The sequence below is a fragment of the Telopea speciosissima genome, chromosome 10 (genome assembly GCF_018873765.1).
Source record: "Telopea speciosissima isolate NSW1024214 ecotype Mountain lineage chromosome 10, Tspe_v1, whole genome shotgun sequence".
Classification (NCBI taxonomy): Eukaryota; Viridiplantae; Streptophyta; class Magnoliopsida; order Proteales; family Proteaceae; genus Telopea; species Telopea speciosissima.
In genome coordinates this window covers 49,560,041-49,704,219 of record NC_057925.1, presented here as the reverse complement: position 1 = coordinate 49,704,219, position 144,179 = coordinate 49,560,041, and the positions used below count along the sequence as shown (strand labels likewise).

General features: G+C 39.2%; 6 protein-coding genes and 2 long non-coding RNA genes across 8 annotated transcripts; 5 read left to right on the top strand and 3 right to left on the bottom strand.

Annotated features, from left to right (window-relative positions):
• Positions 1–3,848: 3,848 nt before the first annotated feature.
• On the top strand, positions 3,849–9,647 carry LOC122643989 (uncharacterized membrane protein At3g27390). The gene is made up of 10 exons (XM_043837579.1): positions 3,849–4,087; positions 4,639–4,747; positions 4,857–5,049; positions 5,375–5,511; positions 5,629–5,917; positions 6,022–6,128; positions 6,422–6,596; positions 6,670–6,865; positions 6,978–7,218; positions 9,421–9,647. Exons 1-10 carry the CDS (start codon positions 3,979–3,981, stop codon positions 9,635–9,637), a joined length of 1,773 nt encoding a protein of 590 aa, XP_043693514.1. The 5' UTR covers positions 3,849–3,978; the 3' UTR covers positions 9,638–9,647.
• Positions 9,648–15,025: 5,378 nt separating this feature from the next.
• Positions 15,026–16,482, bottom strand: LOC122643992 (fructose-bisphosphate aldolase, cytoplasmic isozyme 1). Its single transcript, XM_043837581.1, has 2 exons — positions 15,714–16,482; positions 15,026–15,405 (listed from the first exon to the last, which is right to left on the bottom strand). The coding sequence occupies exons 1-2, from the start codon at positions 16,422–16,424 to the stop codon at positions 15,043–15,045; spliced, it is 1,074 nt and encodes a 357-aa protein (XP_043693516.1). The 5' UTR covers positions 16,425–16,482; the 3' UTR covers positions 15,026–15,042.
• Positions 16,483–19,719: 3,237 nt separating this feature from the next.
• LOC122643991 (uridine kinase-like protein 3) lies at positions 19,720–42,048 on the bottom strand. Its single transcript, XM_043837580.1, has 15 exons — positions 41,971–42,048; positions 40,689–40,852; positions 33,117–33,208; positions 32,218–32,287; positions 31,127–31,245; positions 29,645–29,741; positions 25,704–25,783; positions 25,200–25,394; positions 24,941–25,024; positions 24,761–24,821; positions 24,443–24,503; positions 20,965–21,058; positions 20,805–20,877; positions 20,375–20,457; positions 19,720–20,104 (listed from the first exon to the last, which is right to left on the bottom strand). Exons 2-15 carry the CDS (start codon positions 40,840–40,842, stop codon positions 19,928–19,930), a joined length of 1,440 nt encoding a protein of 479 aa, XP_043693515.1. The 5' UTR covers positions 40,843–40,852; positions 41,971–42,048; the 3' UTR covers positions 19,720–19,927.
• A 13,823-nt stretch (positions 42,049–55,871) lies between these two features.
• Positions 55,872–57,367, top strand: LOC122641778. Its single transcript, XM_043835078.1, has one exon. The coding sequence runs from the start codon at positions 56,114–56,116 to the stop codon at positions 57,065–57,067; it is 954 nt and encodes a 317-aa protein (XP_043691013.1). The 5' UTR covers positions 55,872–56,113; the 3' UTR covers positions 57,068–57,367.
• A 1,957-nt stretch (positions 57,368–59,324) lies between these two features.
• LOC122641611 (protein transport protein SFT2-like) lies at positions 59,325–66,636 on the bottom strand. The gene is made up of 4 exons (XM_043834895.1): positions 66,338–66,636; positions 60,616–60,883; positions 60,405–60,509; positions 59,325–59,665 (listed from the first exon to the last, which is right to left on the bottom strand). The coding sequence occupies exons 1-4, from the start codon at positions 66,532–66,534 to the stop codon at positions 59,555–59,557; spliced, it is 681 nt and encodes a 226-aa protein (XP_043690830.1). The 5' UTR covers positions 66,535–66,636; the 3' UTR covers positions 59,325–59,554.
• A 6,625-nt stretch (positions 66,637–73,261) lies between these two features.
• LOC122644168 lies at positions 73,262–95,002 on the top strand. The gene is made up of 4 exons (XM_043837783.1): positions 73,262–73,393; positions 73,553–73,652; positions 80,310–80,699; positions 94,629–95,002. Exons 1-4 carry the CDS (start codon positions 73,290–73,292, stop codon positions 94,755–94,757), a joined length of 723 nt encoding a protein of 240 aa, XP_043693718.1. The 5' UTR covers positions 73,262–73,289; the 3' UTR covers positions 94,758–95,002.
• A 16,998-nt stretch (positions 95,003–112,000) lies between these two features.
• On the top strand, positions 112,001–112,433 carry LOC122643016. Its single transcript, XR_006330144.1, has 3 exons — positions 112,001–112,033; positions 112,154–112,241; positions 112,319–112,433. It is a non-coding gene; the product is annotated as an uncharacterized LOC122643016 (long non-coding RNA).
• A 1,718-nt stretch (positions 112,434–114,151) lies between these two features.
• On the top strand, positions 114,152–134,170 carry LOC122643015. The gene is made up of 4 exons (XR_006330143.1): positions 114,152–114,280; positions 114,373–114,452; positions 128,484–128,489; positions 134,134–134,170. It is a non-coding gene; the product is annotated as an uncharacterized LOC122643015 (long non-coding RNA).
• The last annotated feature ends 10,009 nt before the right edge of the window (positions 134,171–144,179 follow it).

Genomic DNA, 144,179 nt, shown 5'->3' with positions numbered 1-144,179 from the left:
CATATGGAGATTGATGGGGATGCGCTCCATTTGGATCGAGGGAGTGGTTGGTTCCGTCGAGAGAAGAAGGAGAGAGATGGATGTTGGGGCATTTTGGGTTATTCATTTAACTTTTTTTACCCATGTGGGGGTTTGGTAAATTTTTTTAAATCAAATAACTTATGAATGTAAAACATAATTTACTGTTACTGGTTTTGTAAATCTTTTTTTAATCTAGTAGATCTAGGAAATTCCCTCCTTTTTTTAATAGGAGGTAGACACCAAGGGAGAGTGACCTCATGACCTCTTAATTGTAAACTATCTGTCCTTGCCAATTAAACTTCCCCTTAAAGTTAATAACCAACTTTGAAAATCAAAACCATCCTTCCTTCTTATTAATTTTTTTTGGTAAATATATTTCCCTCTTATTTGAGACTCTCATTTCATCAAATTTGTTGGATATTTGGATTTAAATAACTACAACTAGGAATGTAAATGGATATTTGAAAATATGTATTCGATCCGCATTCGTATCTGTTTAGGAGAATCTGAATCTATCTGAAACTAATCGGATATAAATATAATAATCCCCTTATCCGATCGATTATTATCCGATTCGTTTAGTAATCCAATGGTAATAAAATATCTAAAATATATCTCTGTGTTCGACTATCCTTTTAAGTTACCTTATTGGATTTTGTTATCTTATTTTTATAAATTTATAAATTAAGATAATGTGATTCTTTTTGTAGATTTGCTATTGGTTTATATATATATTTTTATGCAATGTGATACATGGAATCACATATCTATTAAAATAAATACAAGATAAAATCTAAAGTAAAAAACATAAAAAATCAAAGACTAAGAAGAGTGGAAGAAAGGGTAATTGCTGAACTCTCAAATCTCAACCCTAATCCTCATCATAAAAACGGTAAAGATATCAACGGATAGTCAAAATTTCATATTTGATCCGTATTCAAATCAATTTAAGAGAATCTGTATTCAAAAAATCACTATCCGGAAATTATCCGAATCCATCCGAAAATCAATAGGATATTATCCGAATCCGTCTGAATATAATCGAATACAAATATGATAATATTCATATTTAGGCCATGCCAGATTATATATTTAGGCCAGGCCGGGCTGAGCTCAACCCAAGGCCTTAGCCCATGCCTGGCTTGACCCTAGCTTGTGCCTAGGCATCCCAACCCTGGCCCACCCTTCAGGCTGAAAATCTCAACCCATGCCTACTAGGTTTAGGGCGGGCTTTGACTCGTCAAGCCAAACTTGCACCCCCTACTGGTAACCAAATGTGGAATTTGTAGCGCACGGATTGAAGTTTCGTTTAGAATAAAGAGCATTTCCTTGGGTCCGGATCAGCTCCTCCTGTTTTCAACTCTTCACATATGGTTTCGTAACACACTTCATTTTTCTTTGACAAAAGCTTCTCTGAAGATATTTTATTGTAGTGAGGGGCATTTATGAAAGCAAAAGGACACGCTTCACATGGCTAAAATTTAAAAATATATAATATTAAAGGGAGCAGTTTTCTACAAGGGACTTGTAAGGGGCTGTGGCCTACGCCAGCACTTCTACGTGTCTATCTCTCCTCCTTAAAACAAGGGTTAGAGGTGTCTTTTCACATGAGAAAAGAGATAGACTCATGGGAGTGCTGGCGTAGGCCACATTCCCAGACAGAGATCTTTTCCCCTAATATTAAATACATAGCTTATAGAAATAATAAAATTTTTAAAAAAATCATTTTTTTGGTATAAAATAGGGAAAAAGGACCATGCTTGGTTGTATAGTTCCTACAGCTGGACACAGAACCGCAAATTACCCATGTGAAATAAAAAAGTCCATCCACGTTGATACTCCTATGTGTGTTCGCATTGCCCCCCACACTAGTGCAAAGGTTACCCGACCAAACAACCGTCTCTTGCCCAAAAAAAAAAATATATATATATATATATATATATATATGTATTCATTTTAAAATTCAAAATGTTATTTATAAAAAATGATATCTTGATCACTGATATTCTTGCGCCATGTAGGTGCACTAGGCAAGGGACTGCACTTGAAAGGATAAAAATTCCCTAGACTCCAACAGTATGAATAAAAAATTTTCCTCTACTTAAACATTTTTCAATGCAGTTATTGGTTCTTGATTATGACTTATGATCAATCAAAATAATTAAAAATTTTATAAAAAAAAATATTTTTCTATAAAATATTTTACTGTGTTTTTTCCCCAATTCCACTCTTTTATTAACCCAACTATGTTATCGAGAATCAATATAACTTAGTCAGGATTTAATTTCAAGGAAGGATAAAAATTTCATATTGGTCTCGGTTAATGTCAATAATCATATCGGTACATATCTGGCTGGATGGGATTATTTTGTCCTTCAAAATAAAGGTACCTTGGTTTTTTTGGGGAAAATGTTCTCTAGGGGAGCAGGTGGGGCGTGCACGCCACACTCAGACATTATGTGTGTGTGTGTGTGTGTGTGTGGGGGGGGGGGGGGGTTGTGAATGATCGCCCCATCTCTCATGAAAGTTGAAATTTCTACCCTAGAGATGCCAGCGCGTGTTCTCATTGGCTATCATGTGCACATGATCCTTGCGTTTTCCAATAGAGAACGCTCTCCCCTTTTTATTGTCAAGGTTTTTTTTTTTTTTGGAATTAAAAGTGTGCGGCCTTTGGCCGACTAATTCCCTTCGGATTTGTGCACGACCCTACAACACACACGAATCGAAAGATACTGGGACCCCTATGTTCACTAGGGAGTTTCCTCTCAGGCGAGTGATCCCAAGGGGGGAGACAGAGTCAAACTCAGGAGCTTCAGCTTCCTTAGTCCTCGTCCCTTGCCAAATGTGCCGCCCCTGAGGGTTTTTATTATCAAGGTTTTCCAACATGGCAGTATAAAGAAAAGAAAAGATCCAAGTTACGATGTGTCAAATAGAAGGGTGTATTTCGATCTTTTCTTGTCCAATGGCCAAGGTCTGTGCTTGACGGTGGATAGTGAATATGTGTGCACGGAATCTTTTGCATTATCATTTTACTCTCTTTCGTATTGATAACTAACGATATATCAATTTCATATCAATATCAGATGCCGATATCGATACGTATCGATCAATATCATATGGATACCAGATCAGCCCATATCGAACTGATTTGCCCTGATTTTCTAAAAAATCAGATTTTTTTTGACCGTTTTACCTCTAACTAGCACCGTTTCATTGATACGATATTGGCACGATATCAAAATCGGTGGCTTATGATATGATATTGATACAGTTTACCCATGCTGGCTGATACCAACATGGTTTTAGTGTACGGTATCGGAATGGCTATCTGCAACATGTACAATAGATACAATACCGATACGGTATCGACTTGGATCAGTTGTATCAAACAAAATTACCCTGAAATTCTTTAAAAAATGAGTTTTCTGATCATTTTATCCCTGTCCGTACTGTGTTACCGACACGATATCGACATGGTATCGATATCGACATGGTATCGATATCGATGACTAGCAAAACCAATATGTATCGTCTATATATCACCCGATACCAAAGATACGATACCGATAACTCAAACCATGCTTTATCCAACCGGAAAAGCAACCGCCTCTGTGACATGAAAATATAGAAACCTTCTTTATCGCCCGCTTTCCCCTCTCATGTCTTTTGCAGCTGAAGCTGAGAGGGTGACGGCACGAAAGTCTAGAGTCTAGACACACCAGTCAAATGACACGTCGATCGAGGCCACGGCCCACTTTGCCACGTAACCCCTCAACACAACACGTCAACACTCTACTCTCTCTCTTTCTCCTCTCTCACTTTTTATTTTTTTTTTGATAGTTTTCATGAACAGATTTTCCTCTTCTCTTGACCGAGCCCTGCTCTGTTTCTACTCCGTCAGTTCCTTTTAATCGAGTCTTAAGCTTTTCCATTCCTTTCCCTCCATTTCTGCGGGTCATGCTTCTGCAGCAGTTCATCCCATGGAGGGTATCAATGCAGAAGATTTGGAGCTTTATCTATTTTCTTCCCTTGTTCCTACTGCTCCTCATTCTCGGCCTCCTCAAAGGTAACCTAACCAATTAAGCATTTAGCTAACAATTCCTTTTTCTCGTCTTTGTTTCCTCCTCTCTGGTAGAAGGAAAGGAATGTGATTTTTATTTAGCAAAAACAAATCCAATCATATCTGCAACTCTGAGCATCATTCTGAAATAAAATTGAAGGGTTTTTTTTTTTTTTGGGTGGAGTGGGGTGTTTTCAAAGATTTTCATGTGCATTAGATACATATTCCTCCCAAAAATTTGCGCAAACAGTGGTTTCTATATATCTTTAGAAAGCAAGACAGAACTTGATCAAAACGATCCATCAAACAGTATATTTTCATGGAAATAGATGACCTTGGCGAGTGTTCAGCCTTCAGTTCCATCATGCCCTGTTGAGGTAGTTCAAATAGGTCTTCAAAACTTGTACAATACTGAATCAATGATGAATTTGGAATATAGAAGTACATGAATCAATCCTCCCCGCTTTGGCACCCATTTGATTCCCCTGCAACATGCTCTGTTAATGATGTTGTGGGTTAACTTGTATATTAGTTTCTAAAATATATTTCTTTTGCAGCGGTCATCGTTGGGCCAGTTGTAACTGTGATCATTCTAATTGGAAATTCTTCTGTAATCCTTGGATTATGGCCTGCACATGTCTTCTGGACTTACTATTGTGTGGCAAAGTATGTTTCTTTTCACCTCTGTCTATACATCTAACCTTAAATGAATCTTCTACCTTCTTCACATATGCACTTGTTCACACCTGTCTTCCTCTCCTGTTTCTTATTTCAGAACCAAAAAGTTTGGGTTGGTTTTGAAGATTCTAGTATTGATATCATTGCCACTACCACTTGTCCTTTGGCCAATCTTTGCCATTGTTGGAAGCCTTCTAGCAGGAGTAGGATATGGTTATTTCACTCCATTAATTGCGACTTTTGAAGCTGCCGGGAATCAAGTCGAAAACAAACTTCTCCATTGCGTTGTGGTATGATTCCTCCTCAATTTACTCTTTATGAGGACAACAGAACCAAACAATAACTGTTGTCAACCAGGAGATTGAATTTAAGCTAACATCATAGCAGTAAGTTATCAGCTGTTCACCAGAAAATATGCTCAGGAGCCACCATTTGATAGGTCCTACAATCTCACTGTATGATCAATCAAGTATGACCTCAAATCCATTGCATTTGAGGAGTAGATATGGGATCTAATGGGGTTCACTGCATTGTGTACCTGATGGTGTCTTCTTTCATATATAACTTGATTCAAATTCTGCAAACGGGTGGGTTATGATTGTGCATGAATGTCAGGATGGTAGCTGGAGCACAATTGAGGGAAGCTGCACGGTGGTGCGAGACTTTACAGACTTCTGTTTCCACTCTTACTTTTCTTACATGGATGAATTGACTGAAGAAGTACCTGAAGATGAAAAGCCCATGAGCATTAAGTGAAGGATCTAACCCCCTTCTCTCTCTCTCTTTTCTCTTTTTCCTAGGCCTGTGGGAGGTGATCATATTGGGGATATAAATGTACCAAACTTAACACATTCCATTTCTCTTAAAAGGTTATGGAAGCTGCCGGCTTGTTTATTTGTTAGCCTGCTCGCTGTGCCTGTAGATGTGCTTTTAGTAACTGCTGTTGCCCTATGGAAAAGTCCTCTCATGTTGTTCAAAGGATGGAAGAGGCTGCTTGAAGACTTGATCGGCAGAGAGGGACCATTTCTGGAGGCAGCATGTGTCCCATTTGCTGGACTTGCCATCATACTGTGGCCATTAGCAGTGGTTGGGGCTGTGATTAGTGCTTTTTTCTGCAGCTTCTTTCTTGCTTCTTATAGCGGTATTGTTGTCTATCAGGTATATAGAGCTCCTCCTTTCCTTGATTCTAGTTTGACATGTGTTCTGTATTGTTATTTATGTATCAAGGTGCAACATTACTGATTCTCATCCATAACTGCCAGGAAAACTCACCTAGGATGGGACTTGCTTTCATTATATCTGTTATTGCCCTCTTTGATGAATACACAAATGATTTACTTTATTTGAGGGAGGGGTCCTGCCTTCCAAGGTAAAACCTGAGTTACCTAACCTTTTGAACTTGCACCACTAAGCATCACAGGCACCCGACTCCCTAGTAGATTTACTATTCTTTCCTAGATTCCAGGATCATTCATGAGAAAGTGTCTGTTTCATTCATATTTGATGGCAAGTATGATGCTTGTGACAACTAAGCATCGGAGTTACCACGACTCCCTAATAGATTTTGTCATTCCTTCCTAGATTCCGGACTTATTCATGAAAAACTGTCTTTTTCATTTATATAGTAATTTTGATGGCAAGTAATATACTTGTGACAGCCAGGCCTAAGTACCGTAAACAAATGAACCCCCCGTCGGATATCCTTGAGAGAAGGAAATCAACGGACAATGATGAGAATGATTCAAATAATGGAAGAATAGGCCCTCATGGTTCAAAATTAGTTTCAGAACGGACAAGAACACTGAAGATTGCCATTCAACAGCTAAAGCCGATGCAAGTAAGGATCTTGCACATTGACCTGTATTATTAATTGCTGCTATTTCACAATTTCATTCTGGATGATGTGGCAGGTTTGGGATTGGCTGTTCCGATCTTGTGAGGTGAATGGTAGGATACTCCTCCATGATGGTCTGCTAACAAGAACAGACATTGAGGAATGCATTGTGAAAGGGAAATGTAAAAAGTTGGAAATTAAACTCCCTGCTTGGTCAATTCTCCAATGCCTGCTGGTCTCAGCAAAGTCTAACTCCTCTGGGTTGCTAATTTGTATGTTTGCCTCAAATTTGCAATCTTTTTAGCGTGGTCAAACTTGCAATCTTTTTAGCGTGGTTGAACTTAGAAGTAGTTCTAATTCTGTTAATGTAATGCTGTTTTTCAGCTGATGAGTTAGAACTAACAAGGATTAACTGGCCAAAGGACAAGGTGCTTGAATGGTTCATGGGGCCATTACTGACTATGAAGGAGCAAATCAAAGGCCTTCAGTTAAATGAGAATGAAGAATCCTGCTTGAGAGGATTGATAATGAACTGCAAAAATGAAAGGCCAGAGGACTGGAATGATACAGAATTTCCATCTGATGACAACATCAGAAGAGCTCAGCTGCAGGCCATATTAAGAAGGTAAGGTCAATAATATCTTCACCTGAAAAGTATCTTGAGAGAGTAGTGATTCCAGAGAACAGAAACATATATGAAATCTATTAGTTTCAAGAATTGAAGAATGGATGTCAAATAGATTTACGTTTGCACTGATTTGTGATTAGGTCGATCAGGTTATTGAACTTAAGAATCAAATACACATGAGTGTGTTATGCTATAAAACATTACATGACACTGCTAAAATACATTGTTGATGATTCAAATTATAGGGCACAATGCAAGGTTCTAATTTAGCAGTGAATTAACATGGCGTTATATTTATTGAAAGAAGGTTTTTTAATATGGCAGTCCACATAATTAAGCCATGGTCGGGTAATGTAGATGGGGTTCAACTAAGAACCACTCTACAATAGGTTCGATGATAGGTTGCAGCAGAACATCAAATTAGAAACAAAATCAGAATTATTAACTTAGTAAATAAGAACCAAACCAGCCAGCAGAAAGTCACCAAACTTAGGTCGAGTGGAGGTATGTTGAACATGTTCTATGTTCCAAAATTCAGCCAGTTCTGATGGCTGAAGGCTGTGATATGAAGGGGAATCGAAAATAGAAACTTAGCCCTCAAAATAGAAGGTTGTACAGTATCTCACAAACCAACTGCGATCTGGGCTCCAAACAGGGAGGGATCAAGTATAGGCCCTGGTAGCAGTGACAAGCCCTCAAAATCTCAGCCAATTCTGATCGGTGTGTTGCTGAGATATGTCCTTCACAAGTTACAGCAGCAAAATCAGATGGCAGGGAGCAGCAGCAGCAGCAGCCTTCAATCGATGGTTTGCAGCAACAGCAGCCTTCTGAGTTGATTGGGAATGGATTCTGATCTTCAGGGTGTGTTCTCACAGAGATTTGTTGCAGTCACAAGCAGCAGCAGCAATGGAGATCGAGTAGAGGTAGGAGAAAAAGATAGAAGAAGGGGGTAGAGGGATGGGCTTTCTCGGCCCTGGGTCTCTCACCCACAGCTATACCAGCTGTTGAAACAAGGATTTGTTCCCATAACTGAGTGCAAGGATGCCTCAAAACTTCATTCAATAATTCATTGTTTAACTATTACAAGAAGGGCTGCTTATTTAATGAAGTAGGCTATTTTGAAGAAGGTAGAAAAATAGAAACTTTCTAAAAATCTAGATTCCTTATTTCAAAATAGAAACTCTTATTGTGGAGAACAAAACAAAAAAAATAGTAACAAACTGAAATTAGAAACTACCTAATATAAACTGAAAATAGGAACTAAACTATGGCAGCATTTGGATAGAATCTTCCTCCACTTGATGGGCCCACAAGATCTTCTAAAAATCAATCGCAAACAAGGCAAGCTTTGGCTTTGACAATGTTCACGTGAACAGTAGTACCACATGAACAGTAAGTCCTGACTCTTCTCTTCTTCATGCTTCGATCTACATCATCGGGTGCCTACTTCTGCCAAATCGGATAGGGCTGAAATTTTGTTGACTGGTAGACCTCAATGCCCCCTGATCATATGTCGAGTTTCAGCCTGAATGGAGTTATCTGGCAAAACAGATCATTGAAAAATCTAGAAATTTGACATGAGTGTAAGGAAATACCAACGGTGTGCATGGACATACATGGGATAAATGATTGAATTTTGGATCTGACATTTGGCATATGGCCTATCCAGACAATCTCTTAGGTTTCCTACATGGGTGGAATTGGGTGTCCCAACTAAAGACCCCCCCCCCCTTTAGTACCAGGCCAGGGAACCTTTTGCCATGTTTTTACTTTAAAAAAAAATATGAATCTAGTAAGAGAGCATTGGGAGAGTAACTTATACTAATTTGCTGATTCTCGCATCTCCATTGACAATGATTTTATTAAGTTTCTAAGTAGAGTAAGGAGTAGCAGATATCTCTAGACTGCGAGTTCAAACACATATCTTCCATTGTTTTTGCATGGTCAAAGTATGAGAAGCATTGTGACATTCAGTGAACAGATGGACCATGAAAAAGATCTCATAAGCCCGTCTGTCTCACCCCCACCCTCCCAATCACACACACACACACACACAAAAGGGATGTTTATTCCACTTTTATCATGATATCATTTTTAATCCTCTATTTAGAGGAGTAAATTTTGTGGATTAATTTGTAGACATATTGGGTTATACATAGTCTCTTTAGACAATCATATGGGAACTGGTTCTACTTGCAGACTTCAAGGAATTGTATCTTCCATGTCAAGAATGCCGACCTTCAGACGCCGTTTCAGGAGCTTGTTGAAAGTGCTGTATATAGAATTAATGAGAATTGATGCTTTGAGAAGCGAGGATTTGACACAAGAAGCTAGTGGCAATAACTCGGCCAATTCTGGAGAGAGAAGAGGTAAAGACGTCGGAGGAAAAACCTACAACAATGAAGAGATTGTGTAACTTAAAATAACTATTACCACTCTGAGATACTAAACTGAAATTGCCCTCCTTTGTATTATAGGGAGAGGTGCCGATTGATTCTGCAAGAGTTTGCTCAGGTGTTGAGGGTTGTTAATTCACAAAAATTAGCTACTTGTTTGTTCCGTGTCCTCCGAACCATGTCTCTGTTCTATTGTCATTGCAGGGTGCATTGAATCGGAGGTGAGAGTCTAAGCTCCATGTATTGCAGCTTAGGATTAATCTGTTCAATGCCATTGCATGGTGCTAATATCGATACTTGCTCAATCCTGTATCTGTGGAATGGTTCTAATTTAAGATGAATCTTTAAAAAAATAAGACGTATTCAGTGCACGAGGCTCCCGCCACTGTGGGGTTTGGGAAGGGTCATAATATAAGCCTTGCCCCTATTTTTTACACCTTTACCCTTGCACTAAGGCCCACCCTTAAAGTCAAGCTAAGTCTGACCTAACTCAGTTCTGATCCCTTTACTGGGGTCCAATTCTTTTTTAATGGCCACATGAATTTAACATAAAACCACATTTTGGTCCCAATTCCTTCACTGGGGTCCATTTTTTTTTATATCCGGATTTAATTGGATCAGCTCAGGCTTTTACATAGGAGTGAAGTGGGGCCTAGGGGTCAGACTTAGCTTGACTTTGAGGATTGGCTTGTGAAAATTGCTAGGGTTTTGGGATGGATAAATTTGGATTAACATTGACAGAACATGACTAAAATCCTGATGCTATTTGTAGTTTTCTTGTACTTTTTAAGATTTTATAGAGTAGCTTTTTTGCCCTTTTGGTTGAATTTTTTATAGAGTAGCTGGCGTTCTTGAGAATAGATGACACTAGGGATGTAAATGGATAACCGAAATTCGAATTCGAATTCGCATCCGTATTCGTTTAGGGGCATCCGTATTCATTTAGAGATATCCGGAAAAAAATCCGAATATTCCGATTAAAATCCGTCCGAAAAAAATCCGAATACTTAATAATAAAAAATTAAGTAAATAATGATTTTTAGGGTTTTTGAAGATTAAACAAGTTCTAGAATATGATGAAAAGAGAATCATGATCTAAGAGATATGGATTGAGAGAGAATTGTATCCGCTAGGGGGAGGAAGGTCCGGGTTACACAAGGCAGATATGTAAACGGATGGTCGAAAATCCGAATCCGATCCGCATCCTAATCCGTTTAGAGGTATTCGTATTCGGCCAGGGAATATCCGGCTCCGATCACATTTGATCCGTATCCGATCCGAATCCGATCCGTTTACATCCCTAGATGACACCAAGATCCATCCTAACATGGAGGTTTCAAGTATAGTTAGGGATGCTACGGAGAAGACATAGAAGGTATCAAGGTATTTATAAAAACAAAAAGATACATGTCATCACCTAATTATTATATGTGAAGCATACATGCACCGGGTAGATGATCTAAAATCCCTATCCGTGGAAGACATGGAAGGCATTTATGAAAACAAAAAGACACATGTCATCACCTAATTATTGTATGTGAAGCATACATGCACGGGGTAGATGATCTAAAATCCCTATCCGTGGAAGACATGGAAGGCATTTATGAAAACAAAAAAACACATGTCATCACCTAATTATTATATGTGAAGCATACATGCACGGGTAGATGATCCAAATGGCCTACCCGTGGAAGACATGGAGGGCATTTATGAAAACAAAAAGACACATGTCATCACCTAATTATTGTATGTGAAGCATACATGCACGGGTAGGTGATCCAAACTTGTTTCTTAAACATGTTCAATTTCTCTACATCGCACTAGTTCTGCCATGTGGAAGGTTGGATGGGTTTGAAGTTTCGTGGACAAGTAAACTCAAATTTCTCCTCTTTTGACTTGTTGTCAAGTTTTACTGTATTAGGTTGCTAAGAGGGTGCGTGTGCATACATGGGAGAGTGTAAGATTGAATTGAATTTAAAATTTGACATGTGAGCAATCCAATTATCCAATGGGCAAAATAATCACATTATCCAGCCTCGAACTAAAGGGTGCGCCCATTTAGAAAACTTCTTTAGATATGCCGACTAAAACAACCCGTTTTTGCCTTAATTAAAAAGCTAGGTAGGCAATTATCTTATGGCAAAAATGTCTCATTATGGACGGGTTGCATGCTTAAAAACACTTTCCAACTGTTTTATTCATATGGTTGATGATGTGGCAATTTTTAACTATATAGATTGGTATGGTCCCTCATGGATTAACCATATGTCAAATTATGTGTAAGAATTTAATCATATACTCAATTTGTATTCATTTATGTATGTGCGTAATGGCCAATTATTTTGGCAATTTTTTTTTAAACTTTATTTTCTTTTATCTACAAAACTTTAATTGTATTAAAATTTGGGGGCAGTTTTCATGCACGGTCGTGGATAAGAAGAATCTTTTACACTGAATTTTAGTAACCGTCAGATTGAATTGTTTTAATCTGAACCGTCCAAGAATAAAGTAATGATATGTACTTCTCCTATACGATTACTCTTTCAAATACGTTTGTATATATCAACAATAAATAAAAAAAAGGGAATTAGAACGATTAGAGAAAAAAGGGGGAAAGTTGTTTCGTTCTCTACAACTCTTTTTTTTCAATTACTTTACTTTTGGCCTGCAACTCCTTTTCGTTCTCTGCAACTCTTCTTCAAACACCGGTTTCTTTCATGTCTATCTCAAATCTCAATCGATCACACGAAAGGTACTTGTAGCTCCACGATGCAATCGATCAATGAACTTTGGAAGCAGGGGATAGGGATTTATTACAAGTCAAGGAATCAAAATGGGGAAAGGATTATTACAAACTGATTTGAACAAATAAAAACCAAACAAAAATGGAAACTGAGACTTCAAGTGATGCTAGCAGAACCGCTTAAACAACAGCAAACTTCACGAACTGCTCCATTGCCTTCTTCACAAATGTTGCAGATACCTCCCAAATGGAATAACAAGATCCGGAAATGGAAATGGAGAAGTGGGGGTATTTTGGATTCCAAAGACAAGAAATCAAATACAGAAATGGAAGAGAAAGTGGCTCGGTGGATTTGGGTTGGGATTTTAGAAGATAGGAAAGATGAAAGAAGATTAGAAAATGAATGGGGAAATGGATCGGTGATTGATGTTGGTGGGGTAAAACAAAAATGGTAGAAGTGGGATTAATGGATGGTTTTGGTGATAGACTAATGGAAGGTGGGTTTCAGTTGAATGGAAGAAGAACAAGAAGAGATTCGTGGGGTTTAGTTCAAAAGGAAAAATAAGAGAGGATGAAAAAGAGGCAGCAGCACTGGTCAGCATCAGCGACAGCGGCAACAAGCTTGGTTCTTCCCCGGCTCAGAAAGGGCCTGCGATGAACTGTCTGACCAAACTCTCTCTCTCTTTTCCTTTCTCTTTTTTGTTTTCTCTCTCACTCTGTTCCTTTTTTCTCTCTTTTCTTTTCTCTTTTTGTTTTTTCTCTCACTCAGTTATTTTTTCTCTCTTCTTGTATCCGATTTTCCCTTTGTTTTTTTTTCTTTTTGTGAATCCTCTCCACTCAATCCCTCTTTTCTCTCTCACCTCCACAATGACGGCCACCCGTCTTTTAAGATCAATAGGCATGGGAGGGGTTGGGGGGAGAGGCAAACCTCTCTGTGATTTATCCTTTCCCATTGATTCTCCCTCTTCCTACCACAGGTTTCCTCGCTTCAATGCAATCAACGGGGTCAGCATCGACGACGAAAGCTATTCCCGGAGAGCACCAAACATCAGAAACAACAGCAACGGACATGGGGTTCGTCAACGTGGTGGGCGTCGTCAAGCCCTGCTGGTTCTTCGTCGTGTGTGGGTTCCGCTGCTTCAACCTTCCTCACCTTCTTAGCTTGCATCTTCCACGTATTTGAAAAAAAGCGTTGCAGAAGAAACAAAAGGAAGTTGTTTGAAGTGACAACATATTTGAAAAAATAGTTGCAGAGAACGAAACAAAGGAAGAAGGAAGTTGTTTTGGTTTTTTTTTTTATTTTTTTATTATTATAAATTATTGTATTTTTTAATCATTATTGATAAATACAAAAGTCTTTTACAAGTATTTGAAAAGGTATTGAAAGGTACCCATAAGCGTATAGGAGTTATTTACAATTAGTTTATTCTTGGACGGTTTAGATTAAAATACTTTAATCTGACGGTTACTAAAAACCAGTGTAAATGATTCCTCTTATACTCGATCATGCATGAAACTTTTAACTTTAAAATTTTATAGATAGATAAAAAATGATAAAATGTACTTTTGAGCCAACATTTATGATAAATGGATCACCAAGTAACAAATATTAGGTTAGGACGTTTTGTTAGACTTGACAACATGTCTATACTGCTACCACCTATTATGTTAGAAGTTGACCTGTTAGAGAAACAAGTAAAGGATTCATGTAATATAGTTGGTGAAAGCAACAGTTGAGGGAAAATTATTCTCTCCAATTCCTTAAAAGTGTGACAGTGCAGCAGTGCTAGGTGGAGATGTCGACACCTGGTAGCTGTCACATCCAACCGTTAATATCAATGAGCTCGGACCATTGGATGCGGCAGCTGCCAAGTGTCAACATCTCCAACTAGCACTGCCACACTTTAGGAATTAGAGAGGATAATAATCCACATTTGAGATGGTGATTTGATTTTGAAATTTGGCACACAAGAAAAATTGTCCACCAATCAGTGGAGGAGGATAAGGTCTAATGGCTCCAAGGGTAGTTCTAGCGAGCTAGTTAGATAAGATATGGCAAATGCTAGGCAACATTCGTATGGGTTTATGGGGCAGTGGGCTATGCACAGCCATAATTTGGGCCCGCTCCCTGAAAGTGGGTCCCAAATCCATTCCAACCCAACCGCCTAATTGCCTAATCCTGCTCTGGGGCATTTTTGAGCTTTGAACTAATAAAGGGTTTTCTTGAAAGTGGAAACAGATGAAGCGCATGGTTCTAAGTATCGGTATGGTATCGCCCAATATATGGGTGATATGTATCGAATTTGTTAATCATCAATATTGATATCGTGTCGATACTGTATCTGTAGTATGGTACGGACAAAGGATTAAATGATCAAAAAATTCATTTTTAAAAGAAATTCAAGGATAATTTTGTCCGATCCAGACCGATATCATTATGGTTTTGCGGACTACCGACACCTGTTCCAATACCGTGCACTAAAACCATGATGAAGAGCCATTATCTTGTAAATATCTGATACCTTGAAATAAGCATGGTGAAATGAAGAGAAGAATAATACAAAATTACAGATTTTCAGTGTAGCAGTAAAGCTTCTTAAACTAAAGAAGAGGGGGAGGAGGAGTGAAGATTGATGAAGAACATATTTTTCACTTGGGAAATGGTTACAGTATTAATTTTAATCAATACTTGTAACCTTTCACGTACAAACTCTCGGAGGCCAATCCTCCACCGGAACCGCCTGTATATTTGCCAAGGGTAGCCTCAGAATTGGCCTTGCACCTAATCAAGAATGTCTCCTGAGCTTTGCCCACGTTCTCCTTCTTCCCAGCCCATAACTTCAGCGTGCTCTGCTGAAGAGCTCTCCCAAACGAGAAGGACAACGTCCATGGCTTCAGCACTTCCAACTTGTTCATGGCGTTCAGATTCAGTGTTGCCTGCTCCTCACTTTGCCCTCCCGACAGGAACACAATCCCTGGCACCGCCGGTGGTACCGTTCGACGTAATGCTGCAACCGTGTACTCTGCAATCTCCTCTGGAGTCACCTGTTGTTGCATAGATTTAAAAAATAAAAATAAAAAAACAAAAGAAGAAAGGTTTAGGAAAATGTTCTGTGCCTAATGAGGCCATTCAACTGTTTGAGCACTAGATTGACCAGTCTAGTATGAGATATGTTAAAGGGTTTGATTTAACGAGTTTCATCAGCTTTGGAGCTTTTAGCCGTCAAGTAACCTAACAAAGTAACCTAACAGAAACTCATTTGTTGGGTTTCATGAAAATAATAAGTACGAGTTCTACCCAAGTCTCCCAATAAATGGTATCTAAGCTAAAATATTTATATGAACAAGCAAACCTTGGGGCTCTCAGAGCCAGGAGTGACCATATTAGGCTTGAGGAGGGTTCCTTCTAGAAGCACATGTTGATCATTAAGAGCCTTATAAACAGCGGCCAATACGGTCTCAGTAACGGCGGCGCATTTCTTGATGTCATGGCTGCCGTCGGTGAGAATCTCCGGTTCCACTATGGGGACGAGCCCATTCTCTTGACAGATAATAGCGTAACGAGCCAAACCCTGAGCGTTCTGTTGGATAGACAGCTCAGATGGTTCAGTGGGCCCAATCTTAAGTACAGCACGCCACTTGGCAAAACGAGCACCAGCCTTGTAGTACTGCTGGCAACGAGAGCCAAGTGAGTCAAGGCCCTGAGTGGTGGTCTCACCATTAGTGCCGGCAATATCGACGGTGCCTTTATCGACCTTAATGCCAGGAATGACATTGTTCTCTTGGAGAACCTCAACGAAGGGTTTGCCGTCAGTGGTTTTCTGGTAAAGAGTTTCCTCGAAGAGGATAACGCCGGAAAGGTAAGGAAGGGCGTTGGGAGAAGTGAAGAGGAGTTGTCGGAGAGCTTGTCTGTTGGATTCTATATTCTCAACGTTGATGCTGGAGAGACGTTTTCCGATGGTTCCTGTGCTTTCGTCCGCCGCTAAAATGCCTTTACCTGGTGTTGCTATGTATTTGGCGTTCTTTATCAGCTCATCTGCGTATTTTCCTACGAAGGCGGACATGGCTTCTTCTAGGGCTTAAAGGTGGTGGTGGTGATTGATGATTTGAAATGGAGTGGATAAGAGAGATAGAGAGAGAGAATTAGTTACTATATAGATTCAGAGATGAAGGAATATACCAAAAGGATTTACATGAAAGATTGGAGATACGTGTTTCAGGATTAGCCCATGAAGGGTTTTCGTTCTTGGATAGAGCAATGAGTGATCCCTTTTTTTTCCTCAATCTGTGGATCTTCACAATAAGAGATTTTTTGCGAGTCGCGACTCGTAGTGATGGACCCCTTGGGTCGACTTCATTCTCGTCCTTTTCTTCCTTCTTCTGAGAGAGGAATTTTTTCCCTCTCAGGTTCGCTGCCCGATAGGACTGTGTGGTTCCTCTTATACAGCGAAAATGACGATTTAACCTCACTCGGGTAATGTGTTCGGACAAGGGTTAGGTCGTCATTTACGCCGCCTATAAAAGGATTGAGACAACTAAACCGAACAGAAAATCTGAGAGGTTAATGATCCGATCTCTCAGGGCACAAATGGTCTGGTTGGCATAGAATGTAAAGTCTGTCTTTGGAACTTTCGACCTATCGGATTCCTCGCATATAAAAAATCTCTCTCTCTCTGCCTTTTGCTTTTTACTTTCATCAGAAAAGTGTTTCTCAGTCTATAAGATATTTTGACTGTTTTCTATGCTCTCTCACCACAGGTTTAGATCGGGCAATTCCTATCGGAAGCGGTGGAGAAAGATACCGATTCTGGAGCAGTCCCCGATACAGGTCAATCCAGATCTATATCGGATCGATATTGATTGAGACCAATCCCATCTTCGATATGATTCCTAAAAGCATGCCTCTCAGAGAGTTGGGCTCATGTTCACTTACGTGAACATACCAAAACGGCTCATAGCTGTCAAGATGGAATCCACCCTCTGAGACCCACATGGGGTGGATTCCATCTTGACAACTGTGAGCTGTTCTCATACGTTCTCATACCTCCCTCTCAGATATAGATTTTGGGAGAGACAACAGTACCTCGTTGCTAGTTTACATTAAGAGTAAGGGTGTCAATTTGGAAAAGAAACTTGTTTAACATCTTACCAAATCGAGCCAAATAAGAATCAGTATGGTTTTGGTATTAAGAAAATGAATTTGGCATGGTTTTAGTATCTAAGGTAAAACCGTTCGGCATGAACCATAACGTACCGTACCATACCAAATTACTTATTCTCAAATCAAACCGAGTATATACATGTATAGTAAGTATAAATTATGTATCTCTTTTTTTTTTTTGGTAAAAATAAATTATGTATCTCAGTATGTATTATATATGGATCTCATATATTATATACGAGAATATGATTTATGAAACAATATAAAAACCATACCAAATCGAATAAAAAACCATTTATAAAACTAATAAAAAACCAAACCGACTCGATACAGTTTCGATATTAAAATGCATTCAAGTTTTTTATATGGTATAGTTGTGGTTTCTCACTACTATCTCCTACACCATCGAACCAAAACCGTACCAATTGACACCCTTCTAAGAGAGTGTTTGGTTGTGTCTATCTCTCCCTATGAAATGAAATGACATATTTGCCCCCTATTGTGGGAGGAAAGAAATAAACATAGGGAGGAGCTAGTGTATAATATGCAGCTAGATAGAAAACTCAATCCTGTGCCTAGATACAAGAGTGTGTATAATTACCATCCCTCCCTACGTGAAATAAAAAATCCCATCTATGTTGATGCCCTTGCACATACACACTCTCTTATTGGCCCCTATGTTGATGCAAAGGCGACACAACCAGGTAATGATCTCTTGACTATTTTTTAATATTTTTTTACTTCTAAAAAAATACTTTGTGAGAAGACCTAAGAAATGTTGTCTATTTTTTTTGGTGGGTTGGGGGGAAGAAAAATGTTGTACATTTCCCATTTTCATAGAATATACATATTGATGGTGGTTTCTAAGTGCCAGCTTTACCTTCTTTTTTTTTTTTTTTTTTAATTTATGAAAGTGTAATCAAACAAATCACACATCAATCCCAAAAAATTAACCGATTTTTAGGAGCGTGGAATGGTAGATATACACCACACACCACACGCACACACCCGATGTAAGAACCTTACCTTATTTTGAATGGATGGTTGGAGGAGCCATGCAATGATTAGACTCTTAAAATAGTAAATGTCATCATTAAGCCCTATATTGTTGAAGGTGTTGCAAGTGTGTCCATCAAATCTATGTTTAAATACTTACCCAAAAAATAAAATTGTATCTCAAACCAATAGAGAAAAATATAAAATTATAAACTGTTTTTTGAGAAATGAAGGGTGTAGCCAGGATTCAATCCAATGACCTGGCCACAACATTCCAAGGTCCTTTATCTCTAGGGCAAGTAGCAGTTTCTAATGAATAATCCACCCCAACACTCTAATGCCACTGGTCCACTGCTTATCATGGGAACATAGTGTATGACAATTAATCTTGGCTATGGTGGGACTTCTGTAACAGAACTGTGACATCAAAATCTGTATTCAAACAAAAATGCAAAAAAAAGACAACAGTGATAATGTAAATGGACAGGTTATCATCTACAAGATTAACATTGCCCATTTGTTCCATAACTAGTTTATATCCATGTATAACTCTATCCCAGTAGATATGTTTTTTTGCCTTGAGACTATCAAGTATGTTGTACGATCTATATTGAAGAGGTGGGGAACAGACGGGGATCAATCTACTGGTAGGGGCGGCCATCTAAATTTTTAATCAACAAGAGAGTAGATCATGGTTAACTTTAGATTCACAATATATAGTCAGAGAGACATCAATCGTTGATGCATAAAAATTCAAAATACATAACCCACATTGATAAGGACCCCTCAGGTCAAAGGACTAATTGTATACTACTAACAAGAATTTCGTTACAAATAAACAGACACACATGCAAACTTCTGCTATGATCCAATTCAATAGACACATTGTATGTACAGTTGCACTTGTTCCCTAGAATTTCCGTTCCCAGGTACAAGTAGACAAATAGTACGATGACCATATGTACATAAAGATGTCTAGTCTTGTCCCTAATCGTGAACAGTTAAGGTTAAAAGCTAAGGACTATCAAAACCCATAATTAAATCGCATTTAATAATAAAACAACAAAATAAATTCAATGGTTTAATTAATTAATTGGGTTGGATGGACACATTCAAATAGGTTCAGGCTCATGTAGCATACACACAATATGAAAGTTGCAACCAAATATCCCTCGGTATCTTAAGGCAGGAAGGAAACATTTATACCAAGGGTATGTATGTTCACTCAAAGTTAAAACTACAAAATTGATTGTTCTCATAATTTTTGTTCGAATCCCCTGGTTTCAATGTCACAGCACAACAGGGGGAAAGGAGATTCGACCTTGCTGATATTGGTAGGTGTAAGAACAACATGCATGTACCATGGGAAAGTAACTCAGGACTTGGATTAGTATGCACCTCTCATTTGAGCTATACTGAAACCACAAGTAGCTGATCATCATCATCATCAGTGCCAAAATATCGGTCTCCAAACTCACCCATGCCAGGGATGACACGGAAATCTTCATTCAAACCAATTTCGATCTCAGATGTCACGATCTTTATTTTTGGAAAGCTTTTGCAGACTACATGCACTCCTTGAGGTGCCTGATAAAATTAATACAACTAATTATGCAAAAATCAACTCAAGAATATACATCATAAGGTGGATGTGAACTTGAAAAGGTATTTATTTACAGAAGTACATCCAATTCCAATTTCCACCATCTGAAATAAGAAAGTTTAGTATTTTTTTTTTCAGCAAAAAGATTGATAAGACCCCCCCCCCCATACACACAAAATCCTCCACTCCAATGCAACCTCAGAAAGATAGAGGGGGGGGGGGGGGGGAGTGTGGACTGTAACTGTGTTACTTACAGATATAAGATTCAGAAATATGATGTTGGACTCTGGTACACCCTTCCTTATAAGCAAAGAAATAGCTTGAACAGCTGAATTCCCTGGAAAAATAGTAATATGAATAATTTTATAAGGGAGTCAATGAATTACAACCAGAAAATAATTTATTAGTTCATCTAGTAATAAGCTCAACATTATATCAAAAAGAAAAATATGTGAAAGAATAAAAAATGAATCAAAGATTCATCATCCTCAATTTAACCACCCCATATTTATGTCTTTATGAGTTGGTGTGCCCCCATCTGGGTCTGGACAGTAAAGTGGTGAAAGAAATTGAGGATGCTGGACCCAGGTCTATATTTCTGCAAATATGAATCTATAGCAGCACATATATAAGCGACATATTATCATGACAAATTAGAATTATACATCTTAAGAACAGACAAACCTGTGCCGAGGATAGGATCCAAGAGTAGCACATGCCTATCGGAAATATCATTCGGCAGTTTTTCATAGATTAACTGGAGAATATTTCAAACATCAGAAAAGCAGGTGAGAAAAGGTGAAAGGAAGAATGAAAAAGAATATTCTAGGAGCTCCATGCAGACCTGCTGCCCATTGTCGCCTTCCCTGTGAATAAGAATCTTCCCAATCTTGATGCCTTTACAACATGCTCGCAGAGCATTCTCCATACTTTCACCACTATAACAGTTAGGAAATAAAACTGTCAATGAAAACACCCTCAGACAACTTAAACAGACCATTCAAGATTCAAGTATGACAAGAGAAGAACTCGATAATTGACATTAAGTTTGGAGTGGCTAGTTAAGTAGAGGACTCTTTGGTTAGTTCTTACAAGACACTCTTCCCACTCACTTCGAATAGATAAATCATCTCTTAAGCAGAAACCGAAGAGGGATTCATGTTCGAGTCTTGAGGGCGGCTGCTAAAGGTTAGGACCAATTCAAAACTCATCCCTCCTAGGACCCCACATAGGAGAGACCAACACTGGGTAATGGCTCCTTTAATGTTTGAAGGAACCTGAGATATTACCCATGGAAATCCTATTGAATACTCGGCTATTTAAGCTCCTCGTAGGCTAGATTCAAATTTATGCAAACTCAGCATAAACTTTCTATACCATAGTTATCAAGGCGGGAAAGAGACCATGGCGTTTTAGAGGGGCAAAATTCAAGGCGACACCGCCATGGCGCCCAAGGCATCCAAGGCGACCAAGGAGCATGGACGCCATGGCGACACCTTGATAACTATGTTCTATACAGAGGGTGTCTTCCCCCTCTCTGTGCAACCCTCTAAGACTTTGATTCACATGAAACAAGTCAAACAATCAAATCCACATCAAGGCCACAAACTTAAAATTCTTTGCATCTTTTCTTAGTTTATGGATGATTTATCTTGCTACTTCCTTTTTTGGTTCTCTTTTTTTCCAATAGAAATGCATCATACTTTTTTATTAATTCAAGAATTTTTAAGAAAAGAAAGGGCCAGTACACTATGCCAACAGACAGGCTACAAAAAAGGATCTATAGCTCAGTTAGAAAAGAGGGATGTATAATGCCTTCTAATTTAAGTGGAGAAAATGGGGAAATCAGTTATTTCAAACACTATGATATGAAGCCTTCCATTTAAGTAGAATGCAACTTGTATGCATAAGCTCAAAAGCATGCAGTTCTTTTGTAAAAAGTTAAGATACAGTAATTAAATAAGTAAATGCAAATTAAGCCACAAGTTCTCCTCTGCTTTAATGAAGGATTAAAGTTTTGCAAATCGAAAAGCAATGAAAGATTGCCTCAATTAAGATCTGGCCTTCTTTTCCTTTTACGTTGTACAAGAAATGGTCAACCATATCCAATATTGTAGCAGTCACGATAAGCAGCCACAAAGACGTTTCAAAGAGAAAAAAGAAAAACTTAATTGCAGGTGAGAGCAAGAACACAAGCAAGCAAGAGAGAGGGGGCAGAGATGGAGTAATTACAAGCACATACTTGCATCCACTGAGCTCCATCTCCTCCTCCTCCTAAGCTCTTCTTTTCCAATCCTCAGTAAGGGATTGGAGTGACAACTAGCAGTTTGGTCGTTGTGATGGGCAAAGGCTAAACAAGTTCTGTTGGGGTAATCAGAGAGTAACAAGAATTATGTTTATGTACATCTAAGGTTTGAAAGGGAAATATATATTTAAAAATCTAATACCACTTTTCTTAAAAACTGAGTCCATAGAACAGCAGCCACCTCATAAGAATAAACCAGTATTGTCTTAGGGTTTTTGAGTGATGTGATCTTGTGGTCAGATTCAACTACGAAGGTGCCATTCCCCTTATAGATGGTTTGATTGCTAGGTCAAGCCCAGCTATCAGAATATGGTACAAGGCACTCTATGATGCAATCCCAGGGTCTGGACACCCATTTTGGGTTCGTTATGGGGCCGGGCCACCCAAGTGTTAGATCACCCAAAACAAAACTCTAGTGGCAAGAAACTAAATATGTTGAAGCTTATATGAGAGTGGCAGATTTGTAATTTAAAGGGGATCTTAAACCCTACTTAAGAAAACAATGGGACAAGGATGAGAAAGGGATTAAAATTAGTGATGATGGACAAACTTGTAAGGGAAATAAACTTAAGGTATAAGTGGTAATACAAGAAAAGGGGAGGACCAACTTAGGAAAACAAAATAAAAAAATTAAGATAACACCCATGTGTGAGGTTGTCTTCAAACTCATGCAGCCAAAGGCCAGCAAAAACCCAATTCAAGTTCAAACGGTGGAACTCACTCAACACGTGATCAATCCAACTGAAATTGTAGTAGGTCCCTAACATCTAGGTCTTTTGAGCATAGTTCAAACCCAATTCAAGTTCAAGCGGTGGAACTCAATCAACATGTGATCAATCCAACTGAAATTGTAGTAGGTCCCTGACATCTAGGTCTTTTGAGCATAGTTCAAAATTTCGCCAAAATCTCGACGAAATTGCGCTAGTTTTGACATGCCCGAGATGAAATAGGAAGCGGATTTTGTCAAAATCTCACTAATTTTGATCACAAAAATGCACTGTTTTCGTCAAAATTTCGATCATTTCAGCCATTTGCCCCCTAAAATGGCCAAGAGTAGGTCACGGAAAAAATGCACTATTTCGGTCAAAATTTTGCTAATTTCAATCTGACCGAAATGAGACTGAAATATGAGTTTTTGAACTATGTTCTTAAGAACAACCAAGTTCAATTCCATAAACCAAGTATTTTTTTTTAACAGAACTGGCAGAAAACTCAGCTACCAGATTTGAAGTTCTGGTAAGAACTTCCAATAGAGGTCAAATCTCAACTCGAAACTGTGCAGGGTGAGTCGTTTCTTGAGGGATGAAAACCCTTACAATCTCAAACTAATCTGAAGGGTATCAGTAGATATCAGCCCCCAAATCACTGTTCAAGTGAACAATGTCGTTTGAACAGTGTCGTGAGGTACTGTTCATGTGAATAGTAACTTTTTTTCCTTTGTCTTCTTCATGCTTCGATCTACATCAATGGCTCATGGCATATGTGAACTAATCTGGCTTCAAGGGTTACTTCAGGATTTAGGAGTCCCAGTGGAGCTGCCTATGCGCCTATACTCTGACAGCAAATCAGCAATCAGCATTGCCCATAATTCAGCCATGATCAAACAAAGCATGTTGAGATTGATCGTCACTTTATAAAGGAGAAGCTGGAGCAAGGAATTATTTGCATCCCATTTGTCCCATAAGATAGTCAATTAGCTGATGTATTTACTAAGGGACTAAGTAGTATGAATTTTGTTTCTATTGTTAGCAAGTTGGGCATGATTGATACCTATGCACCAACTTGAGGGAGAGTGTTGTCAACTTGTAATATGGGTAACAAGGGTATATTTGTCCATTAGGGTTTAGCTGGTGTTGCCCTAAGCCCCTAAGGGTGTAACTATAACTTGCATCTCATAGAGTTTATTATAAATAAAGAGGGCTTGTGTCTCATTGACATAAGTTCAATTCCCCAAATCTAACAGATACCATCACATAAAACTGAACATTAAAACTGGAAAGAAGAAAGAAAAATGTACCTTCTAATTACCGAGACACCACATAACCTTTTACAGAAATCAACCCCAGTATAAACTGATTCTGCATTTATACCAAGGAAATTTTCAAACATTAGAAACCATACTCAAGGACTTCTTTCGTTAGTGCATGATAATTTTCAGAAAAAAAGATAGAACATGTCGGAATAAAACTAACTCTAGATTAAATGTCTGCAAATCAAGTAGTTGATATAAAATTACCCTCATCTGCTCCAAATAAGATATTACGAAAATACATAAATATTTTAAATTTTAAGAGACATGGTACCAATGCAGATTCATAGAATAATAGTAGCTTACCAGTTGGAGTGATCACCTGCTTTTCTGTAAAAGGAAGATGCCCAAGGCCATGTTCAACAACCTCTCAATGGAGAAAACTACTAGATCAGCAAACATACCCAAGAAAAAAAAAGACCTTACATCCAATTAAGACAACAAAACACTAACAAATCAATCAATATTACAGTAAATTTGACATACCAAACGAATCAACCGATCAGCATAAAACACAAAATCATGCTTTGTTGTTTTAGCATCGCGTATAAGCGTATGCATACCACGTATCTGTACAAAGCTGGTTAAAATTTCTGGAACTTACACGAAGCAAATAAGAAAGAAAATAACTCTGAAGATAAATAAACTGTGGATTGACATTAAAAGTCTATTAAAAATCAGGAAGAAGAACTTATCAAACACACACACACAAAACTAGGTAAATAAATAGAAACAAAATTAGTACCTGAAAAGTTGACTGGATGACATAAAGATTTGGGTATATTTTACAGAGATCATGCTGACCAAGTTTCGTCCGAATATGTTGCACAATCAAATCAATGGCCACATGATTATCTCCTCCACGGGGAATGATAATATCCGCATACTTTTTAGTTGGAAGAATAAAGTCATCAAAAGCAGGTTTCACGAACTTTGAGTACTGCATAAGAAATTAAAAAGTTATTTAAGAAAGATGTAATAAACTTTAAGTTGACAAATAGCAAGACAAAACTGAAAGATTTCCACTCTTCAAGCTTAAATTATCTAAAATAGATATGCAATATTCAAATCTTAATCAAGGTTGGCACCATTTGAAAAAACATTCCTGGTGCAGATATAATCATCGAAAATACTATCTACCAGATCCAAAGTTAATCAACTCAATCTATTGTTCTAAAAAGAAAATAAAGTTCAAAACATATTCCATTGAGAAATCCATGCGCAAAACAGCAAATGGGAACTTCTTAACTTGGTCAAGTACTGTTCTGATATCTCTGCCCTTTTCAACAGTATCACGTCTTATCCTCCTCGCCAAGCGTACATCAGCATCTGCACTGAAAAAATTCCATTGTGAATAAAATAGAAGTAAGAACTTAACACAAGAAGACAGTGGACCAAAACAAAATGGAATACATAGTTTGAATCTAATTTCAAATAGAACATATATTTCATATGAATTGGAGTGAATAATTGATCAGATTTTGCATGACAGCATGAAAAATATATAAAAGACAGAACATTGTAGAAACACAATTTTGCAGATAGTTTAGGTAAGAAGAACCCTGATGGCCTGTAAACAGTCAACAGTACAAGTAGAAATTTGATTTAGTAAAATTAACAGACAGAAGTAACAGGAAAGTCAATGCATTATCATCATTTTCTGCTACACTTCCTACTTTTATCTGTACAATTTTCCAGGAGTTTTTAGCTGTTCACAGAATGACATTTTCTACCCTTCTGCCTCCCCCTATGGTTTTTAACATCAAAATCGAACATAGACAACATACTATTTGATAACAGGGTCAAATGTGTAATTTATGTGTGCTTTTTCAACATGAGTTGAAAACAATAAGGCCAATATAGTGTGCAATGGTGAAACAAGATTCATGTAAATAACATCAGGAATAACTGGACAAGGCAAATTGGAGTTGAGTAGGTAGGCTTTGGGTAATATATACACATGTATGGCCTAACAGTTGCAAGCTGCCAAGCATCCTAAGAAGACTAATTGCTTAGATGTAAATTTCTTGAATAACTTGTAAAACTTTCCATGAGGTGTCATGATATTGAAGACATTTTCTAGATTATATGAGTGTACTAAAGCTAGAATTTCTTTCGCATTATAAACTGACCTAGAACTTCAGCATAAGAAGAAACAAGAAAGAAGCTAAGCTTCTAAGCATTAGTTTAACATTGGCTGTCAAAAATAAAGGGGGTCAACTACTTGGGAAGCTTGAAAACCCCATTTAACTTCAGAGAACAATCAAAAATCCTGTGGACATGTTCAATTAACATCCAGTGAATTCTAATTTCTAGATGATGCAGTGCAGGCCCAATGATAGGGCTTCAAAGGAGGTTCAAGTCTGGCCCTTATTTTGGAGCGCTATTGATCCAGTCGATTTCTGCCCAGGTTTAACCATTGATTCTGCCAAGATATGCCATTGACAAGCAGAGCTATATTCCAGATTTGGATAGATGTCAAATAAGCCAAAAGAGAATCGAATTCTGCCTATTCTGCCATATCAACCAGCTGAGTTGTAGGGAGGAGTTTGAAAGAAATCAGCAAGAACTTGTCCAGGTTCATCCCTCCCCCCCCCCCCCCCCCAAATCGAACCAACACATTTGGGAGATTTTCTTCCAATTTGGTGGGCCCCATAGCCACCTTGCGTGGAGATATATTAGGAGGCCATGCTGATGTTTGCATGGAGATATATTAGGACGCCAGGCTCCTATTTGCATGGAGATGATTTTTAGGAGATTATTTCCAGATCTGCTGGGCCCCACGGCCAGCTGTATTGGAGATCAAGTTGAAGGCCAAAGGGCTGCACATGGAGAATTCCTTCCAAGGCAAATCGAGTTGGTTTAGGAGTTTATTTAGGATAGTTTTGGTTTCTTGCGTGTGGATTTTATTAGTTTAGGAAAGTTTATTAGTTTATTAGATTGCTTATGTAATACGACTCCTTATATTGTTAATTGATTGGGGATTGGGTTTGCCTTTATTTTGAGATATTTCTAGAAAATTAATTTAGGTTATAATTGCATTATTATACATAAAGAACAAGGCTGATCTAAAGCCTAGTCGATTTAGAGAAATTTCTAAATTTGGTTCAACTTGCAACCATTAATGGCTGTGAGATGCCGTAAGATGAGAGCAAGGTTCATGATCTCAGTCGAAACCCATATGTAATACTGTATCGACCAGGTTTCAACAATATTTCGGGCATTTTGATAATTTTGACCAGTTTCGACCAATTTTAACCAATTTCAACCAGCCCAGTTTTAACCAATTTCAGTAGTTTCGACTAGTTTTGACCAACCCATGATATTTCGAGTTTTGCCCAAAAAATACCAGGTTTCAACCAAAACCTGGGAAATCTCGGTTTTGGCCAAGGTCGAAAGTGGCCTCGAAACCGAGATTTAGAACATTGGGTGAGAGACCTATAAGGGTGACAAGCCCAGGGAAGAGTGAGAGACTCAACCCGAATCTATCTATCTTCTTCTATCTTTTATTTTGTTTTAATTTTTCATGTTATTGTGTTGCTGGAATCTCATATTAAGTTATTAACAACCTGCTCTTAGGCTCTTAGCTGGTACCTACAATCCTACTGTAGGTTGGTTTATCTTTGACCTAACCCTACATTATTTGGTATCAGAGCCTACCATGGCCAGCCATTAATTATATTTCGGACTGAAGACGTACGTGCACTATGTGAAGATTAGTCCCTGACTTACCAAAACTAGTGGTATAGTTTTTTCTAAGTGTGGGGAATTGATGCAGTGCAGGCCTAGGCTTCAAAGGAGGTTCAAATCTGGCCCTTATTTTGGGGCTATTGATCCACTTGATTTCTGCCCAGGTTAACCATTGATTCTGCCAAGATATGCCATCGACAAGCAAAGTTATATTCCAGATTTGGATAGATGTCGAGTCAGCCTAAAGAGAATCGAATTCTGCCATCTCGACCAACTGAGTTGTAGGGAGGAGTTTGAGAGAAATCAGCAAGAACCTGGCTAGGTTCATCCCCCCTAACCCCCCCCCCCCCATTGAACCAAAATATTTGGGAGATTTTCTTCCAATTTGTTGGGCCTCAGGTTGCTGTTTGCGTGGAGATGATTTTTAGGAGATTATTTCCAGATCTTCTGGGTCCCATGGCCAGCTGTATTGGAGATCAAAAAGACCAAAGGGCTATGCATGGAGGATTCCTCTCAAGGTAAATCGAGTTGGTTTAGGACTTTAATTACAATAGTTTTGGTTGCTCGCATGTGGGTTTTAATAGTTTAGGAAAATCTCTATTTGTTTATTAAATTGCTTATTTAATAGGAGTCCTTATATTTTTTTTTTTTGTGAATAAATATATAACCAAACCCCAAGAGGGGGGGGAACAAAGAACAAGCAACCCGACCTACGAAGGTGGGAGACTGCAAGAGAGATGAATCAAGACCCAGGATACAACAATATGTCTGTTCCTTGGGATATCCAAAAAGTGCCTGCGGCGAATAAAACTGAGCTTAGAGGAAAGCTTTTCTTATATTGTTTGTAACCAATTGGGGATTGGTTTGCTTTTCTTCTGAGATATTTCTAGAAGATTGATTTAGGTTGTAATTGCATTATCATAAATAAAGGCTGATCCAAAGACAAGTCGATTTAGAGAAAATTCTGAGTTTGGTTCAGTTTACAACCATTAATGGCTGTGATATGCAGTGAGGTGAGAGACCTATGAGAGGCTGAGAGGCCCACGGAAGAGTGAGAAGCTCAACCCGAATCTATCTTCTTCTATCTTTTATTTTCCTTTAATTTTTCATGTTATTGTGTTGCTGGAATCTCATATTAACCGGTTGTTAGCTAATACCTACGATCCTACTGTATATTAGGTTATCTTTGGCCTAGCCCTACACTAATAGAAATATTAAAAAATATAATAACATTATTCATACTTCAATCAGACAAAAAACGATATGAAAAACAAACCGAAAACCTCCACCACCACCACTATATGCAGAATGAATATCGTACTAGAGCAACAAAATAATGTTGTTTCAAAAAATCAATTTGAATCAGTCTGTAGTCAGTATATTGTATAAGATCTAAAGGTAAAACTACGTAACTTATGCCCCTAATCAATGAGGTCAACCTAGCAATTAGGAGAATATATAATAGCATCCATTTACTTGAAAGGGAAGGAGCAAAAGAACCTGTATCAACAAATATCTTCATTTTCATCAATTCTCGGACACGAGTGTCATGGAAAAGCAGTATCCCTTCCAAAATTATCACATCAGAAGGATTGACCTGCAGTAGATTTTATAAACACTGAAAACAGCCAATATGCAAAAAAACAGAAACAGAGAGAAGGTAATGTAAACTTGATTCCTGAAACCAGTACGATTCCCTTTTGGGGGGGCTTCACAAAAGTTCCTTAAGATAAAATTTGATATGTACCAAATCACAACCCAAGACTAACAGGATCAAAAACATCTTATAACTTAATTTCTCTGTGAAAATAATATTCAGTAGGACCAAAGCTGCTCAACAATATCAAAAAGTGTGAACAAAAAAAGGCAAGATAGTACAAGTAGAACAAGTGAGAAGTTTGACAATATTTTCAAATAATGACAAGGTTGTGATATATTCTTTCAGTAATGTTGAATTTTCAATAAGCTTTCTAGAAAAGTGGACGGCAGAAATCCAAATTTCAATTATTTACTGAAACTAAGAAAGTTTGCCTCTTAATAGGTGAAAAGGATCAGAGAGGAAGCAACTGAAGCCCAGTGAAAGATTTCTCTTACTCAAGCACTCAAATTCACTAACTCATTCCCTCCTATATCCATATAATTTTACTTAAAACCACCATTACATGAATGGATGATAGATATCCATGGACGCCTGCCAATTTCAGACAATCGATGGATTCTTGGGAAACAATTCCAGACTTCTTTTCCTTATTTGTCCTCATTTATTTGGCAATTAAATGAATATCTTGCAGTCTATATACTACTCCTCCATCTCTTATAGAAAGTCTCAGGTATCAAAATTCGCAAGAAATCCCAGTATTTAACATAAAATACTTTTCTTGGACAAGTCCCCAAACCCTGAATCGGATCCCCAACATGTGTTCGACCCCAACCCAATTACGGTTTCCATGCAACCAAGAAGAAAAAAAAAAGAGAGAGGAAAAAGAAATATAATTACAAAAAACTAAGTAGCAATCCTAGCTACGTTTTCCCAACTACATAAAAGCATTTTATTTATTAAAATACAAGACCAAACTCACACAGTGACAAACACTTAAGTGCTTCCCTATCATTCTCCAAATGATTTTATAATATATATATATATGCATTATTTAGAGTTTAACTATTTTAGACATTGAAAATTGCATTTTCAAGTTAAGTCTCCACTAGTTGCATGATTATCCCCTGCTGTAACAATTCAGGAAAAAGAGGAAGCACATGAAGTCCAAGGGAGATGTCTCAAACTCAAAACTAGAAATTCTGTGCAAAAGCCACCTCATCTTCCAATACATCTATACATTTAGATTTCAGATTAAAACCCCATAAACACAATTAACCATTGATTTCCCTTCTGAGTCTAAGCCCTTCATTTATTAACAAAAAAAAACAAGGTACATATTCCAATACTCTTAATTAACACCATCAGATGTACAGCAATCATACCCTTCTTGTTCGTAACACATCGTTTTTGTAACTCTTAAAATCATATTTGGGAATATCAACTGCTTGGTCATGCTTCAACTTCTCTATAACACACAGTAATTGCTCGGTGTCAAAGGCATCTAACATGAGAAAAAGGAATGTTGTAAGAAAAAGAACAAAATCAAAATGAAACATGTGCAAACAGCTGTTTATGATTGTAAACCATCAACATAATTTTTATTTCAGATGCTTTTGCACTCAAAACCTCAAGAGAAACAAGCCTATGCCCTGGGTAATGAATATGATGAACAAATATGGTAAAGCAAGCTAAATACTTAATCAATGTACATTTGAAAATAATGACCATGAGAAAAAGGTAACTGTATGCGTATTATATTCAATGCAGAAAGTCTTCCATAAAATTAAAGTACCTAGTCCAGACAAGTATTGGTAGAAAATAATGTCTTGAGGTATATATATATATATATAGTCAAATCAAATCTCAAGAAAGGGAAACCTGGTAGAAAGTTTAGGCTCTGTTTGAAAGCAAGGGGAATTAAAGGGAAGGGAAGTGAAATTTTCATACTTAAAAAAGGAACTTTTTTAATCATTACCCCATGTGACACCATGTGACAATATATCTAACTCCAAATCATTCCATTTTTGGTTATTAAATTTCCCTTTACTTTGCATCCATTTCCCTTTGGTTTAAAATGCAAAATAAATATTGAATGTAAAATGTATCTTTTCTAGATATGGTAAGAATTTAAGTAGTTTATACAATCACATGGGGTAATGATTACAAAAGTTTCATTTTTAGGTTTGAAAATTTTCCCTTCGCTTCCCTTTAATTCCCCTTGCAACCAAACGGAGCCTTAATAGGCAATGGTTTATACATGCAGAAACACCCACAAATCCAAAGTAATTGTACAAAGTCGGCAGTAACACATAAATGGCGAACTTATGCTTTACATAGAACTCATGGAAAGTATCACAATTTAAGAGTGTTAAGCAGAAACCAACATATATTACATAAATAATTTAATATATATCTCTACAAAAAAAAAAATCTAGCCGTTGTTTCCCTGATATCAGACTAAGAAGATAATTACCTGGATGGTCAAAGTTGTATTCATGAACTCGTGTCAGCTCCTCTTCATTCAAATTGTGATAAAAAGAATCCTGCAACATCATCCTTTAAGAATTTAAGGAACTTATTTTGCAAGTAACTTTTGAGCCAACAAAAAACTCAGAAAGTCGTACAACATTCTAAAATTGAAGCCGCTTGCGTTCCAACCCAGTTCCAACAATACACTTCTCGGAAATATCAAAATAGAAAAACAATGTAGCTTTATTTTGGTGGAGTGAAACTTAACACTGAGCACCCATTGAAGTTAATCCTAATTATTGAACTGCACAAGAATCTTTGAATAATTTTTCGACGTTTCTGAGATGCTTTCTGTTTACTCGATGCAACTATTACACAGTCGAAACTTGGGAACAGGACATGTTGACGAAACAAAAGATCAAAGATGGCCCTTATTCAGCTAAAGATAGAAGAGAGGATTATATCTGATTGGAATTCAGAACTTAACCACAACTATGCCAAGTGTAGATAGAATGATGATTACATGGCTATAACAAAATAATATTCCAATTAGCTCTCCTACAGTACACTCAAATTTTACAATGAACAGGTTGAGCCATGACCATGTTCCAATTAAAAAAGAAACAGCCAACAAAATGGAGCCACTTCTTTTTCGACCAATGCTTCCAAGATTTGGGAGCTGAATACAAATGTGAATCTTCTTCTTAGGATAGGCTAATTCCTCTTGTTAATTAAGATGATTTGATGCAGAACAGTAGAAGACGGCAACCTGATGAGGACTCAAGCCTCAAGCAATTTGTGCCTCTTCTTTTTTTCCTCTTTTTTCTATGGTCTTTCTCATCTTTCTCAATGGATTTACCCCTAGATATTAATAGATTAAAGGCCTCTCAGAGCAGAAAATACCTGATTAACAAGCACAACACGCTGATCACGAAGCTGCTCAATAATCATATCACAGACAGTAGTCTTCCCTGATGCTGCACCCCCAGAAACTCCTGTAAATCAAGTGTTGAATCAGCAAGAAATTAAAAAGTTTCAAAGTCCAAATAATATCATTCTGCCGACATTAATTGAAATAGCAAGGAGAAAGCAAATATTCAAGAATCATAATAATTGTGTAATGTACTAATGTTACACCAGCTCCCATCAACATGGATTAACTAACATCTTCAACTTTTAATAGAGGGCAAGAAACTTCACCAAGAAAAAAGAGAAAGACACAAAGAAGAAAACAAAAGCCATACAAATGAGGGGAAGAAATGGACCAAACAAAAGGAAAGGGGGGGAGAGAAGGCTAGGAAAAGATTCACATAATTGCATAGGTAAACCCACAGTACATGGTCCCGCCTTAAAGTCCCTTCCTTGGCCAAAGAGTTCCATCAATGCCAGCAGCTAGACTGTAATCCATATTTTCCAGAGAATCCAATGACTCTATAAGCCAATGTTTTAAAAAATGAACAACGCATCAGATTGCTCAGGCAAACTGTTCGGCAGCCCCAAAGGGTCCGACTGTCCAGTCTGATAATCCGATCAGAATGGAATACTCTGGTTTTTTAGTGGATCATTTGATGAAAAGGTCCATGCTCAACATTCCTTCAAAACATTGAACTAGACCCTTGAGAGAACTAGTTGACAGTCAGAGGTTTAGGGAATGATTCGACTTGTCATTAATGACAGAGGTCAGCTTTATTTAGAATGAAGTTACAACCCTAGCAGGGTAAAAAGATAAAGTAAAGGTATAACCCTAAAAGTAAGGTGTGTTGACAACTAGACTATGACACGGTTATCTCAACACTCCCCCAAAGATATCATACATGCCCAACTTGGAAACAAGAGGATGAAACATCGTACAATTAAAACCCTTTGTAAACACATCAGCTAACTGATTAACAGAACAAACAAATGGAATACATATTATCCCTTGTTCAAGCTTCTCTTTGATGAAATGTTTGTTGATCTCAATGTGTTTCGTTCTATCATGCTGGACTGGATTGTGAGCAATGCTACTGGCAGCCTTATCATTATAGTAGAGGTGCATAGGGTCTTCAAAAATAACTCCCAAATCACTCAACAGTCCCTTGAGCCATATGAGCTTACAAATCCATTGTGCCATTTGCATGATACTCAGCTTCAGCACTGAAATGAGACACAACCCACTGCTTCTGGCTTCGCCACGTGACAAGGTTACCCCCAAGGAAAGAGCAATATCCAGAGGTGGATCTCCAATCATCAATGAACCCAACCCAACCAGCATCAGTAAATGCTTCCAGTCTTAAATGCCCATAATTAGAGAAGAGAATACCTTTCCCAGGGGCAGATTCCAAATACATCAATATACGGTGTACTGCTTTAAGATGAGATGTCCAGGGATCATGGAGGAACCGACTAACAACGCCTACAGCATAGGCAATATCAGGCCAAGTATGGAACAAATAGATCAACCGACCAACAAGTCTTTGGTACTATTCTCTGTCAACAAGATCACCCATAACACTGCAAAGTTGGTGGTTAACCTCAATAGGAGAATTTGTAGGCTTGCACCCAAGCATACCTATCTCATTGAGAAGATCCAAGACGTACTTTCGTTGGGAAGTAAAAATACCCTAATTGAACCTTGCAACTTCGATCTCAAGAAAGTTCTGGAGAGGTCCTAGATCTTTGGTTTCAAACTCATATGCCAATAGTGATTTTAGATTGGAGATCTTAGCATCACTGTTGCCACTTCCTTCAGATTTGATCCTAATGGTAGTACAAAACGCATGGCCCTTTAATAGGTTGACAGTAATCATTATATCATCTACATAAACAATGAGTGTTGTAATCTAGCTACCAATCCTTTTCAAGAACAAGGTGTGATCAGCTTGACTATGTCGATACCCGAACTTCTGCATAGCTTTCAGGAATCGACCAAACCATGCCCTAGGAGATTGTTTAAGACCGTATAATGACTTTTGTAGGTTGCAAACACGGCCAACAGTAGATGTGGACACAAAACTAGGACGTATGTCCATGTAGACTTCTTCTTCAAGGTCTCCATTAAGAAATGCATTCTTGACATCCAATTGTTAAAGGTTCCACCCAAGATTGGCAGCACAAGACAACAATGCCCCAACAGAGTTCATCTTTGCCATAAGTGCAAAGGTTTCTTGATAATTGATCCCATAGGTTTGAGTGTAGCCCTTGGCAACCAAGTGTGCCTTGTATCTCTTAATAGTACCATCTACCCTTTTCTTGACTGTAAAAACCCATTTGCATCCAACTAATTTCTTCCCTTCAGGGCAAGGGGCAAGTTCCCAGATACCATTTTTGTTTAAAGCCTGCATTTCTTCTAGCATGGCAGCCTTTCACTTTGGATCTTTGATGGCTTCTTTCCAATCATGTGGGATAGACACAAAGGACAACGAGGAAATAAAAGCCCGATATAAACAAAATGGGAAATGGGATGTTGAGTACATGAGCGAACTTCTTTTCAAATAGGAATGGGACACTCATCATGCATAGGGTTAATATTATCAGGAACACTATCAGATGCAGGAGATATGTTACCTAATGGTAAGGGCGAATCTGGTGGAAGTCTTGGATCTATTCCGAGTGTAGGTTATCACATCCTGAACCGGCTGAACCAGTGTCTCCCCCTTACCATCATCAGTATGCGTATGCTCCCCCTGAATTGGGAGTGTATCAATAACTAAAGGAGGCTCTTCCTCAAGACTCTCCCCCTGAAGAGGTGTCGTGAAGTATGGTTCAGACTCGTGGAAGGTAACGTCCATGGCCACATAAAGTCGGCGAGAAGGACGGTGATAACACTTGTAACCCTTTTGAGAGGCCGAGTAACCAAGGAAAATACACTGAATAGCACGAGGATCTAACTTGCGCCGAGTCAGAGAGGAGTTATGGGCAAAGCAGACGCACCCAAAAATTTAGGAAGTAGGGAGGAAGCAATAGTAGGGCCTGGGAGAAAAGATAGAGGTGTCTTAAAATTAAGAACACTAGAGGGCACCCTATTGATAAGGTATGCAACAGTGAGAATAGCATCTCCCCAATAGGTTTTAGGGACACCAGTAGTGAACATCAAGGCACGAATTACGTCATGGAGATGACGATTTTTTCACTCAGAAATGCCATTTTGATCTAGTGTCTTAACACAAGAGGTTGGGAGAGAATACCATGAGGGTCAAGGTACTATTGAAACTGACCATCAATATACTCTATGCCATTATCACTTCGAAGGACCAGAACAGTGGCATTGAACTATGTTCGAATCATGGCATGGAAAGGCTGAAAATAAGAGAAAGTATTAGATTTATTATGGAGAAGATAAACCCATGTGAGACGTGTGCAATTATCAATAAAAGTAATAAACCAACGGAAATCATTACGATCAACGGTCCAAAAAGAACCCCATATATCATAATGAATAATTGAAAAAGGAGAATCACTCTTATTATCACTAAGAGGATAAGAGGTTCTCGTGTGTTTAGCAAATTCATACACATCACAATGAAGTTGTTCCAAACCATAAATTTTAACTAAATCAGGAAACATAGAACATAAAACATGAAAAGAGGGATGTCCCATATGACGGTGCCATTGGTGGAGTTGAGTTAGAACGCTATCTGAGAAAATGGTATGAGTTGAAGCAGGGGAAGTCAACACTGGTGGAGATTCCAAGTAATAAAGCCCATCACGAACCCGATCATACCCAATCGTTGTGCCCGCCACCAGATCATGAAATAGGCAATGAGTAGAGAAGAACTGAACAAAACAGTTTAATTCAACTATCAAACGATAAATGGAAAGTAAATTAGCACATAATTTTGGGACATGTAAAATAGACGAAAGAGAGATTGTGGGGGAACAGGAACCTGAACCTTTACCAGAGATAGAGGACATAGACTCATTGGCAATACGTATCTTATCCCGGCCAGAGCAAGGAGAATAAGTACGGAAAACCTCTTAGTTACTAGTCATATGGTTTGTAGCACCCAAGTCAAGTAACCATAAGGGACATGTAGTAGAAGACATATGGAAATTTCCTGACTGAGCAAGGTTGGAGATAGGAGGAGAAGAGGAAGAATCAATGTGTTTTTGTGTCACCAATTGTTGAATTGTACCCATTTGATCTGGAGAAAAAGGTATTGTAGTAGAGGTAGCAGGGTTACTCTCAAGAACCTCAGAGAGATGAGCCTGGGAACGAACATTGCCCTATTTGCTATTGCAACCCCCTTTGGGACGCCCATAGAGCTTCCAACAAGTTTCCTGTGTGTGACAAGGGCGACCACAATAATAGCATTTAACTGATTCTTGTGTAGAGGAGAGGAACCTCTGAGGAATCCACAACTGGTGGTGTAGGTGTAGTGACTAAGGCAAATAGCACCGGACCAAACAATGGCATCATAACAGTCCGACGATGTTCCTCTAACTCAACCATGTTGTATGCCTGAAGTAGAGTAGGGAATGTGTCACGCCCTAATATCTGAACTCGAACTTGATTATACTCAGGGTTTATGCCAGTCACAAAATCATAAACACTCTCCATCTCCCTCTCCTTTTGAAAGGTACCAACATCATCAGGGTGGACCATTGGAACTGGATGATAGAAATTCAGTTGTTGCCAAAGAGCATTCAAAGTAAAATAGTATGCAGTGAGGGACATCTCCTTTTGCGTAGTGGCACGAACCTGTCGACGTATCTCATAGATTTGGACATAGTGCCTTGTCTGAGAATGGTTTGTCTAACTGTATCCCATATCTCTTTAGCAAAATAGAGTAAGACAAAGTTGTGGCTGATAGAAAGCTCCATAGAATTGAGTAAGAATGACATGACCAATGCATCATTAGCTGACCTGATGTTAGCAGCAGCAGTAGGATCCGTGGGCTTGGGAGTATCTCCTGTGATAAGGCCAGAGTTGTTCCCATAAAATGCGAGACCAAGTAAGGTAGTTTTGACCATTCAACTTGATAGGGCCAGGTTGAAGAATGTGATGGTGGCCAAGGAGACCAAAACGACCAAGTGGGCGCACATCTGTTACTCCGAAGTAGGTGTCACTGGTATTTTAGTCAATCATTGTGTCCAAAAAGCAAAAGACTCAAATAGGAGAGTACCTGTGAAACCTAACACGATGCAGAGAATAATGGAAATCGCAAACACAATCACACAATACACACAAAGATTTAAGTGGTTCGGCAAGGTTGCCTACGTCCACGGTGAGATGAGATCTGTTTCACTATCAATGGAGAATAGGGTTACAGTCGCTCGTTCCTCACACCTCTCTCCTGATTTTTCAATACTGGGAAAGAACTCTCGCTATAGATTTATAGCAAAAAACCCTATACAGGAAATTTACCGAAATACCCATATAGTCCTTAAAAATTTTCCTCGGGGGCTGCCGTCCCTTAACCCCCACCGTACCCTGCGATAGTCCGAAGCGGGTCCGACAAGTGAATCACGAAGGCTCCACATAGCAATCCATCATCATAAGTCAAGACACCAAAACCTCAACAAGTACCAACAACAAAAAGGTGGGGTTGGGTTGGGTTGCGTTAAAGGCAACCAAGAGAGATAGCGGCAAGGGAGATCGCAGCGGCGGGATCGAAGCAAAGGTGACCAAGGGTCACGACAGCGGCAACACCTATGGCAGAGACGTCAGTGGTGAGGCGTGATCTCGGAGATCGAGACGAGGAGAGGACGACCAAGAGAGGTCACGACACGATGAGCAACGGCAGCGCCAGCGGCGGTGACGCTGGCAATGAGGCGCAAGCCGCACAACAACCAAGAAAGTCACGGAGAGGGAGAGGGAGCGGCAGCGGCGGCAACGCAAGGGAGGAAAACCCCACGGTGAGGTGCGGCGACCAAGAGAGTCGAATGCGGCAGCGGTGGTAGCGTAGGAGAGAAGACCCCACGATGAGGCTTAGCAACCAATAGAGTCGCTTCGAGAAGTAGCGGCGGCAGCGCAAAGGGGGAGACTCTGCGGTAAGGCGCAGTGACCAAGAGAGTCACGGCGAGGGAGCGGCGGCAGCGGCAAAGGACCAATCACGATCGGCGGTTGTCTGACAAAGACGGTGAACACTGTTCACTGGAAGAGATTAACGGTGGGAGAAGTTGCAGTGAGGAGGCGCGATGTTGTTAGTAAGGTTACTGAGGCATAGTTCAGGTCTAGTCTACCATGCTAGATGAGAAGGTTGGAGGCCCCATGGGCGGCAACGGCAATGGCTGCGGAAAAGAACAACTCAAGAAAAGAGGAAAATAAAACTTTTAGGGTTTTGAGCTCTGATACCAAGTTGAGAATCAGAGGTTCAGGGAATGATTCGATTTGTCATTAATGACAGAGGTCAGCTTTATTTATAGTGAAGTTACAACCCTAGCAAGGTAAAAAAGGTAGAGGGAAAACCCTAAAAGTAAGGTGTGTTGACAACTAGACTATGACACGGTTATCTCAACAGAACTCTTAATAATAACTATGTCAGACTTCACAAAAATGATACGGTGCACAAATGTTTGCACTTTTATAAGAACATCTGTGCTAGTCTGCTAGATAGTTACTCTACTGAACTCAACACAAACCTAAGTCAAAGAATGCACATAGTTATTTTCAATAAGTACAAAAGGGCCTATATTGGGGGAATAAATAGTAGCACAAAACACTTCTTTTCTCTTCTTGTCTTTATTTATTTTTATTTTTTCCCCCTCTTTTTTCCTATTCTTTTCCTCTCCTTTTTTTATTTTGGGAAGCAATTCTTCTTCTACAGGGAAAAGAACTTCTCAACAGACGTGGGAAACCTCTTGAGCATTAGCACATACTTTTTCTCTTCACCGGGTGAAGATTGTACAAGTAAAAGTAGCTTTTTCAATGGATTTGGTTCATTGAAAAAAGGTAAAGCCAGTTGATTGTTTTCAAAAACTTCATAAAAATGTCATACTCTCATTACTACTGCGTGAAAGACTTCTTCCAGAGACTTTATGCATCTTAGATATCAGTTCTACACATAGTTGTCACGGCGTCTAGGCAACCCAAGGCGATAGAGAGGGTCCAAAATCAAGGCAACACCAACAAGGCGTCCAAGGCGCCCGCCCTAGCAACGCCTTGACAACTACTTCTACATCCACATGGCATTGCAGTACCTCTGTGCAGATCTTCCATTTTTCTGGGGATTATATGAATTATATATCAGCTTTAGATCTCTCTGTTAAAAGTGAAACAGCTACAATTGAAGCCAGCGTCTGGGAAAAGGATAGTTTCTACACTAGTACACTGAGGATGAATGCACTTACCAAACCGAACAACATAACATTATATGGGAAAAGGCTGAGCAGCCACCACCGTGTGTAACTCTCTCTTCACCCTTTGAAATGACCCCCTGCCCCTCCTATATGATGCTCCGTCCTGCACCCCCATTGGTGCCACACATGGGCGGTGTGCCTATCCCTCTCCCATATTATATTTGCATTTTTGAAAAATTCTGATTGAATGCTTACCAATTATAAAAGGTTGCTTCTGCACAGATCCAGTTTCTGAGGTTGTCGGTTGCTCCACCTCAGTATTTCTTAGCTCTATTCCATCCAAGTGAAATCCAGAAAAATGAACCCCTGATGAAGCTTCCAGTATATCTACAGCTGATTTAGAATCCATATCTGCAATCGTAGAACAATTCAAAAAGAAAACAAATGTCAGTACCTTAAAGAAAAGCTTATCAACAATATGATCCCTGGTGATTATCCAGACATTCGTGTTGCATGAGAACTATACCAAGCAATCTGGTAGTCTGGTACAAAGAAACCAAAAAAAAAAAAACATAATGAGAGAAACCCTTTAGCAGCAAAATCTGAAACATGAATTTTGAAAATTTGATGTTTTGCCCCTATGCAAAATCTTTCCCTGGATAGATTCACTACACAATAACCCGGTTAGATTGATGAAACAGAAAGAACTGATAAGAGTATCCACTAGAAGCATCATGCAAAATCAGCACCTAGTTGCTATGAGAAAAATAATGATACAATGAAAAATAAATGCATTCAAGGGTACTTATAGTGCATTAGTGGGTGAGAGACATGGAGTGAGATATGAGGCAAGTTTGTTTTAAAATGACATGGAGCGAAAAAGAAAATGAGTTGCCATGATGACAGAAGGCATCCGAGTGTTTATGAGATTAAAGAAGATATGGCCGCAATAAGCCAGTAGTTGGAACAAGGCTTAGTTAAGTCAAGTTTACCCGAAGTCTTCTCCTAAAAGAACATAAAGATTCAGATCCGATTAACCTTTTCTTCCAAAGCCTCCATGTTTTGAAGATCACTAACCCAAAATGACAGTGAACAGAATAACAATAGCTTTAGCAGTAATGGATCATAATAGTAATTGATTCACCATTAGACACATATAAAATTGATGGACTCAAGACTACGACATTCAGCAACTGCAATATTATCTCTAACACATTCATTATATGAGCTTAAAGGAATAAAGTCCGATATAAACTGAATCCTATCGACAAATCATGTTAGTGAATCAAACCTAACTAGTTACGCCGCAATACAGAGATCAAACAAAGTGAATGTCCGAACAAAATTAAATCTTTAGAGAAGCCATTCTGGTGAACCCAAGTGAACGAGGTGCTAAAATGGAGCCTAAAACAAAGTTACAAGTACAGATCAACAGGTCTGCATAACCTACTGAAACAATCAAAACAACCAATAGATGATTCAACTCTAGAGCAGATTAAACAGAGACAAGCAAATGCAGATTCTTAAAGATACCTACTGAATCGAATATCAGAGATTCCGCAGACCGAGACTTTGATGAGAGTGAGATACAGTTGGAGGACTCTGCAATACGGATTCAGACAGAGGGAGATGATGACGCATCGTCTAAACGGGGTTTTATAGTAGAACCAATGGAGAGACTGGACAACCATACACCACACTGGACTTTGTAATTTACTATAACATCCCCATACTGTTGCTGAAATTATGATTGTGGCCTTGTGGGGGAGGGAGTTTTTCTATTTTTAGATGGTGCTCTGTCTTATCAGTGGCTGTTGTGTTGCTTCCGCGAATTGCTTCCATCAGAAGAAAAGTACATGAAAACTGAAAGCTGTGATGCAAACAATTCCTATTTTCTTTATGTTTTTCTTTATTTTGGGAAAACAATTTCTAATTTAGAAGGTACTCTATTTACAAAGAAATGAGAAGATAATAACTAGGTTGTGATATTTTTCAAAGGGAAGCAGTTTTATGTACAGGAGTGTGGCCTACTCCAGTACTCCCATGTGTCTATCTCTCTCCTCCTTAAAACAAAGGGGTAGAGGTGTCTTTTTACATGGGGAGGAGAGACATAGACTCATGGGAGTGCTGGCGTAGGCCACACTCCCGGATAGAGAACTTTTTCCCTTTTTCGAAATACCTCTGTGGTGTTCCATTTGTAGTAAGAGATAGGAACATTCCTGGTAAAGATGTCAATCGGTACGGTTTCAGGATACTGGTACAGTTTTGTTATAGTTCAGTATAGATAATTCGATAAGAAAATGGTTTTGGTATTCGATACTCGGTACACGTTGACACCCCTAGAAAAATTTCATCCAACTCTAAAATGCTAAAAAATAAAATTGAAAATAAATATTAAAAAAAAAAAAAAGGAGAAAAATAAATGCACGTTGTCGGATTGCAAATTTTAATGTGTGCCCTCTCACATAATGAAATGTGGAGACTACACTGACAAAATTCTCTTCGATTCAGACTCATGTGGATCCTATATAGATGATACCATTCTCATACATGTGGGCCCTATATAGATGATACCATTCTCTGCACAATCATTGGTATGGCATGTAGATTCCTCCTCATACTGACATTGTGGGAAAAATTTTCACATCTAGGGGATAATATGGACAATAAAATAATAAATCCATAAAGCTTCAAAGGTAGGTGAACTTTGATGTGGCAAGAAAAAAAGGAAGAACAAATATTGTTGTCCGACTAAAGAAATTCTACAGTCATGTCATATGAAAATCCTTTTTAACATTCTTTATCTTGTGAGGCAATTTTTCTTCACCAACGGTGGCCCAAGGGATTCAGATATGTAGAGAGTATTGGGGAACAATGAAGAAGGTATTATCAACTTCGTACTATAGGGGGTAAAGCATTTATAACCTTAGATGGGCATACTTTTACTTCAACCATAGTGGAAGAAAACTTTTTCCTTTTTTTCTTCTAGCTTAATGTGAAGTTTTAGATTTGGAAGTATCTGAATGACACTTCTTATAAGCATATTTCAAACTTGACACTTATTTGTTATTCTCAAAAGTTAGGTATAAAAGAATTTTCAAAATTAAGTCGAAAGTGACATAATTTTCGAGTACAAATGTAAAATGACATTATTATCTTTATTATAAAAAAGAATTTGTATGTCAGACTAAAAGAACAAAAAAATAAATAGACAAATTATTTGACACCTTGAGAGATGTCAATAAGAAAATAGAAGAAAATTCTTGATTTTGAGAATCCAATAGCACTGAACCATCTAGTCTTTTTCATTAACATCTAAAGAAATAATAGAAGTTGGTAAATAGCTTTTGGTTTTGGATTTTAGAATCCAATGGCATTAAATTGTTTTTCTCACTATTCTTTCTCCTGAAGGATCAAAAAAATCAAACAACCAGCTGATTGAAGTCACACCATTTTGAGTGGTGATGTGTTGAATGATCAATGGTTATTTGGGAATACTTAAGGTTCAATCTGTTGGGTTTAATGGCTTGTATCTAGACCAGTTGATGGGTTGATTCAGTTGTCTAATTTGGGTTGTTCATTTGAATGGGAGGTGAAAAGTCTTGAAGTAGAAGAGTGGAGTCATCAACAAGATTGGAACTTCCAAGTAAATAGAAATGGTTAGCGGTTGAAGATATTAAGCAAAGTGAAGTTTTCCAAAAAACATTTTGGAAGAAGTGTGTAGTGGGTTTTTTTTTAAGGAGAGAAAAATTAACTGAAATCTTTCATAATAAGATAGAGAGAGAGAGTTAGTCGATTTTCTCTAAGAATAGAGTTGTCTTCCATAGCAAGATCGGGACTTCCAAGTAAATAGAAATGTTTAGTGGTTGAAAACATTAAGCAAGGTGGAGTTTTCAAAAAAAAAATTGGAAGAAGTGTGTAGTGGGATTTTTTTTAAGGAGAGAGCAATTAAAAATCTTTCGTAACAAGGGAGATAGAAAGAATTAGTAGGTTTTCTCTAATAAAAGAGATGTCTTCCATAGCAAGTGAGTGAAAAATACAAAAAGAGAGTAAGAAGCAAGAAGAGGAGAGACACCAAGAGAAAGAGGAGGTGAGTGAATGAGTGAGTGAGTGACCAAGTGACAAAAAGGAAGAGAGAAAGGATGCACAACGGACTTGGTTTGGGAGAGAGATTGCAATGTTATACTATTTTCTTCTCTTGTTCTTGGTGGATAATCACTCCGTGGATATAGGCGGCATTGCTGAATCACGTAAATCTCTTCTCTATTGTGTGATTGTTTCTTTTCTTTTTTCTTTTATTTTTATTCTTATTGATTTTGCACATACCAATTCGTAAGGTGCTCACATCGAAAGAGAGAGTTATTTTCCAATCCCAACACAATCGCCATGTTGGGTGTTTTAAGACTTCCAAAACACTATCCTTTGGGCATATAAGTGATCCAACATGCTAGCTATCAGGTCCCCTGCCTTTTCCTTAAAGCATTACAAAAACATATTAAGGTTGCCTTAGTTCTCAATGATATTGTTTTGGGAGTACTTATTTTGCAGGGATTTTTTATTTTTTGGGGGGTTGGGGCTAGCTGTTGTCTCCAAATATTAGAATCTTGTATTGTATATTAAAATGATTGGTTGTTTTGTACAAACTAATTAATACTTTCTTTTCTGTTTTTTTTGGTAGAAATTAATACTTTCTTTTCAAGGAGTGGAGACATGGTTTAAGTTTAGGGTATTCGATCTGGACCGGCTATCCTAGAAACCGATATGGGATTGGATACACTATTGATACGGTATCAAACCATTTTCCTTTGATTTTCTTTAAAAAATCAGTTTTTTAACCCTTTAATCTTTGGGCCATACCCGTTACACCGCTACAAGATCGGCCAAGAATTAGTATCGACCTCAACCAATACTGATACGAATACCTAAAACCATTAGTGTAGAAGATCTATATTCAACAATAAAGAAAACTCTAGCCTTGAGAAAGCAGTTGTGACAGAAACTAATGATTCTTAGGCCCCGATTGATAACACTCATGATTCTAGTGATTTCTACTCCATAAGTACAGATTGAGAGTGTAATTCTATTTGGTAACACCGGTCTAATTTCTAATTTCATGTTTTACAGAAATCAGACCGGTCCCAAATGCCCTCCCAGAACAGGAATTACAGAACATAAATGGTATTTTTTGTCAATTCCCGAATTAACAACTTGGGACAAAAGCATATGAATATAGGAGGGTCCCGATATTTTTTCCAAGTTGGTACAAACTACAAAGGCATACGAAACCAAGCCCACTCACAGAGACACCCTCGCAGAAGAATCGCCTCAAGCCCTAATGGTTCCCTCTTCTTCCTCTTCCTCATTTTCTCAGGACTCTCAAAAGGTTTTCTTCTTCTTACCCTCTCGCTCTCTCTCTCTCTCTCTCTCTCTCTCTCTCTCCAATTATATTTGATGTAGGAGAGTATATTAATAGGGAAAGAGAACTCCACCCAGACATGCAGCGTACGCTACCTTCCGCCCTGACATATGATCGTGCGAAATAATCGTTACACCCCCTGAAACCCTGAAAATGATAAAAAAATATGACAATCTATTATGTGCCTAATAGAGCCCACTCTAGTGTATGAGCGCTAGGTTGGGCCAATCTAGTATGGGATAGATTAAAGGGCTTGATTTAACACGTTCCATTAGTTTCGAAGCTTTTGACTTATTGATAAAAATTCCGACTGATGAAACGAGTTAAATCAAGCCCTTTAACCTATCTCATATTAGGTTAACCCAATCTAACGCTCATACACTAGAGTGAACTTCATTAGACACATAACACAATCATTTCGTACACCCGTGTCAGGGTGTAGGGGGACGACAGAGTGAGGTTCTTTCTCCAATATTAATATCACTTGGAACTTGAAATACTCATAAACTAAATCCATTGTGGTGGATGAGATGTCTCTCCACGCGGGTGTCTGAACATGCTTCTATTGGTAATATGCATAACCTGCCAAACAATCTGCCACCACATTCACTTTCCCGGAATGCGTGAGAGAGATCACAAAGTTCGGGAAGAAAAAAAAGCAGTTCCATATGGTGATTCCCTGTAATGCAAAGGAATAGATTCCTTTGCTAATAAAAAGAAAGAAGATGATGGTGTTAGAATCATCCAAAACTCCCAATTAGTGATAAGAGAATATCATGTCTGTTTAGTGTTCACATTTTGCACGACCATCACAGTCAGAGTCTGATCACACAACAAAAAAAAAACATATCCTTTTCCACTCACTTTAAGTTTTCCTTTTATAATTTACCAAAAAAAAATAAGTTTTCCTTTTATAAGGGGCGTCGCTCCTTATGAATTATGATAGGACTTCTCATTCCGTAGGATTCATATAAGACTATAAGAGTCATGGTTTAGAAAACCGTATCGGATCAGGGATCGGATATATCGGTTAATCTTGTATCGAAACGTGTCTGATCCTGTATCAGTGGAATGGTGTTAATGGAAGATAAATCTGTTAAAAATTTGAAAAAATTTCATAAACACTCCCTATAAGTATTCAATATATCACAAACACCCCTAACATTATCAAAATATCAATCTTCCCACTGACGTTAAACATAGTTAACACCTAAAGTTGAAATGTTCATTTTAACCTCATTAGTTATTTAAAGAGTTATATGATTGTAACTAAAGTGGTTACAACACTATTGTGACCAAATTTCTTTTTCCACTTTTGCCCTCCATATACTTTTCATTCTACTTTAGACTCTTTTTTTCTTCTTGTAATTTCACTCTCCTGAGTCTCCTCTCCCTATCCCTCTCCTTCTTCGTCTCCGACAACCCTCTCACTCCGCTGCTCAGACTCTCCCTCTCCCTTCCGGCTTTCCCTGACTTCTCTGGCTCCGGCTCTCCCTCCCTCTATCCTTCTGTAATTTTCGAATCCAACCCCATAGACTGGTATCTCAAAAATACTTTGGATGATGGAAAAGTTAAGAGAAATTTAAAATAAGCAGGAATTTGTGAATCTAACAAAAATACCATTGATGGAGCGTTTGTAACCATCTGGGACACACAACAATAATTCCCTTCACTGCTGACTGTTATGTTTGGGCTTCTTATCATATTAGTAGCCAATGGAAGAAAAGCTCAATGTCTTGAGTTTTTTTTTTTTTTTTTATGAAAGTGTAATCATACAAACCACACACCAATCCCAAAAGGTTAACCGAGCTCAATGTCTTGAGTTACCTTCCACGGTGGGTTGGTGAATTTAATGTCCTCAAGTCCTAAGCCTTACTGTTGTTAGCCTCTTCTTTTCATAGAAAATCAGTTTACTGATTTACTCCCCTCTCCCCCACCCCCCTCCTTTATTTTTATTTGTTGCTGATGAACAGGGCACATTTCATTTGTAGATCTTTGCCTAGGGTAAATGTTATGCATAATAGTCTCAAATCGGTCCCATAAGGGCTTGGATATGGGCATAGACGGGCATAGACGGGACCCAATATTATATATGCCCACATCCAAGCCCTTACGGGACTGATGTGGGACTATTGTACATAACATTACCCCTCCCTTCAACAGTCAACGTCCTCATCAATAGCCGTAATCCTCCCTGTGGTTGTGGAGAAAGAAAGTTTCATGGCCATGGGCGTCTCTTACATCCCAACTTCTTCTTCTTCAAGTTCAAGTCGCCAGTAGAGCCAGGGTAAGCATAACAGTTGCAAGAAAACGAGCTTCAAGAAACAATTTCTGACGATGGCGAAGCAACAGAAGACAAGAGTTTATATTCCCCGACGTTGCGTCTGTATGCTATTGTGTTGGCTTGCCCATTCTCTTTCCGATGATTGATTTCGATTCCTCTTAACTTCCTCTTTCCCTTCCTGATGATGATCACCAATTCAACTTAGGGCATCGATCTTTAGTGTCCTTGACAAATGGAGATCGATTAAAGCCATCGATCGAGGTGCTCATTTTGAATTCTAACATCTAATTAAAGATTTGTCTTCAAAATTCACATGGATGGATCAATCGATTGATCGGGGAGAATTCCAACTTGAAACATTCCTTGTTCTTGCTTCTTCCTCCTTCAGCCCAAGGAAAACAATGAAGAGAACCCCAAGGGGTTAGCGCAGTTGGCTTGGAGGGGACATGAGACTCCGCCTCAGGAAGCGAGGTCTCGTGATCAAACCTTCGCCGCTGCATAATTTCTTGGGGCCACCCGCCTGAGGCTCATTAGGGCTCAGAAGCTCCCGGTTAGTACGTGGCGCAGGGGTCATGTACGAGTCGGGGGGGATTTAGTCGGCCTAAAGTCGGATACCCCTCCTGTCTCCCAAAAAAAAAACGATGAAGAGAGAATGGTGTTTGTATTTGGGGTTTTACCCTTAAGGGTATTATGGGAAGTTCACCCTGTGGTAAGGGTAATTTTGCCATTATAAAAGAATTAACAGCGATTTAACTGCACAGACTTAACGGAGTGGACTAAGTTGAAATAAAATGATAAGGGGGTGTCTGATATTTTGACAATGTTTGGGGTATCCATGATATATTGTATACTTACAGGGGGTGTCCATGAAATTTTCTCTAAAAATTTTGACTTTAAATCGAGCTTGTGGGTAAAACTATTTGATGTGATCTAATACAACCGATCATCTGTGTCAATATCGATATCAATATTCGCAAGGACTGAGTCTAATCCTGATTCTGACTAATCCGGAGTGGCAACCCATGCAGGGTTTATAGGGTTTAGGCTGATTCTTGACGGATGTAAAACCTAACACGATGCAGAGAAAAATGAAAATCGCAAACACAATCATATAATGCGCACAAAGATTTACGTGGTTCGGCAAGGTTGCCTACGTCCATGGTGAGATGAGATCTGCTTCACTATCAATGGAGAATAATAGGGTTACAATTGCTCATTCCTCACACCTCTCTCAGATTTGCAATTCAGAGAAAGAACTCTCGCTACAAATTTATAGCGAAACCCTATACAAGAAATTTACCGAAATACCCACATAGCAATCCATCATTAGAAGTCAAGACACCAAAACCTCAACAACTGATTTCAATTCAATCGCATTCCGCTAGACCCAATCTAGATCCTATTTCGAGTTTAATAATCATGAATGTGAGGGAGAGTGTATTATCAACAATGTATACTTTTTTCTAAGGGTGCATCTTTTTGTCACCAAAATTGTGAAGTTATTTTTTGATGAAAGTGTAATCACACAAACCACACACCAGTCCCAAAAGGATAACCGACTCTTAGGACCGTGAAATGGCGGATATACACAACACACACCAAAATTGTGAAGTTGTAATCTTATTTTGATTGGGAATTGTCTTGGGAAGAGTTTTCATACACAATTGTGCATGGTGCATGACTATGTCTGCAACCATTTGATGGGATGAGAGGTCGTGTACTATATACGATTATGTTCATCCAACGGTTGAAAGCACAACCATGTACTAAACCTTTTGCCTTTAATATATATAGAGGTAAAACGATTTTTAAAATATTTAAAAGTGATCTTTTATTATGTCATTATTAAAATTACACATTTTTTCAATTAGGCATGTGATATATGTTATATAAAAGGGCAAAAAAGTAAGGCTACAAGCCTACAACTTGTGTTCACCAATCTTAATTACAACAAGATTTTCTAGTTTCCTCATATGTGTTTATACAATGTAATGTAATGTGTGTAACATTTTGAATCAGGATTTTAGGAAACAATATATATATCGGATTGCTTATGACCGATACTTAGCTGATACAATACAAATGTAGCTTTTTTAATGGAAAAATGGTATTTTGATTTAGTATCGCACTGATACAAACCGACGATATATCGGTTTTGCCAACAATCAATTCTTGTCCCAATACCGTGAGTTAAATCCTTGCTTTGAATTTAACAAGGGTCTTCTTACCCAAAAAAAACTCATAATGGTCATAATTTCGATTCAGTTAGGGCTTTGACCAATCATCCTGACTTGTGACTTAGGACCATAGTCAGCAAAAACGAGAACGACAAAAAAAGGTAAATGGACAATATGGGTTTTAAATGGCGTAGAACGTCAAATGGTATGGACAAAATAAGAAAATGGCAAAAAACAAAAAATGGCTAATATGGGTTTAAACGTGTAGAATTTAAGAACAAAATATAAGGAAACCAAAAAAGCCAATATACTCATATAATTGAGGAATTATTACATTATATGAATACCTGCATTTAACGTTGAAAACAACTATAACATCCAACATTAATACATATATATTTCACAACTCATTTTTAAGTTCCAAGACATTATCCCACATCAATTCCAAATTCATACATCATAACATAAAAATATGTCTGAAGTCCTATTGAGCAATGTGACTTGGCTGTGGTGTTGTTCATTGATGTCAATATAGTCAACACACTCGGAGAGTGATACATGTTCAGCTGGAGTTGGATATCATCGCTTTAGAAATTCTTTTCAATAGATGCATTAGTTTGTAGCTCAAAATCAGGGTCCATGCATTGAACCTAAGTTGATTGAAGGTGATATCTTGAGAAATGTATCCTTTCGAGTAAGTTTTCTGTTGGTGAAAGAATCGGATCAATTGAAGTGAGAGAGAGAGAGAGAGAGAGAGAGAGAGATGGTCAATTAAGTAAATCATTGTATTCAACAAGTCAAATGTCTTAAAAAATGGAAACATGTTTTAAACACATTTTAAATGGATTGTTGGTCGGTTGCCATTTTTTCACATATTGTTACACGTTTAAAACAGTAAAAAACGGGAATACTATTTTAAATGTACATTTGCTAACAATGCTTAGAACCTCTATTAATAAAATGCATTTAAAACTCCATTCACGTTGTTTTGGCGTTTTAAACGTTTTTGTTGGTACACCTCTCAAACGAACAAAAAAAAAACGTATACTTCTGCTTACCGCATTTTAAACGCTTTCGCGTTTGTTTGAAACTTAAAAAAGTGTCATATGTATCATACGTAATGGCTCAGCAAAAATGACTTCATTAAGATGTACGATTAAAAAACGAACTCCACGTCAACGTTGGTACCCAAAAATTCTAAATGAGGTTCCTGATTCAAAACAGAGTACAACTGTAATAACATTATTTTAAAATTTTCATTTAAGAATTACGATAACAAGAAGTCAAGAAGGGGGCAAAATTATTACCGATAGAGTTATTCTTTCTATTTTTTATCCTATGCTTAAGACTCATGCAACTATCCATCCATTTCATTTATTTATATGGACCATAAAGTTGGGCGGTGAAAGCAGCTCAAAATATCAATAGAAAAATGAAACAGATTTTAATTTTAATGAAGAACTATAAAAATATTGAACCAAGACCAGAAAATCCGCCACCCAATTGATGAATATTGTAGAATATAAACGTGCTCTTCTTCTTTTTACCCAAAAACAAAGTGATCTTCTTCAGCCCATCACATTTTTCATCCACAAATTAAGGGACAGTCACAATTTTTTATTTTTTTTGGCACAAAAAACTTGCGAGTAGGCAAATAAATTAGGAAACTGGCTCTAAAAGGAAGAAAAAGGAATTACAATTTCGAGGAGATCATCCGAAAAAGAAGACTTTCACAAACTTAAATAAGGGTAACACATAAATCCCACTTAGATTTAAGCATGGACACAAGCATTCTCATCTCTATCAATAAACGAGAAAGAGAGAGACTTAAAAAATGAATGATGAACCTTAAATCCATCATAATGGTAGAGGTTTTAATATGAAGGTTGGGGAAACAAAGGGTTCAAGGGAGAGTTAGTTAACAGAACCTAACAATCGGAGTAAAGAATAACTCAATGAAGCCCGTCATCAATTGCCGTTTTCAACCCAACGGATAGCTCCATTGACTGGAAGTCCAAGATCGATTGTGATTTCGTCCGTTAACGTCAGACATGGCTGATAAGCATCCTTGTCTCTCATACTACTGCTCAAGAGCATGAAAAAATGAAAGGAACCTTGCAAACGATATTAATACTGATATTGATAAATTCGACTTTATTAGTATCAAATATTTGTCAAAACAAAAATTTTCATAAAAAATAATACCACATTTGTATCATATCATTTGATCGAAATCTATATTAGTCAGGTATCAATATCAATTTCGGTCACGAATTGACTAATACGGTTAGGGTTTTAGTAATTGGTATAGGCATCGGTCTCTATCAATACTGATTCGGATTGGTCTGTATCGATCAAGTTTACCTCAATTTTCTTCAAATAAATCAATAAATATATATGTATTATTTTTTTTACATTGTTATCTTTGTCCATACCAATCCACTAAAAAGGGATCAGTCAGAAATCAGTGTTGGTCTCCATCGATACCAATACGAATCAGCCAATCTGGCCAATTTGATACCGATTCCTCAAACCATGAATATGGTTGATCTGATACCGCTTCTTAAAACTTTGATGCCCATGGCAACGTTTTACTTAGCCAACCTTCATTAAAACGGACAGTCATATTATAAGCTTCTAAGCTAGTATGATAAGTATTGGACTCCTCTCTAATGCACCCCGAGCTGGACATCGTCCACCGTGAGGGCAGATGTTGACATGTGGATGGGGTGTCGATCAAACGGCATCCCCAATTGGGAATGGTGCACATCGCGTCATCGCATGTGCATCGTATGTCCATCAGATATGCATTGTTTCAATCTCGGGGGTGCCGTTTGATTGGCACCCCATCCACGTGTCGACATCTACCCCACGCTGGACATCGGTAGGCACTTGATTCGAGCATGCTTCTGCTGAGAGTTAAGTGGCTGATAAAACTACTGTGTTGCTAGGTTTAGCGAAACGGTCATGTTGTTAGTTAGGTTTGACAAAAAAAAAACAAACGAATTTTTAGACCTTTCACTAGAAGGTCAAACCACAGGGTTGATGGTCCAACCTGGCTTTGACTTATTTAGGGAAAGCAAAGGCCCGAAAAAAAAAGCAATCCATCGTGTATGAAAACCACACATTAAAAGAAAATGATAAAATGTATTGCAGATAGTTGGAAATCAGATTTTTTTTTCTTCTTGTAGAAAATTCAGGCGATTCGGTCTTATCAAACCCAATCAAGGTGAGTCACGTTTTTTAATTTTTTAATATAATAAATATATTTAAGTTTGTAAAAAATCAGAAAAATACAAAAAATACAAATATATAAAAAAATCATATAAAATAAGAAATCACATTTCAATGCATTTTGAGCTTATACCATTAAGTAAGAGGGGTTTTTTATAATTACCATGCCAAAATCTTTCATATTTCCTATTATCCTCCTCTCAAAACGTTGAAACAACTGTTACTCTCTCCTGTTGCATACTAATAACTAATTGACCCCCACCGTTACAGACCTGCAACGGAGGGGATTAGTCGTGACAATGTGCCATTGTCATGAATTTTTTAAGACCAAAATGTCCTTTTGGGCGGTAATTGTAAAAAGCTCCCACCCCATCACCTCCCTTCTCCTCTTCCTTCTTCTTCTTCTTCTTCTTCTCACATTAATCGTACCAAATCCCAACGTACCTGTAACTAGAATTTCAAGGGCTGAAAAAATCCAAAGCAAAATTGCTTCCAGTGGAGACAACGATTTGGCTAGCATCATCGGTGATTGATTCTGTTGGGTTTAGGGTGTCGGTAGGACAAAGGTTGGGGACAGCGGCGGAGGCGTTGAAATGGAAGAGTAGGAAGCATAACCATAACCATGTTGGAGAGAACATGAGATCTGATCGTTGTTTTCTTCTCATTCACAATCATTGAATCACACCAGCAGTTTATTAATGAAAGCAAAAAAAAGCTTTTAGCAAACACCGATCAATTTCTTCAACCTAAAATTTCTGCAACCTAAAATTTCTTCCTCTTTGAATGTCGCCCCGATCAATTTTTTTTTGGGGAATCATATACCTACAAGGTTCTATCTTATCAATTATCAAATCACGAGATGAGAATTGAGAAGCTCTAAGTAATCGATTAATAGGTAGGACCCATTCTAAAACAATCATTAGTCCCAAAACTAAAGCTGAAATTTTTAATGGAGAAAGTATTTTATACAAAAAGAATTAAGTAAAAACAATCCGAAAACCGCTCATATTAAAACCATCACGAAAGAAAACATCCCGCATCTCCCTCTTTCTTTATCTCATATTTCTGTCCTTTTTTTATATATTTCTTCTTATTTTTAAAAACAGTTTCAAAATCACAAAACTCTTCTTCTGTTCTCATAACTACTTTCATGTTTGCAGTTCTCACTCAACTTTCACTGTTTCCCAATCTGGGTTCTCTCTTTTTCCTCATTTCTTCTCTCCTCTGTATGATTTCTTTTTAGTAAGTTGCTGCTGAAACTGATTTTGAACTTAATTGGCTTCGCATAAGTCACACAGCAGCAAAACTCTGCAAGAGCACAAAAAAAAAAAGAGCAAAAAACATTGCTCATGAGCCTGTTTCCTCCTTGATAGAGTTCTAAGTAGGAAGAAGAAGAAGGTACGGTGATGGGGTGGGAGTTTTTTACAATTACCACCCCAAAAAGGCATTTTGGTCTTAAAAAATCCGTGACAACAACACACTCTCACGACTAACCCCCTCCGTTATGGTTCTGTAACGGTGGGGGCCAGTTAGTTATTAATATGCAACAGGGGAGGGTAACAGTTGTTTCAAAGTTTTTTTGGGGAGGTTAATAATAAAAATGAAAGATTTTGGGATGATAATTATAAAAAAAGAAGAGAGTCGAAGAATTGAGGGTTTCTTACAGTTTTAGAATACAAATTTATTATTTTACTCAACTCAGATTCTAAATCAATTGTTTTATGGTTTTTTTTTTAAAATGACTAAACTCGTCAAATTTGTCATTCATGACCCAGTCTCGTCATTTTTAACCTTAACATAATTTACACAACTCTTGATTAGATTTTCTAAAATTTTAACTCGACTCGGGCAATTCAACCTAGTTTAAACCCAGTTTTTCAAGTATCTTTTGGCATTGTGTGTGAGTAAGGGGAAAAAATAATACGGAAGCGGCAATGTGGTCTAAAATTGTGGGAGAAGAAACTGCTTAGCGTGTTAACACTATTTTTTTTTTGGGTGGTAAAAGCGTGTCAACACTAATTAAAAAAGACTCAAATGACGTTTAGTTATTATAATCCCTTCCGCCTCGCGCAACTTCTGTTGCCAATCTATGGAGGAGAACCTTTCTCCTCCGCAACCAATCTGTCCTCCTCTGTTCCTCCAAATCTCCATTAGTCCACAAAACTTATCGCTTCCACTTTCCGGCTGATCTCCGATCCTTTCTCCATTTTGCCGCCGACGACTACGACGAAGACGAAGACGAAGACGAAGGAAGAAGAAGAAGAAGAAGAACATCATCAATTCAATTCTCCCTATAGTCTTCACGCCAAGTTATAAATGTATCGTTTCCTGCAACATCAGCCGTCAAATTGGTTCCGGCATTGTCCACAGACTTGAGAAACCTCTAAAGTTCGGTGCTGCGTGAAGTTTTTATGGTCCCATCAGAGCTTCACGTCTCTACCCAGAAAGGGTTAGAAACACCCAAAATTCACCTGAAACAAAATCGAATCTATAGCATCTTCTACAGAGCAATACATGGATCAGGTATGTCGACCTCAATGTAGAACTTGAACATTTTGCTAAACCAGATATGTTCACTCAACATTCTTCTGGACGTTCTCAAAGATCACGTCGAGCTTCAGGGGAGAAAAACACAGATGATCCAACAACGAACAAGTCCTCCACACAATGCACGGTTATGTGTATGTATCAAACCAAAATTGCTGGTTTGTGTCGAATTGTTACTGTTTTATGGTGCAAAAACCTCATCAGCGTTTCTGTAAACATCTCAGTAGAAAATCCTGGCGATGAAAATCCATACAATTGCAAAATTGACCTAAAGCCATGGGTTTTCTGGAGCAAGAAAGGGTTTAAATCCTTCACGGTTGGTGGAAAACGAGTGGATGTCTACTGGGATTTCCGTTCTGCAAAATTCTCACTTAGCCCTGAACCAATTGGAGACTATTATGTCGCTTTGGTCTCTGATGAGGAAGTGGTGTTGTTGTTAGGAGAATGTAAGAACGAAGCTTATAAGAGAACCAAATCGAAACCATCATCGATAGAAGCTGTATTAATGTGCAAGAAGGAGAATGTTTTAGGTAAGAAATGCTTTTGCACAAGAGCTAAGTTTGATGAGAAGGAAAAAGATTATGATATTGTTGTGGAGAACTCCATTTCTGGGCCTAGAGAACCCGAAATGTGGATTAGCATAGATGGGATAGTATTGATACATGTGAAAAACCTGCAATGGAAATTCAGGGGAAACCAGACTGTGTTAGTGAAAAAGACCCCAGTACAGGTCTTCTGGGATGTCCATGATTGGTTGTTTAGTAGCAATGGTTTAGGACATGGCATATTCTTATTCAAACCAGGTGCACAAGAATATGTATCAGACCTAGAAAAAGAAGGTAGTAGCCGCAGCTGTGATGGTGATGGTGATGGTGATGGCGATGGCGAAAGCAACAGGAGTGGGAAATTCTCGACGCAGAGTCGTTCGACGTCGCCGGATTTTTGCCTCTACCTATATGCATGGAAGCTTGGATGAGACAGGATTGGTTATTGGTTGGACAATTTGAGAGTTTGGCCTGGGCAAGAAAGGAGTAACTTTTGCTAGCCCTTTTGATTTTGAAGGTTAGTATGAAGATCATCATCAACAAAGTTTATACTTTGAGAGGCCTGAAACATTAATGTCTTGTTTTGATCCAAAAAAGAAAGGAATATTCTTGTAAATCAGTTAGTTTTATTATTGTGTAACTACTAATTGAGATTTTTTGATGAGGTTCATCTATGCATTATGGATGATTTCATCTGTACCGTGTAAGCTGTAACCTCACAAAACCTCTTCTTTCTGTTTTTTGGAAGCAAAACAAAGAAAAAAAAAACATGTTTATAGAACACAAAAATGTTCTTCCTCTTCATATTCCCCCTTTCATAAAACCATTACTAATGGTATTAGAACAGCAACAGGTCTTTTTAATGTCAGGATCCTGGGAGTAGGGATTAAGGAGCCACCAATCTAACCAAGGCAATCCTTTGATAGCTAAGAGGTTAGCTCAGTTGGTAAGGAGTAAGTGTTGTATTAAATGTATTTAATATATATAGTTTCATAAAATCGAGTCTTTTGTTTTTATGAGTTTTTGGAATGCATTGGAAGTGGAAGAGAATTGATAGAAGGCCTAGAGGCATATGTGCACACGTGCCGAGTCGAGTCGTGATAGTGTGATGTGGTGTAGTGTATTTATTTTTTGTTCAAAGTTGGTTTGGTTTTTTGGCTTAAGGACGTGTCTCTTTAAAGAGACATATCCATTTGAATAGGTGCATTTATAGCACTTGGATTGAAATCTTTTTATCCAATCCATTTAAGTCAAGACACACCCATTCCATGGGGTACCGCATCCACCACTATAAATAGAGGTGAAATGGACAGCCCAAAGCATTCCATTTTGTGGCTTTTCTCTCAATCTCCCTTTCTTATATATTCTTTTCTTTGCCTATTTTCAAAAGGTTTTTTAATCATCTACATTATATATTGTTGGTCTGAAACCCAACCCTGAAGTACTCGAAGGGGCGTATCAAACTAGAGCGAGTTGGACGTAGGAAGCCATCAACTATTATATCTTGGAACCAATGTTTGCATATCTACCTAGTCGCATCAAAGGGGGCAAATACTGTCTTCAAGACAATGTCAATAGATACGTCTCAACCACTGTTATCATCTTGGATACTTCGTTTGTCCACTTCAAAATCATTAACAACAGAAGTGTTCTTAGATAGTTCTCCCTTATCCATTTTTTACAGTAAGGACCAACACCTCACAATTAAGAGAGAACGCAGGAAACCCAACCGCTCAAAGAATCCTTGCCCGTTCGTGTGTCACAACTCTCATCTCATGATCTTCAGGCTTAACTTGAGGCCTCTCCCATGGATTTAGGAATCAATATTGATTTGTAAGATCGAGTGGATTAGCTGATCTAGATTGGTGTCGGATGATTCGAATCGACAGAGTCCAATATCAAGTATCAATATCAATATTGTCGGTTACCGACATCTGTGTATCCATCTTACCCAAAAACAAAACAAAAAAAGACATCAGTGTATCCATGACCATGAATTTTTATCCTTTGTTGTCCGCGGCCCGAACAGCATAGTGTTGTCCCCTCACATGAGGCGCAAAATGACAACTTAACCTCTCTCGGGCAGTGTGTTCGGGCAGGAAGGTTAAATTGTCATTTCACCCCCATTTGAGGGGACAACAGGTGCTGTTCGGGCAGCGGACAACAAAGGATAACAATCCACTCCTAATCATGGTTTCAAAATACGATATCAAATCCATGAGGCTGTTATCGATACTTGGCCGACACCGTATTGACGTAATTATTCATTGTAAGGGTAAATTTGTCAAATTAATTTTTTTATGAAAATAAGGGCAAATCTATCTGGCACAACTCAATATGACCAATATTTATTTGTCCCCTAATTAAGCTCTCTCTCTCTCTCTCTCTCTCTCTCTCCCCCCCCCCTACACAATTTTATTGCTATGTGAAACACACAACTGAAATTTATATTTCCAACACAACAAACAAAAGAATTGCATCACTTCCATCGGCACATCAATACACAATGCTCAATATGGAAGTACTGGTTCAACAATGTTTAAGACCATTTTAGGTCAGCCAATAGCACACGATCCATTAGAAAGGATGGGGGAAAGCATTAATATTGTGAACCATCAAGCTTCAAAGGAGGCCTTACAATTTATAGCACCCAGATATTCAATGGTCAAAACTTCTTTGTAGTTCTTCATGCTAATTTATCCAAATTCATTTATGCGTCGCAGAAATAGTATGAAAAAAGAACAGCTTCAGTGAATAAGTGGGTGTGGAACTGCAAGGTTCTTTTTCAATTGGATCCAAGGCATACAGAATTTCTATTTCAGAACATGAACTCTCACAAACCTTTCACAAACAGGTATACAAAGAAGAAGAAAAAATGCAATACCATGTTCTTCTTTGTGCCTTTTTTGTCATATTTATCACCTGCCAAAACACTTCAATATTGAAGACATGAAAGCCGACGTAAGGAACTTTAGTCCAGCAGATCCTCCAGGGAAGTAGGAAATGGCATAGTATAAAAGTGCAAGTACCTAGTCAAGGTTGAGCAAGCATCAGTTCCCCTATGAAATTTGATTACGCGTTTCATTAAAAAGTTCCAACACATTTGAAGATAGCAGCATAATTGAATGGTATAAAGCCTCTAGACAGTAATTATTAAAACAGACTAGAGGGTTAGAATGTGCAATGTACGTGCAAGTCTTCCTTACTTTGCTTGCTTTACCTCACTAATATGTAGTCCTCCAAACACCAGAGTAAATATCCCTAAATGAAGTTCAGTTAGGTGGGGTGCGTATGGTTTTTGTATCTGTTTAAAGGATTATTTTTTCGAAGACCAATTTACACTTTTGAGATAATATATTTGTTACGAGGGTGGACCTCAGCGCAATGGTAAGGTTGCTCCATTGCGACCTAGTGGTTGCGGATTCGAGTCAGGAAACAGAACAGCCTCTCTGTGCAGCAGGGGTAGGGCTGTGTACATTATGACCTTCCCCAGACCCCGCCTCATGCATTGGGTACACCCTTTAGATATAATATAATTGTTACATTTTTTTGAAAGGTATATAGGGAAAATGAAAAAAGGGGTTCAGCTTGACCCCTGAATGTAGGAATGTTGGTTTGCAGTAATTCAATATTGAACAAAATGTGAAAACACACAAATTTTTGCTTTCCTCTTAAAAAGACGAAACCAAATTGCTCACTAAATATTACCAAAAATAAAAAGGCTAGAAAGAATAAGAAAGAGCAGATGGAATGAAGAGGAATTGATACCTGTAACACAGAGAAAAGCACAGAAAGAACATAACTGTGAAGCACCATGGAAACATAGATAGTACCCACCATGCTGGCAATGAATCCCAATGTAAGAGGAAGTCTCTGGTAGAGCAAGTATCCAGCATGAAGAATAGAATTGAGTTGATCGTTGCCTTCCAAGGGAATAATTGAAAAATGTTACCAAGTAAATATCAAAAAGATGAAATACCTCTTTTGATGACATGTGTGCAAGCTGATTTTTGGGACCTTTTAAGGCAAAGAAAGATCCAATGATGAAAGCACATCCAAGGGTAAAGCAGATAGCAAATTTCTGAGGCATTAGCACCATGACCGGAAGGAACATGGTGAATGCAATGAAAATGAAGAACACTCCAGTGGCCAGGAGTAAACCAAAGTACATGAGAGATTTTCCAGAAGGGACATTGCTGGTAGCAGACTGAAAGTTCCCTGGCAAATCCCTCACTCCTTTCGAAACCCTAGACAATATCAAAAAGGGGAAATTTAGCAAGTATTACCAGACAAAGAGAAATCAAATTTAGACACAAGTCAATGAAGCAATCCACCAATTGGATTATTGGATAGCATTTCAATTTCTTTAAAGAGAAGATATCCATGTATTCTTTCTACCAATTTTGCTGAGTGAGGAAAACATGTCTGACTTATCTATAATATTATTAGACAACCACAGAATTCCTATACCACCATTCTGTTCTATCAGTATAAGTAATTTAGTATGGGTAATGAATGAGAAACATAACCTACAACCCACCTTCCTTCTCCCTCAAGACCCAATCCAAAGAACTCACCTGCAGACGAGCACAAACCATTCTCATGAACCAATAAATCACTAATGGAAAATCAGAACTTCCAAATTAAAATATTTGGAGTGCAGAACCACTGTTCATATCTATCCATAAAATTCCACCTAGCATTTTTGGGGCAATAGTGCTCTACTTGTAATCTACATTCTGCTTCTTAGATCCTTTAGGACTTTCCATTACACCAAAGAGACGGAAAGATCCTGTTGACTGAAAGCTTCCTGTTCATCACAAAACACAGATGTAGAGTATGACACACTACTATATACCACAAACAGCACATCCAGAAAATAATACTGTTCATATCTATCCATAAAGTTCCACCAATGTTTTTGGGGCATCAGGCCTCTACTTGTAATCTAAATTTTGCTTCCTAGATCCTTTAGAACTTTCCATTACACCACAGATACGGAAAAGATCCTGTTGACTGAAAGCTTCTTGTTCATGACAAAACACAGATGTTGAGTATGACACCCTATATACAACAAACAGAACTTTCAACAAACATGTATATATATATATATATATGACACATCCCTGCATCACAAAGTATCTATGCTTAGTTCTGCTATATGCAGGAATGTGGTTGTGATAAAATCAACTTAGGGTTGTAGGCAGCCAGTTGTCAAAGCAGTCAGTTGCCTTATGTGCTGAGGCACCTACAGCCAAAACCTGATGATCTTGACCTCCAAAAGTTATAAATTTCATCTTTTCTAATTTCTCCCATTGTATTTTTCTAAAATCTCACTTTTACCCTCATACGTTCTATATTGACCTTTATAACCCTACATTAAATATATATTTACATTTATATGATGAAAAATACTTAAAAAACATGGCCTGAGACGTAACATATGGCACTTGCCTTGGTGCCAAAGCGTCACCTAGGAGCATGGTACTAAATCTCGTTTCGGTCCGACCAAAATTTCCGAGATACCGAAATTTCGTCGAAATCTCGGTCGAAATATGGTATTTTTCTGTGGGTGTAAAATGCCAAAAATGACCAAGATTTCCGAAATTTCCGAAACGAGATGACCGAAATTTCACGAAATTTCATCGAAATATTGCATTTTTTCATATCGGACTTGCGTTTCGTTTCGGACAGGTCGAGATACTCGAAATATTCGATATCTCGACCGAAATTTCGCAAGTTTTAGTACTATGCCTAGGAGTCAAGGCAGTTGGCCACCACAAACTTATTGTTGCTATACAGAAATTTTATATCAAAAGAATTGCTTCACTTTTGAGGACAAGTGCTAATACCTTCTTCCAATATCTACATTGTTCCAAGAACAGCTTGAGCTCAAGCAAGACTCGCGAGAGCAAGTTGGTTGTGATAATAATACTGGTATTGATACTAGGAGTGGTACAGAACCAGGCAGGGTCAGGATGGGGTCTAGTAGGAGAAGGACCCGATATCTAGGAATAGTTGTTTCTCCCAGGCACACGTCCAAAACCCAGATTTCCAGGCCAGGACCCATATGCACCAGTTAAAGATAAAAACAAAAGATGGGGGACAGCTGAATTATAGTGTCTATGAGTTGGAGACAGGATCTTTCATTTTGAAGCTATTGTTGAAGGTTGACAATTACGACATGCTGGTGCTTGGTAGGTTTGCCAAGACTCGAGACAAGTAAATGAATATAAGGACATGTTGTGAACCTAAACAGGAAAGCACTCAGCCAATGCCATTGCATCCCTTAAAGGCTCTGGTATTAGTGAGATGGAACAGAGACATCAGCAGGATTGGTTTTTGTTTCAATGAACCTCTGTGTTGGTATTTCTGAAAACAGGGACACTTTGTCTGGAATTGATGTCCTTGCATATAATCTAGAGGCATACTAGAACATTTACATTAGTAAGGAAAGAAAGAATTGTGTCGGTTACTTTGGGAGGCCCCGGTGTAGAGGTAACAATGAGGGTCTGCACTGAGATAATGTCCAAGAAGCCCCTATTCAGGAAGTGTGTCAGAAGATGGTGCAAAGGGTGCAGTTCCGAGCATCACAAGGGGTTGTTGGCCCCATTTACATATGGGATGTAATTCATCAGTGCTTGTCTTAGTGTAAAAGGGTCAGTGCTGTCACTAACCCTGGAGCTCATGTTTCGATGCAGATACCTTTGTAGGTAGGTAGATACTAAAAAGAACCCATCCATTTTCTCTTATGGATGCAGCTATTGTGCAGAAAGTCGCAATGAGGAAAAAGGGGGGGGTGACATCTAGGCTCATGTGGACAAGCCACATGTCAAGCATGGGTGGATCCGAGGGGATTCCCCCCCCCCCCCCCAAAAAAAAAAAATTCTTTTCATATATATTTTTTGGGAAAGGGTTCTCTGAGCAAGCAGGGGGGAGCCTACACCCCCTCACAGATTTTTCTATTCCTTTTTTCGGCCTCTTCAGAAGAATTAACAGATGTGAGTAGGTGTAGACTATGCCACTTGCTCAGAGATTTCCCATATTTTCTATGGGAGAATGTTTCCTTTCCGGGGGCATAGCCTCAGCTAGCACTCCCCTCTCTATCTCTCTCCTGTCCCCCGTTGCCCTGAAATAACATCTCTGCCCCTATTGATGGGACTGATTGGGGGGAGCACTCATTGGCTCTCGCCTGCCCACAATTCGCATAGCCTTCACTAACAGGGCAGGAAACACCCTCCCTTTTTTTATATAATATGTGGGAGGCAGACCCAATTAACATGATTTCCCCCAACCCTCCAACATACCTTAACATCCCAACCCCAACCGCACTCGAACTACCAAGTCCCACCTTTATATCATATTATATCATTAAGATGATATTTAATTACATTATATATCCATTCATAGTCTTTGTACATGTATATTGAGTTTATTTACAATGGCACACATCTGGTAGTCCTAACACTACTATAATTTAGATGACATCTTCTTATACGATATAAGGTATCAATCTACAACAAATTAGATTAGTATGGTCGAAAAGAATACACTAACAATCATCTCTTTGAAGAAAACCATGATTGGTTCACAACATATATGACGGTTCCTAGTGTCTATTTAGTTTTTCACATACCTTTTGCAATGCCAAGCTTGTATTATCTTTATCACTCCATGGAATAAAGATCCCTTCAAAAAAAATTTATATGAACAATGGATTGATTCAAAGAATCAAACCACTTAAATTGTTCAAACTAAATGGTCAAAATACTGTGACGTACTTAGCCATATGTCAAACCACAGTTCCTAGTGTCTATTTAGATTTTCACATACTGTTTGCAATGCCAAGCTTGTATTATATCACTCCATGGAATAAAGATCCTTTAAAAAAAAATATTTGAACATTGGATTGATTCGATGAATAAAATTTCAAACTAAATGGTCAAACCACTGTGGTGTACTTAGCCATATGTCATTTGAAGATTTTTATTTGAAAAATATACATGTTGAAGAGATTCAAACTCACTAGCCTCCAATCCCACATATCAATGCCTTAACCTCCAGTCCATGGAGGAGTTGGGTTTGGAGGATGATGGCATGAGGTGTTTCCTTGTCTCCCACCACCACCACTCCCTCTCCCCCCCCTCCCCCCCCCCCCCCAAAAAAAAAAAAAAGAAAGAAGGAATTATATATAAAACCTTTACATTACATACACTAAATCTTAGAGTAGTCAACTAGTCAGATTGTTTGGACTGGTGCATTTGATGGTTGGACCCGGATAGAACATTACCAACCATAAAATACTTTACATTTGGGTTTAGTTTGAAAACATAGTTCGCTTTTGAGGCAAAATAACGGTGGTAGACTTAGAAGCAAAGGGTGGAGCCAAGAATTTCACTACTCTATCTCCACTTCAGGTGGTAGAGCACCCCCCCCCCCCTCTTGAGAAAAATATCCTGGACTAGAAAACCTGGACTCCATTATAACAATCACTCTATTTTAACTGACACACCCACAGCAACAGATTTCAAATCCAAGGTCTTTGTACAAATGTAGACAATAGACAGTATAAGTTATCATGGTCCGTCTTCTGAGCTCCAAATCATGTTAGGAACGAATGCGCAACCATGAGGAAGAAACCAAGCAAACAATCATACACAACACAAGGAATTTAACTTGGTTCAAGAATAATGCCTACATCCACCCAAGAGAACCAAAGAATTTTTCACTAAACCAGAAAAAACACTCTACACCACCCTCCACCTCACAATGTGATCTCTCTTGCTTGTGTCTAGGGTTTTCCCACAGAGACCATATATAGAAAATCCTAATCCCCACACAATGTCAATTTTAGCCCTATATATGTAATGGACCCAAAACCCAATCCAAACTCATACAAGCTCAATAATAACTGCATGGAACACTACAAAATACAAGACATAAAAACCCTAAAAATCAATCACACAGTCAATCAATGTTGTTAAATAGTCGATATATTTGTAGGTTTTCTTTTCATTTCAAATATTTATGTGTGTTCTTTTGTCAAATTCCCTATGTTTGCATTGTTTTTCCTTATTTTAAGAGGGATTCATATGTTTCTCACTTTTATAATATTTCCTATATGTTGACATTCCCTCTACCGACATTTGCAGTGGTCAACATGCTGAACCTTTTTCGTTGGTCAATCCGGAGTGGAAGAAATGCAGGAACCTCGAAAAACAGATACAATAAGTTGGGGTAATAGAGCAAAAGGAAAGGAGGTTGGTGGCGCAGTGGGTATCGATCGTAAAGAAGATTAGGGATGTAAACGAGTGTACAACTCTGAGCCTCTGACACAGACCTAACAACAACAAGGCAACATAGAAAAAACTGAAGAAGTACTCCGGGATCCAAATTGAAAAAAAGAAAGAAAAACCTCCTCAATTCTGAAACAAAGAGCAGGAAAATTCATCTAAATCCAATTCAACATAAACAATAAAACAACATCGCAATTCCAATGCGGCAAATATGCAATATCTTCTGATATAGAAACCATACAATGTGAGAGGAATCTAGAGAAAAAATCAAATATAGATCAGCGGGAAGGTGAGACAGAGTAATATCTCGAGAACCCGACAAGAAAGAGAAGTAAAGTTGAAAAGTAAAAAAGAACAAGAACTCAATAGCTAAAGTTGCATCGGTTGTTGAAGATTCACGCTTACACGCTAAAAGTTCCAGCGACCTTGTCGTTGGCAGTCCTTACAGCGGCTTCGAGGTCGATACCTAAGGTAGACGATTCACTCTCTTCTGAAGCTTTCGATGCCGCATAAGAGTTCCAATCGGAGAGCAGAGACGAGGCTTGCTGCTGATCGGTGCTACTGGGTCCCCCCATGAACCAAGCTTGCGCACTATTCTGCATAACTTGAAGAATAACAACGAAGGCAGCCTAACCTCAGCTCTGAAACGGAAGAGTAAAAATGTTCCAACTCGAGTTTTAGAGATGTGTTCCTTTCGATCTGCTCGGTGTCAAGAATAACTTCCCTCTGTGTGGAGCTGTCGAAGATGTCGGTTTCCGAGTTGGAAAAATGTTGAAACTCGATAAGGAAATGAGAGTTCAACAGAGGCACATGCGTGACAGAACCGAACGAAGGTCACTGACTCACTAGTCACTACCAAGGTTTATAAACCGGGAGGCTGGATTTAAAAATCGGAAATGAATCGGCCGGAGTCAGGATTGGCCACAGTAATCTATCAAATAAAGAGCAAATTACATGCACCCTGGTGTATGAAACAATAACAAAACACCCTCTAATTTCACATTTTATATGCACTTAGATGATTAGGAGGCTTACAAGTAAGCCGTTACCGTTAAGTTTAAACCGTTAGATACAGTTAAACATTTGAAAATGGTTATATTACCTTTCTATTTTTACCATGGACAATTTTACCCTTATAGAACAAAACCATAGCCCAAACCCATCTCCCCAATGGATGTTCGTCGAACATCCCCTAGCCTAGCCACCATCTCCGGCAAACTTTACCCTTTATACTTCAATGACTTTGGAATACAGTGCAGAACTCAAAAAGAGTTCAAGGCATCAGAATATGTCAAGAGCTGCTAAGGAGGAGATCCCATTGCAACAAGCAAACCATAGTGTGAAGTGTTAGAAATAATCTTCCAAAACATACATATCAATATATATGTAACTAAGGGGTTCGATTACTTATCTTAATGTAGACAAACCAAGATCGATGACGACAATCTCAAGCACCATATAATGCGTCATTAGCCTGAAAAACATGAAGAAAATAAAAGAAATGGTGAGACTGAGTCGTGACAAAAGTCACTCTCCTTAAGACTGTAGATGCCCCTTATGGTGCAGCCGGGTCCTTGCGAATCAGCCTCCAAGATAAAACAGCGCTCCAGTTAAAGCTATCTAGCAATGATGCACTTCAAATACTAGGCTACTAAGGGCACAGAGAGTTGCACTCAATTGGATATAAACAACTTGGAAACAAAGCTGAGAGAAAAACAAAAAAGTTTTCTCAAAAATTATTAGAGAAATGGACAAGACTCTTCTCTTTATAGAGGAGAAGAAAATGCACCCCTAAGGTGTGTCTCCAAAAGATATGCCTATAAAACATGCATTTTTCGATAAGACTTGTTTGTTGATCATTCAAACAAGTCTTCCAATAGGTACACCCATTGGTCATTTAGGTGTCTATTAGGAAGCGACAAAACCCTCTAATAAACTTTTTAATAAAGAATAAAAATATTTTGAATCTATTGTCGATTCTTCTACCCCTGTTTCCAACTCTCCAACGCATTTGGAGTCTCAAAGCCCTACTTCCACACCACCATCTTTAGACTTGGTTGTTGATCTCCCAGCACAACCAAACCCTACTGCAGCCACAAACCAACACCCCACGGTAACTCGAACTAGGGATGGGATTCGTCGGCCCAAAATTTACTTCGCTACCAAACATCCTCTTCCTAGTCCTCTTATGTCTCATGCCCTCAACACCACCACTGAACCTACTACTTATGCTTCTACTTCTAAAACACCTGAATGGCGTAAAGCTATGGACTCTGAATTCAATGCCTTAATCCACAATGGAACATGTACATTGATTCCTCCTCATCCCTCCATGAACATTATTGGCTGCAAATGGGTGTTCTGTATAAAGAAAAAGGCTGATGGAACCATTGAACGCTACAAAGCTCGTCTTGTAGCCAAAGGTTATAATCAACAAGAGGGCCTTGATTACACCGAAACGTTTAGCCCTGTTGTTAAACCGGCATCCATTCGCTTAGATATCTCCATGCCCATCTCCTACAAATGACCCCTTCATCAATTGGACATCCAAAATGCATTCCTTCATTGCATCCTCAAAGAAGAAGTTTATATGACCCAACCCCCTGTCTTTACCAACTCCCAATTTCCAGGCCATGTTTGCAAACTACACAAATCCTTATACGGCCTTAAGCAAGCCCCAAGGGCCTGGTTTGATCGCCTTAGTTCATTTCTTCTTGAATCCGGGTTTTGTGGTTCCAAGACTGACACAGCATTATTTATCTATCAAAACAGTGGGGTTATAATATATATTCTCATCTATGTTGATGATATAATAATCATTGGTAGTCATGCTCCCACTGTTTCTACATTTATTCAAAAATTAGCTACTGTGTTTGCCATCAAATATTTGGGAACATTACACTATATTCTTGATATTAAAGTAACCCCTGTCACTAATGGTCTACTTTTATCACAGGAACAGTACATATTGGATTTGCTTTCCAAAACTAACATGGCAGGTTGCAAGCCAGTATCCACTCCACTATCTTCTTCTGAAAAGCTCACCAAGACGTCTGGCCCTCCAATGGATGACCCCACACTTTATCATATTATTGTTGGTGCGCTCCAATATGCTACTCTTACCAGGCCAGATATCACCTTTGCAGTTAACAAAGTGTGTCAATTTATGCATCAACCAACTCTAGATCCCTGAGCTACTGTCAAGCGTATACTTCGGTACCTTAAACATACTGCATGCTGAAAAGTCCATGGGATACTTTTCCAACCACAACAATCTATGCAACTCTCTGCATACTCCGATGCTGATTGGGCTGGTTGCCCAGATGATAAAAAAATCTACTGGAGGTTATGCAATTTTTCATGGCACAAATTTGATCTCCTGGAGTTCACGTAAACAAGCTACAATAGCCCGTTCAAGCACAGAAGCTGAATACAGGGCTCTTGCAAATACTACCGCTGAGCTTAAATGGCTACAGTCACTTATTAAAGAACTCGGCTTATTCATGAGATCTGCGCCCATCCTATGGTGTGACAATGTCGGAGCAACCTATCTTACAGCAAATCCGGTCTTTCGTGCCCGAACTAGGCATGTCGAAATTGACTTTCATTTTGTCTGTGATAAGGTCTCTAAGGGAGATCTAGACGTTTGGTTCATCTCCACCAAGGATCAAACTGTAGATATTTTCACCAAGGCCTTATCTCAGCCACGTTTTTCATCATTAGCAAGTAAGCTCAAGGTGCTTCCAGCCCCGTTAATCTTGAGGGGGCGTATAGAAGGGAGTCATTCAAATACTGATTTGAATACTTTCAAATCCCATCCAACAGCCCAAACTGTTTTCTCTGACTATGGAAAGCCAGCACAATGGATTGACAAGGATCTCAATCACACAGCAAATGTCTTGGAATTCAGAGAAGGAAAGTTTTTAAATAAAAAGACTATTGAGAAAATAAATGGATTCTTAAGAGACAATAATCAATCTCAATTCAAAACATTTCCTTACAAAGAAGAGACACAACCCTTGATTGAGTCAATCATCTCCTATAAGGATTGTGAATGTAAACTTGTGAACACATAGTGGAAATTCTACCCTATGGATGTAGGTTCAACAGAATCGAACCACATTAAAACTTTCTTGTCTCTCTTTCTCTTATCTTCTCTCCTTCTCTAATCTTCTCTTTTACAAAATTATATATTTTAAATGAATTTAAAATTCCAACATGAAGCACCGAGACAAGTTAAAAATTGAGAAGATCACCAATCAGTCGAACAAAGATCTCCATTATAGGACAAAACAGGAGATAATCCATTACAAAGTAAGACAAGAGGATGATCATAGGCAGTTGATCTCTCCTAAATCATCGCAGCACCACCAAAAGCAACGAAGCGATAGTGAAGCAACTCAAAATAACGAGCTTGTCAAGTACATGTCTAATTTACCATGTTATCCTCCACATGTGGAGAGAGGAAAAGACCTCCAAGAGAAGGCTTTGAAATTTGGAGGCTTGATTGGGAACATTTGGAGAAATGGAAGTACAAGAAAAAACAGATCCCATCAACTAGTAATGCTTCTTCTTCAATCACTACTATTGGATCATCCACCCCTTCTGGTAGAAGTCACAGTGGAACTTTTGCCCGCCAGAAGAAGCAATCTCATTCAACCTTTACTAATCTAAACTCAACTCTAAATGATGAAGTCAACTAGGGGAAATGTTCGTGATCTTCAAGAAACTATAACTGCCCCTAAAAATTCATTGGTTGGGACGCAAGAGCTCCTTGCAGCAGGTCAAAATTTTTTTGCCAAAATTATTCAAATATTGAACTAGAGAAGAAGGCTAAGAGAAAAGATTTGGATCCCAAGATCATTCCAAAAAAGCTAACATCATCGTCTAGGTTGAAAGATTGTGGGATCTCATTCTCTCCTAAGGGAAAGATGAAGGTCCCAGATGGTAAATCTGAAAGAAGAGCAGAGTAGTTGCACCAGCTGATTTTCACTCTTCCCGACAATGTGTGCCCTGGCAGATACAAAAACATCATTCTCATTTTGCCTAGAGATTGCTCACAAAGCAGTTCGTTAGGGATCTCCAAGTGGGCCGAATCCCCAACATTAGTTGATGGAAGATCAGCAGAAGCAAATCGTAAACGATTTTCAAATTGTCTTCATCACCAGGTTAACCTTGTAGATCTCTATTTTGATGTTCCACACTCATGTCCACTTCCTTGTAGAATTGAAGATAGCCAAGATTCTAACATAAAATTGCCCAACTCTTTACGTGCCCAAGGTACAGAAGTTCCATTAGATTCAAGTGGTTTGGCGGTAATTCCAGATGAGGTATCAAATGGACAGGATTATGATGTAGAAGAGAACAAGCCATCGAGTTTAATCACTGTTGAGTCTTCGTGTAGATTGGATCTCAATGCTTATGAAGTTAGAAATCAATTACATCATCAGCCCAGCATTAGGTTGTGTAGGCTGAGCAGAAGTTTCAGTTTCAAAGGTGTTTCAACCACCTCTGGTTTTAAAGGAGTTTCACCCCTCGTAGTTCCATCTCCGGCGAAGCTTGCGGAAGACAAACCACCTCCGATGGTGGGACTAACCTTCACCGGAGGGTGGCTGGGCCAGGGGATGTCCGCCGGAGATGCTGTGTAGGCAAAACCCTAAATCAATTTAGGGATTTTTCGTTTTAGAGGAGAAGGTAAATAAGGGTAAAAATGACCTTACATTAAGTCACCGAAGTATAAAGGCTAAAGCTGATTTTTTACTTTTCAAAACTAACAGTTTACTAACACCGTGAGCCATCAAGGGGTTATTGTAAAAGATGAAACTAGGGAAATGTTTTGTTATTGTTTCAAACACCAGGGGTGCATGTAATTTGTTCTAAAATAAAAAAGGGAGAGGGAAGGCTAAAACAAGCCAACATACCCTACAACTATCAAGGGGGAGGGGGGAGAGGGGAAGGTGCCTTAATGGCACAAATGTGACAAGGAGAGTCGATCCTAAGGGTGTTCAACGGTCCAGTTTCGGTTAAATGATCTGATTCGATATAAACCGTTTAATTAAACGGTCTCAATTTTGAAATCATAATTGAACCATTTATTAGACGTTTTCACGATTTTAGTTTAAATGGTTCGATTCGATAAACGGTTTTTGCTTGATTTTGACACATTTATGTACATCTAAGAGTGTTAAACGTTTTATTCAATTAAACGGTCTGGTTTAGTTTAAATAATTTAATTAAACAACATCAATTTTGAAACCATAACTGAACAGTTTATTAAACAATTTCACGGTTTAGGTTTAAACGGTTTGATTTGATTTTGATTTGATTTTGACACCCTTAATCTCATAAGGGGCATGCAATTCAATTGGCAAACCTACAATCAACTGAGCTAGCAGTTGTTCACTTTTGTGAAACGTATAGATTTTATTTTGTGGAGTCATGTAAAAAATGATGAAGTATACTGGATTTGACATTTGTGAAACTATTTTTATGCTTGAGGTTGTAATTTTCATACTAATTTTTTAATTGTTTCAACTTTCAACAAATTATTTTCAGGTCCTTGGTGCCCTTGTGGCACGGGCACCCCCTCTCTGGCCACCCAGTGGTGCGCCCACCTGGCATAAAATACAACAAGTTATTTCCACGTAAATTGAGTTTGAACTTAATCACCAAGTTCTACCCAAAAAAAAAAGAAGGAAAGAAAAAAAATGTAATCATCGAGATAAGGGTGTCAATTTAAAATCGAAACTGAAAATGGAAAATCGAAACCGGCCGTTTAAAACCAAACCGAATCGAAAGGAATTAAACCGGTTCGATTTTGGTTTCCAAAGCTGGAATATTTCCTAGATTTAGTTCGTTTTCGATTTTATGCCTAAAATTGTTAAACCGAATTGAATTTCCTATTTTCAAAATCGAATAAGGAACCATATGAAATTATATTCTTTTTAAAATTTTAATCAAATGTAGATGATAAATTCTTTTCCATTTTAGTGTTGGGGAAAAGTTTGGTAGACTATGATTCTAACATATAAGGGTTTTTTTTGTAATAAATATGTAAAGCACAAACTTTTAAAATAGCACTTATACCAAGATTAAAACCCGCAAAGAAGTTGAATACAAAATCGAATAAAAGTATTCAATAGTTGTATTTGGAATCCAAGAATAAAAGTATTTAATTCCATATGATATCGGTGAATCAATACAGACCAAGGGTAAAAATGTAAAAAAATAAAATAAAATACCGATATGCCCGTCCGGCTAGGCGGGATACAAACGTACATTCACTATCTCGCGGAAACAAAAGGGTTTAAAAGGGGAAGGAGAGCCTTGTGTGTTTCTACTTTCTACCGGCTCAAGAATGCAAGTAGCTTCGAAGGTGATATTTCTTTTCAGAGACGCCGACGGCTTCGGCCCTGCAATCTCTGATGCTCTGCAGCCGAAGGACAGTTCTCTTCGAAGAAAGTATTCCTCTTACCCTACTTAAATAGAAGTTTTCCGTTTTAAATAGAGGGTTTGGGGTAAAGAAGAAGAAAAATGAGTGTTTTTGGTTCTCGCCATTTCATTATTCAGATTCAAGGTGTTTCACTGCCTTGTTATCCATTTCTTCTTTTATTTTTACAGAGAAATCTCGTTCGAGCTATCACTAGAGAGTTACGGAATCAGCGATCGCAAAGTTTCAGGAGATGCCTTTCACTTTATTGATCACGAGGGCTTTTATAAGGTACCGAAGATGCTCTTCCTTCTACAAGTTCGGCGATTCCTTTTCGTTGTTAAACTTTTCCATTGTTTTCAATTTGAAATTTAACAGAATTTATACATCTCATTAAGATATTAGGTGAGGTTTCTTCTGAATGTGTGGCTTATACATGAAGAACTTCATGGGGGAATGATTGCTATCAAATGTCTGGACGTCTTTATTAATAGGGGAAAATGACGGTGGAAGGAAAAGGAAACCTTGGTAATTATTTGTAGCATTTGGAAACTGAGGGAAATTTGTAATATAGAGGGAACATAAATCAGTGTACATACTTATAGGTATTTTTCTGAGAAACATGAGTACAAACTTTTGTATTGGTGACTGAACAAACCAATGATGGTTGAGCTTAGGGGCGTACGACACACCTAAAATTGTATGTATCTGACTTGTTCACTGAAATCATAGATATAGAGTTTTCCCCTCCCTTTTGTAATTCAAGTGTGGTCCGCCAAATGAGGGTTCTAACTAAGGTGCATCAATGAATTGTTCTAGGTCTACCTGAGGTGAAGGGCATAGGTTCTTTCCATTCAACACCTATCTGTCTTGAGTACTCACATCCCTATGAAAAAATAAACGAGGAAAGGATAAAATATGCAGTGCATCAAACTCCACTTGATGCGATTTCCCTAAGTCAGGGTGGGAGAGTGAAGTGTGATTTATACAACAACATGATGTAGATCCAAGCCTCCTCGAATTGAGGAAGCCACCCTAAACCTAGGGTTTTAGTAGAAGCCTTAGGATAGTTTATTTCAGTTCTATACTTAGTTTTTTTAGCAGCCTTAAGGACTTAATCATATTCGCTGAGATTGTTTTATTCTTATTGGTTCCTAGAGTATCTTTTATTTAAGTTTTTTAAAGTTGTCTTAAGTTATTAGGGGTAGATGAGTCTTTTTCTTTTAAGTTTGAGTTATTTTAATCTAGCTACTCCCATCCACGATTGATGAAGGAGAGTTTGAATTGTATTCTGTTTTGGCCCTTAGGCCCTTATTAATAAGAGAATCATGGGAGAGGCTCCCCCACAGTTTATTTTGAAAAAATATTTCGTTGCTTTGCTGCCTTTGCTGCTGCTGTCATTGCTCCCTTTGTGTGAGTGTTGCCTTGTGGATCTCAGGGTGCTAGGGTGAGTGGACTCTCACGACTCCTTGCGTCTGTCCAGTACCAGGAGGTTCTTCTTCTTCTTCATTCAAGCTTTTTCAAGCTATTGTTGCTGCAGATCTACAAAACCCAGTGAGCATTTTATAGTTTCTGCTATTTAACAATCTTCTTCTTCTTCCTCCAGCTTACCCTAATCGACCCCCATAACCGTAACTCCATGTAGAGTCTGTCCAGCCCAAATTTCACAGTCAAGCCCTTTAAAAATTTAAACACAACCCCCTCACAGCAGACGCTCCACTCGACTGCCATCTCAGCCCCAACTTACAACTCTAAACCCTAATCCCCTCATCTCTCTAAAACCCCAAAACCCTAGGATTCCCAGATCAGTCACTTCTGCCCATCAATTCCCCTCCATATTCTGATCGAGTGTTCTTCCCCCTCATTGGAAAACTCGATCAGAAGCTTGAGTCCAAACTCCCATCTTAAAACCCTAGTTTCAGCCTAGAATCTAAAACTTAAAACCCGAAACCCTAACCCTAATTCTGCAGATTTTTCAAACTTAACCAAATCATATTATTTTTATCCCATAATAACCCCCTAGACCTGCATAGTAAAACTATATAAGACCCATTCCCAAATTCCCCTCCTAAACTCTAGAATTAACCTAAATCCTAGTTCTGTCCATTCGAACCAGCAACCCCTTTGGCTGTTTGGTCCTGTTGTTTGGCTCCTATTAGGTCTCCTACCTATCTAGGACTACATTACAACAACTCAGCCTTATCCCGACTAGATCAGGTCGGCTACATGGATCCTTCTCCACCAATCAGCTCTATTAAAGGTCCTACTTGATACAAGGCCTAAGCTATGCATGTCTTTCCTCAACGCTTCTCCCAGAGTCATTTTAGGTTTGCCCCTGGCTCTTGATGCAGAGCTGAAGCACGACATCCGCAAGAAGAAAAAGAAGAACAAGAAGCTGCTGTCCAAGTAGTTAAAGTAGTAGGAATGCCTATGTGTAGTAGACTGCCATAGTTTTTATTTTATGTTTTAAATTGAACCAGGTGAACCACTGGTCCAATTTAAGTGATTTTGAATATTCTTTTAGAATATGATTTTTTTTTAATTTAAGTTGTCTTGTGACTACTTAATAAGTCACATGACCTTCTACGCATGTAATAGAGCTCACCTAGGGGGAATCTATTCCTTCTCCTAGGCTGGTTAGGAGTAAGGCCATTGGGCACCTATAATTACTAATGAATTCATGGGAGGTGCACATTACCTCTGAAATTTAAACTCTGGTCTTCCAAGCTGCTCCAACTTCTCTTCTTTTGAAGATTGTCTTGTGTCTGATCAAGGCTGGTGGGATTGGTGTTTGATCCAATCGACGCCTTGTGGTGTGAAACCCGGGTGGTTCTCTTTAAGTTCTACTTTCTAGTTTCAGTCAAAGAATCGATTTTTATTCAAGTTCCTCCATCAAGAAGCTGCTTTTTTTTTTCCTGCCATTTCAAGTAAGTCTGAAACATTCCCCATCCCCCAATTCTACTTATTCCCCCTTGGTTTTCTAGTTTTCCCAAAACCCTAAAACCTGCACAGACCAATCCACCCATCAAAACCCTACCGAACCAGAGCCGAATTACCCTTTCTGCCCTACTTCCACTCCATCTTAACCTCAGCCTCTTTCACTGATGCAGTATCAAGCTTGAAGAGATCCCTCATGCTATTTTGGTCCACATCAGAACTAGACCCAAACCGCAGGACCAAGAACCAGCCCTAATTAAGCCCAGTCGTGGGTTAAGCTGGCCAGGGTTAGTCCCTATGAAATTATTGCTGGTGGGGTCCATGAAGTCAACTCCAAAGAGCCACCAGACCTGAGTTTAATTTTCTTAAAGTGTCTTTTCATTGTCCTAGGTTTTGTTAATGAGTTGATTTCTTTTTCTAGGTGCTTTAATTAGATTTTTCAGTTTTCAAGTTGGGTCTTTTAAGTTTTTTTTTTATGTAGGAGTCCAAAAGTTTGTGTAAGTAATTAATTTTCTTGGTATTAGTTTCTAGGTAATTTAATGCTTTATTGGAGTTAGCTTCTAAGTGATTAATGCTCGAGTCGAAGAGTCATTTTTATTTTCTTTATATACTCATGTAATCCAACAATGAAAGGAAGATTTAAAGAATGAATTGAATATTGGATTTCATTGGAAATCAGCAGATGTGCTTGATCACCTACAGGTGTGTCTGATCACCTTCTATCCCTCCCCTCTCCTTAATCTCGTTTTTCTTTCTCTCCCCCTCTCAATATCATCTCTTCTCCTCTCTCTCATGATACTCCCTCTCATCCCCCCATCTCTTCTTCTCTATTCATCCAAGATCAGAATCTGATCTTGAAACCTTGTCTTCTCCTTTTATCTATCCTTATCCTCCCTATAAACTAGATCTGATCTCTCTACTATAGATCTGAACCTTCCAACCTGCGTCAAATTGGTATCAGAGCCTAACCTAACAGAGCTATGGTTGCATGTGAGAATGTTCTTGATTCTCCTCCCTACACTTTCAAAATCAGAGTTGGTATGTCTAATGGGAGAACAGTTAGTTGTTGATGAAAAGCGACAAGACAACTTTATTTCATAACCTGTGGTGGATATGTTATCTCAAACAGGCAAGATAGTCATCACTCCTAACGATCGAATCCTTGTTGAATTTGGACTTTCTATGGCACCGCTTGGTGTTGAACTTTTCCTAGTTTAAAGAGAATTATTCAAGTGGGTCGTGATTGGTTGGAAGAGCGTAGAGGTGAAGTTGATCCTCTTAACAATATATGTATCCTAAGGCCGTTGCATCTGTCCAATACTCGAGTTTTGAAAGGATTACAGCTAGAGGTGACTACATCAGTAGAAAAACATGAAGAGCCAACCGAGTCAACACCTGAGGCAGATCCAATGAAAGAAGCTTCTACTGAAGTAATGTTGGTAGATTCTACTATGGAAGCCACCATTGAAACCAACCCAGAAACTATAATTGTTGATGATGTCACTCTAAAGACTCTTCCAATTACTCCCTTCGTTGTTGAAAGTGAACCTGAGGTGGAACATATTGATTTTATCTTTCCACCTAAATCTTTCGAAGACTGTACTGAGCTTGCACGACTATATATACAACTTTAGGGAGTTTCTAGAGCATTACTATGGGCTAAAGACAGATATCCATCATATCAAACTGATTTCTCGCTTGACCAACACTCGTGGACGAGTTTTTTCTAACATCGGGGAAATTGATGCAGTATCAAGCCTGAAGAGATCCCTCGTGCTATTTTGGTCTACATCAGAACTAGACCCAAACCGCAGGACCAAGAGCCAGCCCCAACTAAGCCCAGCTGTGGGTTAAGCTGGCCAGGGTTAATCCCTGCGATATTATTGTTGTGGGGCTCATGAAGTAAACTCCAAAGAGCCATCAGACCTGAGTTTAATTTTCTTAAAGTGTATTTTCATTTTCCTAGGCTTAGTTAATGAGTTGATTTCTTTTTCTAGGTGCTTTAATTAGACTTTTCAGTTTTCAAGTTGGGTCTTTTAAGTTTTCTATGTAGGAGTCCAAAAGTTTTTGTAAGTAATTAATTTTACTTGGTATTAGTTTCTTGGTAATTAATGCTTTATTGGAGTTAGCTTCTAGGTGATTAATGCTCGAGTCCAAGAGTCATTTTTATTTTCTTTATATACTCATGTAATCCAACAATGAAAGGAAGATTTGAAGAATGAATTGAATATTGGATTTCATTGGAAATCAGCAGGTGTGCTTGATCACCTATAGGTGTGTTTGATCACCTTCTGTCCCTCCCATCTCCTTAATCTCGTTTTTCTTTCTCTCCCCCTCTCAATCTCATCTCTTCTCCTCTCTCTCACGATACTCCCTCTCATCCCCCCAATCTCTTCTTCTCTCTTCATCCAAGATCAGAATCTGATCTTGAAACCTCGCCTTCTCCTTTCATCTGTACCTAACCTCCCTATAAACTAGATCTGGTCTCTCTATTACAGATCTGAACCTTCCACCTGCGTCATCCACCCACTCAAAATCCTAGATTCCCCTATTTTACCCTTTTCCCAAACCCGAAACCCTAACTCTATATTGCTGTTAAATCAAATTAGCACACTTACCTCCATTAAAACATCTCAGGACCTTCACTGTTAGACTCCCCTACACATACCTAACCTAACCCTAACAAAACCCTAACCCTAATTTCACCAAAAACCCTATTTTGACCTAGCCGATTAACCTGTTCATAACTGATCTTGTTGATTGGCTCCTAGTTGGTCCTCTACCAATCTAGGACTACAATAGCTCTTTTGGCTACTGTAATCTGAATCAAATCACTCTTCCGTACTGGAGCATCTAAAAGCCTCCTTTGAACATGATTATGCCACCTCAAACGACTTTCTCTTAGCTTGTCATGTCTCAGAGCTACTTCCGAATCAGCTCTAATTTGATCATTTCTAATTTTGCCACACATTGATGTAGATTCATCATCCAATGGGGTTTGTTTGCTTAGGAATAAGTCTAGGTTGGGATATATACATGTTGGGTCTTTGATCCCATGGGTTTTCTGTGTAATAGGCCACTTTTATGGGCCTAAAATATGGGTAATTAGGTTGCATACGGGATTAGTTGTTTTAGTTTCATACTTAGTTTTATTTTGGTGTTTTTGTTCATAAATAGAACCGGTTCAACCAATGGTTCAATCTAAGTGATTTTAGTAGTTTTCTTTTAAGTGTTTAGGACTCTGTTTTGAGTCTATTTCAGTTTCCTAGTCAGTTTAGGTTACCTGATAGGTTAAGGATTGGGTTAGTCTTTTCCTTTTTAGTGTAGGAGACTATTTTTGAGTCTTTTATATAAGGTTGTAAGGGGGGCAAGTATTGAACACGAAATGATAGTAATGAAAAGTTTTTGCTGCTCTTCTTCTCCATTGAAGATTTTTGTCTTGTGTTTGATCAAGGCTGGTGGGATTGTTACATCCTCATCTCAACTATACTAAGTTTAGCTACATGATGCTTCTTAACCGCCCAACATTCCGTACCATACATCAAGCTAATTGTATGACTGTCCTATAAAATTTTCCTTTAAATTTCAAAGGAATATGTCGATCACACAACACTCCAGATGCACCTCTCTACTTCATCCTTCCCATTTTAATTATTTGTGAAACATCATCCTCTATATCACCTTGTTTATTTATGATTGAACCCAAATACTTGAGACAATCACTTTGCAGAATCTTCCTCTCATCAATTTTCACCACCATATTATCCATCTTAGTGTAACTAAAGTTACACACCATATACTCTGTTTTTTTCTAATTACCTTAAAACCTTGTGATTTCAAGGTTAATTTCTATAACCCCAACAGCCTTTGATCCTTCCTGTAAAATTTGCAAGTTTGATAAACTAGCATGCAAAATCTTTTTCTCAATCTCAATCAATGAATTGTATCATGCCTACTGATTATATTTCACATTGATTTGATTTCTGTTCACTTAATGTTCTCATATGACAGCTGTCCATTTTGCTTCTGCAAGAATATGAGTTGCCACTTGTTTCCTGTGCTGTTCATGAAGTCCTGTCAGCAATCACAGGAGAAAACTCTTCCATTGTGCCCACAATCATTGTCCCATTTCTTGTGGCAGCAAAGCTCAAGAGTGAAACGGCAAACCCCGCGATAAATGGCCAGAGAATTACTCTCTGTGGTACCGAGATAGGCCCTGCAACAGGCTTTACTCAAGCCGTGGTTGCCAAATCCTGTAAGCCACCATCTTCATTGCAGATCCACAACGAAACCTTGGCCTGCTTGCTTCAGTTGGTCAGAATCTTGAAGCTACCAACTGTTCTCCTAATTGGATCAAGAGGTCAACATCAATCTCAAATAACTACAGATGAAGAGATGGAGGTATTTATTCTTAATTCTTTTAACCCAAAAAAAAAAAAAACACACAATTTTCTTGTCAATTTTGCTGTGGAAGATCTATTTCTCAGGTATTTCTTCATTAATGTTTATGTCATATGTTATTATCTTGTTAATTACTATTCCATTTTCTTTGATTTTTATATCTGACATCCCCCCCCCTAGCGCAAAAACAAAAAAAGAAGCTTCTCACTGTATAATGTGGTCCTAGATAGGTAGGTAGACCTGCTAGGAGCCAGACAACAGGATCAATAGCAAAAGGGGTTGCTGGTTCGAATGGACAGCTCTAGGTTTTAGGCTAATTCTAGGGTTTAGGATGGGAATTTGGGAATGGGTCTTATATGACTTTAATTTGCAGGTCTAGGGGGTTATTATGGGATAAAAATAATTGGATTTGGGAAGGTTTTAAAATTCTGCTATTCTGGACAGAATTGAGTTGCAGGTTTTAGGTTTAATGGAGTGGAGGAATGGAGGGGTTGTAGAGGAGACTAAGGGCTAGGTTTAAGGTCGATTGTAGGGAGATGTTTGGGGAATATAGGCTGGAAGTAGGGTTCGAAATTGATGGTTAAATCTGGAGTTATGAGGGAGTCCTAATTGAGGTAGGAGTTGCAGGTTTAATGGAGATTAGGGTTTGATGGATGGAGGGGACTGTAGATTAGGTCTAAGTAGAAGAAGGTTTAAAATAAAAATAGATTCAAACTCACTGTATTGCCGGAACAATGGCAGCAGCTTGATGACTTGAGAGAACCTCCCGATCTTCACAATGCAAGGAGTCGCAGGAGTCCACCCATCCTATTCACTTTGAGATCCACAAGGATATATACTCACAAAGAGCAGCAGCAATGGCAGCAAGCATAAAACTAATTTTTATTAATCAAATTCGTATCTAATGCTGGCCTCCCTTACAAACTTATATAGAAGACTCAAAAATAGACTTAGACACTAAAAAGGAATGGCCTAACCCTATCCCTAACCTATTAGGTAACTTAAACTGACTAGGAAATTAAAATACTAAAGGAAATAGACTCAAAACATGGCTGGACTTATAGAGTCCTAATCCAGCCCAACCTACATCACATGACCACTTAAGTTGTCACATGACCACTTAACCAATTAACCAAGTCGCATGATCACTTAAATTGAACCAATTGGATGCAACCAATTTGAACCGGTTCAATTAAAAAACATAAAAATAAACTAAGTATTGGGCTAATCCCGTATGCAACCTATATACCCATATTTTAGGCCCATAAAAGTGGCCTATTACATCAGAAACCCATGGGATCAAAGGCCCAACATGTATGTAATTCAACCCTAGACTTATTCCCAATGAAACAAGCCCTATTTGGTGATAAATCTGCATCACTGTATTTGTACAAATGAATGCTGATTTACCTTTTCATTGGAGATTGGAGGAAGATGTGTACTTAGATACAAAAAATGAACCCGTTATACTTAGTAGACCTGATGGTTTTGGAGAAGGTTCTACCTGCTATTTGTTTTGCAACTATTACGCACCTTGAACAAGCTAATCACCGAAGGGTTATAGCAGTAAGTTTTTAACAAAGAAATATATAATAAGGTAATAGTCCTCTAGTACCAAATTAAGTTTCAAGGAACCTACTAACTAATAATCATTTTATGTTAAGGGTATCATCAGTTATTAGCAGACTTTTTTTCTTTCCTATTTAAGGGTGGAAAGATCAAAAAATAAAACAGCAAATGGAAAGAACCATATCGGAATACATAGACATATTCGTTTTACATCAAACAATTCCTATAACGCATATTGTTGAAGAAACTAAAACTGAAATGTATCCCCCACACATGTGCCCTGCTCTAGAAATCAAGGTAACCTTGATTTCTTCATGGTCTGTCCGGGAGATCACTATCTGTCTGGATTCATTCTCCGTAAGAGATGTATTATATCAATAATAGAGCCTTTATCAACCGTGAGGTGTCAGATAGTCAATCTGAAGTCTTTATGGTCATAGTTATCAAGGCGGCAAGGCGACCATGGCGTTGGAGAGGGTCTAAAATCAAGGCGACACCAATGAGGCAGCAAGGCGCCCAAGGAGCCTGGATGCCTTGCTTGATAACTATGTTTGTGGTTGATATATCATCTGCTCTAAACACAGCCAATTTATTTGCAGGTCGGTGTTAGTGTTGGAACACATGGCACGATGAGTAAGTGAGTCGTGTTATTTCTGTTTTGGCCAGAGATGCTGTAGTGAGAAACCAGGCTTTTCGCTACCATTCTTGGTGTTCAGTTCAAACAGAGGGGTTGGAAATAGAAAACAAAGAGAGGAACAGTGCTATTCTTGGTAGTTAGTTCAAACTGCACATCTTTCTTCTTCTCCTTCTCAATCTCAGTTTCCAGTTGCTAATACAGAGAGGAACAGTGCTATTCTTCAACTTATAGACAAAACAGAAATAAGAAGCAAGTATGTGAAGAAAGGGTAAACAACAGAAAACTGAGATTGAGAAGGAGAAGAAGAAGAAGAAGAAAGATAGACGGAAAGGTTGTGGACTAGGCCTCTCAGCTGGTACTTGACTTGCATCTCACCAGTCCATGTTGGCCTCCAGAGGCTGCTGTTGCATCTCACTAAAGTATCATCTAACAGAAAATTACAAGCATAAAGCTAAGGGTTTGTCAAAATCGTGGAGGGCTAGACCCTTGCTCTTTTATCTATAACTTGGAGAAAACAACATGATAGTAATGTGGTTCTGATATATGCAAATCAGTACCAACAGAACAGGGCCATAAACAGAGAAAATTTCCAGAATTGAGGGAAAAGTCCCCGAGCAAAATCCAGAATTCAGATAGACAGACAATCTTGGTCGATTCCTTCTCTTAATGCATAGAACAGTTGTTGAGAATATCAGCCAGATCCAAGGTCGGGATCTGATTATATAGACAAATCCTTAGAGAACTAGGAAACTTCAGAATCAGCCAAGTGACAAGTTGTTTGAATGATCAGCTTTCAGATTTTATACACCCAACACTAAGTCCATCTATGTTATTGGATATAGACTTAATAGATCAACAAATCTCAGTTCTTGAATAGCCTCCAAAATAGCAAGTGTCGAATCCCACTTGGAATAGGAGTCCAACTTTCATTTGGTAAAATCAGAACTTGATATTTGGATGGTGTTCAGACTACTGACCGTAAGAGTTTTCTAAATCAGAATGTAAATCAGACCCTTGTTTCCAGCACACCTGATGTAACTAGGATTTCTCTATCGCAGGAACAGAAAACTGAATTTCAACTAGAGGTTAGAACAGAAACAGTTTTGATACTCTTCAAGAAGAGATCAAAGAGATTATAAAGTAACACCTGGGCTTCTTACTGGAAGGAGTTGATTAGATTTACCACCAATCGAGGCCTTGATTCACCACAAGAAGATCACTGAATCACCACTGAGACAGCAGCATAACAGTCTTTGAAAACAGAAAACGTGGGCAACAGAAGAGCCCCCCCTCCCCCCGTCTGTCTTTATTTATAACAGCAAATAAACAGGAGTTTAGAATGGACTGGGAAACCTCCTAGCCATGCCACCTTACAAGTCCCATTCCTTTTAAAAGTTTAAAATAATGTAGACCCAACTTAAAACTCTAAAGAAAGTAAACGAAAATAACAACTTAAATTGGACCACTGGTTCAACTGGAACTTAAATTAAAACACTTAAAAGAAAACAAAGCAAGGTAAGTGTTTAATTCTGCATCAAATAGGGAACCTCCCATGCATGTTCTAAGGAGTTCCTTACAACCTAAGTTTTTTTCAAAATAGAAAGTCTCAAGAAACTTAAAACAAAAAATAGAAATAGACACCTAATTTCGTATAGGCTTTATATATCTAATATTTGAGCTTATAAAATTGGCCCATAACCCATATAACCTGTAGGAGACTTAAAATTTAGTCTTAACTCGAGCTAGTCTTGAATCATAGGTTCAGTTGGATTTGGACCTAGAAAACTGAACCAAACCCAAAATAACAGGTTGTTCTTCTTCTATTCGTGCTGCAATTCTGCATTAGTAATGCATCGAATCAATTCTGTTGTTGTTGTTTGATCCACTAGACTCAAGCCGTGCCCTTCAGGTAGCCTCTACAAATAAGATCTTTCTGGCCTCAGTCACCAAAATAACAGGTTCTTCTTCTTCTATTCGTGCTGCAATTCTGCATTAGTAATGCATCGAATCAATTCTGTTGTTGGTGTTTGATCCACTAGACTCGAGCCTTGCCCTTCAGATAGCCTCTACAAATAAGATCTTTCTGGCCTCAGTCAACTTGTACCATCTAAAAAATATCTCCAAATTGTGAACCCAATCAAGATATTGCTCTGGGTTGTTATCCCCCAAAAAATTGAGGGCGTCCAACTTCACTCCTCTTTCAGCCCCATTAAGAGTATCATCATATTGATCAAACTCCATATGGTGGTGGTGGTGGTAGCGGTAGCGGTAGTGGTGGCAGTGACAGTGGTATTACATGAGATTGACCCTGTGGGATGGAGTTGAAATAATCCTCAGATTGCATGGGACTCTTTCCTTTATCTGAAGCCACCAATTAGTCAATAGAAGCTTGCATGGATGCCATCATTGTCTGGATTTTGGATGGAACTGATAGTTGGGTTGAGGGTAGCAACATGATCTGTGAGGTTGGCCATCTCTATCTTGCTTTTCACTTTATAGGAATTAAGTTGTTTGACAATCTCACTACTAGCCACCATGGTTTGGATATGGTTAGAATATCGGGGGTTTGGAATCACTATAGGCTCACACGAAGACGAGAACACTCGAATCAAAGGCTTAGTGGCAAAACTGTAAATATCTCAAAGTTATAAGGGGAGTGGTAGGTCCCTAATTAACCCAATGGAAGAGGGGCATTTAGATAGAATAAAGGCAAAGGGCACATAGGGAATTGAGAATTATAAAGAATAAGGGCAAACTAAGTATATTGAAAAATCAAAGAGTAAATGGACATTAAATTTAAAAGTGAGGGTAAAGTTGGAGAGAGAAACAAAAAGAATAAATAGGAGGGGTTAGATTGGTCCTTAAGACCCATTAAAAGTGTTACCTGCGAAAATCTGAGAAGGAGAGGAGAAGAGAAAAGAAGAGAGAAGAGTTGCAACCATCAAGAATCAATTGAATTAATTAAGAGAGGAGGGTACAATATATAGGGAATAGGGAATAGGAAAGGATCTAAAAGGGCCTCACGATGGAGCCTAAAGAGGTCTCATGACGCTAATCACAAGATTCTGTTTTGGGCTCCACGACATACATTCTAACACTCTTCTCAAGCTGGAGCATATATATCGATCATGCTCAACATGTTACAAATATACTTTATCCTCCCATTACCCAATGGCTTAGTAAACACACCTGCAAGCTGCTCTCCAGTTCTGACATGGCTTGGAAGAATCAATCTACTCTACATCTTTTCCCGAACAAAATGGCAGTCAATTTCAATGTGCTTCATCCTCTCATGAAACACAAGATTAGAAGCAATATGAATTGATGCCTGGTCATTACACCATAATTGCATGGGAACTGAAGTCTTGAATCCGAACTCAGAAAATAGCTGTTGTATCCACATTAACTCACATGTCAATTGTGCCATAACTCTATATTCTGACTCGGCACTGGAACGTTCCACAATACTCTGCTTCTTGCTCTTCCACATTACCAGATTTCCTCCAACAAACGTGCAATACCCAGTAGTCGACCTCCTGTCAGTTGGAGATCCTGCCCAATCAGCATTTGAAAACCCTTCAACTCTGCTATGTCCATGATCTCGATACACAATTCCCTCTACCTGGAGCCCTTTTAAGATACCGTAGAATACACTGCATCCCAATGAGAGGTCCTAGGAGAGGAAAGGAATTGACTCACCACACCAACTGGAAAAGCAATGTCGGGTCGAGAAACTGTTAGGTAGTTCAGCTTACCCACCAGTCTTCTATATCTCTCAGGGTCATCAAGAGCACCTCCTCCTAAAGCAACAAGTTTCACATTCTGGTCCATGGGTGAGTCAATAGGCTTAGACCCGAGCATACTTGTCTCAGTGAGTAAGTCCAACACATACTTTTGTTGTGACAGAAAAACTCCCTTTTGAGACTAAGCCACTTCAATTCCCAAAAAATATTTTAACTTCCCAAGTTTTTAGTCTGAAACTTTTGTTGAAGATATTACTTCAACTCAGTTTTACCAATTGAATCATCATCAGTATTGATAATATCATCAACGTACACAATCAGAAAAATCCTCCCTGCACTTGACTGTCTACAAAAGAACGAGTGATTACTTCCACACCTGGACAGACCAAAGGCAAGAGCAACTTCAGTAAATCTGCCAAACCACGCATGAGGAGATTATTTCAGCCCATACAAGGACTTTTTCAACCTACACACTATACCAGACTCCCCCTGAGCAACAAACTCTGGTGGTTGCTCCATATAAACCTCCTCCTGCAAAGTACCATGTAGAAACACATTCTTAACATCAAGCTGAAATAAAGACCTGTGATACGTTGCTGCAAGCGAGATCAGAATACGAACAAAAGCAAGTTTGACAACAAGTGAAAAGGTATCTAAATAGTCTATACCATACACCTGTGCATAACCCTTCGCTACAAGTCTTGCCTTCAAACGGGCAAGAGAACCGTCAGTATTCACTTTCACTACATACACCCATTGACAACCAATGGCAGTTTTTCCTTGGAACAGCGGTACAATATCCCAAGTATCATTCGCCTTTAAGGCCGTTAATTCTTCTTCCATACCTGTCCTCCAACTAGGACTAGATAACACCTCTGTCACAGACTTAGGAAGGGGATGGGTCTCAACAGTAGATAAAAAGGAACGAAATGGAGAAGACAAAGAAGAGTAAGAAACAAAGTTAGAGATAGAATGTGAGTACAACTACGGGTACCTTTTTGTTTAGCAATCGGAATGTCAAGATCAGAAACAATAGGCTAAACTGGAAGGGTATCCGTGGTAGGATCTGCAGCAGAAGAAGATGTGACAGAGTCCGCGAGAACCGGAGGGGCAGCAGCTACTTGTGGGCGGCGGCCATACACCTTATTTTTTTTGGATGAATAATAATTTAATTGCGAAGAAAAGGGGGGGAAGGGATATACAAGCCCGAAGGCCAAGAAGCCCGAAGCTAAGTAGGGCATAAAATAGTGGAAGTAGGACCCCAGGAGACAACAATAAGTCTGTTCCTTGGGGAATCTATCACACTAGTCAGGGGGAGGGAGTTAGCTTTAGATGAAACGCCAAAGAAGTTGGCCTTCCAACTCTTGTCGAGAGAGCGGGAGTTGGACGTCCATCTTCTAAGGTTACGCTCCATCCAAATGTGGGATATAGTAGCACAAAAGGCAAGCTTTCCAACAGTGTCACAAATCGAGTTGCCACCAAATGTCATATGAATCCAAACCCATTCCCGAGAAAGCGGAAGAGGTCTTCTACGAGCAGGCCAGCAATGGCGGAGAACCCGATTCCAGATGGAGGTAGCAAAGGGGCAAGTGAAGAAAAGATGATCTATGTCTTCGTGACCTTTCCAACAAAGACAGCATCTAGGAGAGACTTGCATGTGGCGGTGGATAAGAAAGGCCTGAGTTGGTAGACAATTTGCTAGGGCACGCCAAGCAGTGAAGCTCTGCCTAGGGATGTGGCCTTTGTACCAAACTACTTTTTGCCAAAGACAGGGGGTCCCTCTGTGTCTAACCATATCCCAAGCGGAGTGGGAGCTGAATGTGCCTGTGGTGGAGGGAAGCCATAAGATGGTGTCCCCTCTGCCTCTATGACCAGGAGGAATAGGGGGGAGGGAACTCCAGAGGTCGGCAAGGGGGGGGGGGAGAGGTGGGAGGGGACCAAGAGCCATTGGTGATGATGGAAGCCACTGGGGTAAGTCTGTCCAAGCCGGAATCATAGATGGCACGGGGGCTGACTATAGAGGCCAAGACACCTGAAGGATGCCAATTGTCATACACCTTGATTGGCGGCAATCCTTATGCAAGAGCTGATGGTGGTGGAACAGGAGACTGAATACATTCATTGGATCAGCATGATATGGTATGGATTCGAAGAAGGAGACATCAGCTGTAATAAAATATTTACGCAAAGACGGAGAAAAACAGCGGTAACCCTTTTGAGTACAAGAATAACCAAGAAACATACACTTAATGGCTTTAGGATCCAACTTAGACAATTCAGGTTTATGGTTACAAATAAAATACAGCCAAAAATACGAGGCGGCAAAACAAAACAATGTTTCAGTTGGAAACAATAAGGAATGAGGAATTTCGCCTCGCAAAATGGACGAAGGCATATGATTTATAAGATAGCTTGCAATCATTACAACATCAGCCCAGGAATTTTTAGGAACCTTCATTTCAAACAACATAGAACGAGTGACCTCCATTAGGTGTAAATTTTTCCTCTCGCAACACCGTTTTGTTGTGGTGTGTCAGAACAGGAAGACTGGTGAATCATACCATGCTGGACCATAAATGCAAAAAAAGGAGCAGAAAAGTACTGTTTGGCATTATCACTATTCACTACGAAGAATTTTCACATTCACACCAAACTGATTTTGAATTTTAGAAACAAAAGCACAAAGTATAGAAAATAATTCAGACCGATTTTTCATTGAATATAACCAAGTCATCCTTGAATGGTCATCAACAAAAATTACAAAGTATTTAAAACCCAAACTAGATACGGCAGGACATGGACTCCAAACATCAACGTGAACCAAAGAAAAAGGAGAAGTAGAGCGCTTGTTGACTCTAGGGAGATAACTCACCCGATGGAGTTTCCCAAATTGACAAGACTCACACTCAAGACTAGAAAGAGAATTAAAACTAGAATCTAATTTCTTAAGACTTTCCAAGGAAGGATGACCAAGCCGACAATGAATCTGATGGTGAGAAGCAATACTAGAGCAAGCAATAGATTAAGAGCCATCAAGTAGATACAGTCCCCCCCCCGATTCACGTCCTCTACCAATCTTCTTCTTTGTAGCAAGATCTTGAAAAACACAAGAATCGGGATAGAATGTCACTGAACAATTAAAAGTATTGGTTAATTTACTTATAGACATAAGATTAATTGGAAAATTCGGAAGGTAGAGAACTGAGGACAGGGACAATGTAGGATGAGCAGTACCAGCTCCCTTAACCTTTGCTAAAGACCCATTAGCTAAGGTAACACTGGATGATGATGGAGACAAAGAGGAAAAGATACCTGACATGTGATCCGATGGCCCTGAATCAATGATCCAGGGACGGGAAGCAGTGGAAAGGCATGCAGTGGCATTACCTGTCTTAACCAAAGTCGCAGTGGAAGAAGTAGGCTATGGAATCTGGAACTGGTTGTACCATGCATACTCTTCGTCTGACATAACAATCACCTTACCCTCAGAAGGTTGAGACTGAGGGGTTGAATCACTACTAGCAGCAGAATTTGCAAACTGCTGCTGTCCAAGCTTCCCATGAAATTTCCAACAAAATCTCTGAATGTGGCCAGGTTGACCACAATGATGACAAGTCCAGACCGCACCCGATCCATCAGAAGAGGCATTAGACTGCCCATAACCTTGGTTGCTTCTTGGCTGAGTTGGACCTCGTCCTGTACTACGACCACCTCCACGACCAGTCCCAGGTCCTCGACTTCCCCCACGGTAACCACCATCTCCACGGCTACCACCACTAGCCTCAATTTTTGAGACCAGAGCTGAACTGTCAACTGCTGGTGCGGAGTCACGATAACTCTCACGAGATACGTGAAGACACGGGCAAGCGTATCTGTGAGAGAGGCAATAATCTCACTACTAAGGATTTGTGATCAGACGGACTCATACTCCTGTCATAACAACCAATTGTTCTCTTTGAACTTGCATCTGCTTCACATCCGACGAAATAGGAAGGAAGGCATTCAATTCTTCATACATTCACTTAAAGTCAGCAAAATATTGGGTAATGGAATGCCCCTTTCTTTCAGTTCTATAGAACTCCTGTGATAGTTCATAAATCCTTGACAAATTATTTTGACCAGATTAAAGTACTCCTAAATGTTATGTGTGTCTCGAATTCTTGGACCCGTTTCAAAGAATTACCTGCTCCAACATTTTTTTGTGTGGCGACCCGAATGGAACTTTTTATGAGATCTGTGATGGTATGGATCGACCCGGATCCGATGGAGGAGTATTTATGTTCTTTACCCGCGTTGTTGTAAAGAGCAAGATTTGGGGGTTTTCGTTTTAGGGTTTCAGGGAGAGAGCAGCCGCACCGTTTTGGGTGTTCTTGAGAGTTCTCCATTGTAACTTTCTCCGATTTACATAGTGAAACAGCTTCGCCTTCTCCTGTGGATGTAGCACACCGTACTGGTGTGTGAACCACGTTAAATCTTTGTGTCATGTTGCTCTGTTTTTGTTTCTTTTCGTGTTTTGGTTGGTGTTTGTTCTAACACTAAATAATTCCATAAATCTTTCACAATGTTGATGTGAGTAACCAAGTCCACAACATGATTCTCCATTGAGTTCAACATCTGTCCAAGAATTCTGGCATCAACAGTTTCCCACTTTGCATCATCCATTGGTGTGGGTCCTGTCAAGTGTAGCTGCTGGTTTCGACCAGTCAAAACAAGCTTCACAATTTTCCGCCATTGCTGAAAATTGGTAATACCTTCAAGTTTCTTCTCTGTGATTCGATTGGAAGTGGAGGACACCACTTCAGTAACCACTGCACTACTTTTATCTTCATCACCCATGCTGTTCCTTTAAAAGGAGACCTAAAATTTTAAGAATCAACAAACGCCAACCATGACAAACACCAACCTTGACTTCAATAGCTGCTGCCACCAATGGAATCAACAAACTTTACCCACAACTTCAAGAAAAAAACGATAGAACTGCTGCCAACATGAATTGAACCTCCCAAAAACATCAGACCAGCAATATGGCACTCGTTTGCCAATCAAACAACCTCAAACATCACACAAACAAATCGAAAATCCGCTTTTAATTGAAGAAGAGCAGATTTTCATCATGTGCACCCAATCCGCAACTAACAAACATCAATAAAAAACGCAGGGGTGAAAAATCACCCTCTTCTTTAAGATGGTGAACCTCTGGTAGAGTTAACCAGAAATTGCAGAAGATGAAAGAAAAGCAAAATAAAGAAGAAAGAGCAAGAAAAGAGGAGAGGGGCTTGCGCAGATTTGTACCAAGCCTAGGAGCTTAGCTCTGATACCATGTTACCTGCGAAAATCCGAGGAGAGGAGAAGAGAAACGAAGAGAGAAGAGTTGCAGCCGTCAAGAATCAATTGAATTAATTAAGAGAGAAGGAGGGTACAATATATAGGGATGAGGGAAAAGGGAAAAAGGACCAAAAAGGCCCTCACGGTGGAGTCTAAAGAGGTCTTGTGATTTGCGCCTGGTGCTAATCAAAAGATTCTGTTTTGGGCCCCACGACATATTCTAACAAAAAGAATCATTACAAGGGGGAGGTAAGAAGTTGGTTGACTTCGATCTCTGGATGTAGAAACAGTGGTGAACTTTGTTTGAGCTTGACAAAGAACTACCAACTCCAGAAATTTGGTACGCCTGAGTGTAGGGATTCGAACGACGACGGCAGGTCTTCGAAGGTCTTCGAAAACTAGGTATGATTGACTCGACCTCCCACTTCTCAATAGTCTGAAACTCTTTTTTTTTTTTAATTTGCGGTAACCCTAGAAAGGTGATCAATCAATGTCACAGCAAGGATGGGTTTTGGGGATGGAGACCTAGGGTTTAGGATCACCCTAGAGAGGGTTACCCTTGACATTAGTTGTGGATTGAGAAGAAGAGAGAGGGAATAGAGGTAAATATCCAACGAAAGGGTACTGCCAGAATCATAGTTGTCAAGTCGTTAGGCGTTGCCTAGGTGTCCAGGCGACTTTGTCTGGATTAGCACCTTGGCACCTTGGTCGCCTGGGCAACACCTAGGCGCCTTGCTGGTGTCGCCTCAATTTTCCCCCCCTTCACCAGCTTGGTTCGTGTAGGCGCCATGACAACTATGGTCAGAATAGTAATGGAAAAAAAAGAAAAAAAAAATAGGAAAGAAAACAAAAAGAGGGGGGGGGGAGGGAAAGGGAAGTAGAGATTGTACCTTAGCAAGGAAAGAGGGGGATTGATGGGGAGGAAGATGGAGGAATTCATCGGCTCTGATACCAAATTGGTGGAGAGTCAATGAGAGAACATGAAGAAATCTGAGATGGAACCTCAGAGTTGCAGGGAGAAAGAGCACCACACTCACCTTTATAACCCAATATCGACTTTCTATTTCAAATCTGTCCAGCGGTTATAAGCATACCCCATATTAAATGAAATGTAAAACTGAAACTAACTTGCATCAATCCTCAAAAACTATGGTAGAGTTGAAACAAACTCCATTATCTACCTCCTAAGTCCTATCCATACATAATCTACTCAACATGGTAAAATAAACGAAATAAAAACGACAAGTTAAACCCAAATAAACCACTACCAGCCTTTATTAGACCAAAAACCTGGTAGGACCTTTCCAAACTCTGGTCCTACCAGTTAAGTGCTATTCCATTACCTTGGCTATAAGCTGGTGTGCTCATCGATTCTGGCCTCTGCTGGTTCTTGCAGCAGGGTGTTCGTCTTTTTTCTCTCCATTTTCCCCGTATCATTGAATTCAGGCCCTTCCTGGAATAGGTCCTGCTGCGGGGGTATTGGGCATGGCTACCTACTTTAGGGCTTAATAAATATAAAAGAAGAGCCCGAATTTGGCCTTTTTGTTTAACCCCCCCCCCCTTTTTCAAATATATCAAAATGCCCATTACCTGCATGTTGCATAACAATGTTCCAAGCAACTACAGGATATAAACAACCCAACTGCTGGAGGATCTTCACTATTGAATCATAAGATTACTTGGCCTAGAGCATGGCAGTCTCATTGAACTTTGGTGACAAATGATGAACTTTTTAAGGAGAAAAGAGGTTTCATAGTGAGACTGGTCTTTGTAGGACATAAAATCTGACAAGGAACTAAAGCTGAAATTGTGGAAAGAGGGTTTCCGTTGAATTTGGATTGACCAATGGAGATTTCTGTCCGAGGTTCAAAAAGTTTCAAGGAGGTGAAGAAGTCGTAATGTTCTAAGCAATTAAGCAAAGAGTTGACAGAATTCTCAATTTGCTTCAAATGTTCAATAACTCCCCCTTCAAATTGGGTTAAATATAATAAAAACCTTCAAGCAAGTCTCCTGGGGTTCTGGTTCCAAGTAATTAGACCTGGGGAAGAAGCAATCATAGTTTAAAGCTGAGAGAATTAGAAATTTTGGATGACTGCAGAGGATTTTGTTAGCACTGAAAAGAGGAGAGATATCACTTTCACCCGCATAAAAATATAAATGGATTGGAGTGTTCAATCATTAATGACATAACCATACAGAAGGTTTCAACTTAAGATTAATAGATATCCATGTTCAGCAGGATAACACCCTCTGCTGGCTGCTTACCATAGTCTATTAAATGTGGATCTCCTGTATCTCTACAGAAACCAATGCTGGCAAAACTGGTTGGTGTGTGTTTGCTTCTTCCTGTTAGTTCCTTATGGCACATATTTTGGACTTCTTGTCACAAGTCACAACATGCATTTTGATGGTGAATGGCACTTGTCACAGACTTTTCTCAAGTAGTGTCTTCAAATTTTAAAGAATTTAGCAATTTTCTGGGTTACAGCTTATCCTCTCATGTTCTTTCTTTTTCAGTGTGCTATTTTCCTTTTATATATTTGTTTGTTGGCCGCATTGTAGATAATGTATGAAATTAAGTACTTATCACATACATGTGGATACTCAGCTGTTAGAAATTAGAATATTTGACTTAGTCAATGGTTTTTTCCCCAGGTGCTATGTGAAATGGGAGAGTTCCTGGGAAATATTGCCAATTTACATTTTGTGAAAGATCAAATCCATTTGACTCCTTCACAGAAATGTGGGGATGTCCAGGAACCCTGGCGTGCATTGTATGGCTGATCTCGTCGCTTTTCCCTCATCCACTGCCCTCCTCCCCAGGTCCACCCCCCCCCCCCTCCCAAAACACCAGGCTCTGGTAGGCCAGCTGAAGTCGGAGGGCCTTTGATAGAGATGAAGGTTTGATATGTGTCCTGTACTCCTGTTTCACTTTGTTGCAAGTGATTCATTGAAAGCTTAGTTAAGGTACTTTTTACGTGGAATTTGGTCTCTTGTCGCCAAAAGCAAATTTCATTCTCAAGTTTCTTTCATATTATGTCTTTATATATGAACATACCTTATCCCCTTATAGGATACATGGAAAATACACAGCCCTCCTGAGTACAAGTCCCAACCCGGAAATTAGCCTCTACAGAGAAAACTACAGGGCTATGACATATGGTTTATGTGAATTAGTTAACCACAGAGGTGGTGAATTAGTTAATCATCTACGTAGCCCACCCCCACCTCTTCTTTTGTTATTATCTGGCCAGAACGTTGGAAATTCTGGAGTTGGAGGTTACCTCAAAAGTTGGAAATTCCGGAGGTTGCGGTAACCTGGTTCTTTTGTGGGGCAATTACTATCAATACCCTACACTGAGCTTATATTTACTAAGAGGAAGTGTTTCCTGTGGGAGAGCTGTCCCCTTGTGTGCAGGGCCAATGGGAGAGTGGAACAGGTGTCATTTTGGCCCCACCATTTAGCAGTGTCAATTGGTCTGGTTTTGGGCTATCGGTCCGGATCTTTAGCAGTTCCGGTTCTAAGGTGTCAAGATCATAACCAAACCAATAAGCTTACCGGATTCAAATATGAGACTTAGGACTGTTAACTAATGGGTGGTCCGGTTCCGGTTCCTATTTGGTTCCAAACATTATTGAGTTTAACAAGGATAATGCGGTTTCTCTAGGGAAATGGGAACTTCATCATACATAGATATAGTCTTGTTGAGCTCAAAATAAAGACATTGATGCATATATAAATGAGGAGACAGCTTTGAGACTTATGATTTTCATTTTAAACTCAAGTCATGCATTGATGACTTAAAGAGCAACAAAAGAGCATCACTTAGAAGTCCCAAACAATGTAATACTATTATTAGGTTAGGGTTTATAGCTTTTCACGGTTTCAGATTTTTAATTTTCCATTTGATTTATTTGCATATCATCCGGCTCCAACGATTTCAATGTTATTGCTTCCTTAATGGGCTATCGGTTTTGGAACCGTTGGGAGACCCGGACCGGAACCAGCCTGGACCAAGAGTATATCGTTAGGACTAGATCTGTCCCAATAAGCTATTCGGTAGTCCGGCTCCGGTTCCTGTTAGTCCGGATCGGTTTTGGTTTCCGGTTCTGGTCCTAAATTGAAACAATGACACTCCTACCACCATGTGTTTGGGCTTAAGTGTCACCATTCTCCCTGCAAAAACCCTGCCTTAAAATGCTGATGTGGCATTTTAAAATCATACCCCAATCTTGTTTGGTTAATTTGGGAAGTTAAAGTTACAAAAGCTGAGGATACATCATTAGTTGATGGGTCTGTTGATGTGGCGTTTCAAAATCCCACCTTTTTGCTATCTAAAGTCCTACCAATTTACTTTACCTCATCTTTATCTCAACATTTTCACCCGAACAAAATCCCATCAACATGTGGGTCGCATCTTACCACCCTCCCCTCTAAACAAATGGGACCTAAAAGTATAATAAATTTTACCGATCATTCTCCTTTTATGTTTTAAAATTTCCAATTTACCCCTCTATTTCACAAGTAACCGGTTATTCCTTTAATTGACTGGTTAAAAACAAATGGTTTGAATTAGGGGTGAAACAGGGATGGGTTTTATAAAATTTTATCCCAACCCTGAGTCCTCATAGCGCAATCTAAGCGCAACCTGGCCCTAGATCGGACTTAGATATATCAGCCCAGGCACAACTCTGCTGGGCTCAGCCCAACCCTGATTGACATTAATCGGGTCGGGCTGGGCCGGGAAGTCGGCACAAGAGTAACTTTAGTCGAAATAAACATTTACAAGGAAAGGGGGTGATTTGAATAACCAAGCTCGAAAAAATAAAATGCTAAAAACCTAGAAGCATTAGAATCCAAAATGTGAGCTTCCTTAGTAGAATCACTATTAAAATGTATAACGCAAACAAAAGAGAGACTTTAACCAAAAAAAACAAAAGAGAGACACCTAGCAAGCAACATACTATCTTCCACAAATTATTTTTTTGGGTGAAATACTATCTTCCACAATGGCTTTAGTTGCCCATTTAAGCGATAACTCAATGCATGTTAAGGGCTTAAATAACCGGTAAACTATCAGAAGAATGATTAGAGAAGTAAAATGCAATTCCTTTGTCAAGAGGACAACATCCAAAGATCGCACGACTGAAAATGATCGTTTTACCCCTATAATGAATCGAATGACATAACCTTTTTAGAACCGATCGAAACTTCTAGGACAAGTTTGTTTAATCATTTCAAACTCGTTACTAGCCTTTGATGCGAAGATGACATCGTTTGACTATTTTATGTAAAAACATCTATTTATGGGTTTTTATTTTTATCACAGTTTTATTTGTGTTGTGGGAATAAGTAGCATCTGATTTTCATATCATTGGATAGTGCTTGGAAAGACCTTTTCAAAGTTATATGATTCTCGAAAATCTGACGATCGGATCAAAAGTTGTTGTCATTCAAAGTTTTTCAATGACAAAGTAAATTTCTGAGATTTTTTTGCCTTCAGGAGCTGCCACTTGTAGCCACTAGGTGGTGCTGCTTGCATAGGCCAGGTGGCACCACCCAGACTACCAAGTGACCCAACCCCCTTCAAAACAAAGTATTCCTAGAATCCAGATTTTCCAGAAAAAAAAATTTTCAAAAAGAGGGAAATACCAAAAAATACCAAAATAACCAAAGATATCCTCAGGATCAGAATCTCTCTACGATATTAACGGGAGAGTCAGAACTCTACAGAATTTCTCTACGATAATAGCGAGGTCTTTTTGGTCAAAATAGGTAATTTTCTCTCTTATCTTTTTTTATTCATTTAATTATTTAAATAATGTTTTAGTTTATTTTAACTTAATTAGGCTAGTTAATAGTTAATTATTTTGTTTTAATTAGCAACTTTCTGTGTATGTACTCTCCCTTTTTGTCTTAAAATCCTCCTCTGTGGTTGGTCTGGTCTAATGTTACAACAAACTTTTGTTGAGGACATGGTTTTAGTGTAGTATCCAATACTTACAAAATAAATACAATGCCAATACGATATTAGCACGGATTGGCAATATTAGACAAGTTTACATTTGATGTTTTTTTATAAAAACATGTTTTTTTTTAGGGAAAAAGAACTCTATCTAAGAGTGTGGTTTACATTAGTACTCCCATCTATCTCTCTCCTCCCCATATGAAAAGATGGCTATGCTCGCTTGTTTTAAGTAGGAGAGAGATAGACACATGGGACTATGGGAGTGTTGGCTAGCGTAGACTACACTCTCAGACATAAAACTGCTTCATTTATTTTATTTATTATTATTTTACCCTTATTTGTATCGTTTCCCTGATACAATATCATATGATATCGCAGTCGATGGTTTGCGATACTGCCTCGGACACCGATACTGATACCTCAAACCATATTGGGACTAGACTAACAAATCATGACTTTACTTGAGAGAGCATCGGTGTCAACTTTTGCCCAAGGTTACGCAACATCAAGGTTTATAACGTGTCAATGACAATTACGAGCGCAAGAGAGGGGATCAATATTCTCTCAGGTTCCCTACTCAGTACAATTCTCCGGTTCTCTTATAAGGAGGCGAAAATGATGACCTAATCCCCTGATTGAACAAACTGCCCGTGTGTGGTTAAGTTGTCATTTCCGTTCGCTATGAGAGGAACCGGGCAGTAACCTGACAGGAAAAAAAATCTCGAAAGAGGAGAGAGGACCTATTTATCAGTGATGGGATTTTAAAACCGCTTAACTTTCCCGCACAAAACCTTATTTCTAAAACCGCCATTAGCCAACACTTCACACTCTGACCCAACGAGAACTCCGAGAGTGCCAGATTTGATAGTGAAACCTTCGTTAGAGCAGAGAGTTCATCATTCCCTCCCCCAATCTCTCTTTCTCTCTGATTTTGGTTCAGAAAATTGACTGATTTGTTCTAGATTTATGGACCCGAAGGATGGCGAAGAGCTCTGTGATACTGGACCTGAAGAACAAATGGCTAGTCAAAAGAAGCGTTCGAGGCGCGTTAGCTTCGCTGCTGAGATTACTTCAGTGCACGTTTTTGACCGAGATGAAGAATATGAGACACCTCCAGACTCGCAACCTAACTCTGAGAACTCGGAAATGGGAGTAGCAAACGAGATTGTAGGGTTTCAGAGAGGTGTTGGCGATGGTGTTGATTCGAAGGAGTTAATGCAGAATTGTGAAGACGAGGACGAGGACGATGATGAAATTAAGCTGTTCGTTCAAGATATGAATTCGTCTTCTCCGGGAAGTGCCATCGGTTCTGCCACCTCCAATGACGGCAAGTTAAATTACTATTTTTAGTTTTGATTTCTCAATTGGCGTAGTCTAGGTTTGCTTAGGGATATCTATCTGCTTATGTGTGCAATTTAGTCACCAAGTCGGTGAAAATGATTGATCAACAGTGTGAATTTAGGAAAATGCAATGGTTATTGGCGAAAGAGAGAACAATGCGGTATTGCTTTCTTGCGATATTACTTCCTTTCATTGCAAATTGCTTCATTTGTGATTTGTTAGACTGGATAAGCTTCAAAGAAGCACCTATAGAACACAACTCGATTTCTCAAATTCCTATTCAACTCTGTTTATAGGCGTGCTTGATGTCAAAACCCAAAGCCAACCTTATCTTTTTCTTCATCACTTCTTTCCGGGGCCCTTTTTTTTTCTTTTTCTGAAGTGCATGTAGAGATACTTAATTGGCTGTTCCAGAAACCCGCGTTGTCATCTCTCTGGCATCAAACCTGATTATGGAGATATGGTTGTTCCTTGGCTATTTTCTATTAGAGCCGAGTGTCAAGCAAACACAGCAGTACAGGTCGATCTACCATTTTAGTGCAAATGGATTAAAGTTTTGACCACAAACAAGCATGTCGGTGCAAAGTTTGTCTGTAGAGCTGGCATATATATGATTTATCATCAATTCAGTGGCATTCCATTACCATGCTTGGTTGATGCACTTATTCACATAACATTTTTTTCTTGTACCCTGTAAAGCAGGGAAGGTTCGTCTAGTTCTTAAAGTTCTCCATGCTGTTATTTATTCCTATATAAAATGTTCCATGCATATGGAACATTGAGTCCTTACTTCTGTAAATATGAGGGAGTTGACATAAACTTATAATATGCCTTGTTGCAGAAGAAAATTTTTTTGGTCCTGTGTCGGCAAGTTTTATTAGATCTGGACAACTATCAGACTCTGCAGTCTCGGGTGATAATCATGATATTACTCTGGATTCAACCGCATTTTCCATGCATTTTCGTAGCATTGGGCAATCTGTCTCAGGTGAAAACTTCAACACATCATCAGGGCATCATCTTACCTTTGAAGGGAGGACACCATCCGATACTTCCATGCCAACCAATCAAAGCAGTTTCATGGTGTTGACAGGAATTAAGAAACCACTTCCTCACTTTTCTGTCTCTGATGGAAAATCTAGTGGTGGCTCTGATTCAAATGACATGAGCCTCTTAGAAGAAAATCCTCATAGGTATGATTATGGGAGACTGTCACCTACACTGGATGCACTTCTGGCTGAAGGCAGCAAGGATCTACATGGCATCTCTGTTTCTAATGATACAAGTACTCCATCAAATTATCTTAGTAGGGACAGTAGGTTTCCCATAATTGATAGGCATAAGAGTAACCCTAAGGACCTCAAGGATTCTGGAAATATGGAACTTCACAGCATTGTAACCAAGGATACACTTGTTGAGGTGATTTATGATGCCAGCCTTAAATCGTGTCAGGGAAGGGGGGGATCTGCAACCCCTCCCATTGACCAGATCAGTCAAGATCGCTCATCTAGTACAAAACATGCTCTACCTACTGATGCTTCCATTGCTGACCATAATCGAAGTCTCTGCGAGTCAGCGAAGGTAAGATGATCCTCCTGTTCTTGGTCTTTTGGTTGTGTACTTATTTTTGTTCTGCTTGAATCTGCTTCTATTTGAAGGCTACTAATGGTGCTTCTCTTGAGTTCTCACAATTTTGACGTTTGATAAGATAATGAAGAGAGTTTCCAATTCCTGATTTCCTTCCTCCATTTAATTTTTAAGCATTTGAGGTACAGCCTGTTTTAGGGCTGTTGCTAGGATTCTTGTACCCAACATCATTTAGTTCGGTGAAAGCCATTTGAGTTGAGTAGTTCTTAATTCTATTAAATTAGGATCAGTTTGAAATTTAGAATTTTGTGATTAGAATTACAACTAGAGCTGGAATTGAGTTTAGCTATTAGATTTTATATTTTACATGTGTGTAGATAAGTCAAAAAACTGAAATGGCCAAAAGAGCTATTTTATTGCTTGAATTCTTCATTTTTTTAATATATTCAATGTAAGGTGCTACGACTGTACTTGTCCGATAACTTAGTGCTTTCAACTTGTTCTCTGCCTTTGCAGATATGCTCTTCCTTGTGGTTTGTCTTTGTTTTAATCACCAACCCCTCTCTATATTCATAGAAACAATTCATCCTCTACTATTGATCAACTGGCTGAGCTGTTTGAGTTTAATTTGTGGACCTTGATCGGTGTTTTTTAGACACGTTTTTTCTCAGTTTAGTTGGATATTCAACCACCTGCAAGATCGCATAGGTATTTCGCATCAATTGACTTGTGCACATTACATCATAAGATCAGGGTGACATAAGCAAGAGGATTTGGGATGAATTTCTATATTGATGAAGGCAGAATGGATATATCCTTGGGTTGCCATGCTACTCTTACTGGCAACAGGGGCTATTACCTATAACATATATCTATTCTTTTGCATCCTTGATGCATGTTCATTTTTCTGAAACCACTGACCTACCTTGATGTTCTAGGTGACACGATTTGGTCATATCCTGGTGTAATTAGGTTAGCTTCATTCATTAGTTTATCTTGATCTTGAAGCTAGCCATTGGTTGTAGTTGCTCAAAGCCTCAAATCTGTCATGTACAGGTGATTGTTTGGTCTGCAAGATCACAGTCTGATCCTTGTCCCAGATTCTTTTTCTCCCCAACTTCACAAGATTTCACCTCTTGCTAGGTGTGTGTTGTTAGTTGATGCTGTTTATTTGGATTATATTTTCAATCATTTTGTTACTTTATATACCCTTACCACGTTGATTGCATCTTTCAATATTATTTTGTCACTTCTGGTAGCCATCTTTGTGAAAATCCTCCTTTCTGACATCCTGCATATGTATCTATTGCTGACTATTTGAGCTTACACAATAATGCATCTCAGTGTTTGAATAATTGTTTTTTGGGACTCCTCATGGAAGCTTCTGGTTACCTCAGTAAGGACAATTTTTGTTTTACCTGTGTGAGTGTAATTAAGCCAGAACTAAAAGAAACCAGGAACAAGAATTAGAGAAAGAGAAGAGAGAAGACGAATGCTGATATTGAGAGGATGAGAGAAGATGGAGGAACGACTGGGCAATAGAAAAGTGAAGTAATTTACCCTACAGCCACTGTGATGCAGGTCCAAGCGTCCGCAAGAAGAAGAAGCAACCCTAAGATTAGGGCCAAGTGTTAGGAGCCTTAGTTATAATTTTTAAATTTCCGTACTTAATTTATTTTTCAGTCTAATTGTAAACTTAAATTGAACTGGTTCAGACCATGGTCCAATTTAAGTGATTAATTCCTATTGGTTGTTAGGGAATCTTTTAAGTTATTTAGCTTTTAATTAAGTTGTCCCACCCCTCCATGATTTATATGAGGGAGTGACTTGTGTTTGTGTAGAAAACCTAGGACCTGTAACCAGTAACTTGAGAGAGAAGAAAAGATGAGGAAGAGGAGAGACCTGTTAAACTTATCAGTCTCCCTCATAATGCTTGTATTTATAATCTCAAATTACAATAGCAAGGGGAACTCCTAATCAGATTAGGAATTCCTAATCATGATAGGATTCCAAGTTACAATAGGAAAAGAACTAGAACTAACAACTCAAACTGAAACTAAGACTAACAACTCACAGTAGAATTAGGACTTGACATAATTAGAAACTAGGACTCCAACTAGGACTAGGAAAATAGAAGATACACATACCGACCAAATCACTGTTCATGTGAACAGTGTCACATGAACAGTACTTCAACAGTTTGTAATAGGAATTAGCTTTAGGATTCAAATTCCTTAGCTGACTAGGCGTTAGGTCTTTGGCCTGCATATTATAAATAAAGTTAAACGTGGGAGGCTCCCCCACAATTCAAATTTTCAAAACTCAGTTCTGTTTGCTGCTATTGCTGTTGCTGCTGCCTTGTTTAATGTAGCTCTAGATAGGTAAAGGTCTTACTAGAGGCCAATTAGCCAGGATCCAATGACAAAGGACCAAAGGGGCTGCTGGTTTTGCAGTTCCAATAGAGCAGAATAGGAGTTTTAGGTCAAATTCTGGGGTTAGGTTTGGGGGAATGGGGGTAATTTTTATATGGTAATGCTAGGCATGTGTAGGGAAGTCTAATGGTATAGGTTTTATGATGTTTGAGTGAATGGAATTAGGTTAGGTGAGTTGGGCAGTAAGATAAGGTTATTTGAGACAATTCCTAATGGAGGTAGGAGAAGGGGATTCTAGGGTTTAGGGTGGCGGGGGTCTGATGAAACTTGGATCGAGTGTCAATAATGATGTAAGGGATGTATGCTGAAAGTTTGGTTTGAAACTGATGGACAGATTTGAAGTTATGGAGGAAACCTAGTTAGGGTAGGAGTGAGGGTATTATGGTAAATAGGGTATTGGAACTAGGGTTAAGAGATATGATTAGGTTACTAATTTCAGAATTAATATGTCATGAAATCAACTACTGATTCTGAGCATGAAATCAGAATCGGTTATGGTTGAAGGTCTGAAACTATGCTTTAATGGAGGTAGGGGCAGAATGGGAAATATGAGAACATATTCAAATCAGGCCACATAAATTAGGTAAAATTTGAATCACTTTCCAAATTAGGGTTAATAGAGGTATGGTGAAAATCTGAGTTCAATCAGATTACTGGTTTGGTAGATCTAAAAAATGGCCTTGTATGTGACCTTCTAGAAGGAAGAAGAATAGTTGCAGAATTTCTTACTTGTTGCAGGTCTTCAATGGAGGTAGCAGCTCTGTGATAGAAGGAGAGGACCACCTTCCAGTTGTAGAGGATCCTCCCAGCCGTCACGGCGTAAGGAGTCGATCGGATTCCACCAATCCCTTTCCACCTTGATGGAACCACAAGGATGCACACTCATAAGGAGCAAAGGAGCAGCTATGGCAGCAAACAAAAGCTTTTTCATTAATCAAATTCGTGTTCCATACTTGGCCCCCTTACAACCTTATATAAAAGACTAAAAATTAGACTCCTACACTAAAAAGGAAAGGCCTAACCCAATCCTTAACCTACTAGCTAACTTAAACTGACTAGGAAACTGAAATAGACTCAAAATAAAGTCCGAATCCAGCCCATCTAAACAACTAAAAGAAAACTAATAAAAGCACTTAAATTGAACCGTTGGTTCTAACCAGCTTTGGACCGGTTCAATTTAAAACATTAAAAACATGAAACTAAAACTAAGTGTAGGACTAAAACATCTAATCCCTTATGCAACCTAATTACCCATATTTTAGGCCCATAAAAGTGGCATATTACATAGAAAACCCATGGGATCAAAGGCCCAACATGTATATTACCCAACCCTAGACTTATTTCTAAAGAAATAAGCCCATTTCGATGATGAATCTGCATCATTGTTCCATTGTGGGTGTTGCCTTGTGGATTCTATCAAGGTGAAGGGATTGGTGGATCTCCAATCGACTCCTTGCATCTTGTAGATCGGGAGGATCTAAATTCTAATCTTCAAGCTGCTGCCATTGAAGGTCTACTATACAAGTAAGTAGTTTACTGTTTCAGCAAGCATCCTTCTTCTAATCCTCTAAGCTAAGCCTCATCTATCCCCATCATCAATCCCTCCTTTAATCCTAATTGATCTACTAAACCCTAGCTCATCTTCATTCTGTCCAGCCTTATTCCACCATTAGAATTCATTCAAATTTCAATCACAACATCCCCACAATAACCCCTACACTCGATCCTAGCTTCTGTCCTAAACCCATCATCAAAACCCTAATCCCCCTCATCTCCCCTTAAACCCTAAAACCCTAAATTACTGACCAGCCATATCCAACCATCAAAAGTTCACCAAACCTTGACCGAGTGCTCCCCTCTACCATTAGAGAGCTCGACCTAAAGCCCCAGTCCTAACTCCACCTCTAAACCCTAAATCTCATCACTCTCACCTTCTCCAAAACCCAAAACCCAAAACCCGAAACCCTAATTTTCTGTTTTTGAATTTCTTATTCAAACTTCACTAAACCTAGCTCATTAGACTCCTATAAGCCTGCCTAGCATTACCAAATAAGATTTACCCCCATTACCCTAGACCTAACCCTAAATTTGACCTAAATCCTCAAACCTGTCCAATCGGCCAGCATTTTGAAAGGTCCTGGTTGTCTGGCTTCTAGTAGGTCTTCTACCTATCTAGGACTACATTACACTGTATTTATATTAATCTGAATAGGTTATATAATGGAACTGAAACTCTTAGCTAGCTAAGCCTAAAGCCTAAACATCATAGTTATCAAGGTGTCTAGGCGAACCAAGGCGTTGGAAGGGTCTTGGACGCAAGACGACCAAAAAGCCCACCTAGGTGACCAAGGCAACACTAGTTGTCAAGGTGCCTAGATACCAAGGCGGTCACCTAAGCGATGCCTTGGCAACTATGCTAAACATAATAGGAAACTAAAGTAGAATTACAATAGGAAAGTAAGAAAGAAACAACAATAATAGCCTAAACTACTAAGACAAAGAATATAATCCCACAGTATTGAGGTCCATGGATAATCGAGAACACACTCTCTATCTCTCCTGTTCAAGCTGGAGTATACATATCTCCCTTACCCAGCTTGGAACAACCATCAAGAAATGCAAGTCAAAATAACGCCTTTGTAAACATATCACCAAATTAATTGCTGGAGTTGATGAATGTAATTGAAATAATCCTTCGCATATTTGCATTGCTTACAAAATGACAATTAACTTTAATATGCTTGGTACTCTCATGAAAAACTGGATTGCCAGCAATATAAATTGCAGCTCGATTATCACAATACATTGTCATTGGTTTAGAAGCTGAGAACCCCAACTTTTGTAGGAGAAACTTCAACCAAATCAACTCTATTGTAGTATGAGCCGTAGCTCCATACCCAGCCTCTGCACTCGACCTAGCCACAATAATCTGCTTTTTACTCTCTAGGAGACAAGATTACCACCAACAAACGTACAATATCCATTGGTAGATCTATGATTGTTGGTAACACCGACCCAATCAACATCTGAGTATCCTACAATACTAGTGTGACCATGACGACGATAAATAAAACCTTTTCAAGGAGAACCTTTAAGATACCTCAGAATGCGCCAATCAACATCCTATTGAGCATGTTTAGGACTCTCCGTAAATTGATTGATGACTTCCAACAACAAAAGAAATATCCGAACAAGTGACAGTCAGATAAATAAGTTTCCCAACTTGTCTTTCGTACTGATGTTTATCCTCAAACTCCTTGCCATCACACGCCCTAAGTTTCGGATTCGGATCCATAGGGTTGTCAACAGGCTTGCATCCCAACAAACTAGTTTTAGATAGAAAATCTAGAACGCATTTCTGTTGAGACTAACTGACATCTTTCTTGCAACAAACAACTTCAATCCCAAGAAAATATCTGAGCACTCTTAAGTCTTTCATTTGAAAATGCCGATGGAGATATGCCCTGACCTCTTCAATGCCAAAAGAGTTATTACCAGAAATTATGATATCATCAACGTACACAGCTAGGATCACGACATTCTCCTCTTGACAACGTACAAACACAAAGTGCTCAGAGAAGCACTGAGTGAACCCATAACTACTAATAACTTTACTGAACTTATTGAACCTGGCACGTGGAGATTTTTCAACCCATATATAACTTTGTGAAGACGGTGTACCTTGGACACATTCTCCCTCTGAGCAACATACCCTCAAGATCACCATAAAGAAATGCATTTTTGATATTTAGCTAATATAGATGCCAATCGAGGTTCACTGCCAAGTGTAGATGTTGAAGTTTGTTACCCCCGAGTCCCTGACAATGATGACTATGGGACGCAGATTGACCTTTGTATCTCTCTCAAGGACTCACTCGTGCACAAAGACCATATCACCCTCACTTCCAGAATAATGGTAATAATGATTAAGAGCCGGTTTTGGAGTGAAAAGCGCATAACTTATCCAACAAAGGAGGTCTTGGGCATCAGCCAAAGATGCGAAAATGGCATAAGAAAGGTTGCCACATTCCCCCACCGTTGAAATGGCATCAACACTTATCTCGATTTTTTGATGGAACTTTGGTTTAAAAGAGTTCCCACCTCCTGCATCATTAGATAGTGCTCGGAACAACCTTTGTAATGATATATCGCACACTAAAATTGGAAGCACGGTTTAAAAATGGCGGCCCCTGGACCCCCCTCATTTGGGTTCCCTATAAATAGGGGACCCTCCCACTTCCCAAGGAACTCAGAAATTGTCCTAGAAGTGCATGCATGATACACTTCTTGCCTTGAAGTACGGATCAAAGAATCCCCTTCCCCAAGGTGAGACATTACTTCACCTTAGAGCTCTTAGATTTTCAAGTTCTAATCCCTCTCATGGGCAGTCCCTCGGTGGCCTGCATCCCTGGAGAAAGTCTGAAATCTAGGTGAATCTTGAAAAAAGCCAGTGAGAGAGGAAATTCCCCAAGGCATTAAATACTCCCTCGAGCGAGTGAAAGAGATAGTCAATTCCCTCGTTCTGAGCCGGGAGACAACCAAAGTCCACATTTGGAGTGAAGGGGCCCTCCCCTTTCGACCCTAATCTAGAGTCAACCTTAGGTAATTACTCCTCTAGTCAATCTGATACAATGTAGCAGCATGGGGGTAGTGTGAATTAGAATAATTGGCATGCATGCATGCATGGGGGAAGTAATATGTAGTTTCCTTTTAATGCAGTAGTGTATATTAGCCAATCAAAGCAGCCATACATGTGGGTATAGGACATATAACTTGGGAGAATGTTCAAACTTTAGCATCCAGTAGAAGGCCGGTTCTACTGGGCAGAGTGGATGCCTAGCACCTTCCCATTTCATAACCTGACCTTTACCCGAATCTCTGAACAAACCATTTGGAATCAAACCTGGCTCTTACCCTTGACCAGGGATTGAGCCTCCCCTTATGGGTCCAAGGCCCTCATCTTAGGTGGCTACTCCTCATCATAATTTCCTACTCCCTATATTGCCATGTCGGTGGAGAAATAAAAGAGAAAAAGAAAAGGATGAAAGAAAGAGAAAAAGATCGAAGAAACAGGTTAAATATAGGGACCACACAAAGCGATCTTGAGCGGTACCTACAACAAGGAGATAAGAACTTGTACAGAATTAAAGCACGCCATTGGACAGAAAGTCTCGAAATAGTCGACACCATAAGTCTAAGTAAAGCCTTTGGCAACCAACCAAGCTTTGAGTCGCTCAACTGATCCATCATGAAGATATTAACTGTGTACTCCCGATGACACCTCACAAGTTCCTTCCCTGAGGGTTATATAGTAAGAGTCCAGGTCCGATGAGCCAACAGAGCATCCATCTCAATTCTCAACATCCATAGCATGTTTCCAACCAGGATGCAACAAGTCGTCCTGATACTTAGTGATGCAGGAGCAACTTCTTGGAAACGATTAAACCCGTTGGGGGACCCATATGAAGCCGAACCAGGTCCATGGGTTTTGAGGTTCAGTAGGATATTTAGCAATTAGTTTATTTGGGAAATATATGTTATCTTTTATTTGGGTAGCAATTTGAGTTTTATTTAGTCTCTATTTTTATTAGTGTAGGTTTTAGGAAGTAATTAGGAAGTTGATTTTAATTCTATTTCTGTTTTAGACTTCAATTAGGACACTTGATTTCTTTTTATATAAATATGCTTGTAACCCAATTCGTTGGGCAGGTTTTGATGAATAGAATTTTGAGTTTTGTTTATTGCTATCAAGTGAGGTACAATGGCATAGTAAAGGTTGTGCGACCTTCTCTCTCTTCCTCTCTTTACTTCTCTTTTAATTTCAGTATGATTATTTTTTTTGGCAAAAGGTTTCTTGTATGGCCGTGCATGGTTCACAGTTGTACTTGAAAGTTGAAACCCTTGGATTGAGATAATAATCCCTTTGAAATACCAAAATACCCGTCCCCCCTTTTTACAAATCGTGGATGGTCCTTCCCTCCCATGCACGAATCCATTCCTCTATTTTTTTAATGGGAGCTGGTCACTTTTGGTTGCATGTTTCCTCCTATTTGATTGTCATGATTTCCTCTATTGACCATGTCAAGACGTTCTTCAGCATGTTGCTTTCAAGGTTTGGCCTATCTTAACATGTTCCAGCACTTGCAGGGCATGCCTTTTAAAATGAATAAGGTGCCTGGTAGAGATGTGCTTGAAACTAGTGGATTGATACTGGAAGTTGGTGCCTGTAATATTGCCATCTTAACACCTCCAAATAAAACCCTTGGTGTGAATTTGAGCACAGAGCATAATTGTAGATTTTTAGGTGGTGTGGAAGTCTCCAGGAGGGAAGTGTCTACTGAAGATGGAAGTCTTACTCCCAAAATTCTTCAGAACTCTGATCGAGAAAGTGAATTTCCATTGGCTGGTTCTGTATCTTCGTTACGTGCCAAAAGAAGACAAATTTTTTCTTATGGAAATGTTTCATCTGGTAGCAAACAGGTATCTAGTGCTTTTGGTGAAAATAGTGAAAATCTTAAACTGAAGCAAGTAGACATTTCTGTTACTGGTTTTGAAGGGCATTTATTATCTAGTGCTCAGAAGAAAAATGAACAGAGGGATATGGTTAAAATGGATGCATATGGGATTGAGAAATCTAAGAACATGTACATGTTGAGACAAGATGAAAATTATACAACTGTTGTGCATGATGGAGCGTCTAGGAAGCAGATATCTTCAAGTATGCTCTACAGTGATCAACCTAGTAAGGTAATGGCAGTGGCAGTGTCACCTTTCCAGTTTTCAGACTCTGGAAAGCAAATACCGCAGGATCCTTTGGCATCTCACGATCCCATAGAGGGAGCTCTCAACACTTCTGGACCTGATTCATTATTAACACAGATTAAAGAAGATGCTAATGAGAATAAATTATTGAATGTAACATCTGATAAGTTGTTCACATCACCTGAACGCATTGGCATCCTTTCAAGGGCTTTAAAGAAGCAGGACCAAGGGAATGAACTTGTCAGTAGTAGCAGTGGACAAAATGTAGCAGATTCAGGAGTAATTGATGCAACTGTGAGTCATTTGACTCCTGACACCAAAAAAGATGTCAGTTATTTGACTCCTATAGCTGGTGGATTGGGTTCCTTGCTCAAGGAGAAGAGATCACAGTCTACCTCAACTATCATTGGGAAAAATAGGAGGGATACAATAAACATTGTTAAATTGAAAGGGATGGGTGATAACCAACTCTTTCATGATCTACAAAAGGAATCTGAAAACATTACAGTTTTACAAACCCCCTTGCAAAATAATGTTACTCTGAAATCTCAGCCTGGAAGCCTAGACAGGAACAATCAAGCCCAGATGGACCTGTCCAAGTTTACAGATAGACTTTTTGAGAGAGTGTCAACGGAATTGTTATACAAGTCTGCTTCTCCATGTGTGCTTGAAAGGGCTAAAACTACACCATTTCAAAAGGTTTGTGTTTTCTAATTTTCAGTCTTGATCTCATTTGGTGTTATATCTGCATCTGCCATAGGCATATAAATATATCATTGCTGGATTTCATTCTAGAGCGACACTTGTAATGGTATATGAGATATAACTAAGTATTAGCTTTGTTGGCATGCAGATTCTGGTGGATCAGATGGCTCAAACTTCCTCAATGAAAGAGGCTTCTAATTTTCTAGATAATGTCAGGATGCAACTCTGTGTTGGAAAAGATCCACTTTGCACTAAATTCCTTAATTATTCAAATGAAAACAGTCCTAGTAGCTTCCATCAGGATCTCCATATGTTACAGAAACCATTACCTGTATGTGATGTTGAGAATTCTGGAAGAAAAAGAAAAAGTAAAGACATTCTCACAGAAAATTTCCAGGTAGAAGAAACAGGCAGGACCCAGAAGAGCCCAAAAGTTCTTGAAATGGATGGCACCGTGCCAGAGTTTTCTTCAGAACATTTAATTGTCAGAGAGAGTGAAGTGGACAGTAATCAAGCCAACAGAGTGCCCAAGCGTTCATCTGATGTATGTATGCTATTTCATCCACATCTAGTGTGATATTTTATGAATTCTATTTCAATATAACTTCAGAGTCTACCTTCTAGGTTTTCTTAAAATTGTATGGGGCAATGAAACAGCTGATTTCTGAATCAAGTTATGACCTTAATTTATCGCAGGTATGCTCGTTTTTTTCAGTTTGATATTCTCTGTTAAAACGTCATTTGAAGGACATGAAACTTGTCTGTGTTTAAATTTTCTTTTATTTGTAGACATTCAGCACTCATGATGTGTCTATCTTTATAGCTTATGTACCTCTGTAGTTCTGTTCTACATTATTTATTCATTGAAACTAAGTTCATTAATGAAAAGCAGATTAGATGTTGGGATGGCTGCCCAGATATTCAGCCCTGAGGAAAATAATTTGGGTACCGATACCCTTCGGTATTTATTTATTTACTTATTTGTTCTTTCTGATGCATAGCTTGGCATTCTGGAAGATATTTTGGGTCAGCTGCAGATGGCTAAAAAGTATGAGAATATATGCACTGTGATCCAGTTACAGGTCTGCTAAACTAGCTCATTATATTTTAGTTCTGAAAAATTCAAGCAGATCATCTTTTATTGCCTACTTTGTTTCTTTGAGTGACTATATTTATTGACTTGTTGGCTTCCTGCTAATGCCTGAGAGTTCAATTCCTTCCCCCAGAAACATCATGGTCATCTGGGGAACTTTCAGCAGAAAAGGTGATGTTCTGGATGCTCTTTTGCCTTTTGAAATTGGATGACATGTTCCCTTTTCGGTTGTTGTAAACATAGCTGCTTTAGTTTAAACATAAAAACGTTGATGAATTAATGTTGGAGCAGGGTAGCCGAAGCACGATGCTTGCAACAGATGCTTGTTTATGAACAAGTAAAGTTGCAATTAATGCGTGTGAAGCATGAGATATTACTAGTAAGTTTATCCCCCTACCCCTTCTGTGTTAATGCTTTGGATGGGCATTCCGTTTACTAGGTACTTCGATACTGCAGAAGAGAGTACAGTTGTTGCAGTCAGGGATTCAGGAATCTCAAAATTTGAAGTTATGTTGTTTGCAACATCCCTCTGTGCCCAATGTTAGAGGTGCCGAAAATAAGAAGACTTATTCTACATTGCGTTCTCTTGCTGACAAAAAAGAGGTACATCGTTGATGCATAAACTGTTCTGTTCTCTGTCTCATTTGGCGTATTGGAGTTAGCTAGCCCAACCATCAGATTTGGGATAATCATTATTCATTACAGATTTCCTCTGTTACCCGGACACTTCATATATCCTGGGGTACTGTCAAACATGATAGAACATTGGAATGGAAGAAGAAGTCTTTCACATTTACGTCCATTATTGACACGTTGGCACCCCCCCGCCCCTTAACACATTTTAGCTTTCCCTACCATGGATTAAAAAATCGGATCAGAATCAGCCTATTCGACTTGGTTTTGACTGGGACCAATTCTGATAACACTGATTCTGTGTGTACTGAGTCTGTCCGAGTTACACTGAGTCAGAGTTTGTCTGTTCAATTCTGGCTGAGTCCGACTGATTCTGTTCGATTCTGGGAAGATTTAAATTGGAATCAATGTGGACCTGTCCTGTACCCGATTCCAAGTTCTTAAACCTTTGTCCCTAGTCCCGTCCCTACCCAGTTCTTGAGCATGGTTCAAGAACTCGGTTTCAGTATTGGTTTCGCCCAGCCAAAAAACCGAGGTGGGCCAAGATCTCGGCGAATTGGTGCATTGTTTTTTATTGAACTCGAAGGTTGGTTTCGATGGGTTTTAGACCTAGTTCGGGCCTGAAACTTGGTACTTAGCCTATTTTAGGCCATTTAAACACAATGATACCATCAGATTTTGCAAAAACAAAGTCCAAATAGGAGTTTCACTTTGAAACCCTAGGTTGGTAGGCGAGGACATACTAAAATACCCTACTCTACACATAATTTCTATACATAATTGAGTAATAGAAAACAATCAAGGCATTCAATTAATGTAAAACAACTTAAATAAGCATTAGAAATGTAAAGTAGGGTACTGACGTACTGTACATCAATCTTAACATATATGATATACCTCTATCCTTCCAAACCATGTTTTCGAAGCTAGTAAAGCTCAGTGTGCCACATAAAATTCTCATGTCAAAGTGTTGCTGAAGAAATGTGTGTAGTCTACCACACAGCCTAGATAAGTGTTGTCATTAGCTATCCGAAGGTACCCTATCCTAGGATATAGAAGAGGCGATTGTGATGGGAATAATGGGATCGATCCACTACTATTGCCATCTTGCAAGTATGATGCAAGTAGGATGCTAATTGACATCTCTGGAAAGTTTTCCGTCGAAATAAAGTGGTAAAAGCTCAAAAATATGCTCACCACTGGTTTCCCTGTTTCCCGGTCGAGATCTTTCCCCTTTTAAACATGGGTTTGATCCACATCTCGGTCGAACCGAGATCTCGACCGAGTCCGTGTAACTTTGTATTTCGCCTCCCATCTCGACTCGTTAATTGAAAAAAACGAGTTTTAAGCGAAATCTCGCCGAGTTCTTGAACCATGTTCTTGAGACATACCGTATCATATTCTTTGGGGACCAGGTGGATCCAACTCCTCAAAGCCCGTACCTGATCCATATTCCCAAGCCTATGTAGCATTCATCATGCGGTTGTTTAATTTGCGTAACGGATAGCTTTTGTTTCAGACAATGTAATGCGATATGTTAGTTCCATGCAAGGTATATTTCATGTGGTTGATGAACTGCTTTTCCAGGAAGAATGTAATAAGGTACTCACAATGAAGCAGGAGATTGGAGCCTTAGATAAAAAAATAAAGTGTATAATTGAATTCTTTCATGATTGTGATGCTTGTCACATAAAAGGAGAACTGAGCTATGATGAGACTGTAGCATTTGTTAACGATAATCTGAAGAAGAGAACATGCTGTAATTTTATTCGCCAGGACCTGCAGGTTCACCACTATAACTTTGTTTTTTGTCTCAGAGTACAATAGAGATGTTGTAAGAGACTGAGACTTGTTTGCTTTGTCATGAATCATATCAGCTATGGAGTGTGGATGACCTGGGGAGAGAGAGTGGTCATCACAACATTGCTCTCAATTATCATAATTTCCTCTTCCAAAGGTTGCTTTCTTTATATTAATTCTTTTATCTGTTGAAAGTTTTAGCTTAATGTCACTCTGCATAATTCTTGCATTTTTTCTTGGCTTTGATATCTGACAGGTTTACGATAACTACTCGTCCCATAAAAAGTATAGTTACTATGAACAAATTGAATGAGGCTGCTATTATAAAGGTAATGGAGTAATCCGTCGCCCTAAGCTTCTTGAATCATAACCTGTTGCTCTTCGTAATAACAGATACCTTTTTGGTCAAGTTAGGCCTTCCCAAATATTAATGCCAGCACAGCCTTCACGTTTGTGTTCAATGTTGATGCAACTGGCAAGCATAGGAGCCCACAACAGTTGGCTGAAGAAACACAGGTAAAGTTTCTCTCTAGCTAGACTTTTTTGTTGGGGATAAATTAAACTTGGGGCCTCTAATGTTTGGTGAAATTGCAAGGGGCCCCTCATGTTTTAGAAACTATGGTGGGTGTTCCTAATGTTCATGGAAACTAGGATCAGTGTCCAGTTGGTAGACTAAAATTAATCCAGATCATGAGATATGCTTACATAGCTTTTCAATTTTTTGAATATGATTAATCTACCCGGCCAAAAGAACCCTTTGAACTTTCAACCGCTTGGTTAGAAATAATGATCAAGAAGTCTTGGTAGGAACTACGAACAGAGACTAATATAATTACTTCGGAGCTTAATCACCTTATCGTCACTCTGCATAATTCTCAGTTATCATAATTTCCTATTCAATACAGATATAACAAGAACATATGTACAGAGACTTGGACTAACTTCAGTCTAGTTGGAGGGGGGACCTTCATTGTAGTTTCCCTGAACTTAGGTAACCCCAACTGTAGTTTTTGAAACATGACGGACCTGGATTGTAATTTCCCCAGATGTTGGGGACCCCAAGTGTAATCCAGCACTTTTTTTTGGCACGTAGAATATCCATATTTAATTCTCTATTTCTAATGCCTAAATATTCTCAGATTTGTTATGCACAAATCTTTTATATCAATATGCTTAACCCACAGCTGTAATGGAATAGACTGAAACAAGAAATTGTAATTGTTAGCGTTGTTGATGAAGTGAATTATGGAATTACAGTGGTTTAACCTACAGCTCAATAGCTTGTATTATAGAGTGTTTTAAATACTACCAAGCATATTGGAAGATGATAACCTCAGTTTCACAGTTCAGTCTGTTGTTATTATCATCAATATGATCATGGTTATATTTATTATTATTTGTAGGGGAAAGTGTTTCCTGTGGGGGAGTGTGGCCCTGCGTGTGTGCCGAAGCATCAACAAGTGCATCATTTTTCATTTCATTGGGGGCAGGGCGGTCATTTCACCCCCTATGTGTCTGGGGGCAGGTGCTACGCTCCCCCACAGAAACCATTTTCCCTAATTGTAATGTTGTTGTTGTTCTTTCTGTGCTTCGAGCATGATTAAACAAATTGTTGTGTGTGTGTGTGTGTGTTTGGTATCAACAAATTACTGTGTTGTGTGAGGGGAAAGTATTTCTGTTCTTTTCTTGCATAAAAATGACTGCCTTCCATTCATCATTTTGTAATAATGAACTTAATGTGAATAAAAGAAAGGAAAAACATCTGTATAAAGCACATCCGTTTGCTGCTTATGCAGATTGCCAGCTCTCTTTTGGGTAATCTGTTAGATGTGATTGAAGAAGTACGGGCCGCTTGCATAGAGCTTCCAGATCTAATCCATTCAAGTTTCCAGTCTCCCTGTGGTAAAATAATTCTCTTCTATTTGTTTCCTAGCTTGGGATGAAGATTTTGTTTCATATTCCTCTCAAGGACTATAAGACATGGTTTTGTTTGAAATTTTCATAACAAGATTGATGATTTGGTACTGGACCAAATATGAAATCACTAAGATGAATTGGTTTTACATTCATTGAGCCATGTATGATACATGTTTTTTTTTGTTGGGGGGGGGGGTTGTTGGGAGCAGAGTGGAAGATCAAGGTCATCTTTATATATTATGGGGAAATGGGTGGGGGATGAATTTCAGCCTGACTTGGGGGGGGGGGGGAGCAATTGGGCTTTGTATTTACTACTGTTGTAATATGGGTACAAGGTTATATTTGTCCATTAAGGTTTAGTTGGTATTGCTCTAAGGATATATTTGTAACTTGTACTTCATAAGGTTTATTATACATAAAGAGGGCTTGTGTCTCATTGACATAAGTTCAATTCCCCAAATCCATCATGGTATCAGAGTGAGAATTGACATTGGGATTCGAACGCTAATGTGCTTGCCCATAAAACGCTAAACTCACCACCGCCGCCGCCTCTCCCTCTCTCTCGGTTTCATCGCCACCACCCACCACCGGCACCCTCTCTCTTTCTCAGTTTCACTGTCAGGCACCGTTGGTCACCACCGCCGCCTCCTCTCTCGATTTTACCACCAGCCACCACCTCCACCTTCTTCTGCCGCCGCTGCCGCTAACCACCACTTCCACCTTGCCCATCTATCTTCTTTTCCCTTGGTGGTGATCTGTTTCCCACCAAGGGATCTCTCCATTCTTATGATCTAAATCTCCCTTTGTTTTTTGGAGATTTTTATATGGTAGGATTCCTTTCGTTGTTACCCATCTCTCTGTGATCAGCAGCTATGTCGGACATGTCGACTGCAAGACAGGAAGGAATAGTCCTACAGCGTGAACGCAACTTTCTTTCGTTCCCTATAAGCTCCGTCAAACTCGATGGGAGTAAGTACCTGATGTGGTCTCGATCCTGTTCGCTCACTGTGGGTTCCCGTGGTCTCTGGCCACCTTACAGGGGATTCTGTGAAGCCTGATGCTGTTGGTCCTTCTCAAATCAAATGAGATACTGACAATTGTCTTGTTATGTCGTACCTCCTCAACTCTATGGATCCTACCATTGCCCAGGGGTATCTTCTTCTAGACACTGCTGCCAAAATCTGGAAGGCTGCAAAGGAAACCTATTCCCAGGTTGGAAATGATGCGTAGTGCTATGAACTCCGGAAGAAGACCCATAACATGCAGCAGAAAGACCCATCTCTGTCTCAGTATTACTCTGCTATGCGAGGTTTTTGGCAGATATTGGATTTTTATGGAAGTTTTCTGCTACTTGCGATACAGATACTGTTGCGTTTCGAAAGTGGGAAGATAAGCTTTGTGTGTACGACTTTCTTGCTGGTCTGAATATGGAATTTGATCAGATTAGGGCTCATGTTCTTAATCGGGATCCTTTTCCTACTCTTGAGCAGGCGTATGCCATGGTACAATCTGAGGACAGCTGCCATACTGCTATTGTCTTTCCTGTGCCTATGGAACGTTCAGCCCTTTACACTGGCTCAAGCACTCCATCTTGTGGGAACTCTTCCCATGGGAATGTTATTCGTGGTAATGATAATTCTTCCCTTCTTCTTCCTTTCTTCCATCTTCTGCATATATATCAGTCATCTTCTCATTCCAGGTACAGTTTCTGCTACCTTTCTCTTTTCTTCTTTGACGTCACTTGCTGTTCTGTTTTCTGGGTGACACCATCAGCCCTATATTGCTGGTTCGATCTCCTTGGAGCCTCCCTCTTTCGTTTTCAAAATTTGGGAGTTACATCCCTACCCCCTTAGGAGAGCCTAACCCTGTTTCCTCAGTCCCAAAAGGTTTCTCTGTGGAGAGTTTCATACCAGCAACCGAACCCAAGACTCAACTACCTCCTGGGATGCTTATCGAGTTTGGGTTGTCTTTCTTTTTCTCTGATTGAATTGTTGAAGGTTAGCATTCAGAAGGGATCGTCATTACCAACATCTCCCTTCAGTTTCTGGTCCATCGAAGCCTTCCTGAGAGAGCTCTCCCGCCATCACTCCCTTTTCCCTTTCCACTGTTCTGTTTAAAGCATTAGAAGACGACCTCTCCAACCCCCCTTCCCACGATTCTTTAACCCTTCTATTTTATTTTCTTAGCTTCCCATAATGCCCCCCCCTCTTTCCCTCTATCTTCTCATATCCTTTCTTTTAATTTTGTTCCAAGTCTAACCATCATTAATAAATATAATTCCTACTCTGTGTCCTATCCTATTGAGCTATCAATACCATCTCAAATTCTGATTATTTACAATCCTGCCACTTCCCCTTGCAATATTTACAATACTGCCATTTCTTTTAGTTGTGGCACCATGGATTGTTTGGGCAGAGGCCCACAGGCGATCCAATAAGGGTCAACCCAACCTGGATTGCACCAGGTTTGATAGAGGAGCCTTGGGTGACTCCAATGGGCCTGGTCTCAACTCCATCCGAGCTTTGATGAGAGAGAAACACTGCTAGAACTCAGGACCGGTGGTAATCCCGGTTTGGTTTTTTGTTTTTGTTTTTACACCACCTTCTCAGCATTAAAACTTCATCAAGGTGACTTCTAGTTGATGGGTAAACAACTCTTCTTACATGGACAGCCTCTATTGGAGCCAAGGAACTAAAACTCGGAACTCGACCAGGTTTCGACCCTGGGAAAAACCGAGTTGACTTGAGATATCTCGAGATCTCGGTCGAGTTGGTGCATTTTTTTTGCCAACTTGAAATCTGGTTTCGGTGGGTTTTAGACTTAGTTTGGGTCTGAAACTTGGTACTCAACCTATTTTAGGCCATTTAAACACAATGACACTATCAGATTTTGCAAAAACAAAGTCTAAATAGTAGTTTCACTTAGTGGGTGTTGGAACCGCTTCCTCCAAAAGGCCAACCTTGTAGGAAAGGGAGGAAACAATATGTATATCAAACAGGAGCTCTAACACGAGGGACTATCCAAAGGGGGACACAGGTGGATAAATAATTCAACACCTGCTCGCTCCCAGGGGGACTCGACACCGTGACCCCTGCCTGCTCTAATACTATGTTGGAACCGCTTCCTCCAAAAGGCCGACCTTGTAGGAAAGGGAGGAAACAATATGTATATCAAACAGGAGCTCTAACACGATAGACTATCCAAAGGGGGACATGGGTGGATAAATAATTCAACAGTGGGACACCAGGACAGACACAAGACAAATACTTATTTATGCCTAGCATCATTTAAGTAAATGAAATTGTATTTCATTTACTTAAGATATCATTCATAACTAAGCAAATACCCCCTATTTGAATCCAATAAAAATAGTTAAAAAATCAAATTTCAAAAGGAAAAAAAGTCAACCCCCCAGTTCAAGAACAAAAAAAATGGATTTTCGGCGGTAGATGCAATTTTCAACTTTCTAATACTGGGGTTTTTCTCAAATCAAAAAATTCCATAAACTTTAATATGGTAAAACATTGCTAAAAACAAAAAGTGCGGTAAAATATACATTTGTTTTGATGTCCCAAAAAATAATTTTCATTCAGAGCAATTTTGGCAGCATTCACACACACCAAATTAAGTTTGACCGGTATATATCTCCTTCAATTAGTTCAATATGAATTAGATTTAAGCAATCTTGGATTTGTTGGAAAGCTTTCAAAACAAAGGTTTGCATAAATTAAGTTAATGAAATACAAATACAAAAACATTTACTTCAATGATATTAGACATAAATAAGTGTTTGTCCTGGTTTCTGGCATAAATAAGTGTTTGTATACCAAGGTTTGCATAGATAGGTGTTTGTATACATAGATTTCCCACTGAGATCTCGTCGAGCAAGGTTTGCATAGATAGGTGTCTGTATACATAGATTTCCCACCGAGATCTCATTGAGATCTTGAGATCTGGCACTCATATAAAGGAGTTTGGGCCGAGATTCTTGAGATCTCGCTCGAGTTGTTGCACTTTTTGTTTCGTATGCCATCTCATCTTGACCCTGGGAAAAACTGAGATCTCGCGAGTTTTAGTTCTATGATTGGAGCCCTTTATTCTTCTAGGGTTCCAACAAAAGGCCCAATGAAGAAGGAGGTTCTTTGCCAACTCTCAACCATGCTCTGATACTAAGTTAAAGTTTAAAGTAATGGAAGAGAGCAAGAGAAGAGGAGAATGAGAGGTAGGAGAGGAAGAAGGAGAAGAAGAAGAGGAAGATGTATGATAATGACTTGGGGAGGGAATCAGTTTCTCCCTTATATTCACTTACTTGCTTATAATATGGGCAATTACAAAAATACCCCATACTAATTGTTGATGTATACATTTAGGCTGCCCTTTCCCTAACTGTTCGAGTTTTTAGGTGAAATAGTAGTGAACATGGTATCAGAGCAGGGAGGTCAAGTGTTTGACTCCTGGGAAGTGCATTGAAAGAGTTTTCCCGACATTTCTTCTCCCTCAGTGCCGCCCGAAGGAAATGCTGCGTGAGCTCCACGTGCAAGGACCACGGGGTCTTGGCCTGCACATGTGGGGGAGTGTTGATGTATACATTTATGCTGTCCTTCCCTAACAGTTCAAGCTTTTAGGTGAAATGGTAGCGAACATGTAAGGTAACCTAGGGAGGAAAGAGGAAAATACTGTACAAGATAATGGCATAGTATCCTAAATACCCTATTACATGATCTCTAACAGGATTAATGGGCTTACTAAAAACCCATATATGGGGCCCAAATGTGGGCCTGCCTAGGACTCAATTTGATGGACTTATGCTGCATTAACATTGCTTAAAGAACACTTGAAATATGATTCGTACCATGACTAAAACTTGTCTAATCCTAGTACAACTCGAACCCTACCTATTTGACAATAGTATACATAAAATAGCATTAAAAAAAATCCTAAACTGACTTGGAATTAAAGACTAACAGCAATCTGAGAAGTCAAAATAAATCTTATTTACTACCACTCATCATCATCACCATTAACATAGCCTTATCCCAACTAAATGGGGTTGGCCACATGGAACAGGGCCTAATCTATGCATGTCTTTCCTTACCACTTCTCCTAAGGTTATTTTAGGCCTACCCCTAATTCTTTTAGAGCCTTCAATCTGAATCAAATCACTCCTCCGTACTAGGGTGTCTTTAGGCATACGCTGGACATAGCTGTGCCATCTCAAACGACTCTCACATAGCTTATCTTGGATCGGGGCTACACCCAAACTAGCTTTGATGTGGTCATTCCTTACTTTGTCCTTCTTAGTCTTGCCACACATCCATCTCAACATCCTCATCTCTGCTACACTGAGTTTATCAATATGACGTTTCTTAACTGTCCAACATTCCGCGCCATGCGTCATAGTAGGATGTATGATAGTCCTATAAAATTTTCCTTTAAGCTTTAAATGGATACGTCGATCACACAACACTCCGAATGCACCTCTCCACTTCATTCATCGTACTTTAATCCTTTGGGCCATATTATCCTCTATATTGCCTTCTTTATGTACTATCATGCCCAGATATCTAAAATAATCACTTTGAGGATTCTTCTTTATGTACTATCATGCCCAGATATCTAAAATAATCACTTTGAGGATTCTCCTTCTCCCCAATATTCACCACCTCATTATCTGTCCTAGTGTGGCTAAAGTTACATACCATATACTCCGTCTTAGTTCTACTGATTTTAAGACTCTTTTATTCCAAGGTTGATCTTCAAACCTCCAACTTGGCGTTAATCCTTGCTTTTGTCTCATCCACCAAAACAATTTCATCAGTGAAAAGCATAGACTAAGGAACTTCATCTTGAATATCCCTGGTTAAATCGTCCATGATGAACGCAAACATATAAGGGCTTAAGGCTGATCCTAGATATAACCCAATGGTAATTGGGAATTCACTGCCTTGATTCCCCTCACAGTTCTTATGTTATTCACCACATCTTCATAAGTTGGGTTTTAGGTTAGAGATGTAAGTAAGAGAAGGAGGAGAAGTTGAAGGAGAAGGAGATGAGGAAGAGAGGAAGAAGAGAATGGAGAGAGAGATATTTCGGTTGTGAATCACTTATGTGTGGGAGATCTCTCCACACCTATATTACTTCATTAATAGAAAAAGAGAATATTACATACTCCTCCCTAGGGAGGTAAAAGATAAAAAGGTAAAACATAGAAAATACAAATTGGGGCAACTAGACAAAAGGCTAGTTCCTAAACTACTCTTATCACATCACTTCTAACAACTCTAACACTCCCCCTCAAGCTGGAGAATAAATGTCATGCATTCCTAGCTTGCATAGAAGAGTACCAAACTGAGTAAAGGTAAGAGCCTTGGTGAAGATATCCGCCAGTTGATCACTAGTCTTCACAAAAGGAGTACAAATACAACCAGAGTCTATTTTTTCCTTGATAAAGTGTCGATCCCTTTCAATGTGCTTGGTCCTGTCATGTTGCACCAGATTGTGAGCAATACTGATGGCAGCCTTGTTATCACATTAGAGTCTCATAGGGCCTTCAGTGTCAAATCCTAGTTCCTGAACAAGTCTTTTCAACCATATGAGTTCACACACTCTATGAGCCATAGCACTAAATTTTACCTCTGCACTGGATTTAGCTACAACATGCTGTTTTTTGCTTCTCCATGTAACCAAATTACCTCCCACAAAGGTACAATAGCGGAGGTAGATCTCCTGTCTGTAATAGATCCAGCCCAATCGGCATTAGTGAAACCTTCTACTCTCAAGTGATTGTGTCTTGCATACAACAGTCCTTTCCCTGGAGAAGACTTCAAATATCTGAGAATGCGATACACAACATCCAAGTGGCCACTCTTGGGGGCATGCATGAATTGGCTCACCACTCCCACTGCATAAGAGATATCTTGGCGTGTCATAGAGAGATAGATAAGCTTTCCCACTAGCCTTTGGTACTTTCCTGCATCAACAAGAGAATGACCACAATTTTCTCCTAGTTTGTGATTCTGCGCAATAGGAGAATTTGTTGGTTTGCAGCCTAACATCCTTGTCTCTGTCAATAAATTAAGGGCAAACTTCCGGTGACATATGTTGATTCCTCTCTTGGTCCTTGATACTTCAATTCCTAAGAAATACTTTAAGGGACTCAGATCTTTGATTTTAAACTGTTGAGCCAAGTAGATTTTCAGTTTGTCTATCTCAGTTGTATCATCTCCCGTGACCATAATATCATCAACATAGACAATGAGGGCAATGATGGTACCATTGCCCCGCTTGGTAAAGAAAGTGTGGTTAGCTTGGCTCTAGGAATATCCATTCTTCAAAATAGCCTGCCGGAAGCGCTCAAACCATGCCTTTGGTGACTATTTGAAGCCATACAGTGCCTTCTTGAGGAGGCACACTTTCCCTTCAGTTGAAGGCATTTTGAAGCCTGGTGCAGTTTGCATGTACACTTCCTCTTATAAGTCGCCATGAAGAAAAGCATTATTCACATCTAACTGATATAATGGCCAATCTTTATTGGCAACCAATAATAAAAAAACTCTTATAGAGTTGTGCTTAGCCACAGGAACAAATATCTCCTGATAGTCAATTCTATAGACTTGACTGTACCCCTTGGCCACTAACCTTGCTTTGTATCTCTCAATAGTACCATCAGATTTATACTTAATTGTGTAGACTCATCTGCACCCAACTGGGACACGTCCCCTGGGAAGATCCACCAATTGCCAAATACCATTATTCTCAAGTACCATCATCTCCTCAGACATAGCTTGTCTCCACTTTGGGTCAAACATAACATCAGTAACATTCCTGGGAATAGAAGCAGTAGAGTGAACAGCAATAAAGGCATGACCTGTAGGAGAAAGAGCATCATAGGAAACAAACTGGGCTATAGGATTAGTACAAGCTCTTTTCCCTTTTCTAACAACAATGGGAAGGTCTAAATCAGATGGAGGAGAAGGGATGTCACCTGATTGAGGAAACTGAATCTCAAGATGTGGATCTGGATCCAAAGAGGACTCTTGGCAGGTCTTCTTTCCTTTATTATGTAAGCCTTCACCTCTTGTGTATTTAATGTGGTAATCCTTCTCCTTACCAGAACCACTTTCAATTGGTACCAATTCTGTATTCACATCCACATCCACAGTCCTGTGATTTTTAATGTCAAGCACAAAAGGAGAGATAGGTAGAGGAGAATGAAGTAAATCAGCAGCATGTTCACTTCCACAATTCTCCCCCTGAAGAGGATGCTGAGAAGGGGCAAAGAAAGGGACAGACTCATGGAAGGTGACATCTTTGGAGCTAAGGCATCGGTGAGAAGATGGGTGATAGCACTTGTAACCTTTGGTAGTAGAAGAGTACCCAAGAAAGAGACACTTGAGAGCTTTGGGATCAAGTTTAGTGCGAGTGGATTTGTTAACATGCACATAACAAACACAGCCAAAGACTTTAGGAGGAAGAGAGAAAGCAGAAACCTGTGGAGATAAGATTTCTAAGGGAGACATGAAATCAAGAAGTTTGGTAGGCATTGATGAGAAAGGAAGCAGTGAGAAGAGTTGCAGACCAGAAGGTCTTGGGAACATGCATGCCAAACAAGAGACTACGGGTGACCTCCAATAAATGACGATTTTTCCTCTCAGCAACCCCATGTTGTTGGGGTGTGTCAACACACGTTAGTTGATGGATAATGCCATTATTAGTAAAGAAGGTTTGGAGGCCACGGAGCATGTATTCTCCCCCTTTATCAGATCGAACAATTTTGATTCGAGTATCAAATTGAGTAAGAATCATTTGATAAAAATTCTGAAATGCAGTTCAAGCATCACTTTTATGTTTCATAAGAACAGTCCAAGTGGCACGAGAAAAATCATCAACAAATGACACAAAGTAACGATAGCCAAATAAAGAGGTAGTAGGGGAAGGTCCCCAAACATCAGCATGCACAATATGGAAAGGAGCAGCAGTTCTATTACCATGATATGGATAAGAAGAACGACAGTGTTTGGCAAACTCACATGGTTCACATTGAAAAGCAAGAGAAGAAGCAATAGAAGAAAATAAATGAGGTAATTGTTTCCTCATTACAACAAAAGATGGATGGCCAAGACGACGATACCATAACATAACAGACTCCACAAAACTACTATCATTACGTCCACACACATAGGACTGAGTTATGGGCAAAAAAGATTAAAAAAGGTAAAGGCCTTGCTCCTCACGTCCACTACCAATAATCTTCTTCGTCACCAAATCCTAAAAAAGACAGTGAGAAGGAAAAAAGGTGACACAACAGTTCAGAGATTTAGTTAAATGACTCATAGATAGAAGATTAAGAGTAAGGTTAGGGACATGAAAAACAGAAGTAAGAGATATAGATAATGTAACAGGGATACTGCCCTTACCAGAGATAGAGGAAAGGGAGCCATCAGCTACCCTAACCTTATCCTTACCACAACAAATGGTATAGGAATCATGATAATGAGACGTACAAGTCATATGGTCACTGGCACCCGAATCAACGACCCAAGACTGGGCTGCAGTAGAAGCTGAGGTGGAGACCTGCAAAGCTGAGGAGGAAGAGGAACTGGCCACTGTAGGTGTAGGAGATGTGGTCAGCTATGACATGAGCTGGTGAAACACTACATCCACCAAAGTGGAGTCATCATGTGTGCTAGGTGGGTACTCCCCAACATCGGCCTCAGTCATCACAGAGTGTGCTCGAGCTCCCCCTCTACGGCCACCACGAGTACTACTAGCACCACCTCATGTACCAGGAGGACGGCCATGAAGAGTCCAACACCTGTCCTTAGTATGTCCAGATCTCCCACAATGATCACATTTAAACCTGTCTCTACCACCTCCACTAGTACCACCAGTCTCAGCTACTCTGTCTTCCCTATGTTTAGGCCCTTGGCCTCTACCACCTCCACGGGTGTCCCTAAAAGAACTAGAGTTGAGAGCAGATCTCTCAAGGGATTGTGCTGGTGTTGGTTCCATAACAATACGTCGAGTCTCCTCACTCTGTAAATAGCTGCAGACCTCATCAAGAGATGGAAGAGGGGACCGGCCTAAAATCTGGAGCATGATGGGTTCATAATCAGGGTTTAGGCCACCAAGTAAAATGAAGATACACTCCTTTTCAAGAACACGATACACCTTAGCTTCATCCGCTGGGTTGATCAATTGGAGGTCCCTGTAGTGATCATACTCCTCCAAAAGACTAATATAGGCATTGTAGTACTCAGAAATGGTCTTGTTACCCTGCGTCATTGCATTAATTTTTTGGTGAAGCTGATAAACCTTAGCGAAGTCACCCACCCTAACAAATGTCTGGGAGACACTGTCCCAAAAGGTTCCCTTTGCTCCTAAGGGAAAGCTTCTCTGAGTGGGACCAATCCAAATAATTGGTGTTATCTAATTTCACAATCGAGATCTGTGGGTGTGAGTTCTCAAAGGCAAACTGAGGGGCTGCCGGAGTAGGTTGTTAATCATTTGAGCCAAGCCCAAAGACATCAGATTCAGCCATATTGTAGGGATAAAAAAGGCACTTAACCATACACAAGAATTTCCAAACAAAGTGGGGAGTACACACTCAACCCAAATAAGGATTCCAAACACAAGAAATAAATTCCAGCAGAAAAAAAACAGGTAAAATCTGGACAGAACTTCACCCAACACCTTTCAAGAAGCAACACCCACTCAAACAAGCTGTAGGACCTCAAACAAAGGTGTCCGTAATCACTTCTCAACCAAGGAAGAAGTCCATGGTACACAAATGCAAGAAAAAAAGAGGTTGCAGCAGTCACGGTTTTACCTGGGCAGAAAAGAAGCCCCACAAAAGTGAGCTGTGCTCAACCAAGAGAACCCTTCATCAAAGAGGCATACATGGGGCATAAAGAGTACCCTTGTACGATCCTAATGAGCTGTTTCAAGCTCCAAACCCATGCCGAGAAGAGAAGAGACAGGAGCTGCAACTTTGAGCTGGAGGGAACCCTAGGTGCTGCTTGGTTAGCTTCAAAAACTTCAATGGAGCTTCAATACAGCTCAAGGATCATCTTCAAACACTTAAATAGGTTGTATAAAATCTATTTCATCTCTCTACAGCTAGTTGTTTACATAGGAGCCTCTTCTTTGAAATCCCTTGTGTCCTAGGATTCCAAAGAGAGGAAAAGAATAGGGAAAGAGGGTTGATACGACTCTCAAACCTAAAGCTCTGATACCGAGTTGGGTTTTAGTTAGAGATGTAAGTAAGAGAAGGAGGAGAAGTTGAAGGAGAAGGAGATGAGGAAGAGAGGAAGAAGAGAATGAAGAGAGATATTTCGATTGTGAATCACTTGTGTGTGGGAGAGATCTCTCCACATCTATATTACTTCATTAATAGAAAAAGAGAATATTACATACTCCTCCCTAGGGAGGTAAAAGATAAAAAGGTAAAACATAGAAAATATAAAATGGGGCAACCAGACAAAAGGCTAGTTCCCAAACTACCCTTATCACATCACTTCTAACAACTCTAACACTTCATACATATCTTTAATTATATCCACATATTTACATGCTACTCTTCTCTGTTGTAGTATCTGCCAGATTAACTTTCTAAGGAATCGGTTGTAAGCCTTTTCTAGGTCAATAAAGACCATATGGAGATCCTTCTTCCCCTCTTTATATCTTTCCACGACTCAATATAGGCCAATTAAAGTAGCCCATTACAAAGAAAATTTGAAAACCCATTGGACCAGAGGCGCAACATGTATATAACCTGATCCAAAGTTCACTTTGGCTTAAATAAGCCCTTTTCTGTGATCTTCCTGCATCATGAATTGTTTTGTTGATACATTGTACCAATCCAGTCGGCAAAACTGGTTCAATGCTGTGCTAGGTTTCTGAACATTAGTTTTAACTACATAAAATAGTTAAGTAGTGCGTGTAAGTAAACTTTCAAGCCAAGGGGACTGAGTCTGATATGAAAAGGAAAAGTTTTAGTGGTGAAGTATAACAGGTGGTAAATTAGTTTTTAAAAGTAAATGGGGTAAAGGGTGAATGCTGAGGTTAGAGTTTTAACTTGGTTGAATCATTACGTTATATAATGCAGGGCAGATGGAAAAAGATTTAAATTTTAAGAAAATTTGAATATAACGATTGAAGGTCTCCCCGAAATCCAGGTTAAGTGATGGAATCTAGGGTTTTAGATTGCATGTGGTTATGTGGTTGAAGTGGAAGTTGGAATTGGAAAAAAACATTAGGGGTAGCTAGGTAGGTTGACGTTTTTGGAGGTTGAATAAATTACTACTGAAATCTCCAGACCAAGGCTGGGAAATATTCAGCTTCTCTTATTGGTTGTGGGTTATGGGAGGAGATATAGCTATTAAGTTTAGTTTGGCGATGGTCTTACTGACAAAATATCATTTGAGAAATTTGGGCTTAATTAATAGAATATAGCATTGGTACAAGTAAAAGGATAAAAAAAATATTATGATATTAGCCCTGGCTTTAAGGCCTTATCACACTTTACATGCTTTGAGGTCCATGCTACTGAGCCAAGTCCTAAGACCTGAGGCCTTGCAGTACTAGGTACAAGCAGCAAAACATTCTTGTCAACTTTCACTTTACAAAGTAGAATATCTGGTACAAGTAAAAGGATAAAAAAAATATATTATGATATTAGCCCTGGCTTTAAGGCCTTATTACACTTTAAATGCTTTGAGGTCCATGCTACTGGGCCAAGTCCTAAGACCTGAGGCCTTACAGTACTAGGTACAATCAGCAAAACATTATTGTCAACTTTCACAGTTGAATCAATCTCATTGATGGTTCTGTACTCTGTCATTCATCTAATTCCCTAGAAGCAAAAGAATTTATAGAAATTTCAAGATGTTGTATTTTTATTTATAATTCCAAGCAAGTTGACTTTTCTCTTTTTCTTTTTTGGTGGATGGGATTGTATCCTACAAAATTGAAAATGTGAACATGAAAATAAAATTTTGGTCTGGCTTATTTATTTGCAGTTGAAGAGCTCAATTTGCATCTGTGTTTCATTCATTTCAAGACTGGTATAAAGGTGATTCTGATGCTTGACATGACTTGCATGAATCGGTAAGCCCCATCTGCTCTAGCTAGCGCATAACCTGCAGATAAATTTTGTTGCAGGATTGCTACCTTATTGAGATAATATACATAATGTATGCCTGTAGTGTACAATGAAAAAACTTGGGATGAAGAAGATATAATGTGAAGGAATACTTGTTTCTCTGGTTAGCTCCTCCACTCTTGAGGGTTTACAGTTTGTGGGTCATTAGAAATACAGGAGTTGGAACATAATTTGGGTTATGATCTTGTGGCCTAAATACTGAGGCTGATTAGAATTTTAATGAACTGATAGTCCTAATGATCTGGATGAAAATTGGTGGGTTCCTGATACTAGTATCTGTATCATGTAGAATAACCTTAGGGATAGACACTAACTAGCTTGGGAGTCTTGGTTCCTCTAAGAACCCCTGTTGGGTTGGGAGGGGGGGTGACCTGACCTTAACCTTGGGTTTTACTTGGCCAAACTCCTAACCAATCTGAACCTGTAGTCAACCATTACCTGTTCAGGCCACTACTGCTTGTGTCAGAACTGGTTGGATTTGACAACTCCAGGGATAATCTACATGTCAAATTTGGGCTCCCATCTGAACCATATGACCCACCATGCATTGATCTTTTACCCTTGTATGTTCAATGGTCAACTAATGTTGAGTTTTTTACCAGCTTTTGAGCATTATCTCCATGAGGAATTGGTTGGTTGAAGGCTTGAAGCTTACCGCATTGATAAATGATGTGTTGACAAAACTTGCATGCCAACATGGCAGATTTATTATTGGACTTTGGAGTAACGGGTTGTTATTGTTATGATCATCCTTATTGCTTTGGCTGTCAGTTAGGTGGTCTATAAGAGATATTTAAATATGTTTATGAACATAGTTGTCAAGGTGGTGGAGGGGTGCCTAAGTGCTTAAGCGACAAGGCGGCCGCTTAGGCGACCAAGGCACACAATATAATATTTGGCATACATAAGGGCTGAAGCGTTCAATACCACTAAGGCGACAAACGCCTGGACCCCCAACAATCCACTTGGACAGGCGACGCCTTGATAACTATGTTTATGAATACGGACTTTTGATGGGGGGAGGGGTTAATAACATATAAACATTATAAAATGCTTAGCACTACATATTTATAATGGCTTTGGATGATTTATAATTGTCTACTATATTGCAATTTTTGGCAATCAACATCTGCTGCTGCCATTATCTTTTTTCTTTTATATGGTGGATCTCTGTACCACTTAGGTACACCAGATCATACTCTGAAATTTGGGCTGTTGTCTAGGTCTATGGTATGAGACTTATAAATCCCATGTATTTCTAGACTTCCTATCGGTACAATATCTATTACCTGTCAACGAAGCGGCTAATTGGGGCGGGAACGATGCGTGACGGGCTTTATCATTTCACCCCCCACCTACCATCTCCGGTTGCTTCTTCTGTTGTCCGTGCTCCATCCTCGGCGGTTTGGCACATGCGGCTAGGCCATCCGTCTCCTGATCGCCTTTCGCGTTTATATTCTTTTATTTCTGATGCCTCTAAGCATCTTGCTTCCCCCACCCTTGTGATGTTTGTCATCTGGCTAAACAAACTAGACTCTCTTTTCCGGTTAATAGTCAACATAGCACAACTGCATTTGATCTTATTCATTGTGATATTTGGGGCGGTTATCGTACTGCTTCTCACTCTGGTGCACATTATTTTTTAACCATTGTTGATGATTTTTCGCGATCAGTTTGGATTTATTTAATGCGTGCGTGCAAAATCTGAAACTTATGCACTTCTTACATCCTTTTATGCCATGGTTAAGACACAATTTAATTGTTGCATTAAGACAATTCACACTAATAATGGGATGGAATTTTTCTCCACCCCCATGCTCCAAATTTTTGCCCAACATTTTATAATCCATCAACACTCTTGCGTTGGTACCCCTCAACAAAATGGCATCGTTGAACGTAAGCATCGCCATCTTCTTGAGGTTGCTCGTGCTTTACGCTTTCAAGCCCATTTACCTATCTGTGTTTGGGGGGAATGCATCTTGACTTAGTTGACTGTGGCTTATCTCATCAACCGCCTTCCCACCCCTAACCTAAATGGTAAAACTCCCCATGAATTGCTTTTTCATCGCACCCCTAATTATGATCATCTCCGTGTCTTTGGGTGCCTTTGCGATGCCCACAATCATGCCCCTAGTCATACTAAATTTGACCCCCGTGCAATCCGTTGCATTTTTATCGGTTACCCGTATGGCCAAAAGGGCTACAGTGTCTATGATCTTACCACCCATACAATTTTTGTTTCTAGGGAGGGACGTTTCATTTCATGAGGGTGTTTTCCCTTTTTCCCCTTCTTCCTCTGTTGTTCCCACTGCTCCTACCCCACCCCTTCCCTCCACTGTCCTCCCTTTGCCTCTCCTGGACACTCCCTACCCATCTCATCCTTCACCGTCCCTTCCCCCCACCTCTTCTCCCACCGCTGCTCCCTTCCCCTCCCCACCTACCGATGCCACTTTCCCACTCACGGACACCAACTCCTCACCTTCTTTGCCACCACCTCCTCCTCCTCCCCCTCGCCATTCTTCTCGCACCCATACTGTCCCTTCCCGCTTAAAGGACTATGTTTGCTCTGCTACAGGTTCTCCCCCCGTCATGCAATCATTGACAGGTACACCCCTTTACCCTCTCACTAAATATTTGTCTTTCCAAAATTTTTCAGATTCTCATTTTTCTTTTCTGTTTGCTCTTTCATCTGAACATGAACCTACTTTTAATGAGGCTATGCAACTACCCCACTTGCGTGCCGCCATGGAGGCTGAAATTAATGCTCTTGAACAGAATAACACTTGGTCTTTGTAGCCTCTTCCTGCAGGTAAAAATCCCATTGGGTGCAAATGGGTGTATAAAATCAAATGCAAAGCTGATGGCACCGTTGAGCGCTACAAAGCCCATCTCGTTGCTAAGAGCTATACGCAACAAGAGGGCCTTGACTATACTGACACATTTGCCCATGTTGCTAAGCTTGTCACAGTTTGCAGTCTTCTTGCCGTTGCCGCGATCCGCAGGTGGCATCTCCTTCAGCTTGACGTCAACAATGCATTCCTCCATGGTGATCTCCATGAAGAGGTCTACATGCAGCTTCCTCCAAGGTATTCTAAAAAGGACGAGACTCGTTTTCGCAAACTCAACAAGTCTCTCTATGGCCTTAAACAGGCATCCTGGAATTGGTTCACGACTCTCACATGGGCACTTACAGATGCGGGTTACCGTCAATCCCTGGCCAATTATTCTCTCTTTACCCATTCGGCTGGCACTAGTTACACTGCGGTACTTGTATATGTCGATGACATTATCGTTGCGGGCAATGATATGAAGGCCATTCAGGGTCTTATTGCATTTCTGCAGCTTCGTTTCCACATCAAGGACCTGGGGCTGCTTAAATATTACCTTGGGATTGAGGTCGCTCGTAGTCCTGCTGGCATCTTCATCAATCAACGCAAGTACACTCTGGATATCTTGTCTGAATCTGGCTTACTTGCGGCTACATCGGTTTCCTTTGCTACGGGGTAGCAGCTACGGCTAGATAATAAAACCGGTCCTCTTTTAGATGATCCTTCATTGTATTGCCGTCTCATTGGTCGCCTTATATACTTTACCATCATTCGACCGGATATTACATTTTGTGTCAATACGCTCAGCCAATTCATGCAAGCTCTGCGCAAACAGCATTTGGATGCCGTCATGCGAGTTCTGCACTATCTCAAATCGGGTCCTGGAATAGGTTAATTTTCCTCTGCCAAGAGCTCTCTTCATCTCACAACCTTTTCGGACTCTGATTGGGCTGCCTGCCCATCTACCCGACGCTCTGTCACTGGTTATGTTATTTTCTTGGCACTAGTCCATTGTCCTGGAAATCCAAGAAGCAGAGTACGGTTTCTCGCTCTTCAGCAGAGGCGGAATATTGCTCTATGGCCATTGCAATTTGCGAACTTGTTTGGCTTTGCAGCCTTTTACAGGACCTTGTCGTTTCCCAGTCCACCCCGATGCATCTCTACTGTGATTACTAGGCAGCCCTGCACATCGCTGCTAACCCTGTTTTTCATGAACGTACGAAGCACATCGAGATTGACTGTCATGTTGTCCGGGAACGCCTACAGTCTAGTTGTATCACTACCGCTCACGTTCCTTCCGCTATGCAGCTCGCCGACATTTTTACGAAGCCCCTCGGCCGTGATTCTTTCCATAGTATTCTTTTCAAGTTGGGCGTTTGTGACCTTCACGCTCCAACTTGAGGAGGAGTATTATGTGGTCTCAATTGGGAGTCCTAAGTTCCCATATTTGTGTTGATTACAATCTCTTTGGTAGAGATTGAATCAATCTCTTTAATTTTATTTGTTTTTTTCTTTCCTTATCTCAAGGGATTCAATCCCATATCTTGTATTCTTATTTATATACACTTCACATGTGATAATAAAGCATTCCATATCATTCTCAATTTCTATAATATCTGATAATCCTGACTGTGTTATCACTTGTTTTGGAGCAGCGGATTGTATCCCTCTGATGTCGTCCCTGCTTTTGTATCAACTGACATCCATGGAGTGGAAACACCCGTATCACCACCATTGTCACTGTCATCTGAATTTAAACTTGCTGTAGAAAGACTTAAAGCAGGACATTCAAGGATAATAAGGCTCTGTAGGTGTGTTTCCCAGGTGGTTCAAGCTTCGAGCAGGTATATTTTGTAAACCAATATTGCATTCATTGCCATCAGTGTACTTGGGCTATCTGTTTATGGATTGTATTGCATTCATTGATGCAGAATTATTGTCCAAACATCCCCTATTTGATCTTGCATACAACAGGAAGAAAATGAACGCCTTTGTTCTTTTCCACTACAGTTAAGTCACTAAGTTCTTTGTAAAGGCCACTTGCCACTTGTCACTTTCTTCCCTCACATGGAGCTTTCTGATACAAGTATTTATGCACTTTTTGTATGCCTCTCTGGATGGTGAGGAGCTACATTTTTCTGATGTAGGTGTAGGTTGCTTCTTAACTTTTGCATAAGCACATCAGGGGCCCACTTCTAAATGTTTCCACCTAAGAGATTAATTTGACTGAAAATTATCTTGTGTAGACAATCTTTGCCATGTCTTTGAATGGGTGCAGAGGCTTTCAATAGAGCTCAAGAAGCAAATAACAGTAGTAACGATGAAGATGATGATCAGATGTTTAATCATGCTATACTCTTTTTGTTTATTTATTTATTTATTTTTGGTGGGGGTGAGGGTGTTGATGGTGTTCCTGGTCTTTCAGGTGACCATCTACTGGATGGTTAAAACGATTCGTTCTCCACTTCTCCCATTGGAACATTCAATGGGGGAACCCTCAAACCATGGTTGGATCAGAATGAGTGCGGTACACACTCCATTATGATCAAACCATAGAGCGGAATGTTCCCACTGTGGGAGTGTTTCCCTAGAGAATTTCTTTAAAAGAGTTTGGAGTGTGTTATTATTAGCAGACATTTACTTCTGCATGTTTTTATTTATTTATTTCTATCTAAATTATTTGTTGTATATAGTTAATAATCCAACATACTTTATCGGGACGACTAAATTTTTAAAGACTATAGTGGGTCACTTGCAATTTAATCTATGGAAGTAGCTCTATTTGGTTGGATGTAAAGTTGATATAAAATGTAAATTATTCTAATCATAAATTATATAATATAAGTTCCTCTTTTCTTTTTCTTGAAAGTCATTTTCTTTTTGCATATCCTTAGCAAACATAATTTTGAACTTTTTGATTATAGCAACTAAAACTTTCTTCACTATTCAACCAAATTAATTTAATTTTGGTTGAAAGGTAATTATTTTCTCCTAGACGTGGTCTTTTCTTTTATAGTATATCATATTACTTTCATTGTTTTAGATACTGTCAGATGGAGCCGTAGGAAGTATTTCCACCCAAGGCTGATTATGCCTGTTATACTTTTCTTCATTTGGCTGAGTCTAATAATATTCTATTTTAAGTATGGAGTTATGAATTTTGACTCTCTAATGCCAATCATATTTTACATCTCATGAAGCTCATCTGTTGGAAAGTCTTCCATTGAAACTTAGGGGTGATTTCTTGGCTCACCGTGGGTGAAGGAAAATCTTCTTCTGAAACTTGTACTTCTCTGGGCATACAAACATAACCTCTCTTTTTGTTACATGTGTGAATCACATTCACATAGGCCACCCTTGCTGGGTTTCTGAGTGTGGCCTACCAGAGCTTTTCTTTAGCCTTTGATGCCTGCAAGATGAATGGGCGGGGCTTGGGGTTAAGAATTTATTAGATTAAGCTAGATGCTGTTTCAAGTATATTCCATTTCTGGTTGATCATATATATACATTGTCCACAAAGTTGTCTGAAATGTATCTCCATTGTCTCATTCTTTGATATGGCTTATAGCCAGTTGGTGGATTGAAAGAGCAAAACGATGATCCATATATTGATCTGGGGTTCAGGGAGGATGATGTGATGATGTGGCTGATCAAACATTTGGATGATCTAGTGTTTCTGTTTCTTTTCTGGCCTAGAAATATAATTTAATATGCGTTATAAAACATGTTTTTAGAAAAAGAAGTGTGATAATGCAGGGTCTTACTTTGTCAATTATTGTCCTTAATTCTTATGGGATTAGGGTTCTCTTTATACAGCTGTTTGGACTCACGGGTCTCTCCCGAATTCTGTACCATTGTGGAAAAGAATCCTCTAAATGGGTCCTCAACTTATCTTCTGGGCTCTTTGAATCGAATGAAAGTCTCGTTTTTTCTAAAAGCTCTCAAGAGAAACACTGAACTATATACTGTTTGGGATCTTCCAAGAGTGATTCTCGTGAGTCCTCACTCCTCACTGCATTTTTGTATTGGCAGGTGCTATCAACTATTTTATCATTACGTTGGGACCATATGAGCATTTACCTTGGAAAGGGAGCAGAGGAAGTACGAGTAGGGGACATGTGCTATATATCATTATTTTAGATAGATTCGTATCATGAAGGGATTTACATCAATCTGGCCTGTACTGTTAAAGTAACATGGCTAGGGAAATGAACGGCCTTGGATTAAGGCAGCACTGGTGGCCAATGAAAATCGTACTTTGCTAACCAAGTTTGTGAAAGTGAGGATAAAGCACCACTAGAGAAAGGTTGGTTGGGGAGGAGGGAGTGGGGCACGGCACGCAGGGCAGTGGTTTAGTAATGAGTGAAGAACATGGCGACCCTAAGGAAGTCATTCCATCTCCCTGTATTTGATTTAACAAACAGATTTTAACTCTTGTTTTTGTTCCCAGGAACAAAAAAACACAGAAATAGAGAAACACCGTGCAGGTCCTAAAGAAGTCATTTGACTTAAAAAGAAGGGATTGAGTTCTGTGTAGCACATAGGAGGGAGGAAGTATGGGTGAAACAAGGCTGGGTTTTTTAAAACCCCAGCTCAACTCTGAGTCATCTTAGCTCAGCCCAAGCCTAACCCTGTCGGGCTCAGCCCCCAGCCAACCTTGATTGACCATTTTTGGGTAGGGCTGGGTTGGGGCGGTCCTGATTGACTCTGTTTTTGGCCAAGGGCTAGGTTGGCCCATCGCGACCCAATTTTTTTGGTCATTTGCATCCTCCTATGCATTAAAAAAAATGAAACATGTGATTGGGTATTGGTTTGTTACATAATCAATTGACTATTAGACTCTTTTTGGATTAAAAATTGATCTAAAACTTAAAATTTTAAATACTATCGCTCAATAATAATTAGATTTTTTTTGGTAAACCAATATATAATTAGATATTAAACAAAAATTGTAAAATGTAAATACTAAATTGTAAAGCATAACCTAACACAAGGTCGGACTTAGCCCGAGGTCTCAACCCTGACCCTAGGCCTAAAAATTTCAACCCTAACTTGCCCTCAAGGTTGAAAAATCTAGCCCAGACCTTGTTCGGGCTTAGGGTGGGCTCGGGCCGACATGGTTGAACTTACACTTCCTGGAGATACAGGGAGGTGTTAGCATACACTACGTAATCTGGTAACGTTCTTTTACCCAAAAAAGTAATAGTGAAAAAGAACATTGCTTGGTCATGTGGCCCATACACAAAGACACAGGAACGTACAAAATTAACCCCCCCATAAAATCAAAAAATCTCATACATATTGATGCCCTTGTGCATGCTCACATTGGCCCCCACACTAGTGTGTTGTTGCTCGCTAAGTTTCTTATTAAGATACAGTCCTATTGAATGGACTTTTGGGTTTCCTTCAGCCGTAGTGGGAGCTGGAGGATCCAGCCCAACAAAAACAGGAGGCGGGGGCACATGGGGCCTACTTGTAAAATGATCCAAACACCCCTTGTTTTGCTGGGTTGGATCCTCCAGCTCCCGCCACGGCTTAACCTATATCTACTCAAAATCTCTTACAATTACATACCTTTTTTTTCCTGCTTCCCTAATAAGGCAAACTTTCACCCTCTCCCTATATTTTACAATCCTGCCACAATGAAAACTTTCATGAGGGTACGTAAAAATATAGTTCCACTTCACTTTTAATAAAGTTTGTAAGTTAGGGAGAGGGTGACTACTTCATGAGGGTATATTTTTTAGTCTCTAAAAACTTTTGTGAGGGTACATAAAAATATAGTGAAGTGATCTACTTCACCCTTCATAGTTCCACTTCATTTTTAAATTTATCTCTAAAGCATCAAATACAGTTTTGTGATGACCGTGACCATTGCTTCCACAAATGCTCCTCCATATTACCATTAAGAGTATTTGGAAGGGCATCTATAGAAGAAAAAAGACACATGTCCATAGAACCATACGTGAAGAGCAATGTCTTCACATCTAGGGAGCTGTTCTAGACTCGAGATGAGCCATGCAATGCATAATTATTAGTATTATATTATTTCTTTAACATTTATATATAATTTTAGGGAGAAAGAATGCTACATGGGTACTTGCGGTGCGCTTCCCCTACGCCAAACACAAGGGCATGAGAAATGATTGACGCACCCCCTGGAAAGGCACAAATTCTTAAGAGCGCGGCAATCATTTCGCGTGCCTGTATCTGGGCGCAGGAAATGTTATTAAACCAACCCATTTTAACCGGTTAACCAGACCCACAAGGGAATTGGTTGGACCAGATTAAGGTTTTGAATGTAGACAGCAAACCTCGTAATTGGGGTTATGGTTGCTTATCCTGGAAGTGAAAATTTGCAAGTTAACCGCTGTGGAAGTGTGATCTGTCGTCCCTTCCTTTTGGTGATTACAGAGAGGAGTTCATTAATGGAGTACTCTTACAATTTGCACAGGTGGGTAGTAGGGACTAGGGAGTGACCGAACAGTTCCTGTTGTTAATTTGAAAGGTGGGTTTAAGGCTTTAAGGGATTTTCTTAATCTTACTGAGATCTGTGACATACAATATGAATAATGTTTGGAGAAATTCTCCTGAGAATCTGAGATGGGTGGGAGTGGGTGGTGGTGGTGGTGCGGTGGCTGTGCAAGCCATGCAAATACAAACATTACTTTAATGGCCAACGGCAAAGTACATAAAGGAAGTAGGAAAACTGTTACGGAATTAAAAAGAAGATTAAGATTGTCAGGGCATTAATGAATGTGGATAAGTACGAAGGAAGATACACGTCTGGAATGATCGAATTGGGATCTGGATCAGGTTGAGTGGATTTCGATTACGATTTAGCCGGAATTGGGCAGAAAGTTATAACCAATTGGGAATTTGTTGTAATCAGTCAAAATCGACCACAACCCTAGAAACCCAGCAAAGGATCAAATGCTTTGAATATGCTAGAATCAGGATTGGGCTATGTGCTTTTAATTTAGGATTCGTTTGTCTCACGTATAAAAAGGGGTGGGGAATTTGTGCGAATGGGTCTCACATATTGTGGGTTGGATTGGCACGGGAAAGAAAGGAAATGATGGAATATGAATTTTTTTAATAAGATGAAATTTAGTAGGAGAAAGAGGAGAGAGAGAGAGAGAGATCCACACAAAATGATTTTTTTCATAAATAGTGTCAAAATCCTACCAAATTGATAGACTTTTGACAGTGAGTGTGGTGGGAAAAAGTGAGGAATCATACCACCAAACAAGGATAAATACAAATAGTATAAAAATCCGCTCCAACGCGCAACAGACAATTGGGTAGGTTGGCACACACACCAAGGCCGACATCCAGCGGTTAGATGCGTGTTGGACGCACTAGCATGCTAGAGAAGATCCAAAGTCTACATTTAATGAGGTTGTCTTGGTATGTTTTTGACCTCGCCTAACTAAACACTCATATTTGTGGTAGTTTTAGGAAACATGTACAAATTTTCTTGGGGTGTGTACCAACCTACCTAACCGTCCGATGTGTGTTAGACGTACTGGGATGCTAGAGAGGACCCGGAGTCTACATTTAATGAGGTTGTCTTGGTAAGTTTTTCACCAAGCTGCCCAGACGTCCAAGGCTGGGCATTGGGTGTGTGCCAAGCTACTCAGTCGTCCGATGCATGCTAGACGCACTAGCACGCTAGAGAGGATCCAGACTCTACATTTAATGAGGTTGTTTTGGTAAGTTTTTTGCCTCACCTAACTAAACACTCCTATTTGTGGTAGTTTTAGAAAACAAGTACTAGTTTTTCACCCATTTTTATCTTTTCCACTTTTCTTTATCAAACAAACGGGAAAAGGTTCGAGTCTAATACAAACCCTCCCCAGTCCCTCCCTTCCCCCCTTCACCCCTTTGAACTTTTGGAAAGAAATAGACATGTGATTATCTAACTAATTTCCAGGTCTACCTTCTATCTGTCGGGAGAAGGAAAATACACACAGCTATTTCTCTCTTGACTAACAACAAAACGTGTTGTTAGAACTTGAAAGGATCAATCGACTGAAATGGGAAAGAGAGTCCAAAACAATACTTGAATTTGGAGTAGTTGTAGCTTCCTGGCCATATTATACCAAATTTTATCGCTATATTTAGAAACTGCCCAATTTACGTCACACAATAACCTTTTTGTTTCATTTCAATCACTTCAATCCCCTACCCACCAATGTAAGTATGTATCTATGGATCATAACAACAAAAAAACAGTCCAACCTTTCAACTCACTTTAACTTCTGTCAACAACCAATTCACATAGTCACTCGCAACTTTGCTTTTGGTCTTTGAGACATTTTATCGAACACGTACTGTGTATTTCTTGAGGATAATTGAGCGTGAAGAAATTAAAGCACAACGCTCGCGTGGCTTGACTTTGGCATATTCCCTTTCAAGGTCAAGTGGAAAGGAGAATTAGAAGGAAGGAAAAGTGTGAGGTTCCACAAGCTAAAAAGACAAAAAGAAGAAGGCAAAACGGAAGATAACCCTTTAATCAGATTAGGCTCTTATGAGTTTTTAGTGTTTCCAGTCCATTCACCACTCACCAGTTGTCTCCTCCTTTCCTCCTCCACTCGTCATTTGGTCAATGGAATTCTTGATTTTTGGGATTCGAAGATTCCGCCGTACAAATCCCACTTTCCTAACGAAAGATAAATTAAAGTTCCTAAAAAGCGTAAAAGTTTTATTAAGGAAAAGACACAAATTAAGATAATGAAAACCATCCACGTGGCATCAAGTTTATCTTAAATTTCTCCTCCGCCCCCCCCCCTAATTCCTCTGATTACAACTTCTCGTCCATCGACTTAAAAGTATAGAAATTGGCTCGAGTTTATCTACTTATGTGTATCAGTGTTTTGGTATCTAACTTTAGGTGCTAAACTATGGATTAGGCTAATAAATTATCCATTCATCTTCGTAATACACAAAAAAGAAAAAGTTTCCATGGCCAGTGATTTTCTTCGGACTTCATTAACCAGTTCATCATCTTTGTTGAATCTGTCGATATCTCTATTCTTTTGCATACCATTGAAATGATTCCATTGATGCCATGTTTGATCCCTCTGGCCTCAGTTTCTTGTATTACCGTATAGTTTTGATATACCTGAACATTTGAAAACCCTATCGGGGTGATTTAGATATCCAATAGTGCAAATATTAATTTTAACGAATCAATTTGCTGATGTGAAATGGTCAAATAAGAATTACTTTCTTCTTCTTTTAGCTTTCAAGTATATCCAATGGTTTTTCTTTCTTTCTTTCTATTTTTAACTCCAATCCTAGGGTATGTACTTTGTTTAGTAGGTTAGATTTGGGTTATCTCTCCTTGATTTTTTTAATTGGTAAATCTTTCATTGATTGATTTTTATGATTTTGAGGGGAAAAAGTGCATGCAATAGCATGATGTATTTTTTATTTTTTTAAATTTCCAGTAATAATTTAAAACTAAGGGTGTCCAAGTTCAACACCGAACCTATTGAATTGATCGAAACCATTTGGTTCGATCAAATCGAACCAAACCCTTATTCGTTTGTTTTGGGCTGGGACTTTATTGAACTGATAGAGGTCGAACTTGTAACGATCGAATGCAATGATTGAAATAGAAAACCGGATAGAATCTGATAAAAATTCGAGACAGAACTGATAATAGCTTGATAAGAAACTAAAAACCCAAAAAGCAAGGATTTTTTTTCTTTCATTTATGTATACACGTAAACCTGAAAACTAGACCAATCAAACCTGATAGAATCCTGGTTACAAATTAATACAAACAAGCAATCCAAACCGGACCAAAATTGAACGAACTAAAACCAAAAATTCCTTATCAGTTTGATTTCGGGTTGGCCTAGTTATAAATCGAAATCTGTTCAACCCACCGATTAACACCCTTAACCCTCCCCCCAAAAAAAAATACATGGAAGAAGTTAGATTTTTTATCTTTTATCTTTTATTTTTATTATTTTTGCCAATGTCATAGCGTCAAATCATGGTAGATCATGGATTAAGTTAATGGGATAGAACGTATCGACCAACTAGATCAATGATAAAAAAAAATAAATGAAGGCAAAATAGTAATAAAAGAGCCTAGGAAAAACATTGAACCAATTTAATATGATCGATCCATATTAATATTATCGATGGTGACTAATATTGGCACGATACCGTGAACTAAATCTTTGCAATGGATGAAGAGATTCTCTTCTCCCCTCAAATGTGTTATACTAAACTTTCTTTTTTTTAAAATTTTTTTTTTTTTTGTAGGAGCTTAGTTAGGCTTTTTTTAAGGCAGAGAGATGGAAAAAAATGTTAACTGGTCACATGGTTCCTACCTCTAAACACAAGTCTATATGAAATTATCACTCCAACTTCTGATGAACTTTAAAATACTATTCAATCAAATGCTCTTGCACATGCTCCTATAATCCTATTGACTTAATGTTAATGCTGGTGTGGACATTAATCTTTTTGCCTCTTGTTTAGAGGTATCATGAGACAAGAAACACGTGATGTATTGAGGCTTGAGCCGCTCAAACCCTATCTTGGTATCGAAACTGCTAAACATACCACGTGGCAAGTGGCAGGCGAATAGAATCCACACGTGGTAAATGTTTGGATATTCAGGTTTCCGTTAAGGTTAGCAGTTTTAGAGTAACAACTTATCAAAGATGGAAACATTGATGCATCATTATACATTACATGGGATCTCAGTACTCAGTAGTAGGTTCGTAATCTCGGTATCGGATCGGATCATTTAAACTCGGGTCATTATAATACTTTTGCCTCTGTTTTTTTATAAAAATAATAAAATATATATATTTTTTTTTACTTTTTTACCCTTGTACATACAAGTGGATCAGATCGATCTCGGACGATACCAATCCAATCCAAGATCACGAACTATGGATCCCACCAGCCACCACGCCATGAGTACGTGACACATGGAAAGATGTGAAAAACAGAAAGAAAAATACATGTGATTGGGTGGTCATGTCATAGAAGCTCTTTGCTTTGCATTTTGGTTCGCTAAGATGGTTTAAGTAAAGTAGTAATGGGTATATTAACCCAAAAAAAAAGGGAAGTAGTTTTCTATCTGGGAGAGTGGGTTACACCTAGGGCTGTAAATGGAAAACTGAAAATCCGAATTCGATCCGCATCCGTATCCGTTTAAGGGCATTCGAATTCGGTTAGAGATATCCGAAAAAAAATCCGAATCCAAATATTTAATTATAAAAAATTAAGTAAATAATGATCTTGAGGGTTTTTGAAGATTCAACAGGTTCTAGAATATGAGGAAAAGAGAATCATGATCTAAAACTATGGACTGAGAGTAAATTGTATCCACTAGGGGAAGAAAAGTTTGGGTTACACAAGGCAGAGGTGTAAACGGATGGTCGAAAATCTGAATTCGATCCGCAGCCGAATCCATCCGAATTCGTTTAGAGGTATCCATATTCGACTAAGGAATATCCGGATCCGATTACATCCGATCCCTATCCCAGCCGAATCCGATCCGTTTACAGGCCTACCTACGCCAGCATTCCCATGTGTTTCTATCTCTCTTTTACAAAACTAGGGGGTAGAGGTGTCTTTTCATATGAAGAGAGAAATAGACTCATGGGAGTGCTAGCATAGGCCACACTCCCGGACAAAGAACTTTCTCCCCAAAAAAAAAAAAAAAACAATAGTTTCACCTGACATGTGAGTTGTCCTTTACATGAGCAAAACCAGAACGCATCTTTGTCGCTTTCCCTTCATTCTTGGTCAAGTTTCTTCTTAAAATCTTGAGGAGAAAGAATAGGCAAGAGATGAAGAATTTCCGACCCATTGGTGATGTTATCATGAGACTTTTGTCAATCGAAGGTAGTCTCATTCTGTTTTGGTGAAAATGGTCTCAATCTTTTAACTAAAAAGAAAATTTCATAAAAATTCTATTGATGAATTCGAAAATATCTTT

Excerpts from the sequence above, each read along its gene's own strand:
- LOC122643989 (XM_043837579.1), top strand. The coding sequence starts at position 3,979 with ATGCTTCTGCAGCAGTTCATCCCATGGAGGGTATCAATGCAGAAGATT. Across the intron at positions 4,748-4,856 it reads ACTTACTATTGTGTGGCAAA|AACCAAAAAGTTTGGGTTGG; the intron begins GTATGTTTCTTT and ends TTCTTATTTCAG. Across the intron at positions 6,866-6,977 it reads CTCCTCTGGGTTGCTAATTT|CTGATGAGTTAGAACTAACA; the intron begins GTATGTTTGCCT and ends GCTGTTTTTCAG.
- LOC122643992 (XM_043837581.1), bottom strand. The coding sequence starts at position 16,424 with ATGTCCGCCTTCGTAGGAAAATACGCAGATGAGCTGATAAAGAACGCC. Across the intron at positions 15,406-15,713 it reads CTGGCTCTGAGAGCCCCAAG|GTGACTCCAGAGGAGATTGC; the intron begins GTTTGCTTGTTC and ends ATGCAACAACAG.
- LOC122643991 (XM_043837580.1), bottom strand. The coding sequence starts at position 40,842 with ATGGATTCTAAATCAGCTGTAGATATACTGGAAGCTTCATCAGGGGTT. Across the intron at positions 33,209-40,688 it reads GAAGCAACCTTTTATAATTG|GAGTTTCTGGGGGTGCAGCA; the intron begins GTAAGCATTCAA and ends CTTGATTTACAG. Across the intron at positions 20,458-20,804 it reads GGATCCTATCCTCGGCACAG|GGAATTCAGCTGTTCAAGCT; the intron begins GTTTGTCTGTTC and ends CTATTTTTCCAG.
- LOC122641778 (XM_043835078.1), top strand. The coding sequence starts at position 56,114 with ATGTTCACTCAACATTCTTCTGGACGTTCTCAAAGATCACGTCGAGCT.
- LOC122641611 (XM_043834895.1), bottom strand. The coding sequence starts at position 66,534 with ATGCAGAATAGTGCGCAAGCTTGGTTCATGGGGGGACCCAGTAGCACC. Across the intron at positions 60,884-66,337 it reads GTCGCTGGAACTTTTAGCGT|GGTTTCGAAAGGAGTGAGGG; the intron begins GTAAGCGTGAAT and ends GATATTGTCTAG. Across the intron at positions 59,666-60,404 it reads TGCTTTTCTCTGTGTTACAG|GTACTTGCACTTTTATACTA; the intron begins GTATCAATTCCT and ends AACCTTGACTAG.
- LOC122644168 (XM_043837783.1), top strand. The coding sequence starts at position 73,290 with ATGCAAGTAGCTTCGAAGGTGATATTTCTTTTCAGAGACGCCGACGGC. Across the intron at positions 73,653-80,309 it reads ATCACGAGGGCTTTTATAAG|CTGTCCATTTTGCTTCTGCA; the intron begins GTACCGAAGATG and ends CTCATATGACAG. Across the intron at positions 80,700-94,628 it reads CTACAGATGAAGAGATGGAG|GTGCTATGTGAAATGGGAGA; the intron begins GTATTTATTCTT and ends TTTTTTCCCCAG.